We start from the raw sequence: 143,363 nt of genomic DNA on the forward strand, positions 1-143,363 counted from the left end.
AGGAGAGACAGGCTGCTTGTTTCCGTGCGGATGCCACATTTACAGGGAGCCTGCCTTTACAGAAAGGGACTCTGCTGCTCATGGTGGGTTCCGGTTCCCAACAGAAGAGGTTCGGAAAGACCGGGCCTGGGTTGATGGAGCCACTGGCAGAGGGCAGGACAGCAGCGGGGAAGGGTGTACGCAGAGGTGGTGGATCCCTGGCCACAACTGGATGCTGGGTCTCAGCGGCTGAGGGGCAGCTGTGTGGTGCCCATGGACAGATGTGCAAGCGCCGGCAGCGTTAGTACTGAAAAAGGATGACCTGCAAGAGAAGGGCAATGGAGGTGTCTAAACTGCTGCCTCCTGCATGCAGCAGCCCCGACGGACCGGCAGACCTGGAGAAGAATGGTGGGCTCAGAGCTCAGACCTGGGCTCACATCCCAGCTCTCAGTTAACATGCTGTGAAACCTTGGGCAGCTCACTTTCCTTCCCCGAGCCTGTTTCCTCATGTGTAAACAGCCGTGGCAAAACCTCTCAGAGCAAGCGCAGCAGCAGAGACCTACTGTGAGCTTTACTCTGGACCCCGTGAACACATGTGGCATTGTTCCTACAGCACATTGCAACTGTGCTGATTGATTATTTACCATTTTATTAATCCCCAACTTGTCCAATTTTGAACTGTGAGATGTGTGTGTGTGTGTGTATAATTCAGGCATCCATAGCCTCCATATACAGAGGACCACAGAAGATATTGATAAGCAAAAGCTACTGAGTACCTTCTGTGTACCAGGCACGTGTGTTGGGCTCTTCAGACACATTGCTTCTCATTTCAACAGCATCATCATAAGAGGGCAGACACTATTATAGCCCCATTCAGCAGAGGCAGAAACTGAAGTCACAAGAAAGTAATTGTACTTGAAGGTCTTAGCGGGAGGAGGGGACAGATCTGGGACTCTGGGTGGCCTGACTCCAGCATTCCTCACCCAACCCTGGGTATAGCTTCCCTTTGGGTCTGAAGGGCACCTGGCTTTGAGCTCTTAGTAAAAACTCTCCTCTTCTGGGGGGGCTGCATTCTTCCCACCTGAGGGAGGCCAGCCTAGTCATGGCTTCTAAGACCATTTTAAGTGCTAAAGCTGTAGGATCCAGGTATATGACCAGGAAGAAATGTAGCTCTGGAAACATAACGGGTCTGTGGGACCAAATGATGCTGTCACGGAGATAGGAAGCTCCACCCTGCCTGAGTGATCAGGGCTACCTAGACCAGCACTAGTCTTGATGAGTGGACCAGTCCCACGGGATTCTGAGTCTCCCCACAGGTTTCCCAGAAGGACACAGGAAAAAGCTGATACCTTCTTCTGCTGACTGTCTCACCCCACACTTGTGACACAGCAGAGTTTACTTGCAGCCAGATGTGAACAGATGTGGCTGGCAGAAATGCTTAGGAAGCTGGCAAGCAGGCCACCAGAAGAGGAGAGTGGGTCTGAAGGAAGGGCCCAGACTACCACAGAGATCCTGGCAGCAAAGCTAGGGACTTGGCCCAGCAAGAAGCCTCTGGCTCAACAGACAAACCCAGAGGCCAAGAACCCAGAGCCGAAGCTGCTGTCACCCAGTCTGGTGCATCTTTCAGGCTGAACCAGACACAATCACAGCTGAGCTAGGCACCTGAGAAATTAAGGCTCTCCTCTGAGCCCAACCCTGTGCACTTTCAAGGCTCCCCTGACTCAAACACTCCTCAGGCCAGGCCTTTTGACAAGGCCTCCCTTTGCCGGGTCCCCCTACCTCCCTGGGCTTCAGCCACACTGGACATCAGGGGTCCTTCAGGCTCTGTGTCCTCCATGCATTTGTATCAGTTGTTCTTTGATCTGGGCATCCTTCTCTTTCCTGCCTCTCCCCTTGAGCTTGCCACACCCTCTTCTGAATCCTGAATCCTACTCCATCACCCTACCCAAACTACCCTAAACCATACCACCCTTGAAGGCAAAGATTATGGACTCCCCTTCCTCCGTACCAGTGTTGGGTCTCAAAGGACAAACGCACCCCAGCTTTAAGTCAGTGGTTCTAGGATGCCAGCCAGCTCTGCCACGTCCGCTGTGGCCTGGGTGAGCCTCCGTTTCTATAGGCTTGACATGGAGAGTATTATAAGGCCCCTAAGGGAGGCCAAGAAAGATGAGGTCAGAGAGAGTACTGTATACACGGCTGCGCAAAACCAGTAACGACCAGACCATGCAGACTTCAGATCCTAATACTCAGCACTTTCAGGACAAAGAGCACCACCTCTCTGAATTCGTTTCTCTGTCTTTACACTGAAAAGGCCACACCCACGCCAAAGGTGGCTGGGGAATGTCAAGCAGTGTGTGTAGAGTGCCAACCTCAGACGAAGAAGGAGCTCATCAGTCAGCAGAGCTCACTGTGGATTAGAAGCTCAGAGTGTCCACCTGGTGCCCGCTCCCCAGATGCTCATGCAGTATTCTCATACTGTCCCACTGGGGCATTTGGACCTCCACCCTGCAGCCCCTGCCCCGGGGCGCCCACTACCTAGCAAGCTCTGCACACAGCAGGCTTCAGAAAGCAATCGCAGACAACCTGCCCTAAAGGAGTGTTCTCGTCCCTGGGTGGCCCTTCAGAATGGCAAGAGCCAGTGCTCCTCAGGCTGGCTTCTGTTCTCCTCACTTCCTCTGACTTGGGGAATCTGTGACTTCCCAAACTGCCTCTGGGATGCTGAAGTGCACCGAGAATGAGATGTGCTGGACTGGAGAACTGCTAAGCGTAATGGCACCCCAGAGCTTCCTGCTGCTCACGTGTCCACCCTACTTAGCTTCCCTGGGGACCGGCACCACGTCCCTGCTTCCCCAGGAAGTCCAAATCCCCCACGCCCCACCTAGCATCCTTAGGACTTCGTTTCTCATCACTGTCCCCTTACCCAGGCTCTGTTTCTCCACATCTGTTTCTCCACATCTGTTTGGGAATAATGGCGTTGAGGACTGACTGTGGTGTTTCAGAACTGAAGTGCTAAGGCTCATACCCACTCCTGGGCACACCTAAAGCACACTCAGCCACTTGTCTCCCATGTGCACAAGAGTAAAACAAAGCCGCAGACTGGGTGACATTTATGCCTCCTTTAGGATATGCAGTATTGATGCCTGGAGCAACCACAAACTCACATCCACAGAGAAGGCCCTGCCATTTGACCCTTGGTCACATGTAACCTTGCTCATTCCGGGACCTACCAGCCCTAGATAGTTACTGCCAATAGTTCCAGACAGTAACAAATGAAGAAAAATAGCACACGAAACGGGGAAGTAGAATGGTGTGGGATGGAAACCCTCCCCCAGAACCTCAAAGCATAAGTAAATAAGAAGGCCTCACTGCCAAGGGACAGGAAGGCCAGGGCTACAAAGAGGACTTCAGGGAAGTCGGGCACATGAAACACACAAGTAGCTGCTCTGATGACTGCCTTGGGGCCACACCGGGGACCCCGAGTCATCTGTCTCAACGTGGCATGGGAACCACTCAGTGGTAGGGGTGCTGCCAGAAACCCATTCCCAGCAGGAAGGCTCTGACCCACCAGCATAGCCAGGCTCCCGGTTACCTTCTCACCCCGGCTGGAGAGCGGCCCATCCATATCGGCTTTGAGGTGGACAGGGGGCGCGGTGTAAGGCAGCCGACAGTGCACCTGCCCGCACTGTACCTGACCTGTGGACGAGAGGACGCCTTGGAGCCCATCCCCCAGGCTCCACACAGGATCCCCACCTGTTGCCTGCTCTGCAAGCTGAAGCCTGAGCACTAGCCCAGACATCTACTTCCACCGCTTGCTGCCTGGGTGGCCCTGGGAAAGGTCTCAACTGAGCTGGCTGCAACGCTACCCATGTGAAGGGCTCTGTCAGGTGCTACGGCCCAGCTCCCCGATAAGCTAACACTCCTGTTCTGATATGTGTTCCTGCAAACAAGGATGCTCCCACCTATTCAGACCCTCATCCTCACATTCTGATTTCCAGAGCATCACGGAGACAGCTTACCAACTGCCTCCTAGGACATCCTGTTCTTGTGTGTCACTGCCCTGCTCATAACTACAGCCCAGCAAGCAGTCCCTGGGCTCCTGCATGTCATCTTTTCTTGATTCGCCCTTATCACCTGACTTACATATAATTCTCATTGCTTATTTAATACTGTCAGGTCATCAATTAGAACGTAGGCTCTGTGACAGTATGATTTTCCCCCCAAACCTTTCTGGTTTTTTAGTACTTAGGATGAGGCATGAAATATGCAAAGCACTCTGTTTTAATTTAAATGTTATTTTATGAATATGGGTACTTTGCCTGCATGTATGCCTGCATGTATGTCTGCATGTATGCCTGCATTTTTTGCCTGTGCCCCACTTACGTGGCTTGTGCCCACAGAGGGAAGAAGAGGACCCTGAGTTATCTAGAACTGGAGTTAGAGTTTTGAGCTGCCATGCGGGTTTTGGGTATTGAACTCCTGCCCTGTTAAAGAGCACCCAGTGTTCTCTTAATCACAGAGCCATCTCTCCAGCCCCTGCAAAGTACTCTATAAATATTTGTTGAGTGAGCTTCCATACCCTATTCCAACATCTAGAGCTGCTGAGGGAAGCTGGGCAGTGAGGGCACACGACTTTAATCCCAGCACCCCAGTAACAGAGGCAGAAGGGTCTCTGAGTTGGAGGCCAACCTGATCTATAGAGCAAGTTCCGTTCCGGGACAGCCAGGGCTACACAGTCTCAACAAACAAACAAACAGAAGCAGCAACAACATAAGCCTGGTGGGGAAAGCCCCTCACTGGTTCTGATCCAAATCCTTTGCATCTCTGTCTCTTTACGGCTCCAGCAAAGCACTCATTTGCCGGTCTCCTCTCTAACTCTGCCCTCCTTGCTCACAGAACGCGCCTAGACAGACCCTTGCAAGTGATGAGTTGGGACAAGTCACTGTGCCTTTCTGAGGCACTGTTCTCTCTTCTTCAGGGTAAGGCAATTGTATTTAATTGAGGATTCTTAACTCCCTGGGTGTTCAAGAAATCTCTGAACAGCTTCAAATTACTCAAATAACTGCACAATTTTTGGAGTCTGGCTCCAAAGGTGGTGGGTTTTTTTTTTTTTTTTGCTGTTTTTTTAATTATTTGAAATCAGATTCTAAGCACTGAATTTTGTTGACTGCAAAATGGAAAGGCACCCCCCAGCCCCACCCCTGGGGTCTGTTTCTAAACCCTATACTAAGTGTACAGCTTTAATATTTCAGAAAACCCCAAACTCCATCCTTTTGGTTAACTGTAAAGCAAACTTCTGGTCTGTCCGCTAAGTCACACTACAGAGGTGTGTTCTGACTCCCAGGGAAGAAGAAAGAAGCAAAGAGAGATCTAGGCTTGATGAACAGAGTATACAGAGTCCTGATCCTACTCACAGCAGAAGTCACCTATACCCATTACCACCAACCACACACCAAGCGTTCCCTGGCTGCCAAGACCCCTGGTAACCAGAGAGTACCCAGTCCTTGGCACTTTCAGTAAGTATTTAATAGGTTCTATTCAGGCTGAACATTAAGTCATTGTTTAGAAACAAAAGGGGAAAAGCGCCCCTCCTGATGAGCAGAAGGTTCAGAAATGGAACTGCATAGAGAGACAGTTCCAGCTGGCAGCCTGATACAGCAGTCGGGACCCTGCTCCTTGCTCTGCCAAAGAAACCCACAGCACATCCCAAAGCAGCTAAGCCTTCGCCTGCATGTACTAAACAGGACCACTTATCTCAGTGATGTTCATGACACCGCACCGAGGAGGCTACTCTCATTGTCCTGGTTTTTACGAAGAGGAAAAGGGATGGTGGTCCAAGAGATTCACCCAATGTCACCAAGCTACAAAGTGGCAAGGGTGGGGTTTGATCTCCGCCTGTTACACCACAGCCTGAATGTAATCATTAGAGTCCCTGGACCCTCTAGTTTCCTCGTCTATGTAATGTCTAGAGAGACTCAGATGGCATCACCCCTGGCACAAAGCAGGCACTCCATAAGCAACAATCAGATCCTCCTTTAGTTGGAACCTAAGATGGTTGTTTGAAAGAGAGAGTATGAATGTGTATGCTCCCCACCTCTGCTTTCGGTCATACCCAGCTTTGAGGAAACAACCCCAAAGGGAAAGAGATTTTGAACTAAGCACCTGCTCAGTAGCTGGCTCACTGACTCCTCATGCCTCAGAAATATAAGCCAAGTCTTCCCTCATCCAGATTCCAGCTTCAAGGTCATTTCACCACCACGCACCCACCTCTCTAGTGCTTACTGTCTCTGTGGGGACCATAGCTTGGTGACACAGCACTTGCTATCATGCCCCTGCTGGTTTCAGGAAGGAAGAAGGGAGGGAGGAATGAAGAGAGATAGACAGAGACTGAAATGGATTGGAATGTGAGTGAGTCCCAGGAACAGTGCAATTCTGACCCACTTACTGACTCTCGTGTCTCAGTGCTAAGAACACAGGAGGTACTCAGAGACTGGATGCCCATGTCAATCAATTCTCAACATCCTTGGATTACCACTATTCTAGTTCACAGGTGAGGAAACGGATAGGTTCGAGGAGATTCTGTGACTTGCCCAAAGGTCTCACAGCCCTAAGTGGTCATGCCACCCTGGCTTCTGCTCCCCAAATGCACCCATACCAGGATGCTTTCTGAGCCAGGGTTTGCCCACTTTTTAGTTCCCCCAGCCCATATGTCCTTCAGCAAGTCTTCCCCATCCTTCAGAGCTTAGCTTGCTCAGAGGCAGTCCCCGGCCCCCAGCATCTCCGGACACTCCCACCCAGCATCTTTTCTATAGGAATCATTGCAATGAAAACCATAAGTACCCCTGAGTTCTGTCCTAAGCTGTCTTGCCCATCAGAGCACAAACTCCTTGGTCCCTACCCCTCATCCCGCGCACATGCTCACTGGATGCTTGAAGTTTTACTATTGGTTCCCTCTACCAAGGGCTCCGACCCACTGGGGAAGGGAGGGAAACTGACTCGCTTCACACCTTCATCCACCAGGCTGCCTCCCAGAGGTCCCCGCCCCTCATACGACGTCCAAGAGCAGGCCTCAGCGTCCCCTTCCCCGCTGGCCTGGCAACCCCAGAATCCACATCACTTACTCTCGATGTAGCCGTGCAAGGTGACCATGCGCGCCCTCTCTGGGCTGCTGAACGGAGAATAGTGGATGTCGTCGGACAGGGCGGAAGGGAGGCGGGACGGGGGTGCCCCAGAGGGTGGCACTGGGTGCTGCGGTGTATGCTTTTTATGACGCGCTCGGCAGTTTTGAAACCACACCTGGAACGACAGCCTCTGCACTCTCAGTAATCAAGTGGACCTCAGGCCACACTGGAGAGGGGCGGCCTCGTGCACGCGCGGCCATCCGTACCACTACGAGCTTCAGCTCTTCCCTGAGGTGCGCCCCAGACCTGAAGGCTGAGACCCCGGAGCGCTCACCTGGATGACCCTGCGACTGAGGCCCGTCATGTCCGCTAGCTTCTGCAGCGTCTGCGCGTCGGGGTTGTTGTCCTGCGCGAACTGCGCCTGCATAACCTGTAGGGCGCAGAAGGGCACTGAGACCTCCGCCCAATCAGAGGCTTAGGGTCCGAGGCCACGCCCCAGGCAGCTTTAGCCCTAGCGCGGCCTCACGCGGGTCCCAGCACAAGGGGCGGAGTCACAAGTCCCGCACAGCCACGCCCACTCCGAGACCCCGCCCACACGCTTCGGGGCTCGCCCTGGGTACCTGCAATTGCTCTGCGGTGAAGGACGTCCGCGCGCGCTTGGCTGGCTTGGGCTGACTGTCCTGTTCCGAGGGCACTGCCCCCTCCAACGTGAGGCCATTCCCTGAGGGGCGACAGAAGCGGCTGACCACGCGTCCCCATCTCTTCTAGTGGCAGCCTGGAAAGGACGGGGTGGGGGGGAGCTTGTCCCTGGAAGGGTCAGGAGCGAGTGGCTGGGAGCGGGGATCCCAGGGCCCTAGTCCCCGAGCCCAGAGATTCCTTTCCATACTATTACCTTTTTTTTTTTTTTTTTTTAAGAGAGGAAACTAAGGGTCAGAGAGAAGAAAGCTCCTGACTGGGAACCTCAAATCCTCTGCCTCGGAATGGGAACCAAACTGACCCTAACGTCTGTCTTAGCTGAGTTGAAGGGAAATCAAGGTAGAGATTTAAAAGGAGGAGGGGGAGGGGAGAGGAAGAGGAGGAGGAGCCACAACAACAGCACGGGTTGCGGCTGTAACCCCATTTTATTTATTTATTTATTTAAAGACAGTGGTTTTCTGTGTAGTCCTGGCTGTCCTGAAACTTGTTATGTAGATAAGGCTGGCCTCTGACTCACTGAGATCCATCTGACTCTGCCTCCTCAGTGCGGGGGACTAAAGGCGCCACAGCGGCAACTTTTGAAGTATTTAAAACAATTACATTTTACCTTCTCCAAAGTATAATCTATTAACTGGGATCTATCTTAAGTGCTGTCTTTCTGTTTTATAGTTCTTCGGCTGCTATGATTGTAAACTAGCAAATATATGCCCATTTTAGCAGTTCATTTTTCTGAATGCAAAAATAATCCACTGTTCTTACCAAAAGCCCCAAATTCTGACAAGCACGAAGAGGGGGGAAAGTGACTCCGCCACTCAGGAATAACAACTGCTTACAATTTGCTGTAATGTTTTAATTAGGAGGAAAAACTATGCAGAAAGAAAAAAAGACCTCCATGTACAAAGGAAAAATGGAAATGTAAACAGGGAGATAATGACGTGCAGCATGATTTCAACTTTTCCTTTAACCACGTCTCCTCATTTTCCTATAACGAATGTGTGTGTGTGTGTGTGTGTGTGTGTGTGTGTGTGTTGTTTTAGTTTAAAAGGAAAGCCATAGCTAATGCTGATGATGGTCAGTGACCTGAAGCCCCAAGTATTCAAGTTTCCCTGCCTAGGCTGGCGCTGGCAAGGCCATGGCTAACGGTGGCCCTGGGTGGTCCGGGAGTGAAAGGAGGCTGTGGTTTACTGATTAACCACGGTGTTGAGGAAGCTCTGATTCCAGAGCCCACCTCTTCTGCTGACTTGCACAGGCGTGCAACAACTCCCCCGCGCAGCAACTTCATTTGCTCCCCACCTAGCTACTGATGCCAGCAGGAGAAAATGATGACCTTGGTGTAGTCATGGCCAGTAGCACGTTTTTTGGTCCCTTACTAGCCCTCCGACTGATGCCTAGAAATTGAGGTAGGGTGGCCCATACTCCTCCCACCAGAGAAGCTGTGTGATAGTAATATTCCTAGAAAAGCAGGCAGGATAACGGTTAGTGTGCCTAGTTTTTTAGACGGAAAAATGAAAGCCAGAGGCAACCACATCCCAGGAGCCTCTTGGCTGTTTGAAGGGGTTTCTGGAACTGAGGGGATATAGCATGCTGTGCTGTGCTGTATTGTGACAGGTGAGAAACTGAGCTTCCAAGCAGACCTACCAGATGTAAGCTTTGGCAGGTACGTACTGCAGATAACCTCTTCAGCTTTTCTAGCTATGAATAGGGATATAGCACAAAGTTCCTAAAAGGTTTTATGCATCCAACCACATTTCAAGGAAGTTAGCAATATCTATAGATCCTGACAGCAGAACCGTGGAAGGGTTGCTGCCTCTGTCCACAGCTCCATTCCCTTTTAGGATTCCCTCACCTCCTCTTCCATCACTCCGCCCCGCCCTCCCACCCACCCCACCCCCGCCGCCCCTCCCGCTGTGCGCGCTGCGTTTAAAAACTTTCACCAAGACCCTAGGATAAATGTCTTGGGAAAATCATGCCAGAGCCAGAAGAGATTCAAGGAACATTCTAGTCCAACATCTAGATATCATGAGCAGATGTAGAATAGGAAGAGGCCCAATGACTGGAACAAAAAAAAAAAGTCGTGTCTGTGAGACTCAGGGACCGATCCCTTTTAAATTTTTATATTCAGAACCTCTGATCTAACCCTTAGCCTCTGGCTTTGTGTGGCCCATAAGGAAGTGGGAAGAATGTGGACTACATCTTATCTCTTGGACTGCCCAGACAGCTGGCGGGTAGAATGGGGTGGGGGTGGGGGGCTACTCCGCAGGCTGGTTCCATAGTGACTTAGTGGCCCATGCAAATGAAAGAGCCAGAGCGCATGCTCCACGTGTAGCCCCACCCCGATGCTGCCTCCAGGTGTTCCAGGGGCCGCTCAGCCGGTACAAGTGTGCGGACCACGAACCTGGGTGCAAGGGAACGTGGGAAAGGGCTGGGACTAGGTGCTAGGTTGGGCGGGTTGGGTACCGTTCTCGGCGGCCCTCTTGAGGTTCTCGATCATGGTGTCGTAATGGATGCGGCAAAGCACCTTCTCCTCAACCAGGCCGAATTCCTCGCCGGTGGATAACTGGCGCTTGCAGGAAAAGCAGGCGAAGCATGCCAGGTGGTAGGCATTGCCGCGCGCGCGCCGCACCCAGTCACTGGCATAGATTTGTCTGCCGCACCGGGCGCACTTGGTTCCAAATCGGCTGCGAGACAAAGGGAACAGGGAACATAATGTTTAGACCGGGCGTCTTTCGTCTTTCTGTCCTCTGTCTCCAAGGGCACACGTTGCTCAGGGTTTACCTGGCACCCACGCCCCCACATTACCTTACACGTGAATCCATTACTCCTGTGCATCCAAGTCCCACCAAGAAGATGACTGGGAGTGAGATTTTTAGTTCCTTCTTGCTTTGCTGAATTTTTCAAATACTCTACAACAACCACTTAATATTTGCATATTTATTCATTATCGTTGAACATTTGTTCATTAGAATACACCACGGGTGTTAGGAAAACGCAGCAGTACTCCTAGCAGGGAAAGTTTTGAACATCACTTGCCTTGCAAGATTCTAATGCGTCACAGAGTTTATCTCAATTCCCATTTTGCAGAGAAGGAAGTCTGGAAATCTGGCCTAGAATAAGTTTCACTACATCATACATTCCCCATACCATACATTCACTAACTACCTGTCAAGGACAGGGACCCCCAGCAGGCCTGACCCCAAAGATGAAGCTGTAGTGCCTACACACCAAACACACTCATTAGCTGTGTGACCCCCACACAGGCAGGTCATTGAATTGCTCTGACTTGCTCTTTTCCTTAATTTGGCTTTCCTGTGAAGAGGACCACAATGGTGACTGCTACTATTTGTTTGGTGCCTATCAGTCAACCAAGGATGCAAGCAGCCCTGAACTCTAGCACCCAAGACATCCTAATACTAACTGGAAGAGGAGGAGGTGGAGGAGGAAGAGGAGGAGGAAGAGGAAGAAGAGGAAGAGGAGGAGGAGGAGCATAGATCAAATGTTCCCTGTTCCTTAGTCTCTCTGTCTCTTCCCCTTCTTTCTCTCCTTTCTGTAAGGGGCTTAGACAGCCACAGCCTGGATCATCAGATTAGGAGTCCCTTCAGGAAGCCGCAGAGCCTAGTCTACCTGTGTGCAGTAGGGGAAGGCTGCTCTTGTGAGGCTGACTCACCTGTGACTGTCCTAACCCTTAACCCTGTTTCCTCTAGCACACACTGTTCAGGAAGCAGAGCCACCACTCACCCAGCCTTCGGCTCCTGCCCAGCAATGCCTCCAGCTAATGAAGTGAATCTCTGGGATGCACCACATCCCCTTCATCGCTAAGGCTGCCCTGCTAGGCCTGGTTCCCATCAGGCCCCTCTCACCGCCCCATCTGCCCTCACCTCCTACTTCCCAGCATTGGTTTGTCAGTGCATCACCCACACTGCAGTGGGCAGCAAAAAATTCGCCATGCACACAGAATCCTGTCCCCTGAGCTCCTTATAGCCATTGGTGGTACCACACTATTTGTAGGGTCTAGTCCAAGGTGCTTTGGGTTTACAAAGCCCAACAGACCACATCCTTCTCAGACCCATCGCTTTCCTAATCATCAGAGTCTCCCACCCTATACTCTGTGGTATAGGCTACCAAGCCACCGTGAAAGCTCATTTCAGTCTGTTGTTCCTCTCTCCACCTCCAGCCCGCCCCACCCCCCAGGCCTCTGGAGGCCAGTCGTTCCCTGGACATGTCTTCCCACCATCTCACGCTGCTCTTTAAGATCTTTGGCATGCCTCATCCTTGGCATGCTTAGAGATGGGGTAAGCATGCAGAAAGGATTTGTGTTTCTGTCCCCAGCACCTTTCCACTGGAAAGCACATTCACACTACCTGTGTGTGGCTCAGCAAAATTCACTTCAGTTACACCATGGTGTTGCCTGTTTTAGCAAATTCAAGTAACTGGCTGTTTTATATATATATATATACATATATATATATGTATATATATATGTGTGTGTGTGTGTGTGTGTGTGTATGTGTGTGTGTGTGGATATGTGTATGAATGTGCATGTATGGACATGTGTATTAGTGTGTGAGTGTGTATATGTATGTATATGTATGGATGTGTGTATTAGTGTGTGAGTGTGTATATGCATGTGTGTGGATGTGTGTATATGTGTGTGAATGTGTATGTATGTGTGTATTAGTGTGTGAATGTGTGTGGATGTGTGTATTAGTGTGTGAGTGTGTGTATGTATATGTGTATGTGTGTGTATGTATGTGTGTATGTATGTATGTATATAGGTATGAGTGTGTGTGTATGAATGTGTGTATGTGTGTGTATGTATGTATGTATATAGGTATGAGTGTGTGTATGAATGTGTGTATGTGTGTGAGCATGTATGTGTGTGTATGTATGTATGTATATATGTATGAGTGTGTGTATGAATGTGTGTATGTGTGTGTGTGTATGTATGTATGTATGTATGTATGTATGTATGTATGTATGAGTGTGTGTGTATGAATGTGTGTATGTGTGTGTATGTATGTATGTATGTATGAGTGTGTGTATGAATGTGTGTATGTGTGTATGTATGTATGTATGTATGAGTGTGTGTATGAATGTGTGTATGTGTGTGTATGTATGTATGTATAAATGTATGAGTGTATGTATGAATGTGTGTATGTGTGTATGTATGTATGTATATATGTATGTATGTATGACTGTGTGTATGAATGTGTGTATGTGTGTGTTGAAATGCAGCACATCAATCAGCTCAGGCTCACCCAGACTCAACGAGGTCACTCTCCTCTGGTCCAGGAATCCTCACCAGGCCTCTAGGTTTGTTCACACTGGGCCTCAGCCCTTTGCCTAGTCAAACACCTCCCCAACCCAAATAGACTCTTTGCATGACCTCAGAATCATGGCTTCCTGTGGGAGAGTCAGACAGACTAGTCTGTGGTCTCTGTTCCTAATCCTTCAGAAAACAGAGGTGAAACCATTTTGCCAACAGCACACCCCCACACAGGTAGCCTCAAGGGAACCACTTTCTGGCTGCCCATGGGAGGCTGGCTCTCTGTTGTTTGTAGTTTGGTACTTTGGGGAAACTGAGCAAGCAGCCCTTCCCAGAGCCTCGGCTCGGCTGGCTTCCTGTTAAGGTTTCCCAGCTCAATACCCCCATTGCACCCCATCATCTTTGCTGAGACCGGTGAGGGGCAGACCCAGAAACTCATTTTTCACACTTGGAGTCAGAGGCTCAAAAACAACAAACAGCTTATACCAGACAATACAGAGTGTGTGGTAGGAGCCAAGGTCCCCTCAAGGTGCTGAAGAACTTAGAACCTGTTTGGGAGTGGCTGGACTGGTGATGAGAACCTGGCATCCCAGTGGGGGATAATGGTGGCCCATTCCTGGCAGAGATTTTAAAAAGTTCAACTAGGGGATCAAGGAGAAGGGAAGGGCTGACCTTCAGGGCAGCAACCTTTGGCTCCCGGCTGTGATCCTCTGCACCTTGGTCCCCACACTTGACTCCATGGGATTCCTGGTCCCAGTCTTCGCAATCCCTGGTCTTCCTTCCTGCAAGTCCGACTTTGGTGCCTACAGAGGTTGGTCCCAGTGTCCCCATCTCCTAGCTCCTAAGTAAGTGCTGCCAGCAACCAACCCGACAGCACCTTTCTCACCCTCTGCGCTGTCTCAACTGCTGTCTTCAGCCTTCAGCTGAAGCACCACTAATTGGCCCAGTCAATGAAACCATCGAGTTAGATCCCTGAAGAAAAGGTGACTTGGCCGTGTCATTACCCGTGTTTGTTTGTATCATGTCTGGACATACAAAGTGTCCTCAGGACAGGGGATAGCTCACAGAGAAAAAGCGAAAGAAAGCTACCATCCAAGTCTGACAAACGGACACACTCCTGTCCAGAGAGGCTCCAGCCGATCCATTCCGGAAGCATCGAAAAAACAGCATCACGGGAGGAGACAACGAAACTTCAAGAAAGGGATGTGTGGGAGATGTGTAGGGATTGTCAAAGGGATTGGGGGACGATTCTACTGGCCCCCTCACTCATACTGTGAAATCTGAATTTAGTGCGGGTGTCCCCACCATCTCCACCAGGGTCCCAGCACACCGAGAGAAACCGAGAGGCAATGGGCCTCTGCGCTTTGAGAATGCAAAGGTGCCTGACAAGCCGATGCCGCCTTGAACCTTAACAACAGTTAAAGGGATACCAACAAGCCGTCTTCCCCACACTGAAGAGCAGGAATCCGGATACCGGGTTTGGTAGATGGAACTGCACTGTTGACCAGGTCAGGCCCACTGAAGATGCTCCTAATTGTTTGTTGGGTGAAAGAGGCTCTAAAAATGAGCCCTTTGGAAGACCCCGCCCAGGCGCCGCCGCTGCCGCCTACTAAATTGCTCCTTTCTACGTGGGGAAACGAAGTGCAGGGTGGGGTCTCCTACATTTAAGACCGAAAGGAACTAGGAGTTCACTTATTTTGGGTTTTAGACACACAAGACAGAGAGTTATAGATTCCTTGAAGCAAACAAGGAAAACTGGAATCGAAGCTCCTCCCAGCCCTCCCCAGTTTCCTGTCTGCAGAAAACCCTTAAAAAGAAAAGGGGTGCAGAACCGGCAGTTAAGAGGTTAAACAGCAGCCTAAGCCTGCCTGGAGGTCCTGGCCCCAGGCTCCTTCTTTCACAACTCTCCCCTCCATCCCCCCAACATCTTTCCCCCCCCCCAACAGCTAGTTGCTGCTGGGCCTCTCCACACAGGGTGGGGGGGGGTAGCTTCCAGGGTCCCAGGCTCCCCTGGGGCCCCAGCTGTAAGGAAAGGGGCTTAAGTCCAAAGACAGAGCTTGGTCTCAAGGTGGAAGGCCAGAGAAGCCCGAAGGGTGTGCACCCCCTCCCCGACCCCCTCTGCCCAGGGTTGAGAGCCAAGGAACAGGAAGGACTTCAGCTTAGACCTGACAACACTCTAAGGCCCCACCCCCATCCCCCACCCCCACCCCCATCCCTAGAACTCTTTGTTTCCCACTCCCACGGCCAAAAAGAAAAAGGAATGAGGACCAGGGTCTTTAGGAAAGTTGCTGAAGATATTTCTCTTCAGGTCCTAGTGGCCCTGGAGCCACACAAGGAGAGTCACACATCAGAACATATATTCACTTTCTACGTGAATCAGGAAAAACTGGAGAAGAACAGCAGAGTCTTTGTCACTCTGTATGTCTTATAACTGCAAATCATCGTCATCATCATCAACAACAACAACATGGCAGGCACAGCTTGACTGTAGAAGAAGCCTATAGAGGAAGGACTTGTGTGGTCAGGTGGCCATGGGGACTACCTGAGCATTAGTAGCTGAGTGAGCTTATCTTTCCGGGCTTCAGTCCCCTCCTCTAACAAGGGGGTGCTGACAGTATCACACAGGGTAGATCACACGATTGGGGGTGCTGACAGTATCACACAGGGTGGATCACACGATTAAGTAAGATACAGCATCTAAAGGGTTCGGTAGCTCACTCTGTGCTCTCCATCTCTGGATGACCCTGGGCCTTTTGTTTCCTAGTACACAGGTCTTCTCCACTGTGGCATAATGCTATAGGAGGCCAAGGGGGCTTAGAGGGCACCACCAGAAGGCCACAGGGCCACAGCTATAGGTAGGCGGATGAAGGGGCCTTATGGGGTATGGCTGCTGATGGCAAGGGAGAAATGAAAGTTCCAAAAAAGGAATGTTGACCCCCACCACACACATACACACACACACACACACACACACACACACACACACAGAGCCCAAAATATTCTTCAGTTCTTGAGGGTATGTGTGTGTGTGGGGGGGGGGGAATGGTCTCAGCAAAAATAGTAAAGAGATTAAAATGAACCCTACTTCCCTATTGGTGATTTTACTTTTCTTCCATGACTTGCCAAGAGTAGGGATAGACAGAGAATCAAGTTGAACTCACAATGGCTGGTGAGTTCCCGGTTTGGAGAAGCAATTGGAAAAACAGGCAAAATGTCCAGAAACCTAGTCAAGGGTACATAATGGGGGGACCAAGTGCTCCTCCCACAAGGGCAAATCAGCCAGGAGCAGACTCCCCAGTTACCCTCTCCCCATTCTTTGCAACTTCTCTCCCTGTTGAACTTAGAGTTTCTTCCTAACCTCTAACTTCTGCTGAACCATCAACCAACCCCCTGCCAGTGGAGACTGAAAGAAAAAAATCTACAAGATAAAGTTAGGAAAGGGGGAGGGGGAGACAGAATCTGGGATAAAACCTTTCTGTGGGGACAAGGTCAGAGGTTAGAAGCCCAGGGCTCCTTCCTCAGAACCCCGAGCACTCTCTTCCTCACCAATCTCCTTAAACCTGTTGGAAGATCTTGCCTCCCTTTGGCAGAATACTTCATTCCACACCCCATCCAACCCTTGACCTCTGTTTCAGGAAACAGAGGCCTGGAGCAGCATAGCTGGCCTTCCCTAAGCCATAGTTCTTGAGCGGGAACTCTGCCTCCCACACACCAGTATTCAGCCCTCTCTGGGAAGAGTCTGTGCTGCGCTCAGGCAGACAGACAATGGTCCTCCCCTGACGAGCTCTCTCTGCAGGCTTTCTCTTTTCTTTTCTTTAGTTTGATTATTTTTGTTACTGGTGAGTTGGCTAGAAATGACTTATGCCTACCTGGAGACCTGGCAAGTAGAGAATGGATCAGAAAAATCCACAAAATTCAAAATTCTACCTTCATTTTGGATAAAGTGAGGTTTTAGTCACTTGGCTTCCTTTCTTAACTTAGCACCTGGTTTGCTTGCTTGCTTGTTTGTTGAGATTTCTTGTCATTGGAAAAGGACTATCAGTCAGAATCTTCCCCTAGAAATGACTGGGCTGGACAGTGGGTTCAGTTTTCCAGGCTGCCTGTGGAAATGCCCTCACAGGTCCTACCTGGTGCCCACCCTGTCAATGACCAGAAACTGAAGCATTCACATTCACTGCTATTGAGTCTTTGCTCACTCTTAGTGGCCTCCTTGGTGGAGACCATCTATGGAAAAGAATTCCCAAGGCAGAGATGCTGCGACTAGACCAAGGTCATAATTAGCTCCACAGAGCTCTCTCTGCACGTGGCATCCACCACACTAGTGCAGCAGACCAAGGAGTTAGAATGATGGAATCAAGTGCCTAGTTTTGACTAGTGCTTCAAGGTCTCAGAAAGCATAACTTTCAAGGACCCTCAACCATCCTGGAGATAAAGGGAAAGGAATTTAGACACAGGATAAGGTTGCCCCGGCTTTTGTCATCACAAAAGCCAAGGAATGGATCTGCCCAGCTTTGTCCTTTGGAGGAAGGACACTATCCTGAGGTCCTTGCCACATCCATAAGGACTCACCCCCCCCCACCCCCCAACAGTGTCTCCCAATCCCTAATCAAAGTTAGGCCTAGAGTAGAAGGTGTCTAGAAAATGCCTGTAATATCTATTTCCTCCCTAACCTAAGCCAATGAAACATCATAGGAGACAGTAGGAGGAGACCTCACACTCCTGGTTACACATTACACAATCAATAACCTCCTTTTGTCTGTGTACACGTACAACAGTTGTCAGCCAAAAGATACATCTTCCCACCACACCCTTCACCTCAGAAGTGGAGAATGATGTTAGCATCCTTTCACCCCAACTTGCCTGCTCAAGTATGTGTTCTCTGTGCTGAGCAACTTGCAAACCACACACACACACACACACACACACACACACACATTTGCATTCAGCATTCACATGTAAGATTTATACTCTCAACACTCACAACAGGAATAGAAAGACACGTTTTTTGTTTTTTGTTTTTCTATAAAGGAACATACCCAGTGTCCATGTGCCCTGATCCTGCTCCACATTTTGCTGCCACTGCAGATTCCAGACCATATAGGCATACATGCTCTGAACACAGAGTCCTAGGACCTGCAGGCAGAGCACCCTATCCCCATCCCATGACATGGAGAGCCTGCCTCCTAACGGTGCTTCTCCTGGTTTCTGCAGTCACACCTTCTACTAACTTCTTCCTAGGTTCAGGAAGGAGTTCTTTCTAGGGCCCTGGAGATGCAAAGAGTGTGAGAGAGGGTCACTCACTACACACATTCCCTGACTCCGGGGCTCAGATCTTCTCCGGAAGACTGAGTCACGACTTCTCTCCAAGAAGTGTGTGTGTGTGTGTGTGTGTGTGTGTGTGTGTGTAGAAATGTATACCACAGGGTAACTTTCTCTACTTCCGGAGAAAGCATTTAGAAGTTAGCGTTGCTTCTTGCTCTTAAGAACCGATTCTACACCATTCTCCAGCAGACTATTTGCTTCCCGTCTAGATCTGGCTGATCCTTCACGGAGGCCCCTAGGCACGGCCAGTGACCTAGACCCCATGACCGGGTCAGCAGGCGTCTGCTACATGGCTAGAAGCTAGGCTCCTGCAAGATATTGAGCGGCTAGGGCCAGGCGGAACCATGAAACCAGGGAAGATAGCTTGTGGGCTACGGAGACCACGATTTTCGCACCGCGGCGCAGAGTGTAGCTCAGGGAATGCAACACGACTCTCCGAGAACCGGTCCTGATGGCCCAAAGTTAGAACCTAGGCGGGGCTGAAGCCTGGGCAGAAACGGTGCTCCAGCAGTGGCAGGGACGGGAGCCTGGGACCAAGGCGTGACCCCAGATTTAAACAGCGACCACGGCACGAGCTGAGGCGAAGGCAGAGAGCGATATTGGTGCTTAGGACTAAGCGCTAGAATCCGAGCTAGGGCTGGAGTCAGATTGTGGCGTTGGCGCTTGGGGCTGGAGCAGATCTGAGCCCAAAATTGAAAGTAGAGCGAAGCTAGGAGAGTCCTGAGCTTAGTTTAGGATCCCTCCCAGGACAGGCTGCGGCACAACTGGAATTCAAGTTGGAGCCAGAGCTGAACTCAGTAGAGATGCAACGGGATGGCTACTAGGATCCGAATGATCCTGGCCAGAGCTCAACAGATCAACAAGCTCAACAGATCACAACTGGTGCCTGGGGCTCAGAAAAGACCAGAGATGGAACCAGACCGGTGGCCAGGGCCTGTCAGACCGCAGGAACCTGAGGCAGATCGCCCTCCAGAACTCAGGCTGGCGCTGGCGCTGGCGCTGGCGCTCCCTTCTGTGTAAGACGCGCAGAGTTCCGGAGGGCCAGGCCATTGCGCTGAGCCGCGTTGTGCATTCCGAACGGCAGGGCTCAGGAACTGGAGACCTCAGGCCACACAAGTGACCTAGGCACGCGTGTGCAAGGCCATCATGCTCCAGCGTTTGCTGGCCCGACGGCGACAGCCTACCTGAAGTAGTCCATCTTGCAGTAGATCTCCTTGTTCTTGATGTAGCAGCTATTCTGCTGCCTCAGCGATGTGCGACACACGGAGCACTCGAGGCACCGCACGTGCCAGATGAGGTTGTTGACCTGGGGAGGGGGCGGAGGTGGGGGTCGGCTCGGCGCGGGCCTCTTTCACGCCCGCCCCCAGCCTCCCCAGCCTCATTTGCAGAGAGAGAGGGAGACACTGAAGCTCAGAAGGGCATATGGATTCCCTACTTTTCTTCTATAATATAGAGGCTCAAGGGAATTGAGATACAGCTTTCCATCTTCTTGTTGGAACTGGGGCAAAAGGAGACCTCCCACACTCGCCCAATGCTGCACGACGATCGTCAGCGGTTGAACTGGGAGGCCGAGTAAAATGGACCTGGCAAGGTCATTGCTTCCCTACGGTTCTTGGGGCTGCAACCCACACCCGTGGACGTGCAGGCAACACCTACTCTGACTCACCTTGAGGAGATACCGGTCCAGGATCTCAAGACCGCAACTGGAGCAGATATTCTTGCCGGCAGACGGCACGGAAGAGGCGGCAGAGGGCGGCGAGCAGACAGAAGGTGTGCTGGGCGTACATGGGGAAGCTCTACCTTCGTCCTTGTCCAGAGCGCCTGCCAAGGCCTCGGCGTCTGACTGAGCCTGAAATGGGAGAGGAAGAGCGAAGCGCTTAACCGGGTACTCAAGAGTTTCTGCGGTAAAGGCAAATCTGGTTCCCTCGCGCACCGACTGACAACGAAATGTGCCAGGGATGTCGCGCCCTAGGCTGGAGTACAAGAATGAAAGGACCTATTGGAGAAGAAGGGACGTCCCCCAACTTTTAACACAACGCATCCTGGGTGCAGGAAGTAGCCAAAGCTCTCATTCCAGGCCAGAAAATCCAAGGCTCAACGAGAGGCGGCTCCTATCGGCAGTTTTCCAGCGCAGGGGTAGAGGTTGGTAGCCCGGAAGGCTGAGCCAGAAGCCCTGGCCTGTGCTGTTGGGGGGGACTCAGGACCGAAAGCAGGGCCGAAAGGACTCACCATGGCAGGCGGCGCGGTCCCTTCAAGACAGCGGGTGGTCGCTTTGCAGCCGGACCCTGGCTGGGCCATCACCTGGGGGAGGGGGAGGGAACGCAGGCGACGGCGGCTGCTGAACTGGCTCAGAGCTGTCAGAGCCCAGCGCCTCCCCTCGCCTGTTATATAAACCGGCGCTGAACAATGAGTCCTAACTTTGTAGTGGGCATTTAAAGCCCTTCCCCACAAAAGCGGTGTCTCTCTAATGAAGCAATTTGAATTTGGATTGGGTTTTTTTCCCTCTCTCTCCCCCTCTCCCTGCACTTAACCCGTGGCTCTTGAAGTAATCGCTTAGTTCCTTTGCAATCCAAGCCTCTGAGGGGGAAAAAAACACGCGCACACACACAAACTACCTGCAATTAGAAATTGTCGTGAATGCCCAAGATAAGAGGTAGCCAGAGTGTCAATTCCAACTGTCAATCAGTGAGATCCATCAGGCCGCCCAAAGAATTGCAAATTTGATTTTTTAATGGTAGTAATTAAAAATCGAATTTTTTTCTCCCTCCGCCCCCTCCCTTCTCCTACTCTCAGTACAAAATGCAAAAAGGAGAAAAGAGAGAAAGAAAGAAAATAAAAAGGAGATGGGGGTGGTGGTGGTGGTAGTGGTGGTGGTGGTTGAGAAAATAAAACCCAGAGCGCTGGGAGCATCCGCCCGCCCGCCCGCTCGACGCGCGCCGGGAAATTGAAGCGGGGATATTGACACCGATTCAAACGCTTCTGGAGGGCCAGTCCGAGGGAAGCCCCAAGCCAAAGAGGGCAAGATCCGCGAGTGAAAGGAGGCCAAAAGGAGAAAAGAGAGGCCTCTTGGAGGAGGAAAAAGAACCCTCCAGACTCTTGGAGCGCCCGGGACCGGCCCCTCATCGAGATCCTCAGCGTTGCGCCGGCACAACCTCTGGCGCATCGGCGCTATCAGCGTCTATTCAGACGGACAATACTGGCCTCGCCTCCTCTTGATTCGCCTATGTCTTTGCTAAATCGCTTTTTTGAGAAATTCCTCCAACATTTGCATAATGCGTTCCCGCTTTCCGCGACCCCCCACCCCCGCCTGCCCGCTCGCTCGCGCGCTCACACACTTGCAGACACACTCTCCCGGGTTCACTCAGCACCCCTCCTCCCTGCGGCCGCCCGCCACCGGGCCGGGCCCGGTTGAATCCCGGCTCCCGCTGGCCCCGGAGCCCCGGGATCCCGGCCGCTCACCCACTTGCGTGCTCGCTCACCTGGTCGGTGGTGGGGCCGCCCTCCGCCGGCAACCGGCAGCCCTCGGGCAGCGCCGGGGCGGCGCTCTCATGCTTCCAGTACATGGGCCCGGGAGCGGAGGGCTCGGTGGGCGCGCGGTGCGAAGAGCGGCGCGGAGTGGGGCCTCGGGCGTCCTGGGGGCAGAGGCTGCTGCGAGAGCTGGAGAACCCAGGCTCCGGCCCCGCCGCCCGGGGCCCAGCCCCAGCCCCAGCCCCCCGCCCCCGGCCTGAGCACAGTCCTGGCTTCCCTGGCTGCCGGCAGGCACCACTGCTTCTGAAGAAGGTCCCGACAAACTTGGAGAGGTCCCTGCAGCTGCCTCTGCGGCTGCCGCCGCCTCCTCCTCTTCCTCCTCCTCCTCTTCCTCCTCCTCCTCTCCCTCCTCGTTGTCCTCCTCCCCTTCCAGCTGCGGCGACGACCGCCCTGCCGCTGGAGCCCCGCTCCGTTCAAGATGAGTCATGCGTGACCAATCCCCTCCCCGCTAAGAAGAGTGAGACACTCCAAAGGAGACAGAGACTCAGAGACATAGACTCACAGAGAGACACACTAAAACTAGGCGCTACAGGGAGACTCTTGGAACACGTTAACATACAAAGACACTGGACGGAACCTCACAGCTCCTATTGCCGCCCCTCCCTCAAGGGCACCCGCCGCCCTCACACAACAGTTAATAAGTGCGAGAGGAATCCGTGGTCAGCCCATCCACACGGCTGGATTCCACATGAAGCCACATTCTGTTGATGCAGTGCTGAGCCTGGTATATTTGTGTACATATGGTCGCAAATGGTAACCTGCTCACACCAATCTCCCAGGTCCTAGACATCGACACCCCACCCCCACCCCCAAGCTCCTGCAAAAAGAGCCCTGCTTCGTGACAACCAGAGCTTGCACCAGCTTCTAAAGGCTGAAGAGGCTGGGGCCAGGGCAGACTGTGCTAGTGACAGTGGGAGGGTAGGTCCCCTGGGTTCTTTTGGAATGAATTACTTGGGACATCCAACTCCACTTTAAGATTTACCTAGTTACACTTTCAACCTTCCATAGGGCTCTAAGGATAATGAGAGTCAGGGAAAGGCAAAGACCTTTAGATATCAGGCACAGCCCCCAGTCACAGACCTCTCAAACTCAAAGGTCTGACACAGACTGACACCGACTTTCATAGCCTCAGCCTTCTTCCTCACGTACCAACTATGCCAGAGAAGTGTGTAAATGTGCGTCCTCTTCTACAACGCTGTGCACACTCAGACCTAGTCCTGCTCAGAGCAGCTTACCCATCACACAGACCACCCCTCCCTAATCGCCCTCATTTGCAGCTGTAAACAGCACCCTCTCAAATCATGCTTACACTTGTACACACAGCCCTACTCAGGAGCTCCAAACCCCGTATAACCTCTGTTAGGGGGCATCTCCTACATGCACTGCATTCTTATAGGTGGCAAGACAGGCACCAGGCTCAAGGGGACACAATACACACCTTTGCAAAGGTCTCCTGGTGTCAGTCTCTGTCCGCACAACTGGGCATAGCCAGAAACACACATGGACAGTGTTGTCTTTACACAACCGTAGTACTAAAACCCCACCTCCCAACCCTCAGAGACACATATCTGTTCCTTCAGGCAGAAACGACCCCAGCTAATGGCATCCGTCCTTGCATTCCAGTAATTCATTGCTCTTGGGCACACGCAGGTATTTAGAGGGAAGAAAAGACGGGTTCTGAACCAGTCTTTTACACTAAAGAGAACAGATACGCCGTGGAGAGCAGGTGGGGTGTGCCCATGCACACAAGCATACACAGACACACTTCTATTCTTGGATGCTTTAATCCCGCCCAGGCATTAGAATGCTAAGCATTTTACAGTCGTGATCTCAGTTTCCTCTGTGAGGCAGCATACCCTGTTGGTACCCATGTTACCTAATTGAACCTGAGGCTTAAAGAGATCATACCCATCACAGTGCCCCGTGACTAATAATGGCCTGAGCCAAGGACTAAAACCAGATTCATCTAGAGCTTATGACCTTGGTTTCCGGGCTATGCCCATGACTTTGACCTCTCGTGGTGGGCATGTGCATGCACACACGTGCTGTCCACGTTTGCCTGATCTGCCTTCCGGCTCGTGGGCAAATACTGAATAACAACTGTTCTCCCTCTCCCCTCACTCTGCTCCCCTCCCCTCTCCTCTCCTTTGCCCTCCTCTCCTCTAAGTGGTCAGAGAGGCCAGAGGCTAGTACATACTACATGACATGCATAGGGACCCCAAAAGACAAAGCTCTTGTTGTTCCTGCAGAACTTCTTAGGTAAGGAAAGACCACATGAAATAAAATGGCAGTTAAAATTTACACAGACAGTGGCCCAAGTACAGAAATGATGCAAAGGCTCTGGGGCTGAGCAAACTGGTGACACCGCTGCTGTGAGGAGGAGTGGGAAGTCCGTGCTCCCAGAGTAATGACAATGACTAAGTCGATGTCCACCACTTATGTGACTGAGCTCTGCTCCACATGCACCGCCTTCTCAGTCCTCCTAGCAACTCTACAAAACTGATACTACAGCGCCCTTGATTATTGGAATCTAGACTGAGTCCTGGAACTCTGAACCCATCTGTATGCAGTTCCTCACCTGAATTCTGACTAAATCTTCAGAAAAATCAAGACTTGATTAAGAGACATTGAACTCAGTCGGTGCTGAAGTACAGAGTGAGGGCAGCTTGCCTCGGCACTGGTCTTAACACCACCCCTTATTTTAGGAGTGACAGGCACTCCGTTCAGTCCTTCAGCCTCAGTTTTCTCATCTGTGAGATGGGCATGACAACAGAATCCACCTCCTATGCACAGCCCCACTGAACTGTGAAACATACGCCAATAACTCAGGATGTCTGTCACATAGAAACCAGTCTATAAATATTAGGGGTCATTCTGGCATGGACCCACCAGATTTGCAAGATGCTACTTCAGATTCTTTCTGGAATAGGCACAGCATAATTCAAATAATCAAAAACTCCCCTAAACAACTTACCCGAGGAACCTGAACACCTATTAGTCTAGCTCAGAGCATAGCCAACTTCAAAGACAAAAATGAAATCGTTTTGGACATGAAATCTTCCTTCCCACAAATCCAGATTTCTATTACAGAATGAGACCAGATTGTCAAACTCAGAGAGTCTGTTCAGACAGGATGGTCTTTTTGCTTCCTACAGGAGACTGTGGGCAGGTCACTTTGCCTCTTAGAATTCTAGTTTCCCAACTTGCAAATGGAGCTAACAATCCTTAGCCCTCAGGGTTGGAGTGATAACTGAACACCCTTTAAAAACACTGATACTTTTTTATACATGGTGACTTCGTTCTGGAGCTGGGTTCAGTCAGCTCTCCCTGGTCATCCACAGGATATGGTCATCTGGTCCTCTGAGGTGGATTTTGCCAGCCTCCCCCCACCTGAGACTCTGTCGTCCTACTCTGCTGTCCTCTAAGATTTGGGCTTGAAAAGAGGCTTCATTAGTAACCGGATAATTCTGTGGGAGGCCCCCAGCAGCGGTTCCTCCCCGCCGGGAGTAATTCTAGGAAGGTAACGTGAGCTGGGGAGACTGGAGACCCCGCTTCACATTTATTTACTCTGACAGCTAAATTGGTGAGCAAGGGGGAAATCAGATGAAAGCCATTTCAGAGTAAATACTAAATACAGAATTTAAACATTCAGGTTGTGACACACGGGGAGAGAGTAAATGGGAAGAGACAGAGGCAGCACACCCCGCCTCTCTCCAGGACCCTATTCCCACCTCATCACCTTGCTGGACATTTCCTGTTGAGGAAAGGAACCCAGAGTAGGGTACGATCTGAATGAGCCTCAGTCGGCAGCTTATCTTTCCTGGTTCCTGTGCCCTTGGTGGGAAAGTGTGCAAGATGTTTGGCTCACATGACCTGGGAAGTGATGGAGAGAACTTTAGACTCAGACAGTCACTGAATGCTGACTCCTCGTCCAGTCACTTCCTGGTTGAGCAAACTTCGAGAAACTGAGTCAATTGTGGGGACATTATCAGCTTCAGAAGATTACGTGAAATAAATGATGAATGTAAGTTCTTTAGACCTCAAAGTAGATTGCAGATTTCTACAGGTATAGCCACTCCAGCTCTCCCACTGAGTGAACTCAGGCTGGCAGATATTGATGAAGCTTTGACTTCATCCCAGGTTCCAGCCAGAACCAGGATACACAGAGGAAGCTGACCTGGTCTCTGACACGAAGGGCTTACAATCTTACTGAGAGAGAAAAGTTAGGCTGCAGTGTAATTTAGTGTTTCAGGGAATGCCCTGGGCGCAAGGCAGAGGGTGCTGAGCTTGGCTTCAGAGTGGGGCACCAGGAAAGGCAGCACACAGGAGGTGACCTTTCAGGGAAGTATGGAAGGACGCGTTTAGTGAGGCAGGCAAGGACTGAGGGAGGGTTGGACCAGGATGAAGACTGGGGATGCAGACAGTGTGTATTGGTCATGTGTGGGAAAGGAGGCAGGCGGGAGCTAAGGGATGGAGGGAAGAATGATGGGAAGTTTGTATTCATCACCAGGTTTGGGGTGATGAACAGGCAGTTCCACTGTCTCTGCAGATCTGCATAGAATGGAGTCAAGGGTCCTGGTCGTTTGAGATGATACCCTAATTGTTACACACTCCAATGCATGGGGCTCTAAAGCAAGTGAGAAACTCCAGGAGCCTTAGCTTCCCCATCATAAAATAGGCACGAACTGCAAAGCCACTTAAAAGTATTGGGATATTCTAGGAATCCAAGAATAAGAACTCGATACTGGAGCTGTCGAGATGGCTCATTAGGTTAAGGGACTTGTTGCCAAGCCTGATGTCTGAGTTCAATTCCTGAGATCACCATGGTAGAAAGAGAGAACTGAAACCTTCATGTCGCCCTCTGACCTCCACACATAGACATGTACCCCCACAAACACACAACACACAACACACACACACACACACACAGAATGAGTAACTAAATGTAATGATGATGACTACAATGACAATGATAACAACAACAACAACAGAAACTTGGCATTAGTCCAGTGTCCAGTAAGAACTTCCTCAGCCAAAGTCATTGTCATCACTTGGGATGTACAAAGAAGACACTAGGTCGGTGAAGTCCTCTAGGACTAACAGTCACATGCTAGAGTATTCTGCACCTACCACACACACTGTGCACCATCAACCTGCTCCATTCCATCATTTCAAATATAGACATCACTTCACTGGGAAAGAGGCTTGCCTAGTGTGTAAAGGAATATCAGCTTCAAAATACAAACTGTGAGGAGCCGCCAAAGACCTTGAAGCGTGGAGATGACACAGTCATATTGCAGGTTTGGAGAGATGGCAGGCGATAGCTTGAGGACAGACTTAAGGGTGGAGAGTCTTGAGCTACTGCAGGGGTGAGGTGATGAGGCAGTTGTGGGAACAAAGAGGACTGGAAGAAGGAGTATAATGAATAAATATCTTGTTGCTGCATCTAGTCACATACTATATACTTATAACTACATATAATACATCCATTTCTAAACTAGATCTACATGTTAAAATTGTGTATGGTACTAGATGTTACATATTTTATATATTATACAATGCTAGATATATATTGTAATCTTATGCATTATGTATGGTTATATAGAATTATATAAAATATTTATATTTAATATAACATGCACAAACACACACACAGACATATATATATATGTCTAGTGACATTATATATAGCTTTCCTATGTAGTGGAAAATGGCAAAGATAACTTTGGGGTTTTTAATTTCTAATTTTTTCTCTATCAGGCTGGGTAATTAGGGCTAGCAGGGAGGTTTAATAAACTGAGTTTTGGTCAGGATATGGGGGCAGAGGGTGTGTGTTCAGGCGGAAGTACTCCAAAACAAGGCTGAAGCTGGGGGGCAGGGAATGCTTCAGAGATGTCAGCCTGGAGACAGACATGAAAGCCACAGGAGCTGCTGAGACTTCCCTATGTGGGAAGAGTGGCCTTGTCTGTTTTCTGGGAGGTTCCTGGCACACGGGGTTTATCTTCCTTTCAGAGGTGATCATTGTTAAATGATAAAGCAGTTTGTATAGTGATAAATGCTGAAATAGAATTTAGTATTTAAAGAGCAGAGAGGTAGTAACTGCTTTGGGTCAACTTTTACAGATTTATAGAAAGATATCTTAAGACAAGTGTTGGGGGGGCGATGCTTGCTGGGTGAGCATTACTTTTAAGCAGAAGGAACATCTTTTCAGGGATTCTGTACAGGGCGGTGATGATGGCTGATGATCTGGGAGACTCTCTAGTTTGTAATATCGAGTCTCCCCGGGCTAGGGGACAGCACACTGGGGAAGACTATAAAAGCACAGAAGCCTGGTTTATTTTTCACATAGGGTACCTGGACAGAACTTACTTCCATAGCAGTTAAATCCTAAGTGCTTTATACTGACCATTTCCTCTCCCCATTCCACCTGTCCCCCTACCTATGAAGTCTTTGGTTTAGCACAGTCATTTTCTGGGAAATCATTATCCCCTCATCTCTGCCCCTACCTGTAGTAGAGAGCTCTCCCCTGTTCTTGTTTTATCATAGTATGTTACCTTGTATTGGGATTAGACTCTGTTGTCTTCATGGCCACAGTCTACGGCTGTGGAATATGTTTCCTTAGCTGTGGGGAGGGGCAGGAACAGCTTCTTAAATAGTTGAGATTTTAGGGAGAAAAAAAAAGGCTACCTACCATTTTAATGATTTTTTTCATTAATTAATTTATTCTCTTTATATCCCTATCGCGGTCCTCCTTCCTCCTGGTCCCATCCTTACACAGTACCTCCCTCCATCCCCCTCCCCTTCTCTTCTGAGAAGGGGCAGTCACGGGGCATATGGAAACATAAAATGTTATTCTGTGTAATCAATACTCCTAGTAAAAGTTGAACTGAAAATGAAGGGGGAAAGGTAAAACCTGGGTCCTGGGTCCTGGGACAGATTCTCATTGGTCTGAACCCAAGATTCAAATCTCTCTCCTCTCCAGAGACCACTAGGAAGAGCTTGCCCATGGAAGGATCTAATAAAAAAGGAAAACACAATGCAGAGACAGGCCTCTGGACATACCATATGAATACCTGAAATTTTTAGTTAAACAAGCCAGTAAAATTCATACTACAAGGTGGTTGGAACATTGATTTTTGTCACATGAGCTGAAAGAATTTGACTGGGACTAGAAAACTCACTCAGGCACATCTGATGCTTGTGTTCATATGGCTTGGCTTCTTCACATTGGCCAGTGAGGAGGTTTCAGCCATTTGGAGTACAGTGATACTTGGTTGGTATAGACAATTCCCTATTCCAGAAGCAAATAAGAAACTAGCAACAGAAGGCTGGAGTAATGGCTGCTCTTCAGAAGAGACCCTTCCAGAAGACAGGGTCTCAGGTCTCAGCACCCATGTGGCAGCTCACAATTATATGTAACACCATTTCCAGAGGACCTGACACTCTTCTGGCCTCTGAGAGCACTGCATGCACATGGTACACATACATGCAGAAAAACGAAACAAAGCAAAACCCCTCATGTATATAATAGATGTGGAGAAAAGGGAAAGTAACAACATTGATTGCATACCATTATGTCATCTGCTTCCTGTACTTTCTGTAGTTACTATGGTGGTATCTATGGTTGTGGAAGAAGTGTGTTTCCTCCACAGGAAGACATTTCCAATAACTGGGCAGTTTAGAGCAGATATGTATATACTTTAGGCTTTGAGAACCCATGATTTTTGTTGTAACCACTCAAATGTTGCTAGAGTGAAAAATGGCCTGAGTTATTACGTGAATTCATGAGGACATCTGTGTTCTAATTAAAACTTCCTTGGACCCTGAAATCTGATTTTCATGTGCCACAAGATAATAGTCTTTGACTTTTTCCCTCAACCACTTACATTCGCAGCTGTACAGAAAGAGACAGTATATGTCACTCTGCCGAGGCACCACCCACTTGGGGAGATGCTTGTAGGCCTGACATAGTTAAGATTCTACCTAAAGCTCTTCTATTGTGCTGTGTTTGAAGAACATAATGACGTACACGAGGCAGGCTACCTTAGAGTTAAAGGAAAGAGGTTAATTTCAGCATTGTTCTGGAGGTCCACCAGCAGTCAAGGGATTGCATGTAATGACGGTCTTCTTACTGACAGGGTCTTGAGGTTTACATGTGAGCTATGCATGAGTCATGGGGAGTAAGCATGTACACATGTATCTCCTGGTTTCCCTCTCCTTCCTTGTCCCCTCTTCATTTTCCATTTATTTTTCTTGAGACAGGGTCTCACTATGTTGCTGGTTTGGAACTCACTATGTAGATCAGGCTGGTCTTGAAGTCACAGACATTCACCTGCCTTTATATTTCGAGTGTTGAGGTCGAAGGTGTATGCCACCACACTTAGTCCAACCTCTTGACACTTCACAATGGGGTTTCAGCCTCACCACATGAAGGACACACTGAAACAGGAACTTCTATTAACTGTAGGATCCTGTGTAAGTCCCATCATCTCTCTGGGTTTCCCTATTTTCCACTTGGATCACTAAAGAGTGACGTAGGATGGTCTTACAAATCTCTTTAACTTTCAAGCAACTGAGATCCTAGTATCTCACTCAGCAATTCCACTGAGCATGTTACAAGACAGGCACTGTTTAAAAGTCTGGTGACATAGCAGTGATGATGTTATTTTTTGAAGTCAACATTATATTTAAACGGAGGACAGATATCCAATTATATAGAATGTTGGGTAGTGGTGACTTAGTTCTATTTAGAAAATAAGGCAGCGAGAAGTGTAAAGTGGCAGGGGTGTAATTTTGACAGGAGGCCAAGGGCAGCCTCTTAATCACTGACACGTGAGGAGAGAAATGAGCAGATGGTGTAGGCTCAAGAGCATCTCAGGCAACAGCCGCGGCTAATGGAACCTCTTAGGGAGTTATTCCCTTGTACCCAGAGGAACAGGGAAGCCACTATGGCTGAGGACAATGACCAGCGGGGGAAGAGGCCATGCAGGAGACGGTAGCTAAGCACAAGTCATTTGGGACCATATAGATCTTTGGATTATATTCTAGACGTGATGGAAAGCCATCAAATGTTTTTTTTTTTTTTTTTTTTTTTTTAATTTAAAGTTTAAAAAGTCTTGCTATGGTCTCTCCAAGACTTTCTGGACTTAAGTGGTTCTACTTCTCTCAAGTAGCTTTGACTACAGATACAACTACTGTATATAGCTTGAGAATGACATTTCAAAAGAATTTGAAAAAAAAAAAAAGGCTTGTTGGGTCTTGTGACAAGATTTGTTAGCCCAGCTGCTTGAGGTCTGCAACACAAGCTCAAGGCCTACTTGGGTTATTGCATGAGATACTTTCTCAACATGAAAACACAGGTAAAGGGCTAAGTATGTAGTTTAAAGAGCACTTGTCTAATGAATTCAAATCCCTGCATTTAACTCCCTCAGTTCAAATCCTCTCGATGGGGTCAACTTTAGAGGTGGTGGGAAATTAGCAAGGCATTGCAAGATGGACTAGATAGGAGCAAGAAGAAAAAAAGAGAGAGAAATCAAAGACAGATTTGTGGGGTTCAAGTATTTTAGGAACATGGTGATTTCACAGGAAATGTTTAACATTTAGTTTATAAGGCAAGAATACCTTGCTCTTTTATGCACTAGTATAAAAATCAGAAATGGGTGGATGGGTTTGGAAGTTAGCTGCTCACCTTTGTAAATAAGAGATAGGGTTGTAGAATGCATGGCTTCATAAAACCAGGGCTTTCCCAATTTACAACATGCTTTGTGTAATGTCTTCTCAGGTGACCCTTCCCCCAAACACTGAGGTGCCAAGTACAGAAATCCAACAGGTTAGAGTAATACCATGTGTCTGAGGATACATCACACCTTCCCCCTTAGTATTCCCATCAACCCTCCACTCCTACCTAAGTCTCCCCATCAATTCTCCACTCAAATAAGTCAAAATTAAAAGCGAGATGATTTTTGACAAATAGCAACCAAAGAATAATTTCAAAGTACAGATGATCTCTTAATAGCCCGGGTTAACACCTGTAATTCAAAGCTTCTCATCAGACCCTTTCAACATGTTTACAATGTGCATATTCATTAAGTGAAAACTTGTACTTAGAGAGAAGGAACATTCATGATACATGCAGGGACTTCAATCTCCCATTCTCCTTTCAGCCACCTGTGCCAAGAGACCACTTAGTCCCCTTCCCCACCTCTAATGGCAAGGATGGGCAGGCCAAGGGATGACGAGACTTGGTCCGTGGAGCCTTCTGGAGAGAAGGCCCTTGAAAGCAGCACATCATGTGGATAAGCTCCTGGCTGATCTGAGTGGAGCCCTGGGATCCAGGACATGGATGAAAGACGATAAGACCACAAAGATACCGTCTTGCGTTTATTCACATAGAGGGGTAAGAATTGGTACAAATCATAGACATTGTTTAAATACAAATAAATAGTTCTAGATTCTAAAGAAACAACTGTAGATAATCCTAAGTGTTCTCTAGGTTCCTATTAAAAATAGAAGGCTATTGGCATCAAATTCTACTCCACCACAACCCTTTGAGAACTTAAGGATGAAATGGTGAATTCTATATTCTAAGAAGTCACCAGACAAATAGGAGCCAGTGTTCCCACTTCCCTGAACGAGCTCCCAAGTGGAAGGAGAGTTTCCTGCATCACAGATACACACAACTGATAAATCTGGGACTTACTTAGTATCTAAAGATAGCTAAAAAAGACCGGCCTTGGGAAAAGCAGTAACAATTCATCTGAAGCAGTTCTGTGGATTCTGAAACCCCAGAGGTCAAGTCAAGAGTCTTAACCCTAGGAAGACTTGAGTCTCTACAATCCAAGTCATCATGGGTGGCACCTGTGGTGAGCGACAGTGATCTGCTCAGTGAAGAATGCTGCTGCTAATGAAACAAAAACTCTTGTCAGGCCTGGTACCAAAGTGATCAGCACTGAGCTGAAGAAACACATTCCCAAGGCTGTCTGTTTATGTACTTCTCTATACTACCATATTCAGTACGTCCAAAAAGACAAAGACATCTGGAGAGAAGCATGCTGTCAGAATAACGTTCACTTTTAAGCCGTGCAGTCTTCCAAAAGGACAGAGCATGTGTGGCTGCTCTGGTCTGGGGCCTGAGCACTGGCTGCTGACTCCTGCTGCTCACTGCACTTTCCTTCTCAGCTGCAACAAGGTCACTCAGCTGCTTCCTACAGCCCACACCACTGTGAGAAAGGAATAGTTGACAGTAACCACCAATACAGCAAACTTTAGGTTTTCAAAGAAATTCTGCTTTTCTACTTAGACTGATCATGATACAGTTCTAACTGGAACAACCTCATGCTATAAAACAATCTCATGCAGTAAGTGTATTAAAATCCAGGTTAGTAATAACATTTGATATTATAGAAGGCAAGGTCATTCAGATTCGAAACCATGATTGACAAAGAATAAAAGCTGGATTTCCAAATAGAGTATCTGCTGTGGTATAAAACGTTAAATGTGATTCTATACTTTGTTGACATAAACAATTTAAGACATATACCACATTTTCCTAATTGAGATTTGGAAATAATAAGCATAATTCTTAAACAGAATATTGCTACAATATTCACTCAAGGGATCAGCTGCTTTTTGCCAAGAATTCTTTTTAGTCCAACTGAAGGATTTCCACAGTACATTCTTAAACAGTTCTAAAAATGACTGAGAACGTCTCTCATTTCCCACCCTCGCCCTTATTTTTTGTTTATGTTGAAGAGATGTGTACACATAAAAAGGCTAAAAGTTTTTGGTGGATGTTAGTAAATTTAGTTTCCTGATTAAGTGCTTGTTTCTCTCTGGCACACTGTGTTTCTGGGGTTACAAATCCAAACAATGCAGCCAACTAGAGCATCTCAGTGTACGAATCACAGTTTGGACACATTCCTATTTATTCTGGATGATGCTCAACTCCACACATAGTTCAGGGAAGACACATCCATATGATACCCAAACATGCTATGTCACCAGCGTAACAGACTGTGCTCTGTTGGTAGTACCATTCACATCTACAAAGCACAGAGGCGAAGGACTTCAGACATGGAGACCTTTTGCTTCTGTTGCTCTGGTAATTCACGATCATCATCTTCGGGACTTCCAGGCTGTTCTAGAGTAAGGAGTAGTCCTTTTTTTATCAGGCGGTTTAAAGTAGGAATAAACAGGCGCTGCTGGGTACTCTGCATCAGGATTTTCTGCCATCATTTTCAGCTTTGCTTCAATGGCTTTTATCTTTGCGGTGACACTGGAAAGCACAGCAGAGGGTCAGAGTGGGCCGAGGTACATTCAGGAAACGCTAGCATCTCTCCCCTTCTAATGCTGATGTGTGTTAGGGAAGCATTCGACATAAAATTATAAATATGAAACAAGAAAAACGAAGCCTGAAAACCAATTATGTTTTTATAAGCCCAGGCAGAGTTTTGCATGTCATATACCCTTACATAGTCAGCCCTGAGACAGAGACTTTAGGCACTATCTCAGTGCTTGTCAGAAAGTAAACAAAAGACAGGACTGACAATCGTGTTAAAGGTAGGTTCTATTTCTTATTTTGCAAATGATAAATGGCTCTTGAGTGAGAGTTGAGATGTGGATACAAACTGGCTCAAAGGTCCATGTTATTAACTAATACACACTACATCTTTTCAGACACTGAGTAATATTTTTTTTTCAGTCTTATCAAGTCTTCTATTTTTAGAAAAATCTTTTATTTTATGTGGCTGTTTGACCTGCATATATGTTTGTGCCTGATACCCCCAGAGTCTAGAAGAGTGCATCAGATCCCTAGAACTGGAGTTACAGATAGTTATGAGCCACCATGTAGGTGTTGGGAATAGAACCTACATTCTCTGGAAGAACAGCTAGTGTTCTTAACCTCTGAACCATATCTACAGCCCGAGTTTATTTTTATTAAAAAATATGTTACAATGAGCCAGATACCCATCACTGTCAGGACTTTATTGCTTCCAGTCCTTATTAAATAACCCAAGAAGGATTGCCCTCGGGATTTTATGGGATAAATACAAAGAGGCATAAATGTGCCCAGGGGCTCACAGGGCTCACAAACTGTAGGATTAGGATTCAACCAGTCTCTTTGTCACAAAGCCTTTGTTTTCCCTCTGCATCAGAGAGGAAGTGGTGTAGCTCTGCAGACACAGAGAGGATGAAGTGGGGGATGCTGCAGAAGCCGGGAGGCATTTACTTCTCCCTGGATCGAACTGCAAAGCACTCAGGTGATAGTGCAATGCCTCACGGGCTCCCCATGTCTCATGCCTGATGCTGTCAATGGTCTATGGCGCCTAAGGAGGCTCACGCGGTCTTCTGAGACCTGAGCACGGCATGCAGCAGTTGAACATATTCCCTTACACGCCTGTGAGCAACCAATTAAGAACTAAGTCAACAACAAGGGCCAAACTTGGGGAAAGGCAGATGCTTTCCCTGTATACGTGTATCCAAACGTCACGTGGACCATACAAAAACATGCATTTTTTGAAATTCATGCTATCAAAGTAGCTCTACATTTTATTTCTAAGTGCATTACATTGTGTTACAAAGATGTACTTTGGTCTTTCTTCCATCTGCATGAGTCACAGGGAAATACCCTCCTCTACTGAAGCACAGTCGTAAACACAGACTGAACGACTTCTATTAAAGAGTAGATGGAAAGCACCAGGCTGTGGCGAACTAGCTGCAAGCAGAGGACAGTTAAAGCCATGCTCACTCTCACAGGGGACCACGGGCATCAGCTAGAGAGCAGGACAGAAGCTCAGTCTGTGACAGCAGAGCTTGAGCTATGGGGATGATGGGACATGGATATGAGCTCTCAATGTACCATTAATTTCAATCTCTAGACCATCTCTCTCCCCTTGCACTTTAGTGATGCATTAACTCCGTGTGGCTCAGTGAACAGCACTTGTGAGGGCACATGCTTCCTTCCTGTCTGGTATCCCATGTAAGCAGGTATGGCAGTTTATAACCTTGCACTGAATGAGCGTTTAAGTGTTGACTTCCGGTCAGTGGGTGTCCCCCACACACCTCTGCTCTCCTGAGGCATCAAAATGAGTCTTATCATGTGTCACCTGGGGATTCTGAAGCAGGAAGCCAAGGATGGCCCATAGGCCTGTTTTTAAATTCTGGTTCTATTACTTTACTACCAGCATGGTTTCAGCAGTGGTATTTCACTTTTCTAAGCTTCAGTTCTTCCATATGTGAAATGCTTTTTATGGTATTAAAGTATATACTCTAAATAAAGTACTTAGCATAGTTCTTGCTATAGACAGTTCAATAGATCCTGACTATTGTTACTGTTATTGTTAATTTTTTTCCCTAAGCTACAGTGCAAAGAAAGAAAAAACAAAAACCAACAAAATCCCCAAACACCACACACACACACAACTGCTTCTGCTTAGCCACCCACTGAACTCCCCTTCCCTACACAACTCTTAGTGCCCCTGTTTTGAATTAACTCCAAAGAAGCAGCTGACAAGCCATACAAACTGGAACAAAACTATTATAGTTGCTGCAAGGATACATAGAATAAAATGTCTACAAACATAAGAGAGTCCATGGTCCGGGAGGAATTAAGCAAGCACCAAGACAGAGGTCTCATTAGAATGCTTGTTTTCAGAGTCAGGGCTGTGTGTGATATATCTCCCAGTGCTAGCTCAAGGAGCAGTGTGTGATCATTAAACCTGTTCTTTTTTCAGTGAATGAATTCTATAAATGGTGGTACCTGGTACCTGATTATGGTGGGGGAGTGTGGAAGAAGAGGAAATATATACTGAATGTATCTCTCTCAACAACAACAGATCTGTGATTCTACTCTAGATTAAGAGCCTGTAGATTCACTATGCTATAAATGGAAGTATTTAGAAACAGTTCATGACAGTCCTACAGATGACACCTTACCTGAGGTTAGACTGAGCAGGTTCAGTGCTTGAGGATGGCTCAAGACTGATGGGAAGGATCTTATCATTCTTGTTATGATCATATCTCTGAAAGTGAATAAAAGGGTAAATTATTTCACCTAGGCAGAAATCAGTTCTGACAGTAAGTACTACATGGGTTAAGACATGCTAATCCTATCCAGTTTATCATCAGCATATTTCTAGGCAATCTTAGGCCTGCTTTATATTTAATATTAATGCAAAAATTTTGTCCTAGAAAAAGAAATCAAGAAGTCAGTCTTTTTGGGAAGAGAAAGAATTTCCCAGCAAAGAATTTCATTGCTCAAATTCACAGATGGTACAAATGCACAGCAGGGCTGCCCTCTTATATTCTTACAGCTGCCCTATAATGCCTCTTACAGTATTTGTTTTATTCAAAACACTTTAAAATTCTGTTAGATTCTGCAAAGTACCAAGCATAATACTCAACTCTTAATAGGCCTGAGTGGAGAAGAGGAGTAGTAACAACATTCAGTGGCGGATACAGAAAACATTACATAGGAAAGGAGTTTAATTTGATGTCAGATAATTACATACTTGTTGTGAAACTAAGTGCAATCCTGAAGAGCAATCAGGAGCCTCTGGTCAGAGAGGAACCACGAGGTAGAGATTTCATATGAAAGACAGGATGAAGGGTGATTTCTCCTGCCTGCCCCTTCATGAGATGCAGGATGGGAAACACTAGCCACTTTGGCAAATGAGACATAGTCTTATTCTGAGCAAATTCTGTGTCTAAGACACCAAGTGTGCCTGCCCCATCATGACCTGGAATGTGCACAGGCCTCACAGCTTATACAACTTGATTTTCATCAAGGATATGTTCTTCAGATGTCAGTTTACTCTGAGTTCTTACAGGGAAGTGTGCTGGGCAGCAGGCAGCACGCCTCAGATCAGAACCTGGGTTTATCTAGCTAAGAGCAGAAGACCCAGCTCTGACAGCCACATATCTGTCTGCTGGTAGGTTGGCAGCAATGGTTGTCTTGAATCCACACGCCTTACCACCTGTGTGCCACTGGAACACAGTACCTTTTCATTTGTTTTGTTTTGTTTTAAACAGAGTTTCTTTGTGTAGCTCAAGCTGTCCTGGAATTTGCCCTATAGACCAAGCTGTCCTAGAACTCACAGAAATCCACCTGCTTCTGTCTTCCAATTGTTGGGATTAAAGGCGTGTGCCACCATAGCCTGGCTAGAATACCTTTAAAAAAAATAGCCACAGCTTTTATAGTACCTTTCCCCAAGAGACCAACTATACAATGGGCACGGCAGTGTGCCATTTTTCAAGGCCTGGAATCATAGGCTCTGCAAAGTTCCATAAACCCACACTCCATTCTCCCAACCTCTGCAGGAGAAAGACTGCAGAGGCACAAAGAACCTACCCACTTCTCAAGTATTTAGAACAATAAATACATGCAAACTCTCCTTAGAGATGTGAGGCTGGGAAGAGCCCATTAATGTCTACAGTGACGACTTTTAAAATAGATTCCCCCAAGAACAATTCCCATTTAAAAAAAAAAGATGGAGGTCTCAGTGTACACATTAGCCACATGCAAAAATCAGTCAAAGCAGGATCTGTGAACATGTGCAGAGAAACAATGAAGGAACTTACTTCCTCTTGAGAAGTTTTCAAGAGAAAAGTCTGGCAAGACACATGGTAAATTTTAACAGGAGAGCAAAGCACGGTGTGGTTCAAATAGGCTGGATGTAATGGAGAGTGGGGGCTGTTCTTTAGACTCAGCTAGGATGCGGTGCTTTGCTGTCTGTCTCCCCATAGACTTACCTTGACTTGAGCGTGGGCCCATCGTACCACTAGCTTCTTAGACAGTGCCAGCTTGCCATTGAGACACTGGATGGCTTGTTCTGCTTCCTGCCCAAGACAGACAAGAGTCAGTCAGAAATTTAAACACTTACCAGTTGTCTGTGTTCTCAAGGGCCTCAGTAAGTTTCAATAGCTGGGTTTCTAACCATATTGCCTTTGTAAGTTGGTTTATAAATCAACTTGGCTTATAATTAATTTTAAATGGTAAAACAACAATAACATATTTTATTATATGTTATTATATAACATAACATCAAATTTTAAAATGAAACAAAATTTCACTTCCTGTCATATGTTGGTAGTACAGTATTTGGCAGGTACTTAAAGAGTCTGCATTTGTCATCTGTAAAATACAGTCACTAGTACTTGTTCCTCAGTGGTGGCTATGAGTCTTCAGAGGGCATGACAAGCAGGGAGCACTGGAGAGGCCCCTCCTATGTGAGCTGACAGCACCGCCCTCTCAGGTGCTATCGCTCCACACACATGCTTCAGCTGGGGTGCAGACTACATCACAAACCTGCGCTCACTCAGGAGCTCTGGCACCATATCTTTGACTATAGCTCCAAGGATAAGAAAGAAATCAGGCCGGAAAAGGCTTGGCTAACCCAAGAGACTGAGTGAGCTGTCTGTGCGAGTCAGCCTGTGCAGCTGGTTTTCAGCACACACGCTCTTCTGGCCCTTTCCTGATCAGATACAGCAGCTACAAGGTAAAAAGGAAGGCCTAAGTCTGGAGAAGTCACTCAGCAAACCTGGCTAGACTTTCCCATCCTGACGAACCATGGGAGTCCACGAGGCATTCAACTGAATGCACCCCACATGTAATAGGTAGGGGTGAAGAGGCCCAAGGGGAAGACTGTAGCAGCAGGAGTGTGGAGGTCAAGGAGTAGTACACATAAAAGCACACCACTCTGGTCTCAGCAGTGAGGCTCCAGCCCTCAGCAGCCATCTAGTCCTTGAACGTTTACTCACTATCCACTGTGTATCTGGCCTGTGCTATTCACAGGCTCTAAGAATGCTCCACCACAGCATGCAGAGTGCTACACAGGACACATACTTTGTTTCACTTGCAGGGCTAGAATGTCCATGTTCTCTTAGCTTTAAAGTATCAGCAGCAGTAGAGGCCCACAAGGGATAAGCATTCTAAAAGAACAATTGCCATTTCTGTACACTGTTTCAAAGTTCACAAATTTAATACTAAATGCCAACTCTGATGTCACATGTATATTTACCTATCCTCATAGTCTCTCCAAATGCAAAAGAAAACCTCGCACTCTTCCCCATTTTTAGGTAAAACTGAGGCCAAAAGAGACTTGATCAAAGTTTAAATAAAAAATACAGGAATATAAAGTATGTTTTGTGCCTACTAGTCCAGGGTTTTTAAACATATGTTCCTACCATGACCTCTGGTTTCAGTTGTTGGCAGGAATCCTCATCACTCTATCAAGGAAAAAACACTTAAAATGGTTATCATATGAACATCCTTTAATTGCTTCCAAAAAGGAGTAGACAACTAAAATAACATTTCATTTGTTGCCTAGGATATCTGTAAAAAAATGAGAGGAAATAGAAAACTCTCAACACTGACTGGTGAGGATAAATGATGCCCTCGTGCAATCTTAGAACTCTCTGACACATCATTTCTGGTAGGAATTCTGGCAACTCTATCTTTTCTCCTTACTATGTACAGTCATGTACAACTATGCCCAGCTGTGGCAACTACATTAAGGAAAATTATGCCTATGCCTTGTTTTGTTTTGGTTACTTGAGACAGGGTTTCTCTGTGTAGCCCTGGCTGTCCTGTAACTCACTCTGTAGACCAGACTGGCCTCGAACTCAGAAATCCACCTGCCCCTGTCTCCCAAGCACGGGCATAAAACACATCAATCTGCATGGCTAAAAGTGATGCCTTTTGGTGATGCCATTCATTCCATTTCCCTAAATGCAGTTGTTGGGTTAGAGCTATAACCCCACTCTATAATGTTTATATAGTAAGTCGCTGCTGGCAATTCAAACAGCTAACCACTGAGGTTCAGGTAACATGATCCCATGTGATATTATGCAGTCACTAGAACTTAGGGCTCTCTCTGTCTCTCTCCCCGGTCCCCCTTCTCTCCCCTCTCCCTCTCCTTCTCTCCCCCTCCCTCCCCTTTCTCTCTCTCCTTGGCTGGACTGGAGCTTACTATAGAAGACCAGGCTGGCTTCAAATGCAGAGATCCCACCTGCATCTGCTTCCTGAGTGCTGGGATTACAAATGTCAGCACACCATACAGCACCTGATGCTTACTTTTAATCTCTAAGTCACATGTGAAACACAAATCTGCGATCCAGATCACTGAAGATCAACACGTATTACTGAGCAGGGTTATGTCATGGGTATTTATCTTGATAGCATGCATTAAACCCTGGGTTTAACATAACCCTGGGTTCACATAGGCGTGATGGAGTGTGGCTTTAATTCCAGCACTGAGGAGGCAGAGGCAGGCACTCTGTGAGGGATTACATATTGAGGTTGTCTCAAAGGGGAAAAAAAAAATAGGAGTAGACATACTGGCCTTGGGTCTAATCCCAACATCACACAAATAAAATTTGTATGCATCATTTGAGACTGAGAATCTCTCTCTCTCTCTCTCTCTCTCTCTCTCTCTCTCTCTCTCTCTCTCTCTCTCACACACACACACACACACTTTGAACATGTGTATATAAATTATGCATGCACATGAGTAATATGAGTAGTGTGTGGGCCCATGCATGTGCACATGTAGTAGCAAGGCCAATGTTGAATGCATCCCCCCACCCCACTGCCCATCACCTGTGTTTTGTGGCAGTCTCACTGAATCTGTAACTCGAGAGACTGTAACTCTCTTGAGTCCAGGAGGGGGATGCTTGCCAAGCTGTACTACTTAAATCACTGGGGGAAGGACATAGCCTTTAGCTCGGCGTGAGGTGCAGACAATAACCAGATGTGACTCCTGCCCATGTGGTCTGGTGGTCAAGAGATATGAATGGATTATGACAGAGTGCAGACTACAGGAGGTGGAGGGGGTGCAATTACCTGCTTAGTTTCGAAGTTAACAAAACAGTACCCTCGGGGCTGGCCCTCCAAGGCACCCGACTTGTGGAAGAGGAAGTCAAACTGCTTCACCTTGCCAAACCTCTGGAGGAGCTTGAGGAGGTGGTATCTGTGGAGACAGAAGAGCCAGGAGTTCACTCAGGGGATGCTGCTGGCTGCTCAGCCTCAAAGGTAAGATAAAATAAAAGCGGGAGGCAAAAAAGTTCCCTGGCTAACGCCCTATGCTTTCCTACAAATGGCTCTTAGTTTATCTGGGAAACAGGACTGTTTGCCTCTATTTGGAGTGAGAACTAGAATGGACATGCCTTCAATGCATCTGTCCAACACAAAATACCAAACAACAAAACCACACGTAACAAACAGCTGTCTGGCACACACTATTTGTTTTTCTTTTGGAGAAAAACTCAAAAACAGTGTCTATCTATTTATTTTTTAATTTCTTGGCAATGAAAGAGCTTTTATGAATATCTGTAGTAAGTTCACCAGAAGCTAAACCTACCCTGTATCAAAAATAAACAAAGTTGCACAACCATCCCCATTCCACATACAAAAGCCAGTCCTAAAACAGCTCTCTATTACACTTTGTAGCTAATCATTAACTACAAACTGTACCTGAGAGTGACTCTGCTGGAATAAAAACTAAAGTTAGTTGCACTTCCACAGGATTTAAAATGTGACTGGAAATTAGGACAACATGGAAGCCAAACAAGACTGAGGCTGCTCTCACCATGTAGGGGACACTGGCCAGCTCTGGAACCAGCCAGCCTCAGTTTCTGTAATATAGTATACACTCTGGGGTACAGTCAGATGAGAAGAATCAGGGAAGGAATTTATTCCCGGCAGAGGTTCACCCAAACTACTGCTTTGCCATTCTGCGTATCCCTTTCCTATAGGCCCCACTCTTAATGCTCATTGGTTCCTATAAGGTTTTGAGTTGTTGGTACAGATGTGGCCTTAGCAGGTTGCTGTGGCCAATCTCCATGATCTCCATTCTGACTTCCTGTCATCCGATGCAAGGGTGAGACAAACCAACAGCTCTCCCATTTCCTTTTCCTCTGGCCTTCCTCCTGGCATCCTCTAAGCTATTCAAATGGAGTCAAGGCGTTCTCTAAACAATGCTGTCCCCTTGATACTAAAAAGGTATCAGCCCACATGCTAAATGTGTTACTACTTGGAATTCTACCTCATGGGGAGTCAGGAAAGTCTGCCAGGCACATTTATATTCACATTGTTTTCTAGGAGAAACACACCAAAAGATATTCTTGGGCAAGGTCTCCTTTGGGAAGCAGGGAAGGGAAATATATCACACGCTGCACCCAATCTGACACTGATGTGTATCAATAAGCATGTCCATCATAGTTAATCAGGTGTCTGATATCACCGCAGAAAGATACAATACAGGAGTAGGACTGGGATAGGACAGAAGGTTTTCAAGCCCCACTGTGGACAGTAATGTGGTCCTTTGGACTAGTTTTGAAACAGAAAACAACCATGACCTGGCACTTAATTTCTGTCTCCCATCAGGAAACCTCAATTACCCAGGGAGAATGCAAGACTCTTGGGGGGAGCTGGGAGACACCTCAAACCTCTGTTGTTGATTACTTGCACACGCTTATAGCAAGGCTGTCTCCCCTACAGACTTCAATTCACAGCCACACCTGCTCTTACTACACCCATTCAAGCCTTCACACCATGTCAATGGCACAGAATGGTGGGTCAAATCCATTTAAAACAAAACAGAACTTAAGGCTACTGCGGCACAGCTATCTTTTCATTAGCTCCGTTCTGCTAAATAGCAGGAAGGTAACGCGATTGGCATTTCCTAGGAAATGAATTTTAATTTACTCAGGAAAAAAATGCCAACAGATTATTCATTGTAAAGCTAACAAACACATGCTGCCTGAGAAGTGTGACCTTAAGATTCCAGGAACATCTGCTTAGGTCTGTGTCTTTCAACTTCTCTAAGATTTCTTTTCTTGTTTGATAATTTCTTGAAATTATCGGAACACTGAAACAAAAGGAATGAAATGTTTACTACTTTGCTTCCTGGAGATGGTGACTGCAGGCTCAGATAGTGAAAGAAGCCTGAAGCCTCTTGCTTCCACATCTGCAAGCACTTTCATTGCTGCTGGAGTATGGGAGCTCAGTCCTCAACAGTGGGCTTGCTTCCCTTAATGAAATGTGCACCCTGCTGCCTTGGGAGAGACAATTAGGATACTTGTCCCCCACACACTTCTGTAACCCAATCAGGGCTTTCTTCTCCTAATGAGTCATTAAAATAGCCTTCCTGCCTGGTGGCACAGAAGCAATCACCAGTACAAATGCTAAAACAGATACCTACTATGTGTCAAGGATCTCTATATGAATAAAACTGTTTTCTAGGCCCTCAATGCTGATTAGAGGGAAAAAAAAACCCTATAATCACACCGGGTGGGGTGGGGTGGGTAGGGTGGGTGGGGGGTGGCAGTGAGGAGTGTAGGAAGCCCAAGGAAGGGGGACATCTGAATGCAGTGTTAGTATGAGTGAACTCATACCATGCAACGAGAAAAGTAAAGTCTGGAGGAGAGTAGAGAGGAGGGTCAGGTCATGAGGAATGTGTATACAGGGAATCTTGTTTTGAGATTACAGGAAACAGAGAGGCAACAGAGAGCCAATGAAATGATCTTTAGGATTTTAAAAAAAATTTATATATAGTGTTTTTAGAGAAATTTTTATTTATAGCTATAGAAATTACTGTGAGAATCTCTTTGTCCTGTGCTATACACCTTACTAACTGCTTTATTGTTTCAGACTTAAGGGAGCAAACAGCAAACAAAATGTCATGCAAACCATGGACTGTGAAGAAAGAATGTGGGATGGGCTGAGAGAGAAAAGGGAAACACTGCTGCTACAGGCTTGTGCTTCTATTTCCAGTGAGTCCTGGTTCCCAGTTAAACCCCTGAAAGTCAGCACCAGAAGGACACTTGCACCTGGTGGCCCTTCACCTCATGGCTTTTACTGCAAACTGACTTCTTCGTTACTGCTCTATGGTCAGTAGGCGCTTGAGTTGTTTCCATTTCCCAGCAAGACCTCTCTGGGGCTGAGTCTGAGCCCTAGTGTTATAAAACAAAAATTGCAACACCCTTCAGAATCATCTTTCCTCTCCATTCTTCTTCAATTCCCATTTTTCACATCTCAGACTCACCCACCAATCTCCAAGTTCACTGTCCCATCTGTGTGGGGATGGCAACAGGTGAGTATCTGCCAACTAACCCGCACCCTCAGTCTTGGCCCCTCTAATCCACCTTGCACGTGTGCAGCTGAATCCCCCACTAAAACATTACTGTCTTGATATCGGGTTCTTGTTAAAATCCTCGGGACGTTCCACATGAATTCCAACTTGTCTGAATATAATTTAAAGAGCCCATCTTCACCTGACAGCATTCTACCTATCCAGCTGCCGTCGTTACCATTTAGTACTCATCCTTGCCTAAGTCAAATGGTTCTTTGGGATCTGTTTACACGGAGCCTTCTTTCTGAACCCTGACTTACATACGTTCACGGTTTCCCTCTGCTTAGAAGGCACTATTCACATTTCCACTAATGGTCTCTCTCACATTTACATACAATGCAAAAGTTACTTTCTTATTTTATAAAGCACATTTAATATGTGAATAAGAAAGCCAGCTCTAAGTACAGAATGTCAATTACCATCTAAGATACTAACTTTCTGGCTTCCCTGCTGAAATGAAAGTATTGGTGATATTTAAAGGAAATGTTCTAAGCTTACAGTACAGGTCTCACAGTAATTTAGAAGTTTCCACAAGTTTAAGTTAAAAGCAGGATGCTTTAGGCCATTGATTGCTCAGTTACCCTGACTACCAGACCATCTGAGGGAGGTGCAGTAAACTAGGAGGAGGAAGCTAGAGCTATCATAAACTGCTCTGTAAATTGAACCAACTCATGTAACTTCCCTTTTCCTATAAAAAATGGCTAATCTGTTCCACTTACCTAGGCTGTTATGAGGTAAAATAACAGGACTTCATAGAGAGTTAGAGGAAATGTTTGTGCTATTCAGTTGAACATTCTCACTTTATAAAACTATGAATTACAAAGAAGTCGAGGCATCAGAACACAGTGGGAATTAGTGGGATTCAGTGGCTTGACTACTGCTGTAAGAGCAAGCGCCCACCACTCCTTCAAGAGCTACTTCGTTAACATGAATGCCTCTGGCATGCAGCATAGCTGTCAAACAGTAAGCACTGATAAGACACCATGCTCACAAAAGCTCAATCTTACAATACAGCAGTATTTGGGAGTGGTTGTATTTTAATTATTCATGTAAGTTCACAATATCTAACACATCAGAACAGGATCCAAGAGTTTATGTAACTGAACTGTGGGTAAGGAATCACCACGAGTGCAAAGAGCATAATGTTTGGGTGCTAGACTGTCATACTCCTGAAAAAAGACTGAAGGATATCCTAGTATAACTTAAGAACCACCCAGATTAATAATCAAAAGACACAGATACACACAGAACAGCCAGAACTAATGACAATAGATGTGGGGAAAATGAATGACACATTGCATTGTTCAAATGCTGTCTGAAAAACTACCATTAAGGCTGGAGATTGCCCAGTGGTTCAGAGAATGGATGTTCTTCCACAAGACCTGGAAACTACTCCCAGCACCCATATGGTGGCTTACAACCATCTGTAACTTTATTTCCTCCAGGGGATCTGATGCTCTCTTCTGCTCTCCTGGGGGCACTAGACATACATGTGGTACTCCAGACATACATGCAGTCAAAACGAACCTGTGTATATAAAATAACAAAAGCAAAATACCACCCCCTACGATTGTATTAGATGTTCTTGTAACTAGTCCTGACAGTTTCCTGAAAAGAAGCAAGAGAATATTTTTAAAGGACAAACACTCAGAGCAACTTCTGAAAGATATTAAGAACTAAGGTTAAGGAGCTGAGCTATGAAAGAGAAGGAAGGCTCTGGTGAAGAGGAAATAGCAGGAAGTGGCAGCAGTGTTTGCTTGGGCAAGCTTAATTAGGAGACTGGAAGACATTCTGCAAACTTTCCTTGCTAGTCATTGTTAGATTAGAGATTTTGATTCAACTGACAACACAAGTATCCTGTGTTCATACTCCTTCAAGGCCGGGGAGCAACTATGTTAATTACTTAACTAGGTTCATTATTTTCTGCCCTCTGAGTATCTAAAAGTTCAGGTATTTGAGCAACTTGAAGGAAATAATGTCTCTTCAACACTCAATGAAATTTAGCAAAGTGACACTGAGCTTTCAGGTGAATGAACTGCAAACTTTGATATGTAGCTGCTTTTGAAAAATAACTGATGTAACAAATCAGTTTGAGAGACAAATCATTTCACGGTAAGGAAATCATAGAGGGAAAATAGAGAAAATTGTTTTGGCAATACAAAAATAGGGATACTATGGGTGCAGCACAGCACTTTTAGTCAGCAAGGCCCTGACATCCAGTTGGCATTTAACATCTGCCTTTGATGAAGCATGGGAAAGTCTTAATCCAATGTTCCTGTTAAAGATGGAATTCAGGAATACACTCATGCGCTCATTCTGACATAAGCCCTGGAGCAGATCCACTCTGACAAGCAGCAGGAGAGGAGCAGCCCAGGAGCTCAGTACAGAGAACTACAGCCAGCACAACCAGCACTGTTTCCACACTTCAGGTTTCCATTCAGACAAGGAGAGGTGGGGATGGAAACCACTCTGGGGAACATTCCCTTATACCCTGCGTTTTAGATGATGGAAAAATTGACACGAACAGACATTAATGAAGAGCTTGTGCTGATTTACACATCCAAAAGAGGATGTTAATAAATACAATCCACACTCCAGTATGCCAATGGCTACAGTAACATGACATGAAGGCAACATATCTTCAGTATCGCTGTAATTTATATCCAATGATATCTACATTTATCTGATTTGAGCCTATGTAGGTTTAGGAGACAAACTCTGTGTTGTGACATAAAATTACATCTCTTTCCTCTTTCCTAACCCCAATCTTTAAATAAACCTCATCTCATCTCAGACTCAAATGAGAAGGCTCCTCTCTCAAAGCCTTTGTGTTTACTTAGCCCTCTCTAGGAATAATTCTAGGACTTTTGGTTTAGTTCATGCTTGTTTTAAGTACTAATTCCACATGGACAGTCTACTCACCCCTCACTATTCTGCCACCAACCAGCACCCTCACCCCTCCCACCCCCATGGACCTAGTACTTCTCTGCCAAGACATTCCTTTTCACTATAATGGGTCTGAGTGGGAGTGAGGACTCTGAATTCAATTAGTGATGTAATCTTGGGCAAGGTAATTCTGCCTCTTAGAGCCTCATTTCCTTTACTGTAGAGAAAGAGTTGATGGTCAGAGGTCCTCAAGTGATCACAACCCATGGAGCCTGTTTAAACTGCTCAACATGGTGCTGGGCACCCAACAGGCACTCCCATCACTTAGTGAGTGAGTGAGAATCAAAGGCACTAGAGCGCTCTCTATTATCCCTGCCCACTCACTCTCTATGCTTCTGTGGCTGCTCACTGCCACCAGTCAAGTGGGGCCATATGCTTATCACAAAGATCCCAAGATTATTTCTTGTTTCTCCTCTTGGGAGATGAAATATGCCTCAGTTTGCTTTTACAACCATTCTCCAGAAATGCTGGGAATAGAGTTGAACAGTTGACAGAGTCTCACCCTTGTTGACTAGAAAGAAAGAGACTTACACTTGAAGGAAACCAAAGTCATCCTTGCAGTTGTAGAAAAAGTGGGAATAGGCTAAAAGCGGCATCATGTCCCCATCAGAGGAAAATACCAAGAGCACTGAAGGGATCAAGATGCTACCACTGCCCTGAGAAGCCTCCAGAGCATCTGCAGTACATGCTGAGTCTCTCTGTACTTATCAACTGGACTTACTCTGTGATTTTGGGATCCAGGTTGCCAATCCATAATCGGTGTCCTTCTTGTAGAGAGCCCTCTGAAAGGATGGATGCATTCTCCAGGGGAAGAGTTTTGGTTTCTGCTTCCATCAATCTCTAAGAAATACTAAAGGCAATGTGAACATTCGGGCAGGAGAATAAAACAATCGTGTGAGCATAAGACTTCACGTGCAATCCAAACATATATCCAAGAAAGACATGCTCCCTGGGCAGTCTTTTAAAGGCCTGTTATTCCCTAACTGGGGCCCTGGACCAGTTCCCTTGGGACAGCCCTTCTGGCCGCCAGAGTTAGCTTTGAGGATAAAGAGGCATTGCCACTTGGAGAGTCCTAAGTCTTCCTGACTGATGCAGGAGGCCAAAGGCTCTATCATTACATAATACTCCAGGGTGGGGGGGGGCTGCTGGGGGTGGGGGGGTGGGGGGCTGGGAAAGAGTCAGTCTTGATGGTGTTGGAGAGAAGAGGCATGGAAGAGCAGCTCAGGTTCCTGTTCCTCTTGGAGCAATACACATAAAGGGAGGAGGAGGCACAAGAAACAGGAGCAGACTCTCGAGTTGGAGCTGGATTTGAAAGCAGGCTATGCAACTTAGTTAATTATCTAATTTTATAGGCTCCAATTTTCTCAAATGTAAAATTAGAGGCAACTTCTTATTTTACAGGATAGTTGTGAGGATTACTTACATACATAAAAAACAAAAAACACTATATTTAACAACAGTAAGTAGTCAATATATATTAGCCATTGATCAAGTTTACTGTTTTGGTAATGACAAGAGATGGTTCTCCTTAGTTATTACAGTTCACCATCTACTCTTTTTGTGTAAATTACTCTTTGGCAAGTAATTTAACAACTCTTCAGTTTAGTTCCCTCATGAGGACAGCATCTCCTTAAGGATACTATCTGTAGCTTTGCCAAGTTCTATCCCTAAAGCTTTTAGAACATGCTTCTTAAAAGCATTCAAGACTGATAAATTATTACTGGTCTTCATTCCTGAAGGATCTCGTCTCACAGAAAGGAGGATAAGGATTATGAAGGAGGCTGTAATGGAAAGGGCAAAAATACAGGAGCCAGAAGACTTCATCTTAAATTGTTCCATTTCCACTGGAAGTTATTTTTCTTGGGACCTCACTTTCCCTGCTCTTATTTACTTTATCGTCACCGGGTGCTGGAGGGGGCTGTGCTATCACGTAGCACAGGCAGCGGTCAGAAGACAACTTTTAAGAGTTCTCTCTTTTCACTTTTACTTCGGTCATAGGTATTGAACTCAGGCTGTCTTGGTTATATGGGAAGCACTTTTACTGTCTAAGCCATCTTTCTGTTTTTAAAGTAAACTTTGAGGTGCTGGAGAGATGACTCAGTCATTAAGAGGACATGTTGCTCTTGCAGAGGACCCAGGAGTTCAGTTCCCAGCACCCACCTGGGGGCTCACTACCTCCAGTTCCAGGAGCTGAAACACCTTCTTCTGACTTTTGTAGTCACTGCAAACATGTCATGTACATATACAAATGCAGGCAAAAGGCTCACACACACAGAGTAGACACACCTAAAAGATCTGTAAAGATAAACCCTGCTTTTCTTATTTGTTAAGGTTGCTGAGAAGGAAAAAAATGAGTTTATAGATGAAAAATGAAATTTTAATAAATAGACAATGTGATAAAGGATAAAGGGACTGGGAAGATAGCTGTCTATACCAGACTTCAGACCTCCCTGCTTGGAAAACAAACAAACCAAACAAAAAACAACAACAAACAAACAAACAAAAACCAAAATCCAAACCAACCCCCCAAACCAAAAACCAAAACCTGTATCCTTGTACAAAATACTCTCTATTCTCAGAAATTTCTGAAAGGGAAAGAGAACTAAACTTAAAAAGAAAAAAAAAGGCAAAATATTGAAGTAATTATTGACAGATACTGAGGCAGACACTATCATTTAACAGGTCCAGCTTAGCTCCCTTATGAGGACAGTATCTCATTAAAGTCTGTAGCTCTGCCAGGTTCTATCTCTAAAGCCTTTAGAAACATGCTGAGAACTCCTGCAACACCTGACTGAGAAAGCTGGATTTGAATGCTAGAACTTCTGTTGTTCTCAGGTCTAAAAGCAACTGTTATGCCAAAAGACACTTAAAAATGCCAAAGAGGCCTTGTGTCAACAGGAAGAATCCAAGACATGGAGTTGGAGAGACTCGGACTCAAAATCAACTTTTCCAATTACTGTGCCTTTAGCAACAGTCCCTCCCTTAGGTATCTTCCTCGAGATCTCTGCCCCTGTATGTGAATAAAATGGGTTGTTTACTTTTTTGCATGTTTCCAAAATAGGAAAAGCTCCTACAACATAGGGCCTTGATCATAGTTCGATGCCCTGCATATTGTACACTGCCTGGCTCAGACTATTTTCTCAGAGAATGAATGAAACAAAGTCAATTCTCTTCTTTCCATAGATGGAGACAATTATTCCTGCATCACGTGGTCATTTTAAATAAGAATATACATGTGACAGTTCAGCCCAATAATTTTTGAAAAACAAACAGTAAAGGGTAATAAATTAGTATAGGACCACCGGATTGCAAAGGCAGCAACTCCTTAGAGTAACAAGTTCACAAAATGCCAATCTACTCCTCCCAGCTGAGCTGTATCTACTCTGGAAGTCAGGAGGGGGCTGGGGTCGCTTATTCCTACACGCTAACCACAGGGTCAGGCCAGCAACCAAGGTTTCCCGACTCCCGGCAGCAAAGTCACTAATGGGGTTGTTATTTCCGGCCAGAGACAGGACAATCCGGGGCGGGGCCTAGAAGCCTGCGGGTGAGCGCAGTCTTCGCCAAAGCCCCGCGGCTAGGATGGCTCTGAGCTTCGGGTACTCACCCGCTAGCCTCGGAGCTGTGCTCTCAGCTCATACCCCGAAAGCAGCTTCCGACGCTGGGGTCCGAGTGAGGGACGTGAGGTTACCTCTGCCGAGACACCGCTCGCCGCCTGGCCGCCCGTGACGCACTACGCCTGCGCCGCCGCGCCGGCCCGTGACGTCATGACGCCCGCAGCTCCGCCTCCGCTCTCCCGCGTGTGTTTCTCTGTAATCCCGGCTGTAGCTGGTGAGTGGCCTCGAGGGGGGCTCTCAAGGAGTGGGCAGTATTCAGGAGCCGGTGACACTTTTTCTAGGATTTCAGAGGGACCTCGTAGGGCTAGGGTACCATCCGTGACTGGTTCCACAGAGTTCGTCTCGACCTTAAGGCCGGGGGCGGGGCTTCTATGCTCTCAAGGGTGGGGCGGGGCTCGTGTCACTCAGCCGACATTTAGTGCCTTGCCGGGGAACTTGATAACTAGTTCCTGATGTTTAAGACGTCACCTGACAGGAATAATGCCTTTTCCAAACAGCCCTACACGCGGAGGTGTAATTATTCCCGGAGATGAAGAAACAAAAACTCAAGCGCTCTCTTTACCAAGGTCGCGCGGCTCCCAAGTGATGGAGTTTGAATTTCACCCGGGCCGGCCTCGAACGCCTGGGGCTTTTAAAATCATCCTTCTGCCGTCTTGTGGGCGAACAGTTGTCATTTCGATAGTCCTTCATCATTCCCGTGACTCTGGCAAATTTTAAGATTAAGATCACATACTTAAGAAACACTAGAAGCAGGACTCTTGCCTAGGCCATCCAAAGTTTGGTGCTTTCTTTTTTTGCCCCTTCCCATTCCCGTGTTTTTATTAATTCATACACAACTACTTGCCTTCTGGATTGTTGAAATAGTAAGTCAGGCAACGCTTGCCACAGTAATGTTTGTTAAAGTGACTCCAGCATCATGTTGATCAGGACATTCTCAGCTGATGTTGCTGTTTTCATCCACTTTATAGTATTCAGCACACCCAACTCAACCTTCTTCCTCCTACGCTTATTCTTCTTGGCAGTGCTGTAAGACTATCCTTTTCTTGGGACCACCACGAAGTCTCAGCACAGGAGGAAGAGTCCTTTTGAATATTAGTCAGACAAAGTATGGCCCTTTTCCAGCTGCTTCCCAGCAAAGATCAGCTTGTGCTATCAGAAGGAATTCATTCTTATCCTGGATCTTGGCTTTTACATTTTCTCTAGTGTCCAAGGGTTCAACCTCTACTGAGACCTCCCTTGGTAAGGGTCTTTATCTCTTCCTCTGAAAGGTCTGCATCGTGAGGGTGGTTCCACTTGGTGGATATGCGTTCTCTTTTGACCACAGTCCATCACGATTCCCAGAATCTAGGAGAACTCATAGTTGGAAAGTCAGGAAACTTGATTTGATTCCTTCAGTTAATAGCAGAAGAAGCCAAACTAGGAGAAATTATTTGCTGTAGTTCTCACTTGTGGTAGAACTGTGATCTATGCTCTTTGAATATGGGTGGTTGTGAATTCCAAAGTTGCACGTGATAGGGATTGATGAGGTGGGGATATTGGAATCCGGGTCTTCTGGTCTTTAGGTGAAGCCTTTTGACCACTTGTAAAATTTTTACTATTTCCTCCTTTGGCGTGTGCCAAGGACATTTGGATGTTGAGTCAGACATTCCAAATACCTTTCTTTACATACTGAATTTGAAAAGAAGCACACTGTTCCAAGCAAACAACTGGAAATCCAGGGGATAGTGGAAGCAGTGTTGAGAAATAGAGCCCAGGACCAGCCATCAGAGGTGTGGATTCCAACACTGATGTCAGCAATTTGACATTGGGCAAAGATTTAATCTTTGTGGAAGTAGGTTACCATACTTAGCACATTTGTATGATGTCTATATTTTTGTACTATACTAAGTACAGGGTACAGTAGGAAACAAGTAGATTAGTAGATTCATCTGCTAGAACTGTCCTGGAGTGCCAACAATCATATGGAGATACCTAAACAAGGGTCAAGTAATTACACATATATTTACTTTTATTAAAAACTATGTACTATGATGAAGTATTGTGCATGAAAGGTGCATTTCAGGAAATGTGACCAGTTTAGTTGGAAGAGGTGGCCAATGGCCCAGTGTTGGATGGTAAAGAGATAAAGGGAGATCATTCTTAGCAGGGGATTGGGGATGGGGGTGGCACATGCCTTTAATCCAAGCACTCAGGAGGCAGAGGCAAGCAGATTATCTGAGTTCAAGGCCAGCCTGGTTATAGACTGAGTTCCAGGATGGCCAAGACCACACAGAGAAACCTTGTCTCGTAAAACCAAAAAAATAAGAAAGAAATGTATGTTGTATATCAATACACAGCTGGTAGGAGTTGCTGGAGCAGTGGACTAACCAGGATATAGGTTCATAAATGTATGAAACTCTTAAAGAGTCAATAAAAAGTATTATTGAAATATTCATTATTTAAAATGAAAAAAAGATGTGGAAGTTGTTGCTGAGAAGGACTGACCTCAAGGTCACATATGTTGTAAGTGGAGAAACAGATTCTCCTGTGAATGGGTTAAGTTATTGGAACATACTAGAACTCTAATAAGTTTCTCCTTCAGTTTTGGTCCTTCATGTGTGCTGACCTGATCATGTTCCTAAGGTTAAAGAGCCAAAGGGACTACTTTATTGAACTTCCACTGTGAAATTTCCTGGCTTCTGTGCAACGAAATGGATGCCTCAAGCATTCCAGCAATGTGGTTTATTTATAGAATTGTCTTCCGGTTCACTTGTATTGGGACTGTTTTTTGGTACTGCATTTTCTGTCAAAGGTTGTTTATTTCTAACCCATTTTAGTTTCCTGTTGCTTTGTGGATTGGTATTATAGCCCACAACAGGAACTCCAGGAAACTTGTCATACACACTGCAGCCAGATTGAGACCCTGTCAATTAAAAAAAAAAACTGCACATTATTATATACCCATATTTGGGTATAAATGTGAGTTGGACATTGACTATATTAGGTAGAAACTTAGATTTAGAAGTGTTACTCAGAGTCAACCTTTTGTGAACAGTTCTTAATAGTATTTCACTATTCCATATCTTGGACACTCAATCTCTGAGCCTCAGTTTTAACATGTACAAAGTGGGACAGTAATGCTTTATCTGTGCCATTATTGACAGGAGTCCAGGGCTGTGTTTGTAGAGACCATACAGGCTGATTGCAGATACACAGCGTCACTTGCTGTCAAAAACTCCATCAAGAGAAATTGTTTGCCTTTGTATTGGTCTTGTTTTTTCTTGGCATGCTTTTTTAAGACAGGATCTCAGTTAGCTTAAGTTAGCCTCTGGTTTGCTGTGTGAGCCTGACCTTGAATTCCTCCTCTTTCTCCTTTCCTCCTGCCTTACCTCCTAACTGCTGGGATTATAGGCAGGCCTTACCACACATGGTATTATGTGTTGCTCGCTTTTTTTTTATTAAAAAGAAGTCACAATAGTAATAGTCATATGTCCTGACCAGTTAGTGTATTCCAGGTACCATGCATGCTGGATGTTTTACAGGTGTGTGTATATTTTATATGCACTCAGTATTTCATTTTTAAATGAGCCTTGATAGGGTAAGGATGAATTGTTCCAGGTAGAAATTCATATCTGACTGGGGCAATTCATATCAGTCTGACTGAATCTAGGCCACTTTACATATCAGTCGTGACATCTGTGCAAGAGTCTTCCTCCTATCTGACCCTCAGAAAAGCTGATAACTATCAGTAAGCATTCTTTTTTGTGTCCACAGTCATCACCATGCCTTGTGTTTTACCTGCCTAGCCTCATTATTCCCAACTTGAAGAAATAAGTACCAGTCCCATTTTACAGAGGAGAAGATAAAGAGGCAGAGGTTCCCAGGGGTGGGTCTGTCAGTGGTGGTCTGGGATTGGGTTGATGTTCCTGCTGCAGAATGCCTGCTCTTGTTTACTCCTTTATGCTGCACCAGCATGTTAGCAGTTGTTTTTTTAATGAGATGTGATTTTCAAGACAGTGCTTCCCGACACTTGATACTAATTGTTCTTAATTTTTAGCTAATAGCCAAAATAGCTGAGGCAGAAGCTCTCAGTGTTGCACTGTTGGCTAGAACTGTGTTGTCTCTTAGAGGGAGCAAGAGCATCTTCGCACGGTTAAAGGCCTCAGAAGTGTGTATAACGTGTGTTGACTCGGATGGTGGCATTTCCCAGTTCTAGACCCAGGAAGACCTCAGTCCGCACTTAGGCTTCAGACTCAAATTCAAGTGCATTCTAATTGGTAATCAGTGCATAAGGAACCAAAGAAAATTTGAATTTAATGCCGCCACGTACATTTTGTAGTCATTTTATGCCTATTAAAATGTTTTTCTTACTTAAACTCCCCTTCTAGTACTTGGCCCTTCCTCTTAAGATAAAGCTTAAGCTTTATCAGGATTTTGTGCTTTTGCTCATATAAGGGCTTAATTAGCGTCATTACAGATTTAGGCTGCTGCACATTTGCTGAGCAGGCATTTAGATGCACTGGAAGAACTCTCCAGACTGGGTGGGTCACTTAAGACTCTGAGCATCAGACTCTTCATCCTGTAAAAAAGGATAATCGTTCTTCTTGGGGCTGCTGGGAGGAGGGTTAAGGATAACGCATGCACAGTGCCAAGGTCATAGCTTAGTTTGAGGAGTTGCTTAGCATTTGGCATAAATTCATTTTGTATGTTGCCTGTGGCTTTTCTTTTACTGAAATCCCCTCCACCCCTTTAGGACTGGGTTTCTCTCTATGGCCCTGGCTGTCCTGGAAAACATTCTCTGTAAGCCAGGCTGGCCTCAAACCCAGAGATCTGCCTGCTTCTGCCTCCTGAGTGCTGAGATTAAAGGTGTGTACTACCATTGCCCAACTAACTGAGATCTTTTTGTCTTATTCTTTGTAGTGGTTGCTTCTGAGGATTCTCTTCCATCATGGCTTTGGGAATAAGATGCTTCCGCCTGCTGCACCCTGCTTTTTGCAGTTACCATGCTGCTTTGACTAGACCTGTTTCAGAAGTTTCCATGAAGACAGTGAGTGAAAGACAGCATGACCATAGGCAATACTCAGCCTACCCAGCCGTACCAGTTCGCCATTTTGCTACCAAGAAAGCCAAAGGTAGATGGTCTTTTCCCCCATCTTATCCCTTTCTCATGTTTGGCAGAGATCTCAGAGATGTACTGAATTTCTTTCCTTTCCTTGTAAGGAATGTTATCTCAGACAGTCACAGGCCAACTGTGTTAGAATCTAGGGCTTGTTTTGTTACTGCTATACCTCATTAATTTTTTGTTAGTGGCTCAGAAAATGCTTAATTTATTTCATTTAGATGCAGGGCTAGAGGTAAAAGTACCAAGCAAACGGAGGACTTGTGGCAGGGATCAACATACACTTGTCTTTTAGGAAGATTCAGATTGGGGGTATAATTAAAGCCAGAAGGGTTTTGGGTGAATGGGGCATTAAAGCCATGGGTTTAGATGGATGATCTTAATGGTTTATGTCATCTAAGAATGAGATTCTGATGTACCACAGGTCTTAGCTTAAATGCCACTTCCTCCAGGGTGCCTTCCGTGGCCGGAGACTGGGTCAGGTCCCCTGTTACATGCACTCATGTACACTATTATTTTTCTTTGACACACTTCGAACTGTAGTAACTCATCAATCAGTTGTAAAATTGATTATTGCTTGTTACCTGGCTGCCCGATTGGGTCTGATAAAGATCAGTTTCTTTTTTTGTTGTTTAGAACTTTCTAGGGCCGTATAGAAACTGTGTTTTCAAGATCTTTGTGGGATGATTGAGGGACAGGGAATGATCAGGCAGACCTGCCTTTGCAGTGGTGTGTCAGGACGCTCCCCCCCCCCCCCCCCCCCCCCCGCGAGGATGGTGCTGGAAATAAGCTGCTAGGTGTCCCTCCCACCTCCCCACCCCAACAAGACTTTCCTTTTTGCTTCAACAGAGACCCAGACCTGCTTTTTGTTGAAAAGAGGATTGACACATTGATGAAGGAAAAGTAATGCTTACAAGACTTATCTTCTGTTAAGTTAGTGTTTGGTTTGTGTGTTATTTTTACAATTTTCTAATCCAGTTCTTACCATTATTCATTGAAGACAATTATAATTTTACAGTGAAGAAACCCTTATGATTAATGAATACGGATTTTTACCATGTTGCAAATAGAGCAGCTGAGGTAGAGTTACCCATGGACTCATCCAGATAGAGGAAGCACAGGAGCCTGGGGCCTCTGAGGCTGTGGCGTCACAGTCTTCTAGACGCCCCTCCCCATGTGGCCTGCAAGCAGCATCTTTCCTCTGGCTGCTGACAGTCTCTTACATTTACTGGAGTCTCTCTCCAGTGGGGATGCTGCCCCTAGTGTTTGAGCTGCAGGGAACGGCTTCCACTGCGGTCATTTTCAGCTCTTTTCTTTGTACTTTTAGTATCTTTGTCAAGAACTCTTTTCTATCCCTAGGGAGTTCTAAACATGATATGAATTAAATAATTTTAACTCTTAAGCTAGCTGTGGGGGGCTCACACCTATAATTCCAGTGCTTGACAGGCTGAGGCAGGAGAATTACTTCTGGCTCAAGGTGATCCTGGGCTGCATAGTGAATTCTAGGCCACCCTGGTTTGTAGAATGAATTTTTTTTTCCCTCAAAAGAAGAAAAAAAACCCAAAACAACAACAACAAAAACAGAAACTAAAGTTCAATTCAGGTTTGTTTTCACATGGGCTGTAAGCCATGCGGCCAGCACTTTGTCATCCGATTGGTGTGAACTCGTATGTTGTATGTCACATTTCCTTACGTGTGGTTTTTGTTGACCTGCTTTGTTTCTGTGCCAGATTGCCCTTACATCCATAAATCAGCCATAAAGTCTTGCATGCTGTGCTACAGATCTTTACCTATCATACACATCTTTTTCTTGCCTTTTTCCTCTTCTATGTGAGGCTTATAGTCACAAGCCATCATTTTCTAGAAAATGATATCGTTATTGTATTACTTTATGATATGCTCATAATTTATTTTGAGATATAACATATACAGGAAATCACATACCTACATTGTTATAAGTGATTGGCTTTAGAAGGTGTATACAGCCATGTATCCATTGCCCAGATCAAGATATAAAATGTAGGGACACTAGAGAGATGGTTTAGCAGTCAAGAGCACTGGCTGCTTTCAGAGGACTGGAGTTTGATTCCCATCACCCGCATCATGGCTCACAACTAGCGACAATTCCAGAGGATCTAGCACCCTCTTCTGGCTTCCCTGGGCACCAGGCACACATGTGGTGCACAGACATACATGCAGGCAGACACTTATATACATAAAATAGTAAGATAAAATGAGAAGAACTAAAGTCCGGCGTGCCATAGAAATCACATGCATGTAATCCTGGCACTTGGGAGTCAGAGCCAGGAGGTTCACTACAATAGCAAGTTTTAGGCCAGCCACAGTTACATAGTGACAATGTCTTGAGACAGCAACCACAAAATAACAACCAAACAAAAACAGAAACAAAAGTTATAAAAAGGGGAAAGAAAAGAAGAAAATATTTCTTGTACTCTAGAAGCTTCGCCAAGTATTGGCCTTAACACCATAGATTACTTTTGTCCTTTTTGAACTCTGTCTTTGTGGGGTAACAGATTTCATGTGAGTCATGTGAGTTATTTGCCTGTTGTACCTGCAGCAGTTGCTGTAGGCTTTGATTTTTATAGTGTCCTGTCTATGCTGCTGCAGTTTAAGTATCTATCCTGTAGTAGCATCTGGGTGGCTTCCAATCTGGAGTTAAACTAATGGTATTATTAGAATATAAACATTCTTGGACATGTGTTTTGGTCCAAGATATATATATATGCACATAAATCCCCATTCTCCCTTTATGTCCCTCCATTGCGTTGCCTAGGAACTCTAGTCTAATTTGAGTGTCATTGGTGATAATGGGCATCCCTTATTTATTCTTGACCATAGACAGAACACTCCTTCTATGTGGACATAAAGAATGTTCCCTTTATATATTTTCATAGTCTTGCTTAGAGTAAATATACCTAATTCTTGAACTTTAAAAAAAAGTTATTAAATTGTAATCAAATGATACGTCATTCTTCCTCCTCACCTTTCATTTTTGCAGTCCTGAGGATTGAACTCAGGGCCTGGTGTATGCTAAGCATGTGCTCCACTCTGTGCCAAATCCCTACACTCCTGCCTTTAATCTTCTAACAATAACTCCACAGCAATAGCTTTTCTGGTGTTAAATCAGTTTTTCATTTTCAATGAGATCCCTACTTGTTCTTGATAATAATTTGTATATATCTTGCTTGGTACATAATTCATTGCTGGATTTATCAAGCTTGTATATAGCATTAAGTACTAGGCTCTTTAGGCTGTGCTTGCATGTATAAAATTAGCCTGGATGTAATTCCACATACTGAACTCTGTCACTGTCCTTTTAGGTCTTGCTGTTGTTTACATTAACCTCATGGTGTGAGATGAGTGCATCTCTCTTGTAATAGGATGGTTTAAAGCCAGACTAATGAGTTCCTTGCCTCATTGGTGGTAGAACCTGCCCGTAAATTCATCTGGATCTGGTATGCATATATAGACTTGAAACTATAGATGCAGTCTCTTTAATAATTATGAGACTTTATATTTTCTGTATTCAATATTTTTTCTGTTTTCAAAGCTGTTGGTCTAAAATTGTGCCTAATAGCCTCTTAAGGTGAAAGTTTTTACTGTTTTGATAAATCATATATGTTATGAAGGCAATTTTTAAAAAATATTTATTTTGTGTATGTGAGTATACTGTCACTGTCTTCAGACAAACCAGAAGAGGGCATCTGATCCCATTACCGATGGCTGTGAGCCACCATGTGGCTGCTGGGAATTGAACTCAAGACCTCTGAAAGAGCAGTGCTCTTACCGGCTGAGCCATCTCTTCAGCTCCCTCATACAGGCAAAGGGGAGGAGGGTGAGGGGGGATAGAATGGAGTGTTGGTAGAGGGGTAATAAGCAGGAAGGGGGTTATCATTTGAAATGTAAATGAATAAAAATTAGAAATTAATTAATTAATTAATTAATTAAAATAAAACCAAACAAATGAAAGTTAAAAAAAAAAACTTATATATTCTCTTTTTCTTAGCATGTGTTTACATCTTTCATATCATTATTCCGCCAGAAAATTATCAGTGTTACCAGCTTTAAATAATTTTTAATGTTGTGAGTCTCTTACTTTGTTGACAAATAATATTTTTGTGTTTTTTACTTATATTTTTTGAGACAAAGTCTTAACATGTAACTCTGGCTGGCCTGGAACTCCCTGTGTAGACTGAGCTGCCCTTGAATTCACAGATGTGGTAGCTTCCTGAGTGATGATAGGCATTAAAGTAGTGCATGCTTAGGATTACATTTTCCATGGACTTAACTTTCTATTTACTCTGCTTAGCAGTTACCAAGAAAAATGTGTTAAAAGTCTCCTGCTAGGGTTGTAAAATGAACAGTTCCCAGTTTTCATTTTGAGGCTACCTCATATTTACACCCTGAATTATTATATGTCTTCTGATATTATTTTGAAGAAGCCCTCATTTCTAATAATGCATTGTTTTAAAATAGTTTACTTGCTGTTAATATAATAAAACTGACTTTACTTTCATTAATATTTTTCAGGTTTATAAAATTTTTTGTATTCATTAAACCTGTAATTTCATAAATTTATAAATTTTCTTGTATATTCTGAATAAAGTCTTACCGAGAGCCTTGAGCTTTTGGCTAGTCATTTTGGTTCATTTCTGTTTATCCTATTTGTTGAGTATTTACATTTTAATTTTGTTTTATACTTTTTTGTGGTTTTGTTTTCTTTTTCTTCCTTTCTATTAAGTTAATCAGGTTTCTTTATTCCTTTTTCATCTCTGCTGATTTGCAAGCCGTGTGTATATAACCATCTGTCTTTACTTGGCTGGTTACCCTTGACTTTTTTTTTAAGCTTTTCTGTAGAAATAAAATTACAACGTGATAATTTTCACAAACTGAAATCACCAGTGTAACCAAGATTCCCTTACCCCACAATCAAAAACTGGTGTGTGGGAACCCATGCCTATAATTTTAGTCCTCAGGAAGCTGAAGCAGACAGACAGACAGACAGACAGACAGACAGACAGACAGACTGACCTAGCAAGACAAAGTCTCAGAAACCAGAGGCTGAGGCTCAGTGGTAGAATACCCTCCCACATCAGAAGTCCCTTTCCACCCACCTCTAGTGAGTGTCCTTTCCTGTGTCTCCTGCCGGTACTTAGCACTCAGATGTCTGCTCTCATGGATTGGCCTTGTCTGTTACATACTACTCAGGATCTATTCTAATAGATGGCTTTTAGATGTACAGTTAAAATACATATTAACTGTAATATGTATTTGTGTGTCCAGCCTCTTCATTCAACATGTCATTTTGATCCCTTATGGATAAATCTGTCGTTTTCTCTTCAGCTTTTAGAGTGATCTGTATGTCTTTGGTTTTCTTTATTCACAATCTGTCCAGGTGTGGATTAGCTTCTATTGTTCTGCTGGTAATGAGTGGTTTTGAATTGATATCTTTAATCAGTCCAAAAATAACAAGCCCGTAGTCTTTTTACTCAAAAGCAGTGGGGGCTTCAAGCAGGATGGTGACTTGAACAGACCTTTGGGGGGGGAAAAAGTCATTTTGCTTCATGTTCATTGGTTACTTTGGGCAAATATTTAAATGCCTTGCATCCCAGAGCTCTTATTTTGCTACTCAGAGAACTATCTTGAATGTCAAATGGAAGAATGTATTTGAAGTTGCATTACAAATTAGGATGTGGAACACAGCACAGTCAAGCTAAAAATTGCTGAATGAATTTTAATGTTTTGTTAAATGTTTAGTATTAGCATCGTAGTCTTCATTACACACACACTATTTAGATATTTCCATCTTTCTGCCTCATTCCCACCCCCAAGTAGAAATACAAGAGTATTTGTGTCACATGCACATTAATTACAGAATGTATGTGAAAAACCCCTGACATTTAGACATGAAATCAGATTCCATCTGCCCTCCAGCACCGTTGATTTTCTAAACTATTTGTCAGTGTGCTCTGGTGGGTAGTATTTAATGGTGCTGCAGTTCATTTTGTCCAGATCAGTCATACAGCACTGAGCCCAACCTTGTCTTAGTATGATTGAAACTGAATTAATGCATTTCCTTTCTCTCCATTAGATTTGTGGAGATGGTCTTATGAAAAGTTCATGGGCTTAAAATTAGACAGATCTGGGACCAAATCTTGACTTGATCATTTCCTGATCTGTGACCTTAGGCAAGTTACTTTACTTTTCTTGTCTTCTGTTTTTCTGAAAAACAAGGTATTGATTTACTTCTGGATTCCTCAGTGTATATACAGTACTCTTGGGTGTGTAAGTAACTTCATTTGTATTCCTGAAGCAAGCAGCTTTATAATACAGACTTATTAGTCTTCTTTTACAAAGACAGAGTAGCTTGCCCAACATCATAGAGCCAGTGTGCACTGTAGTTGGTTAAACCCAGAATGTCTAATTGTAAAGCCTGTGCCCTTGCTAATGCCCAAGAACTTAGCATAGACGTGGGAGCTAGCTGACAGCCAGGACATGGGTAGGGCAGAGGTGATTTTTATAGAATTCTAGCACTTGACAGTTTGCCTGTGCACAGCAGGCACCTTTAAACCAGCCAATGCTTGTTATTTGTGGGTGTGCTTCTAGTCTGTTGTTCACTGGATGTTCACTTTTTAGCTAAAGGGAAAGGACAGCCCCAGGCCAGAGTGAACATTAATACAGCCTTGGTTGAGGATATAATCAGCTTGGAAGAGGTGGATGAAGACATGAAATCTGTGATGGAAGCACTGAAGGATAATTTCAATAAGACTCTCAACATAAGGACGGCACCAGGTCAGTGGCTGAACCCAAGTTTCAGGGAATGGAACAGTGGGAAAGAACATGGCCAGGTCTCCACATCAGCCCCAGCGTTGGCCTGACTAACTGGTGTTTATAAGCAGTTACTTTTCCATAACTGAGGAGTTCCTTGTCCAGTTACTGCTGTATGGCTTTGGGGCAGTAGAATGTGAGTGGGTTAATGAGCCTCCTGGCTCTGGAGCAGTGCTGGATGTGTCCTGTGGGGTAGTGTTGTGCTTGACCCACAGAAGATTGGCACAGTGGTGAGAAAACCTGTCATGATCAGTGCTCTTGTGGAATTACACTCTCAGAAAGAAGTGTTCTTTTACAGTTGGGGAGACTATAAGCAAATGTAGGTATCGAGACTTATAGTTCTGTATCCTTAGTCTGCTTTTTTCCCAGTTTGTCCTATTTGGTAGTTATTAGCCTGTATTGAGAACCAAATTCTACAGACTTGCCCACCTGAGACCTTTTTGTGCCTAAGAGCTTGACCAGGAAGATTCCGTTGGGTTAATAGCTTCCTGAAAGTGGCTGTTCTAAGTGGGAAATGTCAGAACTGTCTAGGAGAACTGTTTGCAGATGTGATGGAGAAGTGGGTTGTCAGCTAATGGTGCAAGTGGGCAGGAAAAATCCAATTGCTGTTAAATTGGCCTTTTGTAAATTGTCATCATCCTATAGTTAAGCCTGGGACCCCCTCTGAAGGTATCTGCCTGCAGGAGCTTCTGCCTCCCCCATTCATGTTTTGATTGGAGAAGTTTGTAAAGAAAATAGAAGGTATTTCATAAACTTGTTTGTGAAAAGTCCTTAGTTCATTCTAAGAATGATCAGAACCATGTTGAGTTCAGAGATGTGATCTGGCGGGAGACTAGAAGGCAGTTCCTGGCATTTGTTAACCTTTGTACTGGGGTGTTTCTGCCTCTGCTGACAGTACAGCATGCCATTCAATCTCTCCCAACTGTTTATTTTAAGTTTGCTTATTATTTTAGGTATGAAACTGATAAAGTGCTCTGTCTCCCCTGTGCTTTCTGGCCTGTTAACATTCTGCAGCCGAAACCAGAGAGCAGCTTGAGAGAAGCCCCGGGAGAAACGTGATACTTAAAATGAGCCAGCCAGTTCCACTCTTGTTGAACTTAAAAAGATGATGGGCTCGGAAAGAGGGTGGGAGTGTAATTTGTTAAATGTTAACCTCTGAGAAAATGAGGGACAGGAGTGAGCTTGAGGGGGATTCTCACTGGGGACAGATTGAGGGGAAAGGATTTGATGCATTATGTCGATACGGATTGAGGGGATAGGAACTACCACAACTGCACAGCCGTGTACCTCATGAGGTGGCTCTGTGGCAAGGCTCTTACAGCCCGTCTGGGAAGCTGAGCTAAGACCCATCTATAGCCAACCTCCCCTTTTTCCTTCTCTTCAGGTTGAGTTTGTGTAATGTTCTGTGAGGCTGTAAAGAAACTGGGTGAAACACGCCAGACTTAGCCAGTGGTCTCTGCCAGACAGGTTCTTCCACAGCATCTCTCCCTGTTGCCTGAGCCAGCACACTTTGCCTCTTCACACGCATCTGTCCATGGCTGTCTCAGAGACAGCTGACAGGCTGGTGCTTGGCCTCCACGCAGGCTTGTCCTTCCCTTGTGCTGCTCTCCCTCCTCCCTCCTCCCACATCCATCGTTGTTCACTTGCTGCAGTGGTGCTGAGCACACACTTTGTGGCACTTACTGGAGCAGGTACAGACATGGAGAGGGAAGATCTGGTTCCTAACACGCAGGAACTTAGAACCTCGTATGAAAGGGCAGACACTGTAAAACCACAGAACACAGCAGAAGAGTGAACACATAGCTGGAGATGGTCATGCTTGTACTTGGATTTAAGTTCTGTAATTAAGAGCTGTTGTGACAGTGGGCAAATCATTCTGTTTCCCCTAGTTTCCTCATCTGTAAAATGGTGGCAATAATAATTATAAGCTAATGAAAGCATTAAAAAGTATTAGCATGCTTCAAGAATTGCTTCCAGGACATATTCAATAACTTAAGGCTGCCATCATTATTGTTGAAACATGCTTAGGATGCTTGAGGGCTTGTAAGAAGGGTCTGAAACTGAAGAGTCAGGCAGGGTTCTTGAGACTAGGTACCAATACAGAGAGATGTTGAGAGATATAGCTGGGTAAAGAAGTAGATTACATAGTGGTCTACACAGTGAGTTCCAGGCCAGCCGAAGCTACAGAGTGAGACCTGAGGGAGAAAAGAAGTTATATACTAGAATTCCATAGCAATTGTCCTCCCTCACCTTACCCTACAAACACTGGGATAATGGGAGTGAGTCAACAGACCCAGCTTTAAATATTTATTCAAGAAATGTTGAGAAAAATTATTAGTGAATCTAAAATACTATGGAGTGAAAGATCAGATGTTATTAAGATATTGGTTCTTTTCTGCTAGATCTATTGATTTATGGAAACCGGAAACTAAAATTTCTAAGTGCTTGTAGTTAAAAATGAAAAAACTTTAAATAATTTACAAGGTGATTCAGCCAACTAATTTATAGCAATCAATGACTGATTCCTTGGATCATTTTGGGTGATGTAGTCATTTAAAAATGATTAATTAGTCTGAGCATAGTAGATATTTCCAATCTTGGTGTCTTTGAAACCTTTGACAATTGTTTTGTAATTCTTAAAGTAGACATCTATACTTTCTTAGTTAAGTTTATTCGTGTTTTTAAGCTATGGTGAATTAAATAACTTTATAATTTCAAAAATAGGAAAATATATTCCCAATAGAAGGGAAATTACATGCAAGGATGTTAGTTTGATTAAAACATAAAGAATACAGAAAAATCATAGCAGTGCTATTAGGTCATAGTTATAAATGGTTTTTAGTATACTATTGGATCTAATCCTCATAAAAGCACTTTAAGTACAGTTCTTGTTTTATTTAAAGATCAGGAAATGGTGGCCCAGAAGGTGCTTAGAATCTGGGAGCAATGAGTTGGTATTAGGTCCTTGGATTTTTAGAATTGTGGAGATTTTTATCATTATACGCTTTGCAGGTTAAAGCCAGTGTTGCCAGCTGCTGTCTGCCATCTTACGGTGGCACTGAATCTGGATGAGTACTTCAAATCTCATCTTTGGGCCGTAGTGTAATGAATTAATCCCACAACATATGTCAGGATAGCTTCAGTTTATTCCGAAGATACCTCCCCCACCTCCAGGACCCTATTTCTCTCTATATCTCTGAATAAGCCATCCATGAGTGGTTCCTACTGTGAGTGATAAGGGTTTCTGCTAGTTTCATTTGCATAGGAAATCAGAGACTTTGAATAATGTTCCATCTAGAGCTGTGGATTTATTTATCTTTTTTGACTAATGAAAATTTTACTCAGAATATTCAGGTCTGGAAAAGGCTCAGATCTAGGGTAACAGTGAGGTTTTAATAATCTGTGCTTTGTTTATTTTAGTGGACTTGTTTCTGAAGACTGTCTCAGGACCAAAGGCAAATTGTTCTAAACTGGCTGTATGCTAGAATTATGTGGCGAATTAAAAACATTACAACAGAATTAAGATTTCTGGGGGTGGGAGTGGGGGTGGCGAGAGTAAAGGCTTATGCCCCGATGATTCTGTGCACAGTTCTGCATAGAAAAGAAGAACTTGGTTTGAAATCAGACTTGAGCAGGCCTGAGTTGGACTCTTGGCTCTGACTTGTTATTTTCCACTTGTTAACTCTGATCTTGCTTTGTTTATTTTTCTCAAGTCTCATTTTCTCATCTGTAAAATGATGGTAATAATAAGAGCATTGCAGGGCGTGGTGGAGGTAAGAACTAAGAGGAATAGTATAAGCTAACCTCCTCTCAGTGCCGTTCTAAACGATGTTTAGTGCTGCACTAAACATCGGAATGAAGCGAGCAGCTGCTCTTCTAAACTAGTTGGAAACCAAGGCACACAAGAGGCTAAGTGATTTATTTCTTTGTGGTGTTGTAACTGAGTGGCAGAGTTGTTGAAAGGAGATTCAGTCCTTTTCAGTTTCAGCTCTGAGCTAGATAGTATCTGCCAACCTCACCTAAGCTACAGCCATCTGAGAGGAGGGAGCCTCAGCTGAGAAATGCCTCTAGAAGATAAGGCTGTAGCCAGGCCTGCGGGGCATTTTCTTAATTCATGATTGATGGGGGGAGAGCTACCCCTGGGCTGGCGGTCCCGAGTTCTATAAGAAAGCAGACTGAGCAAACCATGGGGAACAAGCCAGTAAGCAGCACCCTTCCATGGCCTCTGCATCAGCTCCTGTGCCAGGTTTCTGCCCTGCTCTTGAGTTTCTGTCCTGACTTTCATCAGTGATGGACTGTCCTGTCCCATAGGACATGCTTTAAATCCAGGCAAACTAGAATGGTTACTCACCCTGGTTCCTGTAAGGAATTCCAACGTGCTTCTTACTCGAATTACATTCTCTCTCTCTCCACTGTCTGAAACTTCCCATGAACAGCCTTGTCACATAGGTAAGAGGTTTATGTATGTGTATTGAATCTGAATTAGATAAAGAGATATGAACTTCTAAGGTCCTAAAACCTTATTACTTTTTCTTTAGGATCCCTTGATCATATTACTGTGGTAACTGCTGATGGGAAGCTCGCTCTAAATCAGATTGGCCAGATCTCCATGAAGTCGCCACAGATGATTCTGGTGAATATGGCCAGCTTCCCAGAGGTAAGATGCCTTATTGTAAAGGGTCTGTCTTCAGAATTTCTCTTGGAGTAAAGGAGGTTCAATCAGGTCAGAAGGAAATGTTCCCTTTTGTTTGGGAAGAAATTTATTAAAGAAAATTTAGGATAAAAAAAAAGCTCTCTTATTTCTGTATTTCTTACCTGTTAAACTCAAATGTTACAGTGACCAAGTAAGTACTTTGAAAAACAATCATGGAGAGTAGTGATTGACTCTTGGGGAGTGTAAGGCTCTGGTGACCCGCTGTCTTAGTTACCTTTCTATTGCTGTGACAAATACCATGACCAAGGCAACTTATAGAAGAAAGCACTGAATTTGAGCTCACAGTTCCAGGGGGTTAGTCTGACCATCATGGAGGGGAACATGGTAGCAGGCAGGCAAACATGGAGCTGGAGCCTAGCTTAAAGCCTTTGAAACTTCAAAACTGACCCCAGCAACACACATAAATAGTCCTTCCCAAACAGTTCCACAAAATGGGGACCAAACATTCAAATACATAATCCTAAAGGGACCATTCTCATTCAAGCCACCACACCTCAACGTAGTCATGGGGCCTATTTCTGGGGCATGTCTGCCCAGTTCCTGCTGAAGATTGCCATAGAAATGTGGGCCTGGCAATTAGCCTTAACTGATGCTCCAGGTTTTAGTTTCAAAAGAAGCTAGTAACCCTGAATGTTGTACAAAGTATCTTTTGTTCTCTAAACGTTTTGGAATAACTCACTTTTCTCTTTTAAAAATGTGAGGTAGCCAGGAGTGTTGACTTGTGTCTGTTATCTCAGCGCTTAGGGGTTGGAGGCAGGAGGACCAATGAGACTGCCTCAAAATAAACTAGAAACTCTTGAGACAGATTAAATATTTTAGTGGGCTAGACATGGCCTGTGGTTCATTTTGTGACCCCGTATTAGAATTTGGAGAAGACCCTCCAGGACGTCACCTTCATTCAGACCTGATATCAATATGTGACTTAGAGGCTGGAGGAGGAGCTGCATCTCACCTTTAGGCAGCAGTTGAGAACCTAGAGACCCTGAACCTAGTCCTAGCTCCCCTCCGACTGGCCTGCTCCTTTGGCAAGTCACTTCCTGTCTGGACTTCCATTTCCTCACCTTCCTGCTCCGCTCTCTGTCTCAGTAGATTTGTCCACAGCAGGCTCTGTGCTTGATTTGATAAACTAGCTTAGCAGCAGGAGCAGAACAAGCCATCTCCCACCACAAGACTCCTGAAGGAGGCTGAGAGGCCAGGCGCACTTCCAGAGCTAGTTATTCTCTGCCCCACCCCAGTCTCAGTCCAGAGCCTAAGTGAACTTGAATGTTTCAAAGTGTATATTGGGTTGTGTCATTCTCATAATTTAAACAATAAGTAAGAAATGAAAGCCCAAAGTCTTTTTGTGCTTTCACTGTGATCAGGAAGGCTTTAGGTGATCTGGCCTCGGCCTGCTTCCAGTCTTTTGCAGTTCTGTGGCACTGTATCCTGGTACACTGCTTTCCTCATACTGGCCTTAAAACGCATCATGCCTTTTGCACCCTCTGGGCCTCTGTAACTACTATTCCTGTGGCTCAAAACATCTTGGCTGTCTGTTTACTCCTCCTGTGTTGAGGTACAATATGAGTGTCACTTTTCCACAGGTTGTAAGCTTTCAGTAGAAGAGTGATATAGAATGTGCTCATTGTCCCCACATCAAACGCAGTGCCTGGCCCACGAAAGCATTCCATACATTGTCCTTAGGTTGGTGGATATATGTTATTAGGTTTATGGAAAGGAAGCACTCACCCACGGCGTTACTGAGGAGCATAGAAATGGATGCAAAGGGAACTCAACTTTTTCCCTCCTTGGCCCCCTCTGAACCACTAAGGCCTCTCTGCTCTGTTCATCTAATCCCATAGGCACTGTAGGCCAATTTAGGGAATAGCCTCCTAATTACACAGCTTGAAGACCTCATCAGACAGATTGCTTTTCAGAGCCAGCCACTTCTGTTATTAAATAGAAAATGATATTCACAGAAGTAGCACCTGATTGGCCACCAGAGCATCTCTTATGAAGCAGGAGGAGATATTAACTGCTTAATTTTTTCTTAGGAACTTGAAGTATATTTTCATCTTTAGTATCTTTGCCATCTCTCTAGTATGCAATTCCCTGGGTTTTGGGGAGGGCTTTACCAGTATCTCGGTAGTGGGGTCCATGTACAGGCACAGGGAGGAAGTGGTAGTTCCGTTGTCCTTTGAATTTCTTGTTCTCATCTGGTGTATACATTAAACAAACAGCTCTAACTAAACATTTCCTTCCTCCAGCTTTAGAAGCTGCCTATAGAGTACTAAGGTTCATAGCTTCAAAATGCTGAGCTAATCCCCCTTGTGTTTATAGAATTCCTTTCTGTTTCACGTGCAGTTGGCTTTCTTTCCAAACCTGAACATTTCTGTGTCATGCTGTTGTGACACAGTACAGATTTACATGACGGCAAAAATTGTGTTGCATTTGTTTAGCATATATTCTGCTTGGTAATGGTGCACATAGTTCTCCGTTCCCTAAACATGCCTGAGGCCACAGTTAGTGATGGGAAATAGAAGAAGCAAATAAAAACCATTCGAATAAAGCAAAGAGCAGAACATCAAAAGTCTGCAGTCACCGTTGCTGTTCTGTGGATGGAAGAGAGCTGATGTGTGGAACTCTCTGCTGGCTTGGAGGCCATCTTCTTACAGCTTCTCACACATCAACAGTAAGATCAGCAGGAGTGTTGTGTTTTGCAGATGAGGCACAGGCTCAGAGAAGTGCTTCTCTGTAGTGCTTCTCTGCCTGTCCCCAGATGGAGCCAGTGACTTTCTCACTATAGACAGCATTCTAGCAGCTGTAACCAGTTGGTTAGTATTAAGCCAGTCAGCCTTGTGATACCAGTGAGCGTCCCCCTGTAGTGATGGAATAAAGACTAGGATGAGGGAAGGAAATTGTATATGCATGTATTCCTTTTGTTTGTTTGTTTGTTTGTTTGACCCATGAATCGTTTAAACATACTGTTAGGGGCCTGGCAGTGGTGGCGCACGCCTATAATCCTAGCACTCTGGGAGGCAGAGGCAGACGGATTTCTGAGTTCGAGGCCAGCCTGGTCTACAGAGTGAGTTCCCGGACAGCCAGGGCTATACAGAGAGAAACCCTGTCTCGAAAAAACTAAATCCCCCCCAAAAAAAACATACTGTTAGGGAAATGATTATAACTTCCTGAGGTTTATGTCCTACCATGTCGAACCAAAATATACATGCGTAGGCTATATTAGAAGAATTACTTTCAGTGGGTTTCTGTATTAAAAATAAAAATCTCACTTAACATTTTTCCCTGAATATGAAGACATACAAAAACTAAAATGTAAAAAATAAGGTTTTGAAGTAAGGTCAGGAGTTGTATTTTCTAATAGATTTATTTAAACAAAATTACTAATGTTTGTTCAAGTTTTTGGTGTATACTTGCCTTGTACTTCAACTGGCACTGTACCTTCTACTGTGAAGGTGGAAATACTGGGGCACACTTCCTGCCCAGCTTGGTGAGTGAGAGAGTACTCTTGTACCTTCAGGAGAGGTTGCATGGAATTACTTGGGCAGGACTGAGAAGGAGCTTGGTGGTGGTGGTGGTGGTGGTGGTGGTGGTGGTGGTGGTGGTGGTGGGGAGTTAACAAGCAGTGTTTTGTTGGTTATGTGGTGAGAAGCTGCAGAAGGCTGGGGAATGGGAGATAAAGCTTCCTCTGTGAAGTAGGGGTGCTCCCTTTACTCTTAACTCACAAGTGAATGATTTGTTAAGGATGGCTATTCTCTGCAGAGGGATACTAACTTTATTTCTTTGCCTAGTTAACCTCTTTAATTTGACTTCATGTGTGTGTGTTTTTCTGCTTATGTGTGTACCATGTGCTCACAGGGGCCAGAAGATGGTGATGGGTGCCCTGGAATTGGGGTTACATATGGTTAGTGGCTTCCACTTGGGTGGTGAGAAGCAAACTTAGCTTCTCTGCAAAAGCAGCGAGTGTTGGTAACTGCTGAGCCTTCTCTTGAGCTCCACCTAGATATTTAGTGTTCATAGCCATTTCCTTATGTAATAATTACTGAGCACACTGGGCTTGAGGAGCTTCAAAGTAAAGACAAGGTAACAACATCGGACTGAATGCAGTTCAGCTTCTTACCCTGAGAGTAACCAAAGTTTGATAGGTTGTGTGTTTATTTTATATTTCTTGGGCTGTCACAGAATAGTGTCTGTAACTAAAGGATTTGGCTTGGCCCTGTAGGCTCCTTGTTCACGGTTAACAGCTGGTTCTTTGTTATATATCACAGCTCCCTTTCCAACCTGAGGGTCTCTGGCCAAAGGTGCCATTTCAAAGGTTTCCTTTCATCACAGCTGGGTGTGGACATTCTGGTTTGCCATTTTGACCTCATACAGGTATAGAATTAAGGTTATTTAAAGATGGAACGGGAACTTTTTTAGATACCTCCTCTAAAACATTAACAGTGAGATGCTTGGAGAAATAAAATAGGTGTGCCCACCTTCCATGCCTTTCAGGCGTAAGAGCTGGGGAGGAACTCAAAGACAGGACGTGGCCTTTGGGTTCCAGTGGCATGGATCAGCTCTGGAAAAACCTACAATTCTTTTGAGCATGTCAGAAGCCTTGTTCTTGTGAGTTTGTTGTCAGCTAGTGGAAATCTCTTGCACCCACTTTCTGTTGTTTTTAGGATTGATATGAGGTGAGGCTGGACACTAGGGAGTCTGTGTACTGGAGAGTGTGCCTGTCACAGTAGCTCCTGAAGGTGTCCGAGGGCGAGTGCTCAGTGGGATGCTTCCATCACCTCTGCCATTGACTTGAGGACTTCACTCGTGCTCAGTGCATGGACACGGCTTATTCATATACTAACTGCCCTTACTGAGTGTCAGCAGTGCCAAGCCCTGAGTAAGGTGCATTAGCTCACTCACTGTCTTAGTGATGTCGGTACCACATCATCTCTGATTGTGAAGCTGGTCCCAGAGCTAGACATAAACTGAAACTTTTCTGACTCCAAGACCACGCTTTGATTCTTCTGCATTCTGCCCTTTTGCTGTGCACATCAGTGCCGATTTACTGCTCATGCAGAAGTGTGTGTGAGTTTGGTATTGCGTGTAGATGTGAATGAGTTAAATTTATTTACCCATTCCACATCGGCAGTGGTATATTTTGAGTGTAAAATGTCAACTGGAATTTTTAACGTATGAAATCTTTCATCTGTCTTTGCACCGATCTTGGTACAGACCAGCCCTCCTCCCTTGAGGATTTATTGTGGTTTTGATCTGTGTTGCTTCAAACCATTGAAATCTTTTCAAAGAAGCAGAGCTGTTTTCTTTTTCTTTTTTCTACTCTTTCTTTTTTTCCTTCTGCAGTACACTGGTACCAGGAGTGGACATAGTTTGCTGCTCAGCTTGATCAAAGCACTCTACACCAGTGTAACTTCCTGATCTTACTGGTAACAGGACTAAATGTTTCCATGTTCTGCCAAGATGGGTTGCCAGTTATCGACAGAGGGCTTGCATCTGGTAATAATTATTTACTAATTCTGTTTACCTTTTGATCTGGTTTTCAGTGTACAGCTGCAGCTATCAAGGCTATAAGAGAAAGTGGAATGAATCTGAACCCAGAAGTAGAAGGAACACTAATTCGGGTACCAATTCCTAAGTAAGTTTGGCTGAAATCCATGTATTCCAGTGCTGTGGGGTAGTTGCCTGTGGATGGAAACCAGTACCCTGCAGCACTCTTGGGCCAGTGGTGTGGCTCGCTTACGTGTGTCTTGTCTTTCACTCTGGCTGAGCTATAAGATCAGTTTGATGGCACAGACTTGTTTACCGAATCCCTGTGTGTGCTAGATATGTGGTCTACAGCAGTCAACTTTTAGAACACTTTGTCCTCACACTTTCTGGCAGAAAAGTTAGCACATAGAGTCATTATAGATCACATGAAGTAAATTCGAGGAGGAGGAAATAAAAGCCACTGGTATTCAAGTGAGCGCGTGTGGTGGGAGGGCTGGAGGAAAGGGCAGTTCTAGTGTGTGGGATTCTGTAAGGAGCCAGTATTTCTGCTGGGAACCTGATGAAGAAGGAGGCAGAATCATCACTGGGGAAATGTTCCAGCAAGGATGAGTGGCACGCGAAGGCCTTAGATCAGAAAGCAACGCGACACTTGTCAACTCTACCCCATATTCCTTGTTGAATTATTTTTACATTAGTCTTTGGTAATTGAAGAATTAAAGGCATAGATCCAGAGTCATGGTTTTTTGTTTTGTTTCTTAATGGAGTTTTAAGTGAATAAAAATAGATCTTTCTTCCTAAAATTGAAAGGAGCCGGGCTGATGAGATGGTTCAGTGGGTTTAAAAAAACCCTTGCCATAGAAGTCCGACAAGCTGATGTTAATCCTTGAGCCCGCACGAGGTAGAAAGAAACAACTGATTCTACAGAGTTGTCCTTTGGCCTCCACGTGTGGGCTGTGACGGCACCCCCCTACCCAGTAGTAAATTAAAAATATTTTTAAAAGAAAAGATAATACTTAGGAAGTGGGGTCAGGAGGGTCACAAGTTCAAGGCACGACTGATCTACACAATATAACTCTTTCTCAAAAGAACTGACAGAATGGTGACATGTCTGTATAAAAGATATCTGGTGTGCCTGAAGCTCAAAGAGAGGGTGGTGAGAGCAGGGTTTGGGTTAGTACCGGTGGGAGGCCATGGAGGAACTGGGATTTCTTTTAATGGTGAGGAGAAGCCATTGGATGAGTTGAGGCAAAGGATTGATGATCTTACAGAGCTTTATGGGTGTCTCTCTCATTGCTAATTAACATATGGCTTTTGCAAGACAGAGCAGATATAAAAAGAATAGTCAACAAAGTTACAGCAATCCAGGGGAAACATGAGCTGTGGTTACACAGCAGAAAAACGAAGCCCCTATTACTACTACACAGTACCACACATTGAATCAATTTGTTTAGCCATTCAACAGATACTAAGTACTAACCATAGGACAGGTCCTTTATTGTGGTACAGCAGTAAACAGAACAACAAAGCCCCTGTTCTTCTGAAGCTCACCTGATAGTTGAGCGGATATAATAAACTGTCAGTGTAATGTCCAGGGATGCTAATGTCTGAAGAATCAGCAGGGCAAGGAGATGAAGGAGGGCTGGAGCGATAGCTCTGCGGGTGAGAGTACTGACTGCTCTTGCACCTACATTAGATAGCTTACCACTGTATCTCCAGCTCCACGAGCTTTGGCACTGTCGTAATTACTATTGCTGTGGTAAAACACCATGACCAAGGCAGCCTATACACGGAGCAGTTTATTTGGGGCCCATAGTGATATTGTCCCCATCGTAGTAAGGAGCATGGTGGTAGGCAAGCAGGCCCGGTGCTGGAAAAGCAGCTGAGAGCTCCCAGACAGAAAGCAGAGTGCACACTGCAATGGGAGAGTTTTTCTGAAGCTTCACAACCAGCCCACACCTCCTCTAAGAAGACCACACTTCCAAATGCTTTCACAGTTCCACCAAGTAGAGTCCCAAGTATTCAAACACATGTACCAAATGAGGACCGTTCCATTCAAACCACCACAGGCCTCCTGAACACTTGTACATCTACGGTGCACGTGAACTCATATGGGTCTGTACACCTACACATAAATTTAAAAATTTTTTTAAAAAAGGAAGAGAAATTTGGGGCCTTTATACAAGCAAGATTCATAAAGGAAGGGACATTTAAATACTGTAAAGCAAATGAATGACGTCTTCAGGTAACTAGAAAGGAGATAGAATGACTGCGGTTCCATTTGTGTCCCGTCATGCCGTAGTCCTTCATGGAAACTGCTTCAATGGCCATATGATTACTCTAGTAGGTAAACTAGTACCTTGAGGCCTTAGTTTCTGAAGCTGGGAGCTCTGCTCAGGTTTTTTTGGTTACAAAGTGTCATGATAGTATCATGATTTTTTTCTTTTCTTTTTATGATGAAGTCTGGCTATGTGGTCAGGTATTTGAGCTCATCCTGCCTCAGGCTTCAGAGTGCTATGAGTTCAGAAAGCAGAATGTACACCTAGCTGTGAGACCTAGTCAGAACACTGAGGAAACTAGGAACATCCGTGACTGAACTCTTTCTTGCCTTATGGCCAGAAAATAGCTCCATTCTTCATACTATATAAACCTGAATTAGCACTCTGCTCTGATATTGTACAAATTGGGCAGTATAACCTTGTACTTAACAGCCATAAAGACAGGTTCAAGACCAACATGTTTGCTTGGGAAGTATCATCTGATCATGTCTATGCCAGGCTCTGGTGGGGACATATAGGCCTTATGTTGACCTTAGGTTTGTTCATAGATCATTTGTCAGGCATGGTGTTTGCATCACCTCCAGCTTGCTTGAGAAAGCCATTGTGGCCCACGGTTTATTGAAAAGAAGTGCTGCAGCTCTGAGAAATTAAGAAATTACCCAAGATCATATGTCCAGTAAGTAGTAGGCAGGACTTGAGAATCACAAGTTTTTCTGTTACTCTCTGTTCAGATAAATAATTCTGTAAAGTGCTGAAGGTACTCATGAATATCAGAACCAAGATTTATCAGTAGAAGGGCTAGAGAGCTGGCTCAGCAGTTAGGAGTGCTTACTGCCCTTCCAGAGGACCCAAGTTCAGTTCCTAGTACCTTATCAGGCATCTTACAGCTGCCTTTAATTCCAGCTCAAGGGTCTGACATTCTCACACCCACACATTTGACATATGACACCCCCCCATACATGTAAATACAAATACAATCTTTAAGAATTATTTTTAGGGTTAGTCATGGTAGTGCATTTATTCAGAATGTATGTGGTGGCAGAGTTAAATTAAGCAGCGTATTCTTCTGCTTGCCCTGTGTCTAACCTGAAAGCTCCTGGCAGAGTGGTGTTTGCTCTTAATGTTCACTGTTCATTGAAGTAACAGTGTATGGGGTTTCTTTACTCCCAACAGATCACACGGCTCATTGTCTCAACCTCATGAAGTCTCTGCCTGTCTTTGTGTATTCTCTTACCTACTTTACAAATAATAAACTTAAACACAGCAAGCCACTAGAGCCATGTGGGAGTCACTGCCAAAACCTAATGGAAACTTTGGTCCTTTTACTTTAAAATCAACTTTTATCCCCTCACAGGACATAGCTTCCATAATAAAGAACAGACCATCCATTTTTTATCTGGAAAACTACCAAACACATAATTCAGTAAGGGGCCTCATGACCCTGCCACCTTGTCAAAGAGAAGAAAGTATATAAAAAATGAGGTTTGCAGGAGCAGAGGGTTTTGGTCTGTCAACTTTCTCTTGGATTACATCCATTAGCCAAGATAAAATATTGTAAGAACTAATGTAACGAATCCCTGTGTCTTTGAAATTTACAAGTTAAACACACAGATCCTTCAAGCTTATATTTGACACACTGAGGGCAGCCGTTAACTCCAGCAGGGTTGCAAAGATGCATGATATGTCAGTCTGATCTTTCAAATAAAAATGTGACAAGCGTTTGGGCTGCTCTGAAGTGAGCCCAAGTCAACAGTAAGCACGAGCAATACAGTCATGGCATTGCAAAAATCTGGGGACTGGAGGGACCTGGCAGACCTGAAGATAGACTCTTATCTGGGACAGGCAAAAGCCAAGGCTCAGCAAAGTGAAGTGGCCTGTACAACTGCAGACAGGAGATTAAGAAACTAGAGAGTAGCGGAGCTAGGTTGGCGCACTCCTGTAATCCCAGCACCCTGGGAGGCAGAGGCAGGTGGATTTCTGAGTTCGAGGCCAGCCTGGTCTACAGAGTGAGTTCCAGGACAGCCAGGGCTACACAGAGAAACCCTGTCTCGAAAAAACCAAATCCAAAAAACAAAAAACAAAAAACAAAAAAAGAACAAAAGAAACTAGAGAGTACACATGGAGGGGGACCCATGGCTACAGCTGCATATGTAGCAGAGAATGGCCTTTTCAGACATCAGTGAGAGGAGAGGCCAGTGGTCCTGTGAAGGATCGATGCCTCAGTGTAGGGGAATGCCAGGACAGGAAAATGGCGGGGGATGGGGGCGTGAGGGATGGGGTGTTTTGGGGGGGGGTAACGAGAAAAGGGGATAACATTTGAAATGTAAATAAAGCAAATATCTAATAAAAAAGAAATCAGAGAACCTATTCCTCTTACAATATTTTAAAATCTATTATTTATTTATTTATTTATTTATTTATTTATTTATTTTTAGGGTTTCTCTGTGTATACCTCTAACTGTCCTGGAACTCACTCTTTAGACCAGGCTGGCTTCAAATATCCACCAGTAGCAGGCCTTTTTTACTTCGCTCTCTCTCTCTCTCTCTCTCTCTCTCTCTCTCTCTCTCTCTCTCTCTCTCTCTCTTATTTGTGGATTTGGTTTTTTTGAGACAGGCTTTCTCTGTGTAGCCCTGGCTATCCTGGAACTCACTCTGTAGACCAGGCTGGTCTCCAGCTCAGAAATCTGCCTGCCTCTGCCTCCCAGACTGCTGGGATTACAGGCGTGTACCACCACTGCCCGGCTTTTTTACTTCTCTTAATCCTGGAAAGTTCATCTGTAAAATTAAAATCACAGGATTATTTATGTCGTTTTTGGGAGACAGTGTGATAATGTGCTTGAAGTAGTTGATACCTGGCTATCAAATGCTGCTGTTTCCTTGATTCCTTCTCGAAGACAGGTAAGGGCCTCATTCCCCCTTCTAGGCCTAAGGACATAGAGTCAGATAACTAAAGCACTCACCTGGGTCTCACAGCTCATGTAAGGCATGTGTCCATGCACATGCACACACCCCAAATCAAGTTTGGGAAATACAAAAGTAGGAGGAGGAGGAAGAGGAAGAGGAGAAGGAAGGGAAGGAGGAAGAGGAAGAGAAGGAGGAGGAGGAGGAGAAGAAGAAGAAGAAATCACTAAGATCCATTTCTGTTTGTAAAATTGCAAGCTTAGTTCTAGGAAGATTTGCCTTCTCTGGCCATTTGTGACTCTTGTGCCTCCAGATCATCTGCTAGTTTGCTTTTTTGCCTTAACTCTAGTTGTTCAACTGCAATTCTGTAACTGAACTGCTCTGACCTCCTACCTCAGTTCATCACACTTTTGAGAGTCTTAGTTCTGTAAAAATGAGTTTGCTGAGTTCATGTCTGATCAGTGAAGAGGGAGAAGATGGTAGGAGGTCAGGCCTAGAGCCTGAGTAGTCCTTTCCTCTTTTTGCTGCCAATCAAAGACCATCCATGTGGCCAGGATTGTTTTGTTTGTTTGTTTTGAAACAGGTTTTCACTATATAGTGTTGGCTGGTCTGGGGCTCTCTGCCCTATGTAGACCAGGCTGGCCTTGAACTTGTAGAAATCTGTCTGACTCCGCCTCTTGAGCCTTGGGAGAATCCAGATTTGGAGCTATTTCACATCAGATTTATAGTCTTGCTTCTGTAGCCTTGTAGGAGTGCTTTCTGTTTCACATTTGCTGGTTTTCATAGTAAAGGGTACAGAGATTGATATTTTCAATTTTAATAATATAGTTGTCTTAGTTACTGGTTTATTGCTATGAAGAGATACCATGACCAAGGCAACTTAGAGAAAAAAGCATTTAATTAGGGGCTTGCTTACAGTTTAAGAAGTTTGATTACTAAGAATAAACTATCTCCAGGGCTCAGAGAGATGGTTCAGTGGGTAAGAGCACGGCGCTTTTGCAGAGCCCCCAGGCCCACATGGTAGCTAACAGTGTCTGTAACTCCAGTTCTAAGGGATCTCTTGTTATTTTATGGCTTCTGTGGACACCAGGCATGGACATACATGCAGAAAAAATATACATAAACCATAAAATAAAAGTAAATTAATCTTAAAAACATAATTTTCAATGCTCAAATCATCTGACAGTGGATTTGTATGCCATGTTTTAGTTGGGCAGTCTGACGTACAGTACTTCAGGAATCTTGAACTCTACTTAGAGGTATATCTTAAGTTTAGCAAGTACTATTTCCAGTGTACATAATGTTGGGCTGGAGGCAAACATGTTTAATTACATACTCAGGAGGCAGAAGTGGCAGATCTCTGTGAGTTCAAAAGTAGCCTGGTCACATAATGAGCTTACACAATGAGACTATGTCTCAAAATGAGTAAATAACTAAAAATCAAGTGTATATGAGTGAGTTTATCTAAACAAAAAAATCAAATGTACATGAGGGAGAGGTTAGACCAATTTATATATCCCTGTAACTACCGGTCCAGTTAAGATATAAAATGGCTTCTATTTCCCATCTCCCTCTTGGCAGGTCATCTCCCACCTACCAGTGTTTTTTTCCCCTTTTGATACCAGACAGCAACCATCTAGTTTTATAAGAATATAGAAGGGTTTGGTTTTTTTATTTCATTTTGGGCTTTCCTCCCATAAATAGAAAGCATCCTGGACAGTCAGTAATTTATTCAATAGATATTTGCTGAGTGTGTTCTATATGTAGATGCAGGATAAAGTGGACAGCAGGCTAGACCAAGCCATTCACCATATGGAACTTGAGCAGAGGAGGTCAGAAACACATACAGAATGAGAGAAGGGGCTTATGGGTAAGAATGATTTTATTTTCTCTCCTGCATAAAAGTGAGGAGGGAAAGGAACAGGATACCATGAATGGAGATGATGAGGATGGCTATTCAGTCTTGAAGACACTCGAGTCTGTCTTCAGAGGGACCTGAAGTGTGTGGGAGAGCAGCGTGTACCTGTATCTAAGCCTGAACAGAGGAGACCAAGTATGAAGGCCCTGAGGCGTCTGCCTTGGATATTCCAGGAACAGCACAAGGATTTGTGCTGTGGCAGAGTGCACCGAGGCAGAGCTCAGGGATGAAGTTTGAGTGCAGTGTGGAAGCTGAGGGAGGCTTGTAGGACTCTACAAGCTGGGATGTGGATACATTTTGGCTTTGACTTAGAATGACACAGAGTCATTACGGATTTTGAACGGGGGAGTAGTGTAGATCACTCTGGCTGCTGTTGTAAAGATTATTCTGTAAAGAAGCAAAGGATAAACTCAGGGACCAGCCACACAGTGATGGCCTTGGACTGGGCTTGATGGTGGATTGCTGAGAGGCGCACGGATGCTGGGTGAGTTTCACTGTTAGGGCCAAGGAGGTGACCCGGTAGCCGAGCTTGACGACACTGAGTTCATCCTTGGGATCTGCGGAGTGGAAGCAGAGAACCAACTCCTGAGAGTTGTCCACTGACCTCACTCATGGGTTATGCCGCACACACACCCACCCCCAGTACACAAATAAGTAAAAAGAAAAGTAATAAAACTTTTTTTTTTTTACTTTTTATTGATTCTTTGTGAATTTTACATCATGCTCGCCAATCCTGTTCATCTTCCAGTCCCTCTATATCTGCCCCCTTCCCTTGCAATACCCCCTGACCAAAGAAAACAAAAAATACAAAAAGAAAAAACTTTAGAAGTATATCCTTGCCCAGACAGATGGGCAGTTTACTTGCAGATGTTCATTGCAATGAGTTACTGATCTCACTGAGTTTGGGGCCTCTGGCTTCTGCTACATGATCCCTCTTGGATATCCTGTTGTTGCCCTGTGTCCTAGAGTCTGGCTCCTTCATACAACCTGTCAGCTTATAGATGAGCTACATGTTGGTTGAGGTGGGCGCACTCTAAGCCCTGGATCTGGGCCTGGGGGATTGCCAGGTAAGGGTCAGGGCCAGCTCTCCTGTGCTTAAGCCATTGAGGCCAGCTCTTCTGTGCCACACCCAGCAAGGGGCAAGGCCAACTCTCCCTGGTCCATGTCAGCAGGACCAACTTTTCCAAACTGCCTAGGTGAGGGGCAGGGCCAGCTCTTCCTCCTGCAGGAGGCAGTGAGTGAGAAGCCAGCTCAGCTTAGCCCTTGGGATAGGTACAGATAAAATTCATACTCAAAGGTGGCAGCCCAGACTGCCAATGTCCACATGGCCTTTGGTAGTAACACAGGCCACAAACATACGGCATCGACATAGGCCCCTCCCGCAACAGGGCCACAAACCCAGACATGTCCCTCCAAGGCAGCGCAGGCATAGACGTCACCATGGCCTCAGATGGCAGCGCAGGCTACTCAGATCAGGCTGTTTCTCACCACCCTTGAGTCTCCATTCTGCTTCTCTTCATAGTGAAGAAACTGGTCCACTTCTCTTTCTCTCCCATCTCTCTACCACATACTTGGTCATTGGATCATTATAGTGGTGCCTGCCCCAGCTATTTGGTGGCAGGCTGACCTTTTGCATTTTAATGGGAAGACAAGCCTTGGTTTTGATTCTCAGCCTGCACTGCTTTTTCCCAGGAATGGGGATTAAACAGAGCTTTGCACCTGCTAGACAAATGTTCTACCCCTGAACTTTATCCCCAGTTGCTTTGCCATGGCAATAGACCAGTTTGGATTCTCTAAGAAACACACCAAGATGGGATTAGATAGTGAGACATGGCAGGGACTGAGAGACAGCGGGGAGAAGACAGCCCAGATCTGACAAAACATAAACAGAAGCATAGATAAAAGTCTACAGTACAGCTCCTTGGGCGATTCTGAGCAGGGGCTGTCCCTGGAGGAGCCCTACCATAGTCAGTCCTGTGTTAGGAATGGTTGGGTATTGGCAGGTGTAGCTGGGGAGTCTGGTTAGGACTGGTCTCAGCAGAACGTAATGGAAGGTGTGACAGTTTGGAAGCTAGGAGCTGTGGGCATCTGTGCTCTTCAGAGCCCATCCTGGGGAGGGCAGTCAGGGTGCTGTGCACCTCCCACAGTAGCCACCTTGTCTGTAGAATGAGATTAAGTGTTAGTGATTTGAGGAGTAATCAGGGATTATATGTGGTACTTCTTCCTTAGGGGCCTAGACAGGTATGCAATACATTTTAACTCCTTGTCTTTCAGTGTTTGAATTCATTCTCTCAGTTAAGCAATCCTTGGACACATCTCCTCCCCCCTTTAAATTCTGGTTATTTGGAAGTAAAATCAAGGCTACTCTTTTCCTTTTGCTCACTGAGTCTCTTCTAATCCTGAGTGTTTTCTTTCCTCTACATACTAACCCCTCTCCCAGCCTCATATGCATGGCTTTTTTTTTTTTTTTCTTCACTCTGCTTTTAGGAATGGGAGTAGTTGAGTCATTATGCTGTAATTATCTTGGAATTTAAGTTGCTCAGGAGCACCGTAGTTTGATTGTTAATAAGACTTGGTTTATTCTTTGAATATGAATTACAGTGAACAAGACCCCTTGGAAGGTATACCCAAATAAGAGAGTCTAGTATAGATTGGCTTTATGTTTCTGGTAGAGCCAGAGATCCCTTCTTCCCTACCCAGTGACCTGTTCCCTCCCAATGCTTCTCATTGGGTATCTGCCAACATTAGCTCCCTCTGTTCCTGTGGACATTGAATGGGAGGTCTGATGCCTTGCTGCCCTCCTCTCCCACACCAAAGTTCTGAGGCCATCAAAGGAGAATTCCTCCCAGAATTAGGCCAGAGAGTTTCCAAGATAACAAGAAGTCCCTGCTGCCTTTCCCTCAGGCTGCCTTTCCCTTAGGCTGCCTTTCCCCCATACACACATACACATGATTTCTCCAGGAAGTTTACCCATGACAACAGGCTGGGTGAGGTGGGTGGGATGGTCCCCAGCTTAGCTGGATGAGAAGGAAAATTGCTATACAGCCAGGGAGAGCCACAGCAGAGCTAGAGGATGGCCCTAAGAAAACCAATATAAAAAGTGCTGTGTTCTTGGGCAGGGTGATCAAGCTCTCTGAGCCCCATATACTTTGTGTATAAAACAGAATAATCACAGCTTTTACTCTTGTGACCTGTGTGTGTGTGTGTGTGTGTGTGCGCTCGCGCATGTGTGTGTGTATGTGTATGTGTGTGTGCACGTATGTGTGTGTGTGTGTGTTTGTTTGTTTAGTAGAAGTGATACTTTGAATTTTGAATATTTTTTCTCTCTGGACTAGTACTGCACAGAACAGTAGCTTTACAGTGATCCTGGTAGGGATAGTGAGTTGTGGCTCCCAGCCAGCCCTGTGATTACCAGGAAAGAGTGCTGTTTTGCCAAATTCATGGTCTGAAAGGCTAGGTGTGTGAAGTAGTGCGTTTTCAAATCAGGCTATCTTTAGTTTACAATGAGCTCATTAGCGCATCTCCTCATCATAAGTCAGGTTATGTAAACGGGATTAAATGTCTGTGGTACCACAGGTTGCTTTGCTTTATTATTTCGCACGTATCCTTTCGTAGTTATAGAATTATCCTTTTGAAGTGCCTGTAGTACAGATGCGGAAGCTGGGGCTGGGAAGTTTAAAAAACATGCCCAAGGTCACAGATTAGTAAGTGCAAGAGCCATTTGTCAGCCTCGAACCCATCTGCTTCCGGAGTTCTGCTCTAACTGTGCTATCTATTGTTCCATTTAGTTTTGCCCTGGCTTTATGACTCTCGTCACAGGGGAGTGTGCATCATTGGCACATCCCAGGAAGTATCAGTAAAGCCATTTCATTATACAGCCTACACGTATATAGACATTAGTAATTCTGAGAGAAAAAGCAAGTCAGAAGAAGAAAGCCTGATAGCCTTACTTGGCCCTAGTGACTTCGAACCGTCCCATAGCAATTGCTGGGTCCTTCTCTGAGCTTCTGTGCCACCGTCCTCTGTCTGCCATTTATTCAGGCCAGTTCAGCAAAGTGCCTCTTCCTGTTATGTATCTGCACAGATCTTAGTATATAGTGCACTTGTGAGCATAGCTGCAGGATTTGACCAACCAACCAGGAGGAATGTAGCAGAACGCCTGGATTTCAGGACTCAGGCCATACTGAGCCTGGATTCTAGGTATAGCAGGAACGTAAGCCTACAGCTTCTCTGAGTCTGCTTTATCTGAAGTGCTGTGACACTGAGTTAATACAGCATGCATCAGCTTAGAGCCTGGCACTTGGCAAGAGCTCTGCAGGCATTACCATGACTAAAGCAGAAAGGATGTTTGTGTCAAGTGATGAGGCAGATAGATACAGTTGAGCAGAGTATCACCCACCATGGATAGCAAGGCTCTTTTAGTCTTGCTCTATTGTTTTCATATACTTACGTCATTTTGTACATTTACTGTCTCTCCTTTTCTAGAATGTGAGTGGTTTGAGGAAAGGAAGAGCTGTGTTGATTTTAGTCATCTGTGTATCCCTACCTGGAACAGGGTTTAGCATGTAGTAAGTATGTAATGATAGGACTAGTATTTGTGGTATAAATGAGTGTGAGCACCCACTATGTGTGCCCTGCTCTTCTCAGTACTATCATGTTTTATATAATACGCTCATTACAGTCCTTGGGGCCCTTATGCTATCATCCCTGTTTTATGGTCACAGAGGAAGGAAGTTCTATGGGTCTCTGTGACTAGTGTCACACTGTGAGTGGTGTAGGGATTGGTCACCTGTCTCCAGAGACTACGTTTGTAGCCACTGAGCTGTTTTTCTTCAGTAAAAGACAACTCCTTTTGGGTTCTTTCCCTTTTTGGTGCTGGGTATGGAAACTAGGACTGTGCACATGCTTGGCAAATGCTCTACCACTGATTTATACCCTGGCCCACCATGATTTATTCTGTTATTGACAACTTAAAAAAATGTAGCTTAGTGCCTGCATATGCTTTCTTTTTTTTATTGGATATTTTATTTATTTACATTTCAAATGTTATTCCCCTTTCCCAATTTCTCCCCTAGAAATCCCCATCCTCTGCTTGCTCCTCTGCTTCTATAAGGGGGCTGGAGAGATGGTTAAGAGCACTGACTACTTTTCCAGAGATCCAGAGTTCAGTTCCTAGCAACCACATGGTGGCTCACACCATCTGTAATGGGATACAGTGCCTTCTTCTGTTGTGTCTAAAAAAGCGACAGTGTACTCTTATACATAAAATAAATAAGTCTTAAAAAAAAAAAACCTGAAGCTGATATTTGGCTTCACCAACAAGCAGATTGAACTAGCATATGCTTTTCTGTAACCAGCTTCTACCATTTGGTCTTTGTGGAAGATAATGTTTTAAAAACATTTCCTGGGCTGGAGAGATGGCTCAGTGGTTAAGAGCACTGACTGCTCTTCCAGAGGTCCTAAGTTCAAATCCCAGCAACCATATAGTGGCTCACAACCATCTGATGACCTCTTTTGGTGTGTCTGGTGTGTACAGCTACAGTGTACTTATATATAAAAAATAAAGAATATAATAAATAATTCATATATAATAAAATCTTAAAAAAAAAAACATTTCGTTACCATTGCTTCTGGCTTGTAGGCCACCACACATGTGTGGAGGTCACAGGAAAACTTCAGGGGTTGGTGTGCTCTCAGGACTCACATTCAGGCTATCAGACTCAGCAGTAAGTGTGCTTACCAGCTGAGTTCTCTTAATGTCCAGAAGGAGACACGTTCATCCCACCTCATCCCCAGCCTTGTATTTATTTAATAGATGAGAAAGTGATAGTGGATAGTGTTTGTGAGTACATCACTTTGTACCATCCTATTTCTCCCAAATAATCCAATAGAGTTAGATGTGTTTGACAGGCAGGAAAAAAGCTTTAGACATGAAAAATCTGGGCTTCAAAGCCCATTGGTATCTTCAGAGACCTGTTTCAAGTGTTCTTCCAGATGACAGCTGCAGAAGAAAAGTGTCATGGTTACTCAGACTGTGACAGAACAGAGGTTAGTGAGCTCTGGTCTCACCTGTCCACCAAATCTGTGCTTGTGTGTGTGTGTGTGTGTACATGTATGAGCTTTAACAAGTGTTTGGTCCACTTAGTGCAGGGCTTGGGTTCCAACCCTCCCTGGCTGACTGAGAAGATGAATGACTTAAAGGAGACCTTCAGCTGGGAGCTCGAGATGAGACTTCTGACCTCTCCTTTCTTTCTGTTAGCATAGGTGGTAGGAATCCTTCCCAAGTGTAGGATTCTCTTTGCTCTACTGTCTTTATGAGACTTTAATGTATGTAAGATGTTAATAGAGGGGTGGAGTAGGGACTGAGAGGCACAGGAAGCCAGGCTGGGCTACACAAACAAAAACATTTCCTCCAGAGCATAAAGCCTAAAGCATTGCATAGCTCATAGCAGCAAACAACGAAGCAGGGCATGTGTCTGCTACTGCTTGTGGGTACGTGCTCCTGCTGCAGGGAAGTCTCCCAGCTGCCCAGTGAGGGGGTGACACGCTCTCTCTGGAATTGTCAGAGATGTGTTTTGACATGCTGTTCCCTAGAATGCAGCTGCCTTCCTAGCGTGCTACCTCTGCTGTTGGGGCAGAAGTCACTGTCTCTGCAGCTCTGTTACCTGCTGCCGCCCCCTCCTGTCTTTTTCTTTTCTTGGTAGTACTGAGTATTGAGCCCAGGACCTCCCACATGCTAGGTAGGGCCAGTGCCCCTCCAATGAGCTATGTCCCAGCCCTCTTTCTACCTTTTGTTTTGAGGTAGGGTCTCATAAAGTTGCCCACATAGGCTTTGGACTCATTTTGTAGTCCAGGAAGGCCTTGAACTCGGCGGGCTTCTTGCCATAGCCTCCCAGGTAATGGAGATCCCAGGCTGCGCCACCAGCTTGGCCCTCTGTCCTTCTTATCCTTCACCGCTCTCCATCTACCCCATGGCCAAAGCTTTAAGGAACCCAGCCCTTTTCAAGTGTTTTCTCCCTCACCACTCATATCCTATTGTCCCTGAGCCTTGGAGATTCTGTGGTTAGAATAATTAGTGCAGCCAGCCTGGGTAGCACTCCTGCAGTGCATATGTGCTGGCAGCGTGCCAAGCCCTTGCCACCCGTCATTTCACTCAGCCTTGCATCCTCCACACTCTTGTAACAGCCACACTCTCCTAAGCAGGAAGAAACTGGGTTTAGAGAGGTTAAGTATCGAATTCAAAGTTCTGAAGCCAACCAGTGGCAAAGCTCTTGGATTCCACTTCTAGGCTTAAAAGTACATCTTTCTGTGTTTAATGCCACCTTTTAAGTGACCAAAAACATCATAAGTGGGTTTTTCTGTAATGACCCAGCTCAACAGGGATTTCCCTGAATAACTCTGTACATGTGTCCCATTTGGTAGAAACAATGGGAAGTATCGTTTCAGCCAGTGGGTTTCTCTGTGTTGGTCACCAGCGGGGCATGCCCTCTGCTTATTGTTCATGGGAACATACTCAAGGAATTTTGCAGGAAGGCCCTCATCCAGGATGTTACTGGAAGACCTGCCTGGCGAAGTTTGTACAAACAAAGTGTGACCCTGCCAGCTTAGCCAAAACCCCTGCCTCCGTGCTGGGAGGCTCTGTGACCCTAGCGGGAAAGGCTGCAGTCTTCATCACCCAGCCAAGGAGCCACCGCACTGCACGGTAGGCCCTGGCTTCCCCTCTCCTTAGATATGGGATGAACATTGCTGTCTACATAAAGTACAGGTCTGGTTGGGTTTCCTTTGCCTCCTGAGCCTCTGTATGGTGTTTCATGTTGTTTGTAGAACAATCTGCTAGGGCTCCTCTCCTTAAATACAAAAAATGGCGAGCTGGGCTGTGGTTGGGTTGTGCTTGCCTTTAATCCCAGCACACAGCAGCAGAGGCAGGCAGACTTGAGTTTGAAGCATGCCTGGTCTACAGATTGAGGTCTAGGACAGTCAGGGCTACACAGAAAAATCCTGTCTCAAAACAAATACAAAACCAAAATTGTGATAAAAATACCATTAGTTTTAAAAAAAATACTTGTCATTTTAAGTGTCTGGGCTTTTCATCTTGTAAAACTGAAACCGAGCATGTCATGTCAAATACACACACACACACACACACACACACTAACACACACACACACACACACACACTCAGTCCCTGAGAATTGTTCTGCTTTCTGCTTCTGCTTTAGAAGCCTTATATAGATGGAGTCCTACAATGTGTACAACTCCTTTTGAGTTGGCTTGTTTTGCTTGGCTTTGTCCATGTATATATGTGTCAGAATGACAATCGTCTTGAAGGCTAAATAGCATCTGGCCCAGTATGACATTGAGGGGCGTGTGTGGTCCCTCACCTGTCAGCCCTTCCAGCCTCCTCACTTTGGATAGTCTTAGCCTCCTGCTTCCTCCATTCTCTGGGAAGGGGCCAGGCATGCCTCTTGTGCAGTGTGGACCAGCCAGCACAGGATGGAGCATGGAGCGTAAGGGCTTAGCCGTCGCCTGAGAAGCAAATGTGCACCAGTGTAGAGTGGCCACTCAGGCGCTGGAGTGCAGACGCGAGTACTCGCCCAGAGTCCTGTGAATGTGAGCTGCAGATGATCAGATGTATATTAATCATCGGGCTGGAAAAGGATTAGGATATTTCCATAATACAGTGTGGTATGTTTCTTTTTCTAAAACAGATGTGCCCTTGTTGCTTCATGAGGAAATAATTAAATGTGTTTGATTAAGACATCCATAGCACTCTGATGTATCTGAGGCTACTGTGTGCTGCCGTCTCTTAGTGCTCTGTGTTTGTTATATCTGCTTCTCCGAGTTGCTCTCTGAGATGTCTTTCTTCATCACCTTTGATGTAAGGAAACTGAGGCTCAAGGATGAAGTAGCTTTCTCATGGATGACTGTCTTCTGGGTGACAGAGATGGTAATAAAATGAGACTGTCTGCTCTGTACTTACAGAACGGGCTCAGTATCCACCAGCACATCTGCCCTTCTTCCTGTTGGCGCTTCCTCTGCACAGTATCCCCAGCGCCACTCACCTCCTCTCCCTTATCCATTTTATGACAGTTGGCTGTGTATTTTAATCCTAACATAAATGTTGACAGTGTTAGTAATAGTTATACACTGTTACCCTTAGAAACTGATATTAATGGTGGTAATATAACATTTGTGTAAAATATAATGTATTAAGGCAATGCTACATATTATGATTTCTTTATATATAAAGCCATTTATTTAAGTCCTAACTCATGTTTTTTAAATGTGTGGGTTTTTTTTTCTTCCATTTGAAATATAAACAAAGCAGAGCAAAGTCAGTTAGCTTTCTTTATAAAAGGTTTCTCGGTAGTGGGATACCTATTGCAAATTATGAATGAAACACAAGATTGAAGTACTTCAAGAAAATCTCTTTGGGGAGCTTTAAGATGTTTCTTCCAGCTTTAGCTTCGTTTCTTTTCTGCCCCTCCTAGTATTTCAGCAGGATTAGGTTTTTTGAATCAGTGGATCAAGTTTTAATTTTTCTGTTCCTTTCTTATACTGACATATGCTTTGGCAAAACAAAAAAGAGACCTAAACATGTCAGCATGATTTTTGTTCAGTGAATTAAAAACCATAAAAGTAACAAGATCAGATCCAAATCCCTAAACTCCTGACATGGTGGCTTTGTCCTTTTCTGCCCCAAGCTTCGTATTACGACTTTGAAAGCTTTCTGCCTGGAAGCAAAAGTTCATGATTTATTTGAAATAGATTACAAGGATACAGGCCAGGAAGAACTAGGTTTGAATCCCAGCCCTGTCACTCTCACTCTTGGCCAGTCACTTACCATCTATCTCTGAGACTCGGTGTCTTCTTTGGGAAGAATGGGACTCTTAATTTGAGGAGAGGTTTGCAGGGGGTTAATAAGGTCAGTAACTCAGCTGGCTGCTTTGGCTTCAGAGGTTGTCTTTACTTAAATTCTTTTTGTTGTGGGAGAAAGCAGTATGTAGATGCCATGACGTATTTAGCGTGTACTCTTTGCTGGCGCACACGGAGCATGTTCCCAGATCTAGGGACTGTACTTCCTCAGCCTCCTCAGGATTGTTGATCTGAGGCAAAGCAGCATTGCCAGACTCCACTTCAGAGTAGAGCATTTGGTTATAATAAACCAACCAGTGGCTTTTGAGACAGGCCACTCCAAGTTTGACATCACATTGGGCATGCCTGGCAGTGCATGCCCAATAATCATAGCACTCAGCAAGCAGGAAGATCATCATTTCAAAGTGAGAACGGGTGACATAGTAAGGCTTTCTCAAAAACCCCAAAACAGCATACACAGCATCGAAGATGCTACACTCCGTTGGACCTCATTTTCTTCACATATAAAAATGGGGTTTGTGCTGTCCATTGTTATGTTGATGATACAAGCTCTGGAAAGAAGGGAGCCTTAACTGAGAAAATGCCTCTATAAAATCGGGCTGTAGGCTGGCCTTTAGGGCATTTTCTTAATTAATCATTGATGGGGACCACAGCTGGGATGGTGGTCCTAAGTTCTTTAAGAAAGCAGGCTGAGCAAGCCATGGGGAGCAAGCCAGTAAGCAGCATCCCTCCATGGCCTCTGCATCAGCTCCTGCTTCCAGGTTCCTGCCCTGTTTGAGTTCCTACCTTGATTTCCTTCAATGATGAACAGTGATAATGAGATAGGCCTTACTCTTCAGATCTAGTGAGTTGTATTCAGATATAGTGAGTTAGGATAGTGTGGATTATGCTGCAGTAACAAGCAATCTTCATATCACCATGGTTTATAACACTTCACCGTGGATTGTAATAGTTGGGTGTATTTCTGAAACAGTGTTAGGTACTGTTCTTTACAGTCATCCTAGACCTGAGCTGATGAAGGCTCTATCTCAGCTTGTACTGTGATGCAGGGAAACATACGCTGCCTCTAAAAGCTTCTGCCCTGGCATCTACATACTGTTTTCTCCCACAACAAAAAGACTTTTAAGTAAAGACAATCTCTGAAGACAAAGCAGCCAGCTGAGTTAGTCCAACGTTTTTATATATAATTCCTTACATCATTCAATATGCGTAGCCTAACCTCATGGCGAGGAACATGTGTTCCTGCTTGTGCCTGTGAACAAGAGAAAGAGCAGTGGTGAGTGGACCTAGTGACCTGCCATGCTCTACCTTCTGTCGAGCTAGCTGCTTCTCTGTAGTCCCTTCCCCTAACCCCACGTTGGTCACCACAACAGTTCTCACTGATAAATGTCTGTTCTCCTTAGCGGCGAGCAGGATGAAGTTCTGCTGTGCTCATCCTAATCCATTGCCTCAGCTCCTAGCCCTTGGTGTTTACAAGATGGAGAAAGGGAAACAGGGCATTTATTCTTGACTTTAGGTTGTCATGGCGACTGACCAATGGGAACTAGGAACTGCTGGGCGTGTGACTAAATGCCTTTCTTTGAGGTTTACACTTGTCCTCAGGATGAGGATGCTGATGATATAAACTGACCCATATCTGGGTGTGGTGTGCTTTAATCCCAGCACTAGGAAGGCAGCGGCGGGCAGATCTCAGTGTAAGGCTCGTCTGCTGTACAGAATGAGTTTAAGAATGGCCATGGATACACAGAAAAATCCTATCTGGAAAAAACAAAATAATTAAGTTAAATCAAATGCATCAGGGTCAGTGCTCAGTGAGTCGTATGCCCATCGTACTTGTCTCCTCCCCCCTGACAGACGTCAGACAGCTGGGACTTTTGAGGAGAAGCTATGTCTGCATCTTGTAAGTAGCTTGGTTGAGTTTTGACCTGGGTCTGCCTATCCTCTCTAGTTCCTTAGTGTCTTTTACTTGCTTTTACCTGACAACTCACCAAGACCAAGCACATCCACTGACATGTGTCCGCAGTGTGAAGGTCTGGTCAGAGCTATAGACTAGTGGGCTAGTGAACAGAGTGCTATGAAGTTCTTGGCTGGAGGTCAGCGCCTTACTAGAAAGAATAGTTTTGTTGAACTTGTGTATGTGTGTATGTGTATCTTTTTTCAGAGTAACCAGGGAACACAGAGAAATGCTGGTAAAATTGGCCAAACAGAACACCAACAAGGCCAAAGAAAATTTACGGAAGGTTCGCACTAATGCAATGAATAAACTGAAGAAGTCAAAGGACAAAACCTCGGAGGACACCATTAGACTCATCGAGAAGCAGGTACTCTTGCCAACAGATGGCCCATCTGTGTATGTCACCCACGGAATCTGTGTGCTCATGCCTGAAGCACTCAAAGCAGAATGTTCTGGTCACATGATCAGCACCATGGCTCTGTTCTAAGACTAGCTCTATTCAACATTAGATGCTGGAAGGATCCACAGGAACAGATAAGATGCTGTTGATCCTTGATTGGTGGCTAGGCTCTGTGCTGGATACTTTATTTCATTTACCCTCATTACTATAAAACCGAGTTCGGGGCTGCAGGTGTAGCTCAGGGCCTTGGTTCACAAGGCCCTGGGTCCAGTCCCCATTGCTGAAACAGCAGCACAGCACTGAAAGGGACAGTGAGGAGGATAGTCCAGGGACGTTTGGGGACTTCTGCAAGCTCTCTTGCTCACAGTAGTAGAAATGGAATCTAAGCCTAGGCAAACTGGCCCTAGAGTTACTTTCTTTGCTTTCTGACAAGGAGTGCACAGCTATGTTCTCTGTGTGCTGAGTGCTGGTGCTCTTGGAAGGAAGAGGGGAGAGACCAGGGGCAGGGTAGCTCAGTGTGTGGAGTGGTGTAGGGTTTACAAGTTTCCACTTGGACCTGCAGGCCGCCTTCTTCTTCTTTTTTTTGCTTTTCTGAAATAGGGTTTTTCTGTGTAGTCCTGACTGGTTTAGAACTCACCCTGTATACCAGGCTGGCCTCAAACTCACAGAGATCCGCCTGCCTCTGCCTCACAAGTGCTTGGATTAAAGGTGTGTGCCACTTTTGGTTTTGCAGGTCTTAATCGTAGAATGAGTCTAGGCGATGAGTAAGGAACAGAGTGACCATATCATAGAATGTTTTAAGTACCAGCGTGAGGGGTTTGCATGTGGGAATGTCCGGAGCAGCCCTCACTGGGCCATGCGCCTGTGTCAGTTAGCAGTAGCCACAATAATAGTGTATAACTAGCTACCCAAAATGGGATAATTTAGAAAACCCACATCATTCCTTATTCTCCTTCCTGTGGGGAAGCTTGAGTTGGCTGTCCTAGGTGGGGCTGGGAGATCAGCTCCTCATCTGGAGCAGTGGGCTTTAAGTCGCTCACAATCTTCCAGAGTCAGCAAGTGCCCAGAACATCCTTTCTTGGCAACAGCAGGTCCCAGGCCTGTAAGTCCAACCCCCTGAGCTCATTTTAAGGGCCTGTTCTTGCCCCTTCCCATTGTCTAAGCTTGTTTTTTTTCAGTCCAAGTCAGATAGCATTAATGCCAAGAAGTATATACTTCATAGAGGTCTGAGGGGTGTGTGTGAATATTTGATGAATAATACTTTACCCTTAGGAAAAATGAAGGTGACTGGGAGGTGATTCAGCTAGGAACATGTTTGCTGTACGAGAATAAAGACTTGATTTAGATCCCTCAGAACCCACATGAAAGCTGATCGTGGAGGGCTTGCCTATAATCCCAGCAGAGGGTGGAGGGCTACGGAGATAGGAACCCTGGGCCTCACTGCCAGACATTACAGCTGAGAGTGAGCTCCGGGGTCAGTGAGAGACCCTGACCCAAAACTCAAGGTGGAGAGTGAGTGGTAAAAAGACACGGTCTTCACATGCGTGTGTACATATGTGCACATGTACCCACCTCCGTGTATCAAGGCCTGCTCCAGAGTCTATTTCAGTGAATCTGGAATGCTACCTGGGAATGTTTAACCGCTTCCCAGGCAGCTCTCCTACAGTAACTGTCTCAAAAGATCTCATTTTTCAGACAAAGAGATCGCATGTGTGCTTATGAAAAGTAGCTGGCAACTAGATAGACACTGTACGGGGCAAGATTGGAGACAGGAAGGGGAATTTCAGTATGAGAGTGTTTCATAGGCCCCAAAGCTGCTGTGTGCACAATGAAGCATCCTGTTAGGAGTTGACAAAGAGCTGGGGTAGGATGGGCATGAAAGAAGAAGCTGGCAGAGCAGGAATCACCCTCAGTTTAGATCAGTAGTTAGTATTCTGGTTATAGACCAGCCAGCAATCCCTGGGAGGAATTTTGATTCCTGGGTATTGCTCCTACATTTTCTGATTCAGCATATTACCTAGAAATGGGTTATTTTTTTAAAAAGATTTTTAACATTATGTATACATTTGTGTTTATGTGAGGGATATACAGGTGAGTGCGAGTGTCTGCAAAGTCTAGAAGAGGGGATCAGACCCCACCCCTCTGTACACCCGATGTAGGTGTTGGGAACTGAACTTGGATCCTCTGCAAGAGCAGTAAGTGCTCAGAACGGCTAAGCCACCTCTCTAGCTTTGAAGCATGTGGTTTTAATGTTTCCCTGATAATTCTGCAAACACGTACTGTGAAAGAAGAACCAGAAGCATCTGTGCAAAAGGAAAAGGCAATCTATAGCTGCTGCCCTGTGACCCTGGGAAGGTTACTTGACCCTTGAGTCTGCTTTTCCTGTAAAAGGGTTTGGTAATTTCTGCTCTGAAAGGGCTCCTGGGATTAGAAGGTGCTGTTAGGATGCCTACCATTCAAATCCTCTGCTGCTTTCTACCCTTCTGTGTTTGCTCAAAGGTACATTCGTAGGTTATGCTCTCTTCCCAAGGAGAGCCTGCTCTTCCTTGATATCCTAGGGGATTCCATCTCTGCAGTGGACACAGGGCCTGTGCGCTTTCAGGCAGTAGGCTGTGTGGGCCTCCCACGCTGCCACGCACCTCTCCTCATTCAGCTAGTTGGAATCTGCCTTAGAGTGCAGAGTCCATGCTCCTTGAAGAAGGAAGAGTGATCAGATAATCAGTGTTCTTGTTAAAACCTGCTTGACAGAGACCTCGCCAGAAGCCCTCTTGCTAACTCTGGCTGCCATCATTTTCAGATTGAACTTTCTTTCCAGTGTTTCCTACGGGTTGTCATTCTTTCCAAGTGAAAGTACTTTGTTCTTCTGGTGCCGAGCTGATGCTTGGTTACTGGGAGACAGAATGAAGACAGTTACTGATGTCTCAGTTGAGCAGAGGTTACCGTTGTCAGCACCTCAGTAGGCTCCTGCAGGCTGTGATATCTCACCTCTCACTGTGTTGTGGTCTCTCAGTGTAAAGGTTTGTGGTGAGCATATGTCATTTCCATGTTAATTCTTAACTTTGTTAACAACCTCCCTTACAGTTGTGTTTGAAGTCCCAGGAGGGAAACAGTTGGAGGCCACCCTGTGCACCCTGCACCACCATGTTCCTCTCTCCCTGCGGACAGCACCAAAGGGGTGTTTGAGTTTGCTTTTGAGTTTTGTTTTGCTTTATCTAATTAATACTGCTGGCTGATTGTTCCTTCAGCAGTTTTATAAGTGCTCTGCCACTAACCTTTGCCCCCAGCCCAGAAATGCGTTATTTTTGAGGTTCTTAATATATCTTTCCCATGTCACTTTGAGCTTTTAGGATATAAGTGTCCCCAGCACACGCATGGTTTTCTATATGCACCTGCGGTGGGACTCATGATCCTCTTGTCCAGTTCTTCTGAGTGCTGGGTCACAGGTATGCACCACAGTACCCAGATTCTTTTACCTCTTATTTGATTTTAGCATTAAACTGAGGTTCCATTTTTGTGAGATATTCCCTTGCTGTGCAACCCTAGCTGGCCTGGTACTCATTATGTAGTCCAGGCTAGCCTCAGATTCATTATAGTTCTTCTTAGTCTCTGAGTACAAGGATTGTAGACATGTGTCACCATACCTGGCTGAACTAAAAAAATATAACGTGAGCTTACAATTTGTTCAAATCATCATCTTTTACATTCTTGAGAAATGGTTTTTTAGATATATTTATTTTTTAAATAACCTTGATTATAAAAAGCATTCCACACTAAAACTGACCAGACTGAAAGTCTGTCTATCTCACTGAACTGCTGTATAGCTAGAACAGCCATTCTGGGGCCCTAGACAGACACTCAGCAGGGAAGAGCACTAGCTGCTTTTCCAGAGGCTCTGTTCCTAGCAGCCACACGGTGACTCACGACCACCGATAACTGCAGCCCCAAGGGATCTGACGCCCTCTCCTGGCCTCTGGGCAACAAGCACGTGCACGGCATACAGACATACAGACAGACACCTGTACAGTTTTGTTTATGAAGGTTGCCCCATCTGTCGTGCTTCACATTGAACTTCATATTTTTAACTATTGAATTTATTTTTATCCACCTATCCACCACCACAACACAATTAGAACTGAGCAAACCATTAGCTTTATATCCGCCTTCAAAATTTATTTGTATATTCTTGTTATTATAAATCTTTATAGCTTTCATAGAGGATAGTGTGACAGATGCCTAAAACCCTTTAAATTTGATTTATGACTTAGAAATATATCTAAAAGAAATTGTCAACCTTAATCGGTGGGGCTGTGTATGTCATTAGTACTATGTATAATAATAGAAAAGCTAGAAACCAATTTTCTGAAAATTTTTATGTCCATTGGAATTATATCAATTGAAATCTATATAGAAGTTTAAAAACATTTCATTGATATGGGCATTTTTAGAATTATGTCTTTACTTATTTACTTTTTTTTAAAGGTCCAACAATCAAAATTTATTGTTTGACTAATATGTCCAATCAGGTTTTACCAATTCACCATAGGAAAAATCTGTGCTGCTTTGCCCTTAAAAGCCCACTCCTACACTGGGGCATCAAGCCTTCACAGGACCAATGGCCTCTCCTCTCATTGATGTCTGACAAGGCAATCATCTGCTATACATGTAGCTGGAGCCATGGGTCCCTCCATGTGTACTCTTTGGTTGGTGGTTAGTTCCTGGGAGCTCTGGGAGTACTGGTTTGTTCATATTGTTGTTCCTCCTATGGGACTATAAAACTCTTTAGCTCCTTGGGTCCTTCCTCTAGCTCCTCCATTGGGGACTCTGTGCTCATGCTATGAGCATCAACTTCTATATTTGTCAGGCACTGGCAGAGCCTCTCAGGAGACAGCTCTATCAGGCTCCTATAAGCTAGCACTTGTGGCATCCACAATAGTGTTTTGTATATGGGATGGATCCCCAGGTGGGTCATTATTTACTTTTTTTTTTTTTTTTTTTTTTGGAGGTAGAGTTTTTCTGTTTAATTCTTGGCTGTCCTAGAACCCATTTTGTAGACAAGGCTAGTTTAGAACTCAGAGATCTGCCTGCCTCTGTCTCCCAAATGCTGGGATTAAAGGCCTGCACCACCACTGCTTAAATGACTTTAGTATTATTTTTAAACAGTGGACTATACAGTAACTTTACAGTTACATTTTTATAAAGAAAAATTGTGACTGGAGAGATGACTCAGTCGTTAAGAGTACCCAGATTCAGATACCATCTATAATTCCAGTTTCAGGGGATCTGACCTCTGTGGGCACCAGGCATATGTGTGGTGCACATACATATGTGCACCCAGAATACACATAAAATGAAACGAATAAGTCTAATAAAATAGTTTTAAAGATAAATAGGCATACAAAAATTGGTGACTTGTAATTATCAAAATATTCAGTGATGGGATTCGAACAGCCTTTTAGTTTGTGAAATTGACCTTCTCTTGTTAAATCATTTCAAAATTCTTTAGCGGCCAGAGTCTCTTGAACTATATGATAACAATATGTCTTTCATCTTTGGTGTATATGGTTGAAATGACTGAGCTGTAGGTCTGTCTCAGCCGTTGCCCCCCCTTCCCCCCCCCCCCCCCCCCCGTTCCCTTAACCCTCAGTCCAGGCAGCTCTGCTGCAGAACCAAGATGCTCCTGCTCAAGGCCCTGACATCTGCCAGCCTGCTGTGGTACCTTCGCTTCGGTTCGCCTTCAGTAGGCCTGCTGAACATTAAAGCATTTGGCAGAAACCACCGGTGACTCTGGCCAAGATCCTTTCACTGCTGTCTTTCTCTGAAATGAAGGAAGCCGGTGCTGGTGCGGCTAAAGGAAGGCAGGGCCCTTGCAGGCAGGAGGCAGACAGGCTAGACCTGGTAAGGCCAGCTTCCTGAGGATGGCTGGCGCAGGCCTGCCTGGAGCTGCGCTCTGTGCTCCTAGGACCCCCTTCTCTGTCCCTGTCTTCCTTCCATTTTCCTGAACTTGTAACCAGCAGATAAGAGTGCTGGTGCTGGTGATAATGTCATTTACTTGTATAGAGCGAGGCCTGAGAGGATGGTTCTTGCTTTGGAGTCAGGCATCCAGAACATCCTAGCATCCTAGCTCTTTACTTCCTAGCTATGAGGTGAGCAAAGGGCTTTGCTCCTCTGTGAGCCCTGCGCTCACCTGTCAGGTGCGACAGTCTGTGCTCGTCTCGCAGGAGGACCAGCAGGCAGGCACACAGGCTTAAACGTGACTAATGTGTGATGCCCCTTGATGATGGTCACTTTCACCCACTCTGGTTCCCGACCTTGTGATTTAAAGAAAATGGAACTGACCCTTTCAGTAATCCTAGCACAGTGCAACTGAATAAGGAGTAGGCCAGGTACTATGGCGTATGTTTGTCACTGGCCATCAGGAGTCATGACATGTCACATAAAGAGTTAGTGGGCAGAGCAGTCTTGCCCAAATGACCTTGGCTTAGTTCTCTCTAGAATGGGCACAATCACTGTTGTATCTACTTTATAGGGTAATGTGGGATGGTCAGAGTTCCATAAATGAATTAACAGAAACATTTTACACAATGCAACTGCTAGGTGAAAACATGCTAAAGGAGACAGCATTCCATGTGTCGTGAAGAGTGTTAACCAGTGCCTGTCATGCAGTAAGTACTCGGCAGTAGGAGCTGGCGGGTGACGTTAATCATCAGTCTTATAAAGTCTGACATGAAAATGGTGAGCATGCAGGTGGACTGTTCCCAAGGGCCTTTGTACCTATTAGCTGTAAAAGAAGAATAGTACTCTTGTTGATGGATTAGCTTGAAGTCAGAAAGTAGTGGTAAAAGTCAAGTAACACAGCCAGCATTTGCATAGGATAACCAGATCATTGCATGCCTGTATAGTCTTGTTTTTACTGAATTGCTGAGAAGGAGTTAGCACCTTCAGCTTGATGGGTGAGGACTCAGACTCAGAGTGGAAATGTCACTTGTTCATCTTCTCCCATGTCACCAGATTGTTAGCCTGGGCCTTCCCCTCGATTTCTCAGTCCTTCTGCCGGATAACCTTACTGCAGCCTTCACCCTTGGCTGGCCCGGGCTGGCAGCCTGCAGGGCTGGTGTGTTGCTAGGCCCTGTTCCTGGCCTACACCAGGCAGCTGCAGGGATAGTAGCATCTCTGACAGTTGTGATGTGACTCCTGAGGAGGGAACTGTTGTATTCCATAGCTGCCTGCAGCTATTACGAACTGCTTGCTGGAACAGAAGCTGAGGGATAGATGGGGAAGAAGGGCCAGGACAATGTTTTACTGATCGAGGCCTGAACTTTAATGGCAGTCAGACCTTTTAACAGTTTGGGCAAACCCTTCCCCCCAGACTCAGGTTGAGTTCTGGTGGAAGTTGTCTAGCTTCTCCTGGAGGTTCTTGTCTCGACTGCTCCAGCAGCTGGGTGGGTCACCTGCTTAATTCAGGAATTCCTAGATTTGGAGGAACAATGGAGCTTAACCTTCACTGAGCTTCTCCACCCTAGGATAAAAATTCCTGCCTTAACCTACTTCCCTATTATGTCCTAATAATAAGATTCCTGCCTTAATAATTGTCCTTGGCCAATGGTCAAGTTCCTACCATGTGGTATGACTTCCAATATGGCTCTGTACAGGGAACAAGCTGCCGTTCCGAATCTAGCCACTCTTCCAGAGGCCCTGGCAGCCGGGAGTGTGCCTTTCCCGCTGAAAGTTGTGCAGCTTTTAGCATGCTGAGGGCTTGGCTACGGTCCTGCCTGGGGCCAAGTGCTGCAACTCCTTTTTCCTTTCTGTTCCTTCAAACTATGTATTTAGTTCCTAAGTCCTGGCTGCGGTCGTGAGTAAAGATGTCAAGCAGCTGCCTAGCTGCCGAGCACGCAGATCTGCACACTGGGCTAGCCTCCGAGCTGCCTGCCTTCGTTTCAACCCCACTTCGACTTAGAAGGGAGCATGCAACACCCACCTACTAAATCATGCTTTCATTTTTAGAAAGGCATGCATACTTACTACAGAAAAACACAGGGAACTTTAGCCATTTTTCTCTTAATACTTGCTGAGAACTTGATATGTGCTGTGTCTTAGGTGTGATATGACCAGTACAGACCTGAATAACACGTTGTTTATCTTTCCATCACTAAAAGGTGGTATGTTATATACATATGTGAAAGGAATTTAAATGAAGTCACCATATAATGGGGGAGACAGTGCCCCAACTAGATATCTTATGCCACCAAGTAAACCTCCACTTCCAAGAATGGGTTACATCATGTTGAGTTGTTGCCCAAAAAAGTCCCCATAGACCACTGCCCTTAAAAAAAATCTCTAGGAATCACTAAAACTATTGATTACTCTCTATAACCTGATGGGAAGCCCTATTGCATAAGACAACTTATGTTATCAAACTTGTGAAAGGAGCTGGTTCCCAACTAGAAGCTTCACTCCTACCAACTAGCTTTCCTGGTACTAGGAAGTACTTTTCATGGCCCTAGAAGAGAAAAGCAATCATTTCACCTACCTATAAACCCTGTGACCTGCAACAGATGCTTGCCTGCCAGATACATTCATGTAACAGTATCTTGGAGACATGTTAATATTTTTTTCAATTAAAGAAAAAATAATTCAAGATTGAAAATTCTGTTTGAATATCTGTAGAACTAATCTAATCTGCCAGATACACCCATGTTATAGGAGTGACCACACTACTCCCTTTATTTTTGTCTGTTTAATGTTTGTGTTTTGTTTGTTTTTTTTTTTTTTTATTTAAGACCCTTTCCATGCAATGTAACCCATCCACGACACTGATAAAGTGGCCAAGAAACTGAGGCTAGGCAGGTCATATGCTAAGGGAAAACCTACCATTATTATCCTGCTAAAGGAACCTGGCAATAAAGTGACTCCTAATGACATTCTGCTCTACTCATAGAACAGAGTATCACTTAACCTCATCAGAAAAGCTTCTTATTGCAATAGATGATAGCACAGAAACCTACAACTGGTCAAAGGCTGAGGCTTTGGAACGCTCAGCCCTTAGAGGACTGCTTTATCAAATCCCTCAAGGCTCCAGCATTTATGTGGAAGAGGAAGGCAGAAAGATTGCCAAGAGCCTGAGGTGGAGGCTGACTCCTAGGAAACAGTGCCTTCTGACAACAGGGCTGATGCACTTGAACTCACAACAGAGATGCCACAGCAAGCACAAGACCTGCACAGGTTTGAACCAGACAGCTTCCCAGCATGGAGAGGGGAGTGCACACAGGGCCCAGCCCTAGCCAGAAGCTGCTTGTGGGTGGTACCTTCTGGAAGAGGGAAATCAGCTTTCTCAAATGGAGTGTCACTGGATGTACATGCCCCATGTCCAGGAGTAACTGACCAACAGTAAACAGACTACATTTTCCTTCCTTCCTTCCTTCCTTCCTTCCTTCCTTCCTTGCTTCCTTCCTTCCTTCCTTCCTTCTTCCCTGCCTCCCTCCTTCCTTCCTTCTTCCTTTTTTTTTGTAGAGAGAGAAGAAAGAGAGAAAGAACATGAAGATGGGTGGGTAGGGAAGTGGGGAAGGTCTGGGAGGAGTTGAAGGAGGAAAGGAATATATTATGAAAAATGTCTAATAAAAATTAAAGGATTTTGGGATGTGTCTCCTGTTTTTTAAAGTATATAATTTTTGTTTAGATATTTTATAGATTAGTTCTACAGATCTTCAAACAGAATTTTCAATCTTGAATTATTTTTTCTTTAATTGAAAAAATATGAACATGTCTCCAAGATAATAAGAATATCTCAGAGCATATTTCAGATATATTTTTTAATTATTACAAATGTAACCCATGCTTGAATCTTAATCAAATGTATTTTTTCTCCTTGAGAATTCAACACAGCCATTGTTATGCCTATATATATTAATTGTTTCCCCATCCTATAATTTTACATTTTCTGATTTTTTTTAAACTATCCAAAATTAAGCCAGGGGATGGGGAACTGAAGAGTTGGTTTCACAGTTAAGAGTGCTTACTGCTCTTACAGAGGACCCAGGTTCAGTTCCCATTACCCACATCAATTCCAAGTGCTCTGACAAGCCTCCTCAGTACCTACACTTTATGTAACACACAAACTTATCTAGACATATACACATAAAAAAAGTTAAAGTTTTTAAAAAGACAATGTAAATATCTTTACACCTAGAACTTAAGCATTTGGAAGCAAGGGGCCAGAGAGTTGACTCACTGATGAAAAGCACCCATTGTTCTTCCCAGATTCGCTCCCAGTACCCACATGGTAGTTCATGACCATCCATAACTCTAGTTTCAAGGAATTCACAAGGTATCAGGCACACACATGGTACCCATACATGTAGATACTCATATAAATTAAAACAACAACTATAACAGCAACAACTTGGGACTAGAGAGCTGGCTGAGTGGTTTGAAGTACTGCCTATTCTAGAGAACCCAAGTTTGATTCCCAGCCTCCGCATGGTGGTTCATAGAGCTCCAGTCCCAGGGATCTTACATGCTCTTCTGGCCTTCACAGACACTAGTCACATTTATGATACACAAACATACACATAGCAAAAACACCCATACATAAAATATTAATTATAATAAAAGAATTTCATGTTCAGGTCATGTTCGCTTAATAATATTCCAGTTGAGACATTTGGGGATTAGATGGTAAGAATTTGCATCTATTTGCATTTCTACCTGTGATATGGGAGCTTATCCATTCACTGTAGCTTGCTGGGTTTGAATATTGTAATTAGAAACCACAACATCAAGTTTTGTTAGCAATGACAGCTGAAGGTGTATCTTGTTTTAATTTGCATTTTTTGTGTGTCTATTGAATTCCCTGTGTTTGTTGATCAGATGTGCATTTCTTTTTTTTTTTTTTCTGTTTACCTCTAAGGTCTTACTGTTTTCTATATCAGTATCTAAAGGCTTTCTGAAGTAGAGCAGCTGAGGTGTAAGATGTCCTAGAACAGTGGTCCTCAACCTGTGGGTTGCAACAACCCCTTTGTGGGGTCAAAGGACGCTTTCACCAGGGTCATACATCAGATATCCTGTATATCAGACATTTACAGCATGATTCATAACAGTAGTAAAATTACAGTTATGAAGTAGCAATGAAAACAATGTTATGGTTGGGTCACCACAACATGAAGAATTCTATTAAAGAGTCACAGCATTGGGAAGGTGGAACCACTGCTCCAGGGGCTTAGTAAGAGGCAGCGAGGCTGGCTTTTCTGCCCTGTATTACAGTTTTAAATGTTGGCTTATAGAATCAAACTCCTATGTATTGAAATTCAGTATTCTGACTTCCTGACTGTTGCCTTTGAATGAATTGTCTGTCTTGGTTTTCTTACCTGTAGGAGAGGAGTAATCAGACATACCTTGCAGGACTGTTGTTAAGAATCTGTAATATCAACATACATTTCTTAGTGCAGAGGCTGGGTGACCTCCATTAGTGTGAACTTTGTCACTATTATTTCCCAGTAACCTCTGCTTATTAAATTGTTGTTCTTACAGATCAGCCAAATGGCAGATGATACGGTGGCGGAGCTGGAACGGCATCTGGCAGCAAAGACCAAAGAACTCCTTGGCTGAGTCAGCAGTCACAGCCGAACACCCGAGTCCAGTGTCTGCTCATGCCTTGGGTGACCAGCCCGTTCCTCCACTTCCCAGGCCGTCCATCGGAGGCTGACCCTGCTGCTCCTCCATCCGCTGCTCAGCCTCCTGCTGGGATGGTCAGCTCTCTTCCGTGTTTCCTTGCACAGGCTTGTTCTGCTCTGAATCTCCTGGTGTGAAGGCCCTCAGAGAATGTCTGCTGTTGGCAGAGGATCTTGACTGTGGTGTCACCACGGGACCAGGGCCCCTGTCAGGCTTAGCAGCTCCTCGCCTCAACACGGGAGCCTCCTTTCAACCCCTGCCCTGTGTTAAACTCTTGTGATTAACGTGGGCCTTCAGTCTGACTGCTGATGATCAAGCCTAAATAAATTGGAAAATAACAACCACAGAAGAAAGAGTGGTTTGGATGGAGGAGCCCTGGAACTTGTTTATAAGGCAGCCAAGAGCAGCTCTTTTGCCTCTGGGTTGTCCTCCACTGGCTGTTGCATGTGGACCGCGCTTCCGCTCCTAACAACTAGCCCTGTTTACTGTGGCATCGTTGTTCCCCCTTTGGGCAGTCTCTGCCTCCAGAGCTAGGCCCCACTTTTGGCTGGGCTCCTCATATTTAAACCTCTGTTTTTCTTTCCTGTTAGTCTATATCTTGAGAAAAATTACCAGAGAGAATGACAGTAACGCTTGAAGTTGTCCGTGTATTTATGTTGTGAAAATTCGTAGCTGCTCACCAAATGCTTTTCTTCTCTCTCTCATTCCACTCTTGATTCCGTCAACATTTATTTGGTAGAGCTACTGTATCTCTAGGGCCTGTCTTACTGATGGACAGGTCCTTTGTTGTGTCCCATCTTTTCTTTTTCACTGTTGTGTGCCATGCTGTGCCGTAGATTTGGTGTTGAGGTCAGATCAGACAGCTCCCAGGAGCCAGCCTGTGGGGTCATGGGATAGAACTCAGATTCTTGATCTTGCACCAAGCACCTTTACCTGCTGCTGAGTCATCTCCCTTGCTGTACTGTGGCTTTCATGCCAAGTTAGTCTTTTCCCTTCTCTTGCAGTCATTCATTCAATTATAATAAAGCTATTTTTAGGCATTATTTGTAATCACAAACGAGACAGATATGTACCACCTACACTTACAAATATAGAAACAGACAGGACAGTGTTAGGTACTGACTCCTCCAGACAGTGGAGTGGGAGAGTGGTGGGACATTTTATTTTATTTTCTTTTTCTGATAACAAGATCTCTCTCTTCCTAGCCTTAACTGTCCTGGAACTCACTCCATAGACCAGGCTGGCCTTGAACTCAATCCTCCTGCCTCTGCCTCTCAAGTACTTGCTTTAAAGGTATGGGCCACTACATCCAGCTAAGGAGCGTTCCCATTGTCCACCATCAACCTCATTTTACAAGATGTCAAGTGTCTCAAGCATATCATAGCTAGCAAGCAGCAAAGCAGAGAGAAAAGCTGTAGGCTTGATTCCAGAGTCTCTTCTTTCCACTGATGTCAGAGGTGAAATGACCACCTACCAAGTGGTTTTCCAGTGCATACCAACCGTACAATCCTGTGCTAGGTTAATTCTAAGACATAACTACCTATAGAGGCTGGGTTTTGCACTCCACCCTGAAACATGCCCTATTTCTAACAACAATCGCAGGTCTGGACCACACAAACCTAGTTCCCAAGCCCCCTCCTTTGATCTGGTTAATTAGCCAAGATGCTGCTCAGGGCTTGGGAGGTAGGTTTACTGCCTTTTAATAAAGCGTGTTCTAAAGAGTACAGATGAGCAGGATTCAGAGGCTTGGGGGAGGGGTTGTACTGGGAAGCAAGAATCTGCACCGAGGCACCCTGGGTGGCCACATTCCCAGCACTGCCAGACTGTCTAACCTGAAGAAGTCACTGCCACCTGCTGTCTTGTCAGCTCATAGCGGGCACCAGCTGTTTATCGGGTGCCTTATGTGCTAGAACACAAAGGCTACTGAGTTGTGACCTCTTGCTTTGGGCAGTGCCACTACTCCACTGAACTGAGTTACCCTCACAGTGCCTCAAGCAGGAAGGTCTGTTCCAGTGCGAGGTGGTGAGGCCTGTGCCTGTGCTAGCTAAAAAGCCTGCTGCTGCTGCCTCTGCCCCCACTGTGGGACCTGCTGTGAATAGCCAGGTGGGAATTCAGGATCAGGATTAGGCCAAGGATGAAAGGAGCGAGCATGCCCTCCTGCCCTGCTTACCTACCCTCAAAGCCTGAGGCAACTGGGCAGTTAGGCTGCCAGGGGAGAGCACCATGCGCCACAAAGCAGAGGCTTTGCCAGGGCTCAGTTCTGTGAGTGACCAGGATTCTTGTTGCAAATGTGCTGCTCAAAGATGCAGGATTTTTTAATAAACAGAGGAAATGATAAATTATGTTGTAACTCCACTCCAAAGGCATTTGGTTCTTAACAGCCAAATCCTCTGTAGTCTTTAAATAAACAAAACTTATTTGGTGAACAGACGGGGGTGGGGAGGGATGAAAGATTTTCAGTACTTGGGTTCCACATGTCAACAATTTCTCTCCTGTGTGTATGTTGGCCAAAGCCATATATCATGATAAATGAATAAAGGAAGGCCCTGAGCCCAGTGCTGTGAGACAGCTCAGCAAATGGTTTTCAGCTGATTGCTCTGTTTCAGTCGATATTTATCAAAGAGGCTCTGCTGCCCTGTGTGTAGGGATGTGCTGGCGGCAGGGACCAGAAGGCGCCGACCTGAGTGGGTGTGCTGAGGCAGCAGCACGCAGGAGCTAGTAACTGTTCTCTTCCTCCCCTAACAGTCTCAAGAGCTAGCCGGACATGGAGTTCTCACACTAGCAGAATTAACTACCTCCTGAAGAGTGTCTCTCAGCGTCCCATGAAAAATGCAGTTTTAGCTTGTTTTAGAAATCTTTCTTTTGGCATATATGTATGAACACAAGCACAGAAAGAGATTTAACATTTTAAACTGAATATTCTCAGGACTGGGGAGATGGTTTGGCTGCTAAGAGTGCTGGGTGTGTACACTTGGACCTGCGATTTACTCCCCAACACCCACATAAAAAGCCAGAGATATAATCCCAACACTGGGTAGGCTGAGAGAGACAGATCCCAGGAGCTCACCTGTTCCCCCACCCCACTGGAACCCAGAGAATGAGTGTCCAATTCAGTGAGAGCCTGTCTCAGGAGAGTAAGGCAAGGAGTAGCAAGATGGTACCTGACATCCTGCTCTGGCTCCTGTGCTCAATTGGCTTCATGAACCTGTCTACACACATGTGCCCCCTACACACACACATGCACCTCTATACTCACATGTGCTCCCCCACACATGCACCTGTACACTCATGTGCCCCCTGTACACTCACATGTGCCCCCCATATGCACCTGTACACTCACATGTGCCCCACACATGCACCTGTACACTCACATGTGCTCCCCACATGCACCTGTATACTCACATGTGCCCCACACATGCACCTGTACACTCACATGTGCCTCCCACATGCACCTGTACACTCACATGAACACCCTCACACACATGCACCTGTACACTCACATGTGCCCCCCCACGTGCACCTGCTCATATGTACCCCCTCACACACATGCACCTGTACACTTACATGTGCCCCCACACACATGCACCTGTACACTCACATGTGCTCCCCACATATACATGCACCTGTACACTCACATGTGCCCCCCACATGCACCTGCTCACATGTACCCCCTCACACACATGCACCTGTACACTTACATGTGCCCCCACACACATGCACCTGTACACTCACATGTGCTCCCCACATATACATGCACCTGTACACTCACATGTGCCTCCCACATACACATGCACCTGTATATTCACATGTGCCCCCACATGCACCTGTACACTCATATGTACCTCCCACAGCTGTGCCTGTATACTCACATGTGCCCCCATACACATACACATGTACCCGTACACTCACATGTGCCCCCCACAGATGCACCTGTATACTCACATATACCCCCCACATACACATGTACCTGTATAGTCACATGTGTCCCCCCTACAAATGTACCTATACACTCACAGGTACCCCTTCACACACATGCACCTGTATACTCAGATGTGCCCCCCACAAATGCACCTGAACACTCACATGTGCCCCACACATACATATGCACCTGTACACTCACATGTACCCCCTCACACACATGCACCTGTACACTCACATGTGCCCCCCACATGTACCTGTACACTCACATGTGCCCCACACATGCACATGTACCTGAAAACTCACATGTGCCCCCACACATACACCTGTACACTCACATGTGCCCCCCACAAATGCATCTGTACACTCACATGTACCCCCCACAAATGCACCTGTACACTCACGTGTTCACACACATACACACACACACACATTTTAAAAATAATTTCTCACGACTCTTCAATCTTAACCTCATTTAAAATGAAGTATGAATAGGAGAGAGCTACTTCTCATAGTCTGGTTTATTTTTCTTACCCCTAAAGCTGTTGTGGCCATCTGTCCATGTGTATATAGACAGCCCCTTCCCCTGTACTACTGTGGCTTGTAGACTATTAAACTATGGTATGTTTTAGTAATCCAGTGCATCGAAGGATGTTTTTACTTAAAGTTTTTTTCCTTTTGATGGTTAAAGAATCTCTATCCACCAGATTTATGACTTATGGTTGTAACCTCACATTTGAGAGGCAGAAACAAAAGGCTGAGGCCAGCCTGGGCTAATCCGCCCCCCCCCTTTTTTTAAGTGGGTGCAACAGCCCAGCAAGTAAACCCTCTTATACCAAGCCTGACTGAGTTTGATCCTAGGGATCTACCTGGTGAGAGGAGAGGACTGACTCCATGGTTGTCCTCTGACCTCTGCATGCAAGCCTTGATACCATTCTCACACAGAAAATAAGTAATTGTTAACTTTTTATTAAAAAAAAAAAACCACAAAGACCCTTATTCTCAGATGATCTGGTTAATTTCACTCTTTGTCCTGTAGCTGCAGGCATGATGACTGAATATCCATGCTGACCCATTCATGAGTTATATCTGGGTATTCACAAAGCTCCTTGCAATGATTTTACATTGACAATGCTGGCGTGTTTAGAGACCTCACTTGCTCTAAAATATTGACACTATGGCTGAGAACAGTTGCTTCCGCTCAGAGGGAGGAGGGTGTTGACTGGACGAGCAGCTAGTGACCTTGGTCTCTGGTTCCATTCCAGTCCACTTCAATGCTTCCTGTGCTTAGAGTAAAATAAACCTGAAAAGATGGTCCCAACTTTCCTGGAACCAGCCCACCCCCCTTTGTCTCCCTCCCTTCACTCTTCTCTCTTCTCTCTTCGCTCTTCTCTCTTCCTCCTCCTCCTCCTCCTCCTCCTTTCTCCTCTCTCTCTCTCTCTCTCTCTCTCTCTCTCTCTCTCTCTCTCTCTCTCTCTCTCTCTCTCTCTCTCTCTCTCTCTCTCTCTGTCTCAGAAAGGGTTTCTCTGTATAGTCCTGGCTGTTCTGGAACTCATTCTGGAAACTCACTCTGTAGACCAGGCTGGCCATAAACTCACAGAGACCCACCTGCCTCTACTCCCAAGTGCTGGGATTAAAAGTGCTGGACAGCCATCACTGCCCAGCTGCCCGCTCCACCCTTTTATTGCCCCACTGCACACGTCCCAGTGAGTCAGACAGACTCTTTAGCCTCCTGTCTGTCGGCTTCCGCCTTCGGTATCTCTTCAGGAATGCTCACAGCCACCCTGGGACAGCCACCACTTGGGGCCTTGCTACCCTTCCTTAGAAGGCAGGCCACTTCCTCCCTCTTCCCAGTCTTTCCTTCTGCCATGTTCTTCGCGTAGTGCATCTTGCCTTAATACCTTCCCCCAACCAATGGGTAAAACTTGTCTAGATATCACGGCTCTCTGTTCCACATTCCTCTCAGCACAGTGCATCTGCCCATTCATTTTGTTCCTTCTGCTTTCTAGACTTGCATTTTCCTCTTTAACACCTCACACCTTCAGGCTCAGCAGATCCCGCCTTCTGTTTGTCCTTACTTAAGTGACAGCTACCACTACCCACCCAGGGCCAAACCATATGTTTTGAGCCATTTTAACCACCTGACATTCTCTGTACAGTAAGTCATCTCCTCTCACTTCTCTCTTCAAAGTGACGTTCTGTTCAAGACAAATCCTTGGGAGGTTCTTACTGGGGTGGAGGTGGCAGAGGTCTCAGGAGGCCTCCACCGGGGCTCTGAGCACTTGGCTCCACCCGTGAGGCAATTGTACCTAACCCCAGAGGAGCCTCGTGCAAGTGTCTTGCAAGAATCTCTGTGTTCCTTGCAGGGGTTACATCTCTGCCCAGCACTGTACTTGGTGCAGATCAGGGCTAGAAGAAACATGTCCTCTTCTAAGGGTCTGCTTAGTCTTGAAGACAAATGAAGTCCCATTTCTTCTAGTCACCCAGAGTCTCTAATAATCTTTTGAACACGTTCACCCAGGACCTTCAGTCTCATCAGCTAAGCCTCCACAAGGGGTTCTGGGATACTCTGGAGGGCACTGTGTAACATCCCCAGGACTGGCATTACCTACCGTTCTCCTTCTCATGCAGTCTCCGTGTGGCTGGCTTCTGTAGCCAGCAATGCCCATGAGCAGGCTTCACATTGCCTGCACTGGGAGTGCCCTCTTCACTGACAAGGGCTAGCTCCTGGGTCTGGGACACAGCCTACTACAGTTGTCTTCATCCTAATCCCGTGCCTGCCTCCTGATCTCAAGGCATCCTGGGTGAGATTCCAAGCCCTGTCTAAAGTTTTCTAGTACACCAGCACCTCCCCAAACCGACTCACTCTCTGTCTTGAGGCTCCCCAATGGCCCACGGGCAGTGATGGTCACAGATGTCTTTTTTCCTCTCTAGGCTCTGGCCTCAATGAGAATAGCTCCCCCACCCCTTCCTTCCAGATTATATGAGTGGCTGACAAGCGCTGGCCTTGACTGTTCTGGCTACTTGTTATTTCATGGAGGAGGATAGCCATGCAGAGGTCAATTTACTTAGCCAAAGACACAAAGAATGCTGGGAACCCAGGCAGCCTGGTGCCTGACTCTAAGCCAGGCAGCTCCAGAAGTTAACTGAGAGACTGGTGTGTGTATGTGTGTGTGTGTGGGGGGGGGGGAGGGCTGGAAAGGATACTATGGGGTGCTGCATGGCCTGGGAGGGGTTCTAGGTTCTGGTCCAGTTTGTACTTTCTGTTAATAAAAGTCACTCTGCTTTTCTATGGGTACCAGGAAGTGGGTCATGTTGGGGAGCCCTGTCAGCTTCACCTAAGGCAAAATAAGGAAAATAAAGGTGACATAGCAAACAATCTCATAAAATTACATTTATAGTCTTTGCCTAAATTCAACCTGAAAATGTCAGTTAAGATGGTAGTATATGCCTGGTTTTCGCTCTTTTCTGTCTTTTGGTGTTAAACATTTCTATTGTGCAGTGAGAAGCTGATGCTTCTTTTTTCCTGTTTTAAAAAATGAGGACTTAGCTGGGTGGTGGTGGCGCACGCCTGTAATCCCAGCACTTGGGAGGCAGAGGCAGGCGGATTTCTGAGTTGAGGCCAGCCTGGTCTACAGAGTGAGTTCCAGGACAGCCAGGGCTACACAGAGAAACCCTGTCTCGAAAAAACCAAAAGAAAAAAAAATGAGGACTTGGCACACTTACTGGTTCTCACTATTTGTTTTTAAATCACATTATTTTGTGTGTGCATGCATGGGCACATATATGGAGGTCAGAGGGCAACTTTTAGGAGTCAACTCTCCCCTACCACTTGCTGGGTTCTGGGGACAAGCATGAGGCTTGGCTGCAATTGCCTTTGCCTGCAGAGCCATCCCTCTGGCCTTTATTTTTTTATTTTTAACTTCTGCTGGTTCCTATTTGTTTGTCTATTTTTAACTCTGCAGATGCCCGAATCTCAGAGTCTGGGAGCTCTAGGACCTCACGCCCACTCCTGGTGCTGGTGTCTCCGAGGCTGCCGTCCAAGAGGAGCTGGAGCTGCAGCTAGGGAGAAAAGGCGCTAATGGAGGCGGTTTGACCCGTGTTTTGTGTCAGGGACCCCTGGGTGAATGTGCAGTGGTGGTGAGGCCAGGACTGGAAACAGGATAATAGTCAATCAGGAGGGTTTAGAGAGGAGCAAGGGAGGAAAGGGAGAGGAGGTGCAGGGAGGCTCGGCAGAGAGAAAAGGGAGACGGAGAAGTCAGTGCTGCACAGAAAGGGACAGAGACAAACATGGAGATCTGAGGCACGTGCCACACTCTCGCAAGCACCGGTATTTCCAGGTAGAGACAGACAGCGAGAGGGGAGACAGTGCAGAATGCGACAGTGAGACAGAGACATCCCCAAACGTCTCCGTGCTGCGGTAGGAGACGCTTACCCAGACATAGGCTGTACATACATGGGGGCGACGAAAACCCAAAGACTGAGCAGAGAAGACAGCTTCTTAAACAGAAAAGTGGGCGGAGGTTGTGGGGGCCCTGCGCAGTAGCCCGGGCCCTGCAGGGGTGTGGGTGGAGGAAGCGGCTTCTGCTGGGGCTGGCAGGCTGCAGGACTAGATAAGGACGCTTGCCAGAGGAAGCGGGGAAGGAAAGCCTGGGAGGCCGCCCCAGCGCAGAGAACAATGGCTACTTGACTCCAGCAGGTCATTAAGGAGACAATGAATACAAAGAGCTGCAGAGGCTTCCCCAGGGAGAGCAAAGAAGTGGGATAATTGAGGGCCTGTCCCACACCCAGAGTACACCTGAACTCCTCCGGGTCTTCTGTTCAAGCCCCTCCCTCTACCTGGAAGGCCAGTAGTGGTTACCTTTTAAGGGAGCGGTCTTGAGGAGCCAGGGTGGTGGGTTTTAGTTAGAATGGAACTTCTAAGCACAAAGGACCGCAGAGGAAGCAAGCCTGGCCACATATACAGCGTCACTTACATAATCCAGACAGCCACACACAGCAACTCTTCCTAAAATGACTGCCGATGCCTTTTCTTCTTTCTTTTTTTGCATTAGAAAGTGAAAAGGAGTTTGAGGCCAGCCTGGTCTGCCGAGTGAGTTCCAGGATAGCCAGGGCTACACAGAGAAACCCTGTCTCAAAACAACAACAACAACAACAACAACAACAACAAAACACCGCCCCCCCCAAAAAAAAAGAAAGAAAGAAAATAAAAGAAGGAAAGAAAGAAGGAAGGAAGGAAGGAAGGAAGGAAGGAAAGTGAAAGGGAGAGTGGACTATGAGAGATACTTATTACATTATAGTGGTGATTGTCACTGGGGAGTGGTACCCCAACATGACATATAATGTGTAGATATTTATGTGTAATGCATACTTGCTGTGAAAACAGGGATGGATGTTACTGTGCATTCTGGGTGCTGTTTTCTTGTTTTAGTTTGTTGGTTTGTCTTAAATGGGTATTTGTGCTGCATGTATGTACATATATGAGCAGTGCCCATGGAAGCCAGAAGAGAGCATCAGACCCCCTAGGACTGAATCTACAGACAGCTGAAAGCCACCATATGGGTGCTGGGATTTGAACCCAGGTCCCCTGGAAGAGCAGCCAGTGCTCTTAAAGGCTGAGCCGTCTCTCCAGTCCCAGTTTTGGGTTTTATCTGATCTTGAGTCAGGGTCTTACTGTGTAGTCCTGTGTTGCCCTGGGACTTGCTCTGTAGACCAGGCTGGCTTTGAACTCATAGAGATCTGCCTGCCTCTGCCTTCTGAGTATGTGGGCAATCATTCCTGGCCCAGAGTATTTCTATTTTTAATTTTGAGATAAGGTCCCCCTCTGCAGTCCAGGCTGGCCTCAAACTCTAAATCCATCTGTCTCACCTTCCCATGAACTGAGATTGTATGTAGGTGTGACCTCTACACACGCCATTCTCCAGTTTTTTTTTCCCCACCACCCATCACTTTTCGTGTCTATTTATTCACGTATTTAGTGTAAGGGTGTGTGCACATGTCATGTGTGTGTGTGTGGAAGTCAGAAGACAACTTTTGGAGAATGGAGCTCAGGTTGTCAGGTTCAGCAGCAACCAGGCTGATCACCAGGAAGGAAAGGGAAGGACTGAGAGAGGGAGAAGAGGAGGGAGGGAGAGAGATTGAGATCTCCTAGCTCTTCTTTAGGCTTACCATAAAGGGCTCTACACAGGAGAAATCTCCCTTCCCCAGGATTCGCCTGTGTTTTCCTCCTGCTCAGGGCTTTAAGAATTCCTCCCATGTCTCCTGTAATGATGTTCCTATCTTCCAAAAACAGCAGCCTCTGAGAAGCAGGGGCCTCATACACAGGACCAGGCCAGGTGGTTGTCTGAGACTGGATCTAGTCCTCCTGTGAAGTTAAGCAAGGGAGCTCTGATCACATCTTACAACACACAGTCAGATGGAATTGGGAAAGTGTAGACTCTTGAAATCCCACACAGAAGGCTTCTAGAATAGAAGTGGGTCAGGGGCAGCTGCTGTAAAGATGTTGGGAGGAAATAGAAGGACAATGTATCCATGGTACCAAACTATTGTATTTTTAGCTAGTCTGTTCTAGCAACATTGTTAACAAGACCTACTGCTTTGGGACCCAGCGAAATGGTTCAGAGTACAAACTACGATCAAGCCTGGAGCCCGAGTTCCATTCCCACAGGACCTACATGGTAGAAGGAAAGAACTGACTCTTGAAAGTTGTCTCCTGACCTCTCTATACATGTGCTACAACGTGCAAACACTCACACATGCACACAAATACACTTAAAATGTTTAAAACCCACAGTCTTGAACCCCAAATTCTACCAGTCCCAGAGAAGCCAAATTGTCTTGTCTGCTCTTTCTTCTGATCTCCCAAAAGAACTATGTGGCAAGATACATTACCTCCCTCTGCAAATTCTAAAATCAGGTCATGGTCCTGAGGATGACAGTCTACCCCTGGAGGAGGAAGCCAACTTAGAGGAGGAGGCCAACTTAGAGGAGGAAGCAGTGATATCTCGTAACCCAAACCCACCTAAGGTTGCTGCTCCCACCACTACTACCATTGCCTTTGCTTCAGCACCTCCCCCCCAGTACTAGAATTGGTTCCACCATTTATCCCTCCGCAGCAGCAGCAGCAGCAGCCCCCACCCTCACCGCCTCTGCCCTCCATGCCCCAGCAGACTGCCCCAGTGATGAAGTCCTCGCCACCACCCTTCATCACTGCCCAGGTGCCCGTCCTGGAGCCACAGCTCCCAGGCAGTGTCTTTGACCCTATTGGCCACTTCACCCAGCCCATCTTGCACCTGCCACAGCCGGAGCTGCCTCCTCACCTGCCCCACATTGGGCGCCAGAGTGTCCCTGACCTGCAGGACAGTCAACAGGGCCCCTAGAACCACCTAGGGAAAAGCGAGAGACAAGAGACACGAGAAACAGACAGCAAGTCTATATTCTGATCAGGCTGTCAAATTTTAATTTTTATACAAGGCATTATAAAGGCAAGCAAGCAGGTGTGGGGAGGAGTAAAGGGGGAAGTCATTGTATTCGGGGAAACAATCTCAGGGGGCTAGCATCATTTCTCAGGAACAATTTCTCAGACTCTGTCTCTCAGAATCTCAGGGAAGATTTGGCAGGTGCAGTAGGAACTTGGCATCATATTTCGATATGAGGAGGTGAAGTGGAAAGGAGTTGCTATGGTAACCTAACCACAGGTGAGCTTCGTTTGTTCGAGCCCACTCGGTTGAGCTCTGTACGTACTGACCATCTAGCTTACTTGGCTAATCTTTAAGCTAGTACATTTCCTTCTAAAAGCAGCCTACAGAAAGCAGGTTAGAGCTGGCTGAGAGGAGGGGGGGTTTGAGCTCTCTGTGAGAATGGCTCCTGGCACCAAGTTGCTGATAGAATGGGGCAACTGTGGAGGATGGAAAAGAAGAAATCAGTCCTACCTCTCCCCAACTCCCAGGCATCCACTAATCACAGAGAGGGTGAGACAGAAAGGCGGGCTGTCTCATACTAAGCCATAGTTGGCAGTAACTCCTGGCATCTGGGACTCAAGAATGTTATGTGAGGGTGGGTCTAGGAACTGGCAAGTTGAGACTGTCATCACTTCCAGGACACTCCAGCTGGTGTGGAGAAGGTGCTAGAGAGGTACAGGTGTGTGTAGTGTGGTGTGGTGGTGTGTGTGTGTACACATGTGGATGCACATGTGGATGAACTGCCCATCAAGAACAAAAGTGAGTGTCTGAGCTGGAACTTGAGCCTGCATTTCAGGGAACCTACAGAATTGCGTCCTGTCTCCACTCCCTGAAGGAGTCACACCCACAGCTTGTCCGACACCACACTGGGGTTTTTAAGGTACTGGGTCCAGAGGTGTCTATAGCTCTTCATAGGGATTAAAAGCACAGGACCCAGAGCTCATCCACTTGGACTCCCTGCTTTTAGTGAATTTAAGGCCTAAAGCCTGCAAGTGAGTCACAAAGATCCTTTGGTGTCACCAGTTGCCTGCTTGGGGTTTAAAAAAACAAAAGTAGTTTCATCATAGTGTTGCTTGGATTCTCAGAATCAGTTGATTCCAACTTAGAACCACCTTAATAATAGGCAACTTTAGCCCGGTGGTGGTGGCACACACCTTTAATCCCAGCACTCTGGGAGGCAGAGGCAGGTGGATTTCTGAGTTTGAGGCCAGCTTGGTCTACAGAGTGAGTTCCAGGACAGCCAGGGCTAAACAGAGAAACCCTGTCTCAAAAAACCAAATCCAAAAACCAATAATAATAATAATAATAATAATAATAATAATAATAATAAGCAACTTCTCTTGGCCGTTAGAATGAGGAGAAAGGCAGCATTTCTGTAGAGATGCAATGCTGACCTGCTGTCTTTTCCTCTGCTCCATCTCATACCATCGGTTCAAACCTCTTAGGATAGCCTTCACAGTGTGGTGGCCCTCCTCACAGCTTCTGGTGACTCCCCATGGCAGGAGGATGGCCAGCTTCTTGGGGCCATCTTTGTTCCTCCAGAGCCCCTTAACTTGTCTTTCTCCATTTGACCAAGTCTTCAAAATGCAAACTATGCAGAGACTTTCTACTGCTCCAAGAAATAAGAATTTGACCAGGCCAGGTGCCCATGAGGGCACTCCAGCTGAGCCCTCTTGCTCAGCCTAGCTCCCCATTCCTTCAGAGACTTCGCAGAGTCTGTTCCTTCTGCCCAGAATGCTCAGACTGAAGTGACCACTGCTGCACGGAGTAGCCTTTAGTGGCCTTCCCTAGATGAGTTAGTGAGACAGAAAGAGAAATCCCAGAGATTAGCACAGAAAAGGTGATGGGGAAAGGCTGGGAGCCCTTGGTTTAAGAGCATTATTAGCCAAGGGAGCATCTCTGGAGAGCCCTAGTGGCCTGAACTTGGGAGATACTTCGTAAATGACTCATAACTCATAATAAATCACCTCTCTCCTTTCTTGCTTTCTTGGAGTCAGACCACAATGGAGGAAATGTCCCAGCAGCCCCTCTGTCTCCCCTCTAATAAACCATCTCCTTTCTTGTAACCACCCATGTCTCCATACAGTTCATTGTAAAGGGGCATCGGAACCTGAGAAACCCAGAGCCTCATCTCCAGACTCAGATCCCAGTCGATTCTATCAGTGTCCACAGCTGTCCTATAGCCCGGGACCTCCAGCCTCACCACAACCACTGATCTGATTGTGTGGAGTCTTTAATCTTCCTTCTGCCCACACTTTGAGTGCTGAGAGGGCAGGAACCTTCTTAATGCCCCACAGCCTGCTCAGTGCCACGAACGAAGCCTCACACATTGTCCATTTGGCAAGGACCTGCTGAATGAACAAATGGATTGAACGCATTTGTCTGCGGCATGGGGTGGGTTTATCATTCCCTGTGTCTTAGTCCATGCTTGCTGAGTATCCTCGAAGGCTGCCCCCACAGGTCTAGAGGTGAACCAGGCACCACACGGTGGCAGATCTCTCCGCCTGAAGGAAGAGGCTGACATCCCTCAGGTAAACTCATAAGATAATGCCAAATATAGAAAGACAAAGCTCGGCTCTAGAGTTGAGATCCCATCAGAGAACAACACCTCTCCCAGGTGGCATCTCAGTGGGATGAGTCCTGGCTTCGGAGAGACACGACTCTCCCCTGCTTGTGGTTGGTTGGACTCAAGGAACATCCAGGTGTGGCAGACCCGGATTCTCAAACCCTTCCCGTTGGAGCAAAGACTCAGGAGGGGGGGCCTTCTGTGCGGTGGGTGGGTGGGTGGGTGCGTGAGGCGGCGCGGAAACCTCAAGCTGCTCTTCGCAGCAGCTGTGACTGGGTTCTTTCTGCGTGGTGAGAGGCGGGTTGCTTTGTGCACCGAGGCCTCAGCTGATTGTGGCCAGGCGCTTGGCACCCACAGACCGCGACCGCCAGGGTTTACCGCGCACCCCCAGCGCCCGGGCGGGCCGTGCGCAGCGCGCCAGCCCAATCTCGCCTCCTATATTCAGAGTTGATTAGACGCTATTTCTGCCTGGATTTTTCAGAAGGCTCAAGAGCTTTTTTAATCACTACAGTGGCTCATTACGCTTTTGCAGTGACACTCATGTCCTTCAGTTCTCTTCTCAGATTAGATTCTATAGTCAGATGAATATTGGATGATTTCATTACATACAAATGCAATCAACAGTTTTGCATAAATTTCTTCTCTTTTCTTGAGTTTCAATTGACCCCAGCACCCATGGTGGCAGGCGCGATCCACATGCAAATGAGCCGGGTTTGCAGCGGAGGGGAGGGGCTGAGAGGAGGCGGGCACTAGTTCCAGCCCAGGGAGGCGGCAGCCTTGATTGCTCAGGCTTTAGGAAGAGGGGCTTCGAGGAGCCAGGGGTGGTGTGTGGTGGAGAGGGCTTGTGTCTAGCCTTACGCTGGCTCAGGGCTCCCGGTCTGTTCTTCAGGTGATCCGAGGCATAGGCAAGCTCAGAGTACAGACTCTCCACCTTGGCCCAAAATGGACAGTGGAGCCCCTGACCTCGGCACCTGGGCTCGTGGAGGGAGGCCAGAGGTGATTCGGTGGAGGTTCTTTAACAACATGTGTTTTACTGTTTTAGCAGCTAGCTGGTGGGTCTCCTGAGCACTCCTGCTGCGTGGTGGCTCTGACCAGATGAGGACCCACGGTGCTGTTGTTATCATTATGGCATCATTATTGCTTGTGGGAGCTTATGCTGTGGTTCTGAGAGCAATCAGCAAACAGTAAAACTCAGCCTGAGGCACTTGGCAGAGTTCAAACCTGTCTCATAGCTCTTCTCCGGTCTCTTTCTCGATTTCTCCAGCTCTTTTGTGATGAAAGAGAATCCTCTTCAGAGTTGAGCCTCGCTAGGCTCCTACTTTACAGATGTTTACGACTCTGCTTGGTCCCCTCGGACTGGGCTTCTCCTTCAACGCTCACAGGACCCCTTGATGAGCGGGGGCTTTCTGCGCCCCCCTGAAGCACCTGTCTGTCCCCACCTTGGCTCTGGGCTCTGGGTCTCTTAGCCCATCCGCTTGCTTACCTGGTGATAGCCTTGACAGGGTCAGCAGGTAACAAGCCAGCCATGGGAGCTGAAGTCACCTTCCCTAGAGCAGAGGGCTGACTTGAGCCTCTCCTCAGTGTTTGCCTCCAGGTGTTCCTAGTGGCCATCATGGCTCCTAGACCTGGGTGAAATCAGCACCATGATGGAGGCCCTGGGTAAAAGAGATGAAAGGGGACCCAGCTGCACACTTTACACCAGAGACAGCATCAAAGCTGCAGGGACCCGGAGCGCAGGTCTGGGTGTGGCCCACCTCACTTCCTCCTGGCAACTTTTTAAGAAAAGCTCCTGTGAATGCAGATGTGGCACTAAGACCAGAGTATCTGGAACCTAGAGACAGATGTGCAAATGCACACACGGTGGGAGGCCTTGCAGGAAGATACCTGATCTGTTATCTTTACCCTGGACCCACTCGGGTACCAAGCAGACAGAGTGACTGCCAGCTGTGAAGCACGAATGGCCCAGGCCCTTTCTGTCCTTTCCCTGACTCCCTAGACTGGGTATGCGAACACCCAGGAACCTGTATTTAAAACAGTAGAGCCACCGAGGTCCAGAGAGGGGGAAGGGCTAGCAAAAAGTCACACAGCATTGAAACCAGAATCTTCTACTGTGGTCTGGAGGGTCTTCCCTGTTCGGGCTGCCCACTGGGGACCATTCCCATCTCCAGTGCCACCTGTAATCGCTCGTGCAATCTGCTTTCTGCTTTACCTGGGCCTCCTGGCCTCCAGCATGCATGTCTGCACATTTCTCCCTCTGGTTTATTTTTCTCTGTCTAGCTTGGTCCCTTGGCCAAGATATACCCATTTCTCTGCTCTCAGGGATGTCTGTTGTTGTTGCCAGAGTTAGCCTCTGAACGAAACAGGGTGATCTGAGACCCCAGGGCTGCCCCGCATAAAGCTCTGACTCCTGGAGAGGAGAGCAATGTAGGCTGTTTTCTGACTTCTCCGGAACCTTCTGACAGTGGCCCTCCCTGGCCGTCCGTCTTCACCTTCCAGTCAAGGACAGCAGGGAAGTCACCATCTTTCATTTGTTAGAGATATGTCACAGATAGTCAAGCGTCTGAGACCCTGAAAAAAAAAAACAAAGGCACTTGGATGGTGGATGGGCAGGTCGTCACACTTATCGAAGATGTGATCAGATGGTCATTATTCTAGACAGGATGAAGCTGGGTGGAGCACATCCAGTAGACCGAGCTGTGACAAGCCTGCTCTCCTCAGTTTAGAGGATGGGGCTGAGAGAGCTCAAGGCCCACACCACTCTCTAAGCAGATGAGGGTGATCCTGCCTCTGCCACCTTCAGGTCTGAGCACAAAGTAAACATTCAACAAAACACTTGCTAGGAGGAAGTGACTGAGTCGTAGTGAGTTGCAGAATTTAAGCACGCAGACGCAGGCATGCAGAGGGACTGGTGTCAGGGATGGCGTGGGAGGGTGTGAATGAAGGAAACCCTGGAACAGGGGCACAGATGCCCAGTCCAGCTGCAGTCAGGGATCCCAAGGAAGTGTCAGGGAGAAGATGGTACGGGGTTTCACCATGCGACAGGGCAAACAGGCTGGAGGCCTTTGCTTGGTTGATTTAAGTTGGGCACAGGGAAAGGAATGATGGGGTTATCCAAGGACTTTGCTAGGTGTCAAAATGCGAGTGCCCACAGCAGCAGCAGCAGCAGCAGCAGCAGCAGCCACTCCAGGTAGGGGTCTAGTCTGTTCCCCACACCAGCCCATTAGTTTCACCTTCAGAAGGGTAAACTGGAGACTCAGAGAAAGAGATGACTTTTTCACGGGTCCTATCTGGGATTCAGACCCTAGCTTAGCTGGCTTCAGAACTGAGTACTCAGTGCCTCCCAGTGCAGTTCTCCAGAACCCTGCATCCCCAGAGAGAAGCTGTGTGCATCACTGCCTCAGAGATACCCTTGAGTGAAGGGAGTAACAAGGACCTTGCCAGAGGCTCTGGATGCACAGAAGGTGGAGCCAGACTCAGAGGAATCAGGGAGGGCTTTCTGGAGGAGCTGGGGAGGGAGAGAGGGTCATTGTCTGGGCAGGACCTGAGGCTATGCTGTCTGGCTACCTGGTACTGCAGCTTCTGACCCTGTTCTGGGTTTTAAGAAGTCCATTTTAATTTCCTGCCCCATTTGCTATGGTTAATACCTCCATCTTGCTGTCCCCTCCACCCAGAAAAGTCCCAGTGACACGATGCTCCCACCCCTGCCGTGTCGTCTTGCTACAGGACTTTAGTCCAGTGCATGCACCCCCTTCTGATGCCTGTGCCCACTAGCTGGGAGGTGGTAGTGTGCCCACAAGTTCAGGGATAGGTACAGAACTGGTGTTGTTTAGGGCTCAGCACCTCTGAACCAGGCCCAGAGCCCATTTACACACACACACACACACACACACACACACACACACACACACACACACACACAGGTGTGTGTGTGTGTGTGTGTGTGTACACTATGGTCAGGCTGTGGCTTTAACTGCAGTCTCAGCTCCAGTGTGTCCCCTGCAGTAGGCACTGATCTTAGCCTGTGACAGACTCCTCAGCTGTATGCTGAAGATTTCCCATGTACAGTATCTGTGCTATAGTCAGAGAAGTTGGGTAGGTTTGAGCCTTTCCCCTTGTAAAGTCCAGCAGAAGACTGGGATGTGGCTCAGTTGGTATAGTGATGATGTAGTATATGTGAGGCCCTGGGTTCAACCCCATGTACTAATAAAGCCAGGCACGGTGGCCCACGGCTGGGAGGTAGAAGAGGAAGAGCAGAGGTCCAAGGTCATTCTTGGCTACACAAGGAGTTCAAAGTCAGTCTGTGCTACAATCAGCCAGCCAGTCAGTGACCCAGAGAGCCCTTTCTTGTACTCTCTGGGGCCTGGTCACCTCTCACGGGCAAGTTCACTCTTATCTTCCACAAAACGTGAACATGTATATCAGGTTATGAGAGGAAATATCCAAATAGCTTTTCTTACTTTGGGTTGGCTTTAACATCAGACGCCTAAAGCTCACTGAAGCTCCTGGATTTCAACACTGTGGAGAAGACATGATTGTGTGCCTGCAGTGCTGGCCTCCCAGGGCTGGTGTGAGGGCAAGCTGAACCACTATATGCAGGACACATGGACGCATGCCTAGCACGAGGTTGGTGAGTCCCTTCCTTGTTCAAAACTCTCACAGGGTTTCCGTGTTCCCAGGATAAAGTGCAGGTAATTTGGCGTGGCTGCCAGGGCCTGGGCCCCTGCCTCAGGTCTCACTTTGTCCTCCACACCCCAAGCTCTATCCCTAGACACCTTATTATTCTTCCTCTTTGCAGTTCCTTCCACACACTGGGTCTTTTTTCTGCAGACTGTCACACTGTCTGGGGCTTCCATCTGGAGTGGGACTCCCTTCCCCCACTCCATCCCCTCATCTCCCTCCACACTAACTCTACGTGACCCTGTGGGTTGAATGTTCTACTCCCACACAGCAGGGGCTGTGAGAATCCACAGGTTTCCCCTCCAGATGGATCTCCCGGAGGGCAGCGGCCCTGTGTGCAGTCTTTTCTGGCACGCAGCTGGCGTGTAATGAATGGACTCCCTCGTCCAGCAAAATGTTTCGACTCAGGGACTGAGTATGTGTTTGTTGAATGAATAAGTGAAACTCAGCTTTGGAGGGAAGATTTCCCATAGGGACCCCCTATGGATCCCAAGAGAAGATTCTTGAAATGTTTTCCTTTCCTTCCCCAAATTTAACAGCATTTTAAAAAGAGGTCCAGGTCTGTGTAGAGCCTCCAGGATCCTAGGCCTCAGTGCGGTGACGTCAGTATGTCAGGCAGAATCCACTTGTCCAGGTTTGGTTGAAGCCTCTGGGGCCTGAGGGGGCAGAAGTGGGGCGAAAGAGGCCTCAGGGCTCTGGAGCAATTGCTATAAAGTAAACTCCATAATCAGGTAAATGCAGGCATGCAGGGGATGGTTACCACGCAGCTGTGGGCGTCCCGGCCAGCCGGAGGGGACCTGTCTAATCTCAGGGTAATGAAAACGTGGGTCTAATTACGACGACAGCAGGCCAGGGCTGGTCTGAGCCTGGAGCTGGGGGAGCCTGTCCTGCCAGCGGAATTAGAACATTTAAACTGTCAGGCCAAATCTGCGAGAGGCCTGATTACCTGGCCCGAGAAGAGGCTGCTTTGGTTTTGTGTCGACTGTAATTTCCTGGTCATCAACGGTGAAGCCAGTGGCCACCTTCTTTCTCCTGCAGTGGGTGCCCAGGCCCTGCTTAACTGACCCACATTTCTATGTGAGACCCACCCAGAAGGACTGGCTTGGGTATCAGCGGGGACATGGAAATGGGCCTAGAAATCACCCACACTGGTGATGTGTGATATCTGACCTTGGGTTGTGCTGAAGAGGGTGTACACCAGCAGGATACAGATGACACAATGCAGGAGGTGTGTGTAGCATTAGTGGTGTGCACACTGTATGTGGGGTGCCCGGAAGTACAGGTGTGAAAATAGGTGTAAGTGATGCAGAAGTCTGGAGTGTGGGCAGTGTGTGGTTGATCCACCTGTGTGGCACATGGTGGATAGTCGTGTTGCATATTCATGCTGCTGAGGTATCAGATATGGGTACATATGTGGATCATGTGTACACGGGCTATATATGGTATGTGTTCTCAGTGTGTGCTGGGTTTTTCAAAAAAGATTTATTTATTATGTGTAAGTACACTGTTGCTGTCTTCAGACACCCCAGAAGAAGGCGTCAGATCCCATTACAGATGGTTGTGAGGCACCATGTGGTTGCTGATAATTGAACTCAGGACCTCTGGAAGAGCAGTCAGTGCTCTTAACAGTTGAGCCATCTCTCCAGCCCCTGTGTGCTGGTTTTTAAGTGTGGTGGATCAAGTCCCTCAGCTCCAGTGCCGTCTGGAGGTGCAAGGTATTGGTTATATAGCTGGTGAGTGAGCCGTATCTCTAGATACACACCAGAGTGTGGTGTGGTGCATGCTTCAAAGCTATAAGCAAAGACTGCCTGAAGAGTGTGAGAGTGTGTGTGAGTGTATGTGTGAGTTTATGTGTGAGAGATAGTGTGAGTGTATTGTGTGTTGTGAGTGTGCATGTAAGTGTATGTGTGTGAGAGTGTGAGTGTGTGTGAGTGAATACATATATGAGTGTGTTCACGTGTGACTGTGTGTGTGTTCATGTGCAAGTGTGTGGGAGTGTGTGTATCAATGTAGATATGAGTGTGTAGGAGTATGTGTGTGAGTGTATGTATGAAAGTTATGTATGTATGAGTGCATATGAGAGAGCGTGTGAGTGTATGAGAGACTGTGAGAGTATGTGTGTATGTGAGTGTGTGGCTGTGTTTGTGAGAATGTATGAGGGAGTGTGTGAGGGTCTGTGTGTGTGTGTATAATTGGGTGAGAGAGTATATGTGTTTGTGTGTGTAACTATGTATGCATGAGAGACTGTATTCATGTGTGTGTGAGACTGTGTTTGTGAGTGTGTGTGTGTGTGTGTATGTGTATGTATGAGGGAGTACGTGTGTGTGTGTGTGTGTATGTGTGTGTGTGTGTGACCATGTGTGATGAGAGTGTATGAGTGTTATGAGAGAATGTATGTGTGTGTGTGAGAGAGAAAGAGAGAGAGAGAGAGAGAGAGAGAGAGAGAGAGAGAGAGAGAGAGAGAGAGAAAGGGTGTGCTCGCATCTGGGGTAATGAGCTGTGGACCAGGGCCATGAAGTACCTCAGAACCCTGAATGCAGATTTGGGATCCAGGCCTGCCCACTAACAGGTTATGTGGGCATGGATGTGTTCATCACTGTCATTGCTTCTGACCAAAGCACTTGATGGAAGTAACTAAAAACTCTACAGAAGAAGGGTTGGGGCCGGAGAGGTGGTTCAATAGGCAAAGCTGTCTGTCAAGTCCTAGGACCTGGATTTGATCCCTGGAACCAGCATGGTGGACAGATAGAATGGACTCCCACGGGCTGGCCTCTGATCTCCATACACATGTAGCATGTCCCCCCCCCCCCACGACATACACTCACACACATAGATAAATACATGCAAAAACACCCCTTTCCTTTATTGTGTCTGTTATTTTATATTACTTGATCTCACAATCTGGAGATACAGTCAATCATGGAGACAAGGCATGTCGTCGAGGCAAGGCATGGCCGCAAGCCGAAAGGGCAGCTGCTCACACGGTCCCCACACTCAGGAAGCAGAAAGCAATGCTGCTCCGTCCTGTCTCCTTTTTATACAGCCTCTCCTACCTGTGGGATGCTGCTGCCTACACTTAATCCACCTCAGTCAACCCAGTCTCCAAGCCCCCTCACAGACATGCCCAGAGATTTGTGTCCATGGTGATTCCAGACAGCAGCAAGCTGACATGACATTTACCACCACGGCAGGTATATCGCCCACCTCTCCGAGCCTCTCAGCCATCACTTGCTGAAGAGGCAGGTTCTGGGGCTGTGCCTTGTGCTTTTGACATTCCATGGGGGAACAGACACCCTCAGCAGGCTAGATAACAGTGAAGCTGGAGGCAGATTCAAACCCAGGCAGTCTGACTACAGCGAGATGGGATGTCGCCCTTCCTGGATGACTGGGGGTGCCTATGACACAGGTGCCTCCTAAATACTCACTGACCTAATCCGCTGAGCTGCGTCTGGTGCGGCACACAAGCCACAACCCACATGATATGTGTGCATGCCGTGTATCAAAGCTCTGAGAATGTGGGAAAAATAGGCAGGGAGTTCATCTGTGCTCCACACAGACGTGAGTGTGCGTGGTGTGTGTTGGTTACATTCTCAAAGGGCTTGTGATCCACACATGCTTATACATTTCACGTGAAGATCACAACACAAGACATGCGAATCCATGTGGAATGGTGTCCCAAGATGGACGCATAACTTCTGAATTTAGTGAACACGTAGTCGAGATCTATGTCGTAAATGAACTTACACAGAGTAATGACAGTCACTCAAGGAGCAGGAACGGGCTGGCTTGTGTACAGTACAGACGTACCGGACACATGTATATGTATGTATTGTACATGTATAGTGCTTAGATGTATAGCCGTGTGGGTGCGTGCATATAAACAATGCTGCGGTGTGTGGATTGGTTGGTGTGTTGTATCTGCTCTTGAGAATCGTCTGTCTATTAGTGATGCATGCTCTATACATTGTTGCTAAATGCCACCCTAAAGCTAAATTACTAATAATGACTCTATTCAGAGCAGAGCTGTCTCCATGCCAGTCTCCTCCTCCCTGTGCTCTATAACATAGAATGTAACTTTAATGTAAGACATCATTCATTTTGAGTGTATGATGTATGTTTTTGTGATGCAGTGGTGTGTGCCCAAGCAGTCATTCAGAGACCACAGGAGAACACTTCAGTGACCGCCTGTGATCCACCTGTTTCTGTTCTCCCACACAAGCTGCAGAGGCACAGGATGGCTTTTTATGTAGATGCTGGGGATCCGAACTAAGATCTTCTTGATTGCCCAGTGATTGTCAAGCCCAGGGCTGGCTTTCTTCCTCAGCAGATCAGGTGCCGTGCAGTTCCCAGTGTCTAGCCAAGGGCCTGGGTTGCTGCAGAGGACCAGGCTTTGTGCCGAAGCAGCGTGGCCGAGGCTCAGGTGCTGTGCAGAACCAGAGCGCTCGCTCGCTCGCTCCGTCCGGTGGAGCAGGGCCAGAGCTGGCACCGCGGGTGCACTGCGCGTCCGGGCACGGCCTCCAGGCTCACTCCTGCGCGCTGCCTAGCAGGCTGCGAAGGCTCCTCCCTGCGGTCTCCCGGGGCGCGACCTCCTGTACCCACGCACGGGGGACCCGTTTCCCGGCGGCGGCCGCGGGGCGGGCAGGAAGCAGCACATTGTTCCCTGGCTGAGGCCGGAGGGGAGTTCCCGGTCCGTGCGCGCACTGGGGACAAGAGAGCAGCGCCCGCCTGCAACACGCGCTCCGCTGACCCCTGGCATCCGCTCTGCCCTGAAGCTCGCGGATCTGGGTTCGAATCTCTGTATGCAGTCTCCCTTAATTCCTCAGGGGCCAGACCCGAGATGCCCTTAACGCCCTCCATCCTGCTCACTACGCCGCCCACCCTTCAAGTGGAGTTTTACTAGCTGAACAGAAACTAATAACACGGCTCTAGTGAGGTCATTGGTGCAATTGGGGGTTCTTATATTAGAGCCTAAAGGACCCGCTCCTGGGCAGGTTTTTGCCCACCATCACTGTGATGAATGGGGAAACTGAGGCCTGGGAGAAAACAATATTGCCTTAAGGTTGCCAATCACAAAGTTGCTAGCTCAGAAGTTTGGCAATCCAGGTCCCTTCTCTGTGTGTGTTTGCCTGAGACAGCCACCTTTGTGGCTATGAGTTGTAGTAGATTGAATTAACACTAGTCTAGGTGTTAGTGAGGGTGGTGATTAATTAACAGTCATTGATTATTAATTAATTAATAACTAATTAACCATGAGGGCGAACCCGCTGCACACCGTTACTCACTGAATCCCCATACCTCCTGCAGTGAGGCAGGAGGAATCAGGCCCAGGGATGTCCCATAAATGGCTGAGGTCACACAGCAAAATGGTTGTGACATCAGGTGACCTCCACCCACAGTTGGACCCCGGACCTCTCTTTCTGGATTCTGTCTCCTGCCTATTGAAATGTTGGGGACCTGTCCCGAGGTGCCTTGACTGGCTGGGCAGAGCGATTCTGATCATGGAGGAACTGGTTCCTCTCTGCCCCTGCCCCCCACCGGGAACCCTACACCGAGGGTAATTGAGATCAGATGCGGCAGTGACCCGCACAGTGCTCCCGGGAACCTGGAAGCATTTATTGTCTGCAGGGGAATCCAGGGCTCTCTCCCTGCTACCCTGCCTCCCTCACTGCCTCCTCCCCAGGCAGAGCCTCGGGTACTGCCCGAGGTTAGAGCTGGGCCTTGATGAATAGGGCTGCTGAAAGCAGAGTCCAGGCTTCCTCCTTCCTGGGGATATGGTTACAGGGGGCCAGACTTCCTGCCCCACTGGCAGCCTCTCTTTCCAGAGTGGATCTGCAGGCTCTCAGGGAAGGAACTGAGCAGCTGGCCCAGGTTCAGACAGACCGGGTCTCAAATGTCACCTCCTCGGGGAGGCCCTCCTTGACCACCCCTTAGGAACCAGCCCACCTACAAGCAGTCCTTCCTTCTGCTCTGATAGGCAGCAGTTATTTCTTCTCACCGCGTTTACCTCACACCCCAGGTAGCTGAGAGCGGGCAAAGGCTTTTTTGCTCAAGACCACTTGTAGTTCTGTGGCCACACACAGGCTCAGCGAATGTCGGCTGAATGCAGCCCCAATATGGAAATGGCTGTCTTCGACCTCTGACAGTGGGGTGTGACCTTGAACCTTTGCTTCTGAACTCCAGACCCCATGTCATGACGACGTCACCCTCTTTGGGTTTCAGGCTCCTGTTTCTGAGGCTTTCTGGTCTACCTGTGTTCCACTGTCTCTGGCCCTGGCTTGGGAGCTCCAGGCTGACCTCTGACCTCAGTTCCACTGTGTGACTCTGGCCAAACCTCTTGCCTTTCCTGAGCCAGCAGGATTCTCCTTCAAACAAGAGCCAACACGAGAAGCCCAGGATGGGTGCGTGACCAGCAAAGGAGAAGGTGGCAAGGAAGGGGTGGATGCCTGAGTCACCTGTCCCCTGGTGGTGGCCCAGGACACTCCTGCAGATCCCTAGTTTTGAAGAACATTGTTTGAAAACCTACTTCCTTGATTTTTTTTAAAAATATTTTTTATCCTCTAAGTGTGTGTGTGTGTGTGTGTGTGTGTGTGTGTAGAGGACAATTTGCAGGAGTATCCCTTCTTCTGCTGCTATATGAATTCTGGGGGATTTGAACTCAGATTGTCACAGGCTTGGTGGCAAGCACCTTTGCCTGCTGATCCATCTTGCTGGCCCCTTCTGTCTTTTTTTGCCTCTGTGGTACCTTTTCTGAGTGACTGACTCCTGCGTGTCCGTCCATCATTTCCTCCCCGTGTTCTGGCCTTGGTGCTAATCCCTTGCCTCATCTGTGTGCAGCCTGGCGCAGGCAGTCGCAGGGGTATAGGTGGGGTGCCTGCTGGCTCGGCACCTTGTGTGGCTGTGGGGAGAGAACTCAGTCCACCTCCCCCCCCCCCCCCATGGGTTGGTTCTGCAGCTCCAGGAGCAGAATGGGTCCTTGGGTAAGAAGGGACAGTCTTCCTAGCTGACGAAGCTTTGTCCCTTGGTGGCATTGTCTGGAATTCAGCGCCCTCCCCTCTGTCTTCCTCATGCTGGTCACAAGGCCTGGAACTGTGCCTACAGATATAGTAAATGCTTGGTGAATATCCAGACAGCCAGGGAGGGTTTCCTGTGTGTGACCTGTGAGGAGCTTACCGGCTGTCTGTTACCACCGCTGCGTTAACCGTCATCTCTGCCCAGAAGCTGCACGCTTCCATTTGCCCTGGTCTCTCTGTTGGCTTCCACGTGGGGAGGCTGTGAATGCTGCTTTTAGGCCGTCGTCGAGCAGAGTCCTCCCTACCCTGGACACTGAGGTTCTGCTTGTTCCAAGTGCTTGGTACCTGCTGCAGGGCCAAGATGCAAATAACAGGACGGTGTGGGGGAGGGGAGAGGGAAGCCTTTCCTGGGACGCCTCCAAGGGCTGATGTTGGGGGGTTTCACTCAAGGTGGTGGGAGAGGGGCAGGAGGGAGTTCCCATGGAAATGCTAAGGATGTGCACAGATGGCCCAGTGGTGGCTGGGTGAATGAGCCAGGCACAGGAGTGCTGGGGTGAAGGCAGGTGAGGGGGTTTCAGGCTGCTTAAGAAGGTTCCCCAACTCCACTCCAACAACAGCAGGCCAGTGTAAATCAGGTCTTAGTTTTACACCGTGGGTCGAGTTGGGGGTGACTCAGGCCTTTGTTTCAAACAAAAATGTTGCCTCAAAATCTGTTTCCAGGCTACAGTTCTTAGGGATGAAAATGGAAGTTCCCTAGCAGGCAGTAGTAGGACGCCTGCTCTGGCTGAGCAGTGTGGGAGCCCACTTCTCATGCCTTCTCCACGGGGCCCTTTGGACCCTGTGCATGCAGGGATTTGTTTCCTAGAGTCCCTGGCAGAGGTCCCACTAAGAGGCAGACAGACCCTCCAGCCTGGCTGGCAGAAAGCCTCCTTGTCCAGCCTGCCTTGCCCGAGCAGACAAGAAAAAGGTGGCCTATGCTGCCACCTGGTGGTCACTTAGGAATACTGTCCTGTGCAGGGTTCCCCTCCCCCCCCCCCATGTTGCTCTAAGGACTTTTACTGAAGTACTGATCCTGTCACGTGTCTTGCTTTTTGTATTTCCTAGGCGTGGGGGATCCAGAACCCTCCCTGTCTGTGCAGAAGCCCGAAGTTCATAATTAGCTCCTTCCTTCTGCATTTCAAATCCAGTCTGTGTGGAAAATGTAAAAAAGAAACTCAGTATCTTTTTTATCCAAGGGTTAAACAAGACACATTACATCTAAAAACAAATGTAAACAGGCCACTTGTCAGAGAGTCAAATTCTTTCCATGTCAGCACTTCTTTTCTTAATTTGGGTTTTTGTTTGCTATGTGTGTGAGTGTTTTGCCCGCAAGCTTGTCCGAGTTCCTGATGCCCAGAGAGGCCAAAAGAGGGCGCCAGATCCCTTAGGACTGGAGTTTCAGGTGGGTGGGTCTCTCCTTGAAGGTTCTGGAAGCCTTGTCTCCAGCCCCCAGGCCAACACTTCTTGAAATAAAAAATATGTGTACTAGGTGCTCAAAATCACATCCCGGTTATCACCAGCTGTGGCAACTTAAATGAGCTGTTGTGTGAGGAAGTGAGGCCGTTAGAACCCAGTGGGGCCCACACTGGATGAACCCCTCCGCTTCATTTGGTCTGACTGTGCACCCTCTGCCCAAATCAAACTTAGTGCCCTGCTGAAATGCTCGGGGCTGTGTGGTTATTTTCTTGGGCCTCCAGACCCGTTAGACCTTCTATCCATCTTGAAGATCTGCTCAGCTCCAGTCCTATCTTGCCCTGCTCCTGGCTGGGCAGTGCCCGGCAGTGGTCCAGGCCTGTGTCCCAGTGCCTGGCTCCCACTCCCAGAGTCCACTTTTGATATTAGATGCCCCTGTGATCTCAGTCAGGTTGCTTGACTCCGTGTCCTAATCCAGAAAGCAAAGATAACCGTGCCTCCTTCAAGGGGTTATCTTTAGGGTGAGAAGAAATTCCATCTAATAAGTTATGCTGAGTTGGGGTCGTCTACAAGGTTAGAGGAACCATGCCCAGGCAAGGCTATCTTCACCTGTGGCACCCCACCTGCTAGGTGAGGGGTTTCTTGAACCAGTCTCAGATCTGAGAATTTTCTAGAAGAGTCACGGAACTCCCTCAGGAGCTGGTGTACTTAGGTGACGGCCGGTTCCAGGGAGGGTGCATATGAAGGGCGGCTGAAGGAAAAGACAGAGCCCTGTGGTACTTTCTGTCTGGATGGGCCGAGCAAGGATGTGATATTGCACATGGAGTGTGGCCAGGAGGTCAAGTGCAGTCACACTTCCACGTTCAGAGATGATTGGCGTGGCGTCACTGAGGGGCCAGTTAGTGTCCTCACATTCTATCTCTGTCTTCAGGCTGCTGGGTATTGCCTGATCCAAAGCCCAAAGTGCTTGGTTTCTCGCGTGGCCTGCCCCCCACCCTAAGACAATGCAAGTGTGGTTAGCCCACCTTGAATCACATCTGTGTGAGTATCTGGTCTGCCCCGAGGAGACAGAGCATTCAGAAGGTCCAGAGAACTTCCCAGAAGCCTAGGGTGAAGCAAAGTCCATAACTACACAGATGTCTCTAGAATGTGGTGCAGCTTATATGCACTGGCAGAGTCTTAGCCATGATCACACAGTTCCCATCTGCTTCCCAGAGGCCCCTCCGTGCAACCCCAGGGCCTTTGCACATGCTGCTTTCTCCGGGAAGAGCATTAGGGTTGAGCTAGGTGCCTTTTGTGTGTGTTTCTGCCTCTTTCCTATCTCCACAGCCTTGTCAGTTGTTTGTGCCCATCTCTCCCTGAGCTGGGCAAGATGGTGTTCTTTCCTATCCCTGTGCTCAGACAGAGTAAGCATTAGGCAGCCAGTTATTAAGTTAATTTTTAATTCCTCGCTACAGAATGGAACTTGAAAACCAGATCTGGAGAAAGGATCTGAATGCAGAAGGCACGGGTCCAATCACGAGCCTTAAGCTCACAAACTCAGCTAGCAGCTGAGAGGCAGGCCCAGGGCCAAGCCTGAACGCCATGTTGTTTCTCATTTAGAGCCTGTGTGCCTAAGACCTGCTTAGCTCCAGTCCCACCTTCCCCTGGCCCCGCCCCTGGCCCCGCCCCTGGCCCCTGGCCCCGCCCCTGGCCCATAACTTCCAAGTTAGAGAAGCTCACAGGCGAATCTCCCACAGGCATACGGGCGCACGGGAAGAGCCAGGCAGGACTCCGGCTCCTGAACGGCCTCGTGAAAGGGGTTTGGTGGCAGTCCGCCTGTCTCTAAAGGGCCCCGAGGCACAGGAAGCCAGGAAGTCACGTATCGTGGATTCTGGAGATTAGAAAATTAGACACCATTTTCACATGCCCCAGGGCCTTCCTAGGAGGAGGCCGTGTCCTGGGGAGGGGAGGATGGTGCACAGGGTAGCCCCACTTAGGAGGGTGTACTGGCTGGTGTCGTGTGTCAACTTGACACAGGCTGGAGTTATCACAGAGAAAGGAGCTTCAGTTGGGGAAGTGCCTCCATGAGATCCAACTGTGGGGCATTTTCTCAATTAGTGATCAAGGGCGGAGGGCCCCTTGTGGGTGGTTCCACCTCTGGGCTGGTGCTCTTGGGTTCTATAAGAGAGCAGTCTGAGCAAGCCAGGGGAAGCAAGCCAGTAAGAAACATCCCTCCATGGCCTCTGCATCAGCTCCTGCTTCCTGACCTGCTTGAGTTCCAGTCCTGACTTCCTTTAGTGATGAACTGCAATGTGGAAGTGTAAGCTCAATAAACCCTTTCCTCCCCAACTTGCTTCTTGGTCATGATGTTTGTGCAGGAATAGAAACCCTGACCAAGACAGAGGGGGTAGGAGCCAGCATACAGTACAGGCCTCAACTGCTTCAGGGGGAGGAGCTAGCACAAGGAAGCTCCACCCATCTGTCTTGGGAGGGGGAGGAACCAGCACACAGGTAGCCCCGCCCATCTGCCATGGGAGGGGGAGGAACCAGCACAAGGTAGCCCCTTCTGCCACAGGGTAGGGGAAAGGGAGGAAGCTGCACCAGGGTAGCTCTATCCTTCTGCCAAATGCTGTCTGAGGTCCACGCACTGGTGTTTGAGAGGCGGGGGGGGGGAGGGGGGGGGGGCCTCGGGCTGGTTTCTCCCTTCACGTCTGTCCCTATCTCTGTGGAGCCCAGGCTTGGGTGGGGAGAGAGGGCCTGAAAAAGAGGAAGGAAGATTGCCTGGGTAGAGGTCATTCAGAGAGCAGAGGGAGGAGGGAGGAGGGAGGAGGGAGGAGGGAGGAGGGAGGAGGCCCCTGGGACGGAACCAGGCTTCTGGGTTTCCAGGCACAGGCTGAACTCTGGTTCTGAGAGGAAAGGCACTCCAGGGTTGGAGTGGCCCACCTGAACTTGACCCTCAGGGCAGGTAAGCAGAAATCAAGGCCTCAGACAGACTCTATCCTGAGAGCCTATTGGGGGAGAGTTCTGGGGGCCAGAAGCTCTGGGCTCAGCTCTGAAATGTGTTCTAGGTCAAGCTTTCCTGTGGGGGCGAGGGGGGCTCAGTCTCCTGCTCTGTTGAATAGAGGTGTAGGTGGGTGACTGCAGAGAGACAGACTCCAGGGGTGCCCGGCAGGTCGGGGAGCCTGGAGGTCAGGTTTGACGTGTCCCTGGGTCCTCTGTCCACAGGCTCACCCCACCCCCACCCAGTTTCTCCTCTGCTCACCACACAGACCACAGCTTTCTCTTCTCCTTTTCTATTTTCAGATATCCTAGAGTTCCAAGGAAGCCCAGGGCGAGCCAAGGAGCCACCTCCAGAGCGCTGTGTGGTGACAGGAGCACGAAGGGACCTCCCTGCACCCTGGCTCTGTTCTTCTCCTTCTCTGGGGGAACGAGGGAGGCTGGCGGTGGGGGCAGAAGGAATGCAGCCTTGGCTCTCAGCCCATCTGCCTGAGGCAGCCTTGGGGGGATGCGTGTGTGTGTGTGTGTGTGTGTGTGTGTGTGTGTGTGTGTGTGTGGTGTACCTGGCTGGGCAGGGAGTTGAATTCAGTGTGGCAAACTCTGCTCTAGCCTAGGGTGTTTGTGGGGAGTGAGGGGTGGGGGTGGGGATGGGTGGGTAGCCCTCAGCTTGTTTTTCTCTTCTGTCTTGGGCCAGGGATGTTCTGGGCTGCCCCTGGAGTTGGGAGACAGAAGGCTAACCCACCACAGCCGCCAGCAGACTGCTTCTGGTGTCCTTGCCTCCCGCGGAGACTGCCAGTCATGCGGCTTTTGCGGGTGGGCTCTCTGACCCCTCTCATCGCTTCCTGCACCCAAATCTCCTTCCTCTGAGTTCAGAGTCTGGGATATTAAGCACCATGCTTCCCTCCCATTTATCTGACTCCTGTTGGCCCTGGGAAGCCCCTCCTAGTCTCTCTCTGCGCCCGTGTGTGTGTGTGTGTGTGTGTGTGTGTGTGTGTGTGTGTGCGCACGCGCGCGCGCGCTCCGGGTCACCTGGCCAGGAGGGAGGGACTGTTTTGCTCCAGAGTTTAGTATTTTAGGCACACTGCTGCAGCCTCTAAGGGCTTCTCAGAGTTTTTCTTGGCAAGGGGTATAGTGGGGGGGGGGGAAGGAGGAAGGAGTGGGGAGGGGTGGAGGTTGTTGGTGGAAGGAAGGAGGCATCTTTGATTAGAATACTCCCCAGGGTAGTGTGGAAGTCTGGCCAGCAACACTGACAGACACAGGCAGGGGGGGAGAGTTAGAACCTGAGAGAGACATGGAACCCAGAGATAGTCAGAGAGGCCAAGGCAGGGCAGAGATAGAGAGGCAGGGCTGCCCACAGGCAGAATGGGGAGAGACTGACAAGGAGAGAGGGAAGGGAATGAGGGGCAGGTGGCAGAGGAGCCAAGGGCTGCATGTGGTGCCTGCAGCTGGAGTCAGGCTCTGCCCTGCAAGGCACCAGGCTGGGCCCCACTAGAATTCCTCTGTGGCGTGATGAAGATTCCAGGTCTGAATTCCCAGATGGAAGTAATGAGAATGAGAAATCACCTCCCCGGATTTTTTCAGATCTCTCTCTCTCTCTCTCTCTCTCTCTCTCTCTCTCTCTCTCTCTCACACACACACACACACACACACACACACACACACACCACACACCAACGCTCAGCACACACATGGAAAGTCATGCATACACAGCCATGCATGTGTTTATATGGGTAGACAAACGTTTGCACACTTGTACACATGGACATAGGTACAATATCCCACGTGCACACAGGTAAAGTCCCATGGAAACACACACATAAATGAAGTCATATGGAAGTACACACATAAATACATAAAAAAACACGGGAGGCACATAAACACATAGGTACACAGGGAAATGCATGTATGCATACATATGCAAATGCACAAATATACAAAAATAGAGGCTCACACTCATGAACACATGAACGCACACACTTGAAGAATATGCAAACAGGTATGTGCACACATTTACAAATACATGCTTACACACATACACATGGGGGCATACTAAATGTGATGCATGTATAGATACAAAGACATACTCTCCTAATACATATACACATGGAGGCACAAAACACATACATGAATACATACATGTAAACAGACATGTACATAAACATGTGTGGATCTGCACATGTATGTCTACACACAGCATAAAACATACATGCAATACCTTGTACATATGCAGACATATATATGTATACATACATATACACACAGATCACATATACAAATATGATTACATACGTGTGCACATGTGCGTACATTTTCCCTCACATGAAAACAAAACAAATATATGCACACACATGTTCTTTTTCCTTCTCTTCCTCCTCCTCCTTTTTTCAACAGAGTCTTGATGTGTAACTCTGGCTAACCTGGAACTCACAGAGATCCATCTGCCCCTGCCTGTCAAGTTCTGGGGTTCTAGGTACAAGTTCGGCTGGAGAGCTTTTTAATTTACTTTTTTTGTTTTTGTTTGGTTTGTTTTTGTTTTTTGAGATGGGGTTTCTTCGTGTAGCCCTGACTGTCATGGAACTGGCTCCATGGATCAGGCTGGCCTCGAACTCAGAGATTCACTTGCTTCTGCCTCCTGGGTCCTGGGATTAAAGGCATGCCCCACCACTGCCTGGCCTTGGAGGACTTTTTAAAGACTGAAGGGGGAAAGCAGAGGTCAGAATGTGTCCTCTAAGCCTTTTAGCCCCATGGGAGAAAACATAGTATTAATTGAGTACCTACTGTGTGCTTAATATTTTCATACCTTCACATTAGATCCTTCCCAGACACTTTCACTGTGCTGTAGAAAAACTATGGCCCAAAGGAATTCAAATAACAATGCCACACTGTGTGATGGAAGCATAGGTGGGCGGGGTCTTCTATGCCAAGAGAGTAAAAAGAGACCATAAAGGCCGGGATGAGAGGGTGTGAGGAAACAGCAGAAAAGGCATGGATTTGAAGGAAAATAGAAAAAGGTGAGTGAGTGCCAGAGGGGACTGGATCAGGTGGGCTTAGGGCAATAGGAGAAGAGGAGATGAGGGCTGGGCACACCAGAGATGCCATTGTCCTTGAGCTCTCACCAGGGAGTGGCAGGCACATGCTGATTTATCATCTTCAGCACGGGGAGCTGGGACCCTCCTAGGACCTAGGCTGGTCAGCTCTTGCAAGGCAGTCCTCAAACCCCTCCCCCATCCTTCGTCCCCTGTTCTGGATGCACACTCCACAGTCTGCCAGATTGTTGAGAGGACTGGTATTGATCTCAAAGGCCGAGCAGCTGGCTAGGATGTCACCTGGGTATTTATGAGATGGGTGGAAATTGAGTAGAGCCGTGAGGTCACTCTTGTGTGCTATCAGAAGTTGGCATAGGGGAGGGCTCCAAGTTTTGGGGTTCTGAGGTGTCCACATTTCCAGTCTGTTTCAGAGACTGGGTAGTGTGGTTATGTGGTTGACCAGTATTCAGTGTTCATTTACCACCTAGTTCTTTCTTGTGGTCCTGTGGTCATGGGTGGATGCTGTGTTTCCGTCTCTAGAACCTCAGTGACTCACATGTGCACGAACTCTCGATTTTGCTCTCTGTCTGTCTGTCTCTCTCTCTTTCTCACTGGGTAGCCAGAGAGAGCTGCCCAGTAATGGATGGAGGGTATAATGGCTCCTCATAGTTATGAGTCAGGATGCTTGCAGAGGTTGGGGCCTGTAGCTCCTTCATGCACTTGTTCATTTCGCGCTTAAAGGAAGTGGGAGATGCTGAGAGGGCAAGGCCGGCAAGGATGTAGAATTCCCCTGCAAATGGGCCAACTCATTCTCTGTGCAGAAGATCATCCACTGCTCCAGGTGTATAGAGCCCTCTTCAGGGCCAAGGAGAAGCTCCAGAAAAATCACAAACACAAGAATGTATGCAAGGTGTGTAGTGAGAACACAGTTACTACCTTCTACCCCATACACAATGGGCATTCAGCCTTGCTAACGTACTTAACATATACTGGCATAATGCTTATTAAGCACCAGGCAGCAGCATCTTAAATGTTTTACAAAACTCACTTGAACACCATAACAGCCCTAAAAGGGAACGGACTTCATCTCCATGTCACAAATGTGGAAACCAAGGCCGAGATGCCAAATAACTTGCTCAATGACTGGTCCTGCTGGGATTTGTACGAGTACATTTCCCCCCGGAGTAGTTCATTCATTCATTTAATGTGTGCCTGCTAAGAGCTTTCTGTGTGGCAGGCATTGTGCCCATGGGAAGGAGCCCAGATTGCACAGGGGAACGGAAGGGGGAATTAGGACTGAGGTTGGGCCTGCAGGGGTGTAAGTTTGGGTTGTTGCTATACTATGATCACGATTAGCTCACTATTTCTTGTCTTGTGTAGGCCAGTCCCTCACACAATGTCAGTAGCACAGGTGAATAAACTATTTAAGAGGGAGTGTCGTCCTGAGAGTCATTCCAGACTTGGGCTAAGCCTTGACTTGCCATTCAGACTGTGTGACTTATACAAGTGACTTTGTCTCTATGAAGCTCGGACCCCACCTCTAAAAAAACATAGTTAGAGACTGTCTTAGTCAGGGCTTTACTGCTGTGAACAGACACCATGACCAAGGCAACTCTTATAAGGTCAACATTTAATTGGGGCTGGCTTACAGGTTCAGAGGTCCAGTCCATTATCATCAAGGCAGGCATGGTGCAGGAGGAGCTGAGGGGTCTACATCTTCACCTGAAGACTGCTAGCAGAATACTGGTTTCTAGGCATACAGGATGAGGGTCTTAAAGCCCACACCACAGTGACACACCTACTCCAACAAGGCCACACCTACTCCAACAGGGCCACACCTTCTAATTGTACCACTCACTGGGTCAAGCATACACAAATCACGACAGAGACTGTGTTGGCTAGTTTTATGTCAACTTGACACAAGCTATAGTCATCAGAGCAGAAACAGGCTTAATTGAGAAAAATCCCTCTGTAAGATAAGGCTGTAGGCAAACATACAGGACATTTTCTTAATTAGTGATCAATGGGAGAGGGCCTGGACTGTTGTGAGTGGGGCCACCTCGGGCTTGTGGTCTTGAAAAGCAAGCTGAGCAAGCCTTGGGGAGCAAGCCAGTAAGAAACATCCCTCCATGGCCTCCGTGTCAGCTCCAGCTCCAGGTTCCTGTGCTCTTCGAATTCTGGATGAACAGTGATATGGGCTTGTGAGCCAAACCTTTTCTTCCCCAACTTGCTTCCATCACAATGTTTCATCATACTGATGGGAACAGGAGGTATAGTTGTGGCATGCAGTTGGAGACAGGGGTTCATATCTTAGCTAGAAGCCTGAAATGTCTTTGATCCTGTCATGACTGGAGTCAAGAAATGCTGCTAGTATGAGGGCGTTGGTTTCTGGTTTGGTTCCTAAATGGCTTTAGGCTTAAGCTTCAGAGAGAGTTCTAAATAGCTTCGGAAGCTTTGGATCCTACCTTCGTTTCCCTGGTGATATCAATATTGCTCTTTCCCAGAATTTAAATTACCATATGAAAAGGCGGAGGATGAGGCCCATTAAGGCAAAGGTACTTCCTCCTGGGCAAAAATTAGTATCTGAGTATCTACTTCTGGCCCTGGGAGGGGACCCGAAATCCTCTGGGCCTGTCCCTGATCCAGCTGGGCCTGTCAATCACTTGGCCAAGAGGCCGGTCTCTTCAAATCTGAGGCATCTGGAGGAGACCTGCTAAGGAGAGGGTAGGATGAGTTATCTTAACGAGATAATATACTTTCCCTTCCCAGAAGCCCCGCCCTCCAGACAGCTGGTTACAGAGCTTTCACCAGGCGCCACGGTGGAATCCTGCCATACTTGCCCACGCATGTGAGCCCTAACTCCATGTGTAACTTTTTCCTTATTTTTTAGGCAGTGGCCAAAGCGAAGCAGGTTTTCCCAGACATGGGGCTTTCTCACTGGTTCTCTGAGGCCACTTCCCTTCCTTTATGCCACGAGGTTGTTTGCTGATGCCAGTTGTAAAAGAAATGATTCTTGCCCCCTCTGTCTCTGTCGCTGTCTCTCTGTCTCTCTGTTTCTCTGCCTCTCTCTCCTCCATCTGCCTTCTCCTGGCAGCTGCAGAGATTTATAGTTTACCTGCCCAGTTGTTTCTCTCTTACACTCTAATAAAACTCAAGCCTCTGTTTGAGTCTGTTTTTCACTAAGGAGACTAAGAAGCCAACAGAAGGAACCCTGGTTTCACCCTGTACCACCATTGTTTAGTTGTTCGTGTGAGCCTTGGCTACTCTGCAGATGTCCTCTTCTGCGCCATCCCTGGCAGGAGGTACCAGAGAGCACAGCCTGGCCCCCAGCATCCCAAACAAACCACCCCCAGTCTCTTGAGGGCAGAGAAGAAAAGGTCCTGGATACTGCAGTGGGCTGGGCTCTTTTCCACACGTCCATCCCTCTACCCAGGCCCGAGGTCTTCGTCCCTTCCAGATCCGGGGTGGCCTGGAGGCGAGGCCACCTTGCCTCTTAGTGTACACCTGCTCTTTCCTTGTCACCCAGAGGGAATGAGGGACCCCTTGTCTGCCTCTCTTCCTTCCTCTTTTAATTTGACTTAAGTACAAATCTGTGTGTGTGCATGTTCGTGTGTATACATGTGTGCACATGCATGTGCAGCCTGAGTTTGACACTGGCTATCATCCTCAATTGCTTTCTGCCCTATTTTTTTGACAGAGAGGCTCTCACTGAGTCTGGACCTCACAGATCAGGCAAGTCTGGCTGGCCAGCAAGCACCAGGGTCTCTCCTGCCTCTGTCTGCCAAGTGCTGGAATTATGGGCATGTGCTGCAGCACCAGCCTCTTTATGTGGGTCCCAGGGAATCTGAACCCAGCTCCTCACGCTTGCAAGACAAGTGTTTTACTAAGTACTGTTCAAGCCACCACCCCAGCAAACCTGATCTCCTTCTTTTGATAGCTGCACTCAGGTTTCTTGTGGAAACACCCTGTTCCCAAACCTGTCATGCGGAAGGCACAGTCTAACACTGATCAGCCAGAATAATCAGGACGTTACATCTTCCTGGTGATAGCAGTTGGTTCAAATGTGCCTGCTGGAGCTAAGGCAGAACAATCAAAAGAGTCTCTCTTCCTTGAGGCTGTTAGGAGAAAGACGTCATCCTATCTTAGAGGACTGGGGGCATGAGGGCAGTGTGAATCTGGAGATACTCAAGTCCTGGGAGAGAGGGGGAATGAATATGAATTTGGATGTAGCCTTATCCATCCCCTGATTTTCAGCATCTTTGCTAAAGTGACCTTGAATGTCTATCTCTTGTGTTGGAAACAATCCCAGCTTCGTCAGCTCCCCCACCCCAATTCCTAGGTGATACCCCCTACACTGAAGAGCTGCTTTGGAGATTAAAAAGCCAGTGTAAGCGAGAATGTTTCCAGGCTATATATGGCTAAATGGCGCTGAGCTACTAACAAAGCATTAAATCCAGGACACATTCCGTACATGGGGTGAGCCAGTCCACTTCTATCCGAAAGGCTCCAGACGTTGGACTTGTAGGGCTCTGGCCTGAGAACTGAGGAGTTGTTTGAAGTATGAATTCTTGCCTTCTACGTTTCTAAGTCGCGGTGTGCACGTTTGCCAAGGATGAAGTGCCCTGTATCTGGGCACGGCTTATGTGATTGGTCCATTTTATAAGAGGCCACAGGGTACAGGGAAGACATTGAATTCTGCTACCTGCTGGCAGCTGAATTGGCCTTTTTGTGGGTGGTCCTGGCTGTGCCTCACGGTGGTCCTGCTATTTTTGAACCTCTTTCTTTGGCTGGAAAGTGTGGCTAACCTCAGAATTGCAGCACCATGTCTGTGCTTTCTAGAGGAGTCAGCCCACAGCAGAAACATTCTTTTTCGCCTTTTGACAGATATCTGATAGCCGACTGTCCAGCTCCATTCCACACTTCTTGTCCTTTGCTTGCCTATTACAAAACTCCATTTCCCAAGATCCTTTGCAGTCAAGGGAGACCATGTGATACACTCTGGCGGAAGAGGTGTGCATGGGAGTCTGTGGGAATATCTGCTCTCTTCCCAGCCTTTCCACACTTGGTGCAAGGTGCCTGGGGGTGGCAACACACAGACATAGCCAACAGAAGGACTGACTGAAGAGCCCCTCCTCATGACATGACTGTACATGACTGGAATCTCTACCTTGGCACTTTCTGCCATTTGAGGAAGAAAATTCCCCATCCTCTTTTTGATTAAATCTCCCATATATGGCTTTTAGAGTCATGTGCAACTAAACGTTATCCTGACACAGGAAGCCGGCATATGCCTGCCATCATTCTCCCTCAAGTTTTCTTGAGATATCCATAATCTAGGACCATGGTGACAGAACTGAATTCATTGTGTAGTTATTACTTATAATTATGACATCAAGTACTGGTCATTTCCCAAATGCTTCCTGGGGGCTATGAAGTGGGCTGAGTGACCCCCTCACCATGATTACTATTGTCTTCATTGCCCGAGGAGGAAACTGGGCTCAAAGATGTCAAATGGACTACTCTGAATCACATACTTAACCATGCAAGGC

The 143,363-nt window shown here is 46.5% G+C and overlaps 3 protein-coding genes across 7 annotated transcripts in view; 1 reads left to right on the plus strand and 2 right to left on the minus strand.

Moving 5' to 3' along the window:
* Positions 1-21,995, minus strand: part of Lhx6 (LIM homeobox 6) — a 23,728-nt gene extending 1,733 nt beyond the window's left edge. Inside the window, exons 1-10 of one of the 2 annotated variants that reach the window (XM_052181094.1) lie at positions 21,858-21,995; positions 20,608-20,679; positions 20,045-20,227; positions 19,563-19,684; positions 10,251-10,471; positions 7,718-7,818; positions 7,432-7,527; positions 7,098-7,272; positions 3,569-3,672; positions 1-301 (exon numbers count right to left, since the gene is read on the minus strand). The exon at positions 1-301 is cut by the window's left edge and continues 1,733 nt beyond it. In XM_052181094.1, coding sequence (XP_052037054.1) covers positions 281-301; positions 3,569-3,672; positions 7,098-7,272; positions 7,432-7,527; positions 7,718-7,818; positions 10,251-10,471; positions 19,563-19,684; positions 20,045-20,227; positions 20,608-20,679; positions 21,858-21,941 — 1,179 coding nt within the window. In that variant the 5' untranslated portion in view covers positions 21,942-21,995 and the 3' untranslated portion in view covers positions 1-280. The remainder of the gene's footprint in view (positions 302-3,568; positions 3,673-7,097; positions 7,273-7,431; positions 7,528-7,717; positions 7,819-10,250; positions 10,472-19,562; positions 19,685-20,044; positions 20,228-20,607; positions 20,680-21,857) is intronic. The other variant, XM_052181095.1, reaches the window with a different exon arrangement.
* A 10,278-nt stretch (positions 21,996-32,273) lies between these two features.
* On the minus strand, positions 32,274-51,684 carry Rbm18 (RNA binding motif protein 18). 2 transcript variants are annotated; one of them, XM_052182356.1, is made up of 6 exons: positions 51,586-51,684; positions 48,703-48,831; positions 41,747-41,873; positions 38,656-38,742; positions 36,841-36,926; positions 32,274-34,180 (listed from the first exon to the last, which is right to left on the minus strand). In XM_052182356.1, the coding sequence occupies exons 2-6, from the start codon at positions 48,813-48,815 to the stop codon at positions 34,021-34,023; spliced, it is 573 nt and encodes a 190-aa protein (XP_052038316.1). In that variant the 5' UTR covers positions 48,816-48,831; positions 51,586-51,684; the 3' UTR covers positions 32,274-34,020. The 2 variants fall into 2 exon arrangements, with proteins under 2 accessions (XP_052038316.1, XP_052038317.1); XM_052182357.1 differs by having other exon boundaries at positions 48,703-48,821; positions 51,586-51,681.
* Positions 51,685-51,720: 36 nt separating this feature from the next.
* On the plus strand, positions 51,721-105,067 carry Mrrf (mitochondrial ribosome recycling factor). 3 transcript variants are annotated; one of them, XM_052182353.1, is made up of 7 exons: positions 51,721-51,809; positions 56,495-56,706; positions 63,351-63,506; positions 68,081-68,199; positions 73,794-73,885; positions 92,870-93,029; positions 104,586-104,757. In XM_052182353.1, exons 2-7 carry the CDS (start codon positions 56,523-56,525, stop codon positions 104,661-104,663), a joined length of 789 nt encoding a protein of 262 aa, XP_052038313.1. In that variant the 5' UTR covers positions 51,721-51,809; positions 56,495-56,522; the 3' UTR covers positions 104,664-104,757. The 3 variants fall into 3 exon arrangements, with proteins under 3 accessions (XP_052038313.1, XP_052038314.1, XP_052038315.1); XM_052182354.1 differs by lacking the exon at positions 92,870-93,029 and having other exon boundaries at positions 104,586-105,067; XM_052182355.1 differs by lacking the exon at positions 63,351-63,506.
* The last annotated feature ends 38,296 nt before the right edge of the window (positions 105,068-143,363 follow it).

This window comes from Apodemus sylvaticus, chromosome 5 (genome assembly GCF_947179515.1).
Source record: "Apodemus sylvaticus chromosome 5, mApoSyl1.1, whole genome shotgun sequence".
NCBI classification, from domain to species: Eukaryota; Metazoa; Chordata; class Mammalia; order Rodentia; family Muridae; genus Apodemus; species Apodemus sylvaticus.

Excerpts from the sequence above, each read along its gene's own strand:
- Rbm18 (XM_052182356.1), bottom strand. The coding sequence starts at position 48,815 with ATGGAAGCAGAAACCAAAACTCTTCCCCTGGAGAATGCATCCATCCTT. Across the intron at positions 36,927-38,655 it reads GGGCCCACGCTCAAGTCAAG|AGATATGATCATAACAAGAA; the intron begins GTAAGTCTATGG and ends ATTCACTTTCAG. Across the intron at positions 34,181-36,840 it reads CCTGCTCAGTCTAACCTCAG|TGTCACCGCAAAGATAAAAG; the intron begins GTAAGGTGTCAT and ends TGTGCTTTCCAG.
- Mrrf (XM_052182353.1), top strand. The coding sequence starts at position 56,523 with ATGGCTTTGGGAATAAGATGCTTCCGCCTGCTGCACCCTGCTTTTTGC. Across the intron at positions 63,507-68,080 it reads CAACATAAGGACGGCACCAG|GATCCCTTGATCATATTACT; the intron begins GTCAGTGGCTGA and ends CTTTTTCTTTAG. Across the intron at positions 93,030-104,585 it reads TTAGACTCATCGAGAAGCAG|ATCAGCCAAATGGCAGATGA; the intron begins GTACTCTTGCCA and ends TTGTTCTTACAG.